The following is a 144,179-nucleotide window of genomic DNA, read 5'->3' as shown; positions in this document are numbered from 1 at the left end:
CGTAAAACAGGAGGGTTTATTGAGAGTTGAACACAGCACAGGAAACTCTCAGGGCCTCAGGCCTGGCCTCCCTCAGCTCAGCACATCCCAGTCTCCCTGCATCCAGGTGGGCTCTGCCTGCTCCCCCTCTCCAGCCCAGAGCCCCCCTGCTTCCCAGCTGGGCATCTGATACCCCCGGCCCCAAGCCCCGCCTCTGTCCATTGTCTTCTCTGCAGGTAAACAGGGTCGTAAACTGGGGCCTCCTCTCCTCGCTTCTGTCCTCTGGCTGGAACTGGCTGCTTTGGTCACCGGGTCCTCACTCTGCAGCCCATTGTCCGCCCACTGGCCAGAACCGGCTGCAACTCCTGAGCTGGGTCTCCGGGTCCGGGTCTCAGGTCACCGGTCGCTGGGTTGTCCATCCTCCAGGCCATTGGCTGGGGTCCCAAGTTCCCTCTCTGGTCCTCTGTAATAACAAACTCCCGCTCCCCTCACCTCGTTAAACCAGTAACACCCAGGGAAACTGAGTGCCACCCCCTCTGCATGCAAACCATTGAAACCCCACCAAAAACGAGAAAAAAACAAGAAAATCCCCCACTTCGTCACAGACCCATGACCCTGTTTACCTGGAAGAGCCGATCTGTGGTGAGCATCAGGTGAGACGCCTTCACTCTCCTCACAGTGCCTCACGTCTGCTTCGCAGTGCACGCTGGGAAGAGTATGGGGGTCACGACTGACCCCTCGCTTGGGGCCATACATTGGCGGCTGAACACTGGAGTCAAATTAACCAAATTAACACTGGAGTGTCCCCCAAGCCAGCGGCTGCACTCACCTTCCTGCACGGTGCGCAGCTGGGACTGGAACCAAGCTCCTCCTTGTCCAGGGGCAGCAGCTCTGCCTGACGAGCCCAGATGCAGCCTGACTGGCAGAGCTGGGCTGAATTTCACTCAGCCAGTGACGGTTCTTTACATCGCTCTAGGGACTCCGAAAACATCAGTTTCGTCAATGAAAAGTCATTTTCTGGGTCAAACGGCCGACAATTGCATTGCACGTCTGTGCTGTGGTCCCAGGGTGCTAGGCACTGTACAAATATATGACAAAGCACTACCCCTGCCCCGGGGGGGTTACAGTCTAAGCACAAGTTTATAGACATGAACAAGATGATACTCATTAGCAAGATCAGGCACAGCGCTCCAGCTGCCCGGCTATACGGGGGCCTGATCTGAAATCCAGTTCTCAGGAACACAGAGCCCAAACAAACATGCATTACACATCTGGGCCAGGATTTCTCCGCACAAGTTGCCCTCTGGGACTGGCATTAGCTGGAAAGTCAGCCATAGGGAAGGGGCGGCATTTGCCACTGCTGGGTGGAATTCACCCAAATCACCACACTGGGCAAAATGGAAGACTAGATCCAACGGGGCCCAAGTCGTCATGGGGCAGTGAACTCTCAGGGTGTCAGGTCACCGAACCACACGCAGCAGCGTCTGATTTTCTGAGGGGAGGAAGGATGGTCCTGGGGCTAAGCAGGGCCGGCTCCAGGCACCAGCCAACCAAGCACGTGCTTGGGGCGGCACCTGGTAAGGAGCAGCCAATCTTGGGGTAGCGGGGGGCAGCGTGGCGCAGCGCTCGGCCGGGGGGGTTCTGGCGGCGCGGCACTCGGTGGGGAGGGGTTCGACGGCGCTCGGCGGGGGGTGTTCGGCAGCAATCCGCGGCGGGGCGCTCCGCGGGGATGTTCGGCGGCGCGGCGCTCCGCGGGGGTTTCAGCAGCGCTCCACGGTGGGGGAGGTGTTCGGAGGCGGTTTTGGCGGCGTGGCGCTCCGCGGGGGTCAGAGGTTTCGGTGGCACAGCACTCCGCGGGGGGTGTTCGGTGGCACGGCGCTCCGCGGGGGTGTGTTTTGCGGCGCTCCGCGCAGGGGGGTTCAGCAGCACAGTGGGGGGCGGGGGCTGTTCGGCAGCGTGGCGGGGGCCGGGGGCTGTTTGGTGGCGCGGCGCTCCGTGGGGGGTGTTTTGCGGCGCTCTGCGCGGGGGGGGGGTGTTTCAGCAGTGCGGCGTTCGGTGGGGGCGGGGGGTGTTCGGCAGCACGGCGGGGGGGCTGTTCAGCGGCACGGCACTCGGCGGGGGGATTTCGGCAGCACGGCACTTGGTCGGGGGGGGTTTCGGCGGGGTGGGGCGGCGCTGGGGGTGTGGTTTACGGCGGGGCGGCGCTTTATTTTGCTGCTTGGGGCGGAAAAAAAGTTAGAGCCGGCCCTGGGCTAAGCCACTCACTGGGCCAAGGCCAGGGCCAGGGGACCCGTGTTCCGTTCCGGGCTCTGCGACAGACTTCCCTGCGTGACCCTGTACAGGTCACTTCGGCTCTGTGCATCTCCGCTCCCCACCTGTAAAACGGGTCAAATGACCCTTCCTGTTTCCGTCTTACCCGTAAGCTCTGTGTCTGTGCCGTGCCCAGCGCAATGGGGCCCTGATCTCAGGTGAGACCGCTAGGTGTCAGCTGCAAAGCAAACACCAAATAATGAAGCTAATCTCAGCCTAGAGCTGAAAGGCGTAACAGCCTGTGCTTATGTTCAGGGAATGTGTTTCACAGGAGACACCATGACTGGCAGGCCGCCGCCAGGGCTGGAGAAGTCTCCACATTACTAATACGCCTTAGGGCTTTTTGTCCATAGTGCTTCACGAAGGAAGGCAAGTATCATTACCCGCATCATATCGCTGGGGAAACTGAGGCACGGCAAGGTTAAGTGACGTGACCATCACCACCCAGCAAACCAGCGGCAGAACCAAGAATAACCCCCCGCCTCCTGATTCACAGCCCCGTGCCCTGCCCATTGTACAGTGCTGCCTTCCAAAGCATGGGCCTTAAAAGTATTTGTTCCCACTCTCTTGATGCCCCCTGCCTCCCTTAATCCGGTCTTCCTCCACTGGAGACTAATGATATTTGTTTCCCTGCAATTTCCTCGGGCTCCATCTCTTGCCATCCCCGCAGTGCTGCTCTGTTTCTCTTGCTCGGAGCTGGCTCCTGGCACTCTCTGGAGCTCGCTCCGGCCTCAGTGACTCACGCGGGAACCCACACAGTGCAGCCTTTCAGGCACCGTCAGCTCAGAACACTGCCCCAGTCTTCAGACTACAAGACCCTGGGGAGACACAAGCACGTAGTTCACACTAAGCCCTTTTTTCCTCCTTTCCCCAAGCTCAGCAATCCAGGGACTCTCTCCCTCCCTGGCCCTCGCTCGCTTGGAACAGGATCCCATCCAAGAGGGCACGCGCGCTTTCCCAAAGAGTGCCGCTCTTATACCAAAGAGTTCAAAGCCCTTCCTGGTGCATTCTGGGTTGGGGCAAGCATCAGCCAGCCAGCCAACCAGCTTGCAATCTCACAGATCAAGGTATTTGGAACAAAGACCAAAAGTCTGTAAAAATATCGATTTTATAAAACCACATGCTCCGAATGGGACAATTCTTGGCTCAGGTAGGTGAAACCTGCCAGGTTTCCTTTCCGTTCTTCTTCCTTCACCAAACTTTCTCTGGTCCATCCTCAACAACCGGGCTCTGTCCAATTTTTGGAATCTGGGAATTCAGAACAGACTCTTCTGTTCTCCCTCTCCCGGCTGGCAGATGGATGGATGCCTCTGGTACAAACTGCCCCTTCTCCTCAAGACAGAAAGTGATCCTAAACTCAATGGGCAGCTGCAAAATGAATTCATGGAATTAGTGATTCGGGGCCAGATCCGCAGCTGCTGTAATTGGGTGTCGATAAACCAACTTCAATGCAGCAGCATCCCTGGTACACCAGCTGAGGATCCAGCCCTGTGACTCCGAAGACCCGGGGTTGGCGTGATGCAGCCGAATCGGACAGGGAGCTGTGGTGTCTTGGCAACCCAAACTGTTCAGCTTGGCGCTATCAGTGCGTAGCATGAAACTGACCAGGGAGAAAAATAAGACAGTCATTAATGTGCAACATATAAGGAATCAGCATGGGGGGGTGAAAAGTCAAAATGGTTTTTTAAGTTCTTCCATTTTCAATAATCGCAGCAGCTGAAACTACTAGAGGGCAGGAAATGTGGCTGGTTTGAGGGCAGGGGGGTTATGATGTCTGTTTTAATCTGACAGGGATCTTCTAAACTCCTAAAAGGGTGAAACAAATTCACCTTATCTCATGGGACTTGATAGCTTTAGTTGGGCAATTTGGGGTTATACGAACTGCAGTTCAGACAGCTTTGCTAGGTTATGTGCTGCTTATTTATTATTTGTATTCCAGTAGCGCCTAGCAACCCTATCTGAAATCAGGGGCCCAATTGTGTGAGGTGCCATTCATATACGTGGTGAAAAACAGAACACAAAGCTGGGGAGAAAGCAAGGATGATTATCTCCAGGTTACAGGGGAACGGCGAGACACGGATCAAGTGACTTGCCCAGGGACACACAGGAAGACTGTGTCAGAGGTGGGATATGACCCCAGATCTCCTGAGTCCTGGAGCAGTGCCTGAATCACAAAACCATAGAGTAGAGCTGCAGTAGCTACAGCAGGATACGACGTTTCCCTTGGTTTGCAGGGGTTCACCCCTGAGATTCTGGTCTGAGCCCCTCTCTGAATAACAAAGCTGCCCCAGTGTGCTGTGCTGTGGCTTTGCCCACAAGGAATCACGCTGAGATCCCACAGTAATGGGCACAGCGTTCAAAGGAGAAGCCTGGCCGTCGTCAGTGGTCTCGAAAATCATCAGACAGAGCAGAACAGCAGGCTGGATCTTCCCAAGCTTTCTCATCTCCTAGAACTGGAAGGGACCTTGAAAGGTCACTGAGTCCAGCCCCCTGCCTTCACTAGCAGGACCAAGTACTGATTTTGCCCCAGATCCCTAAGTGGCCCCCTCCAGGATTGAACTCACAACCCTGGGTTTAGCAAGCCAATGCTCAAACCACTGAGCTATCAACACCCCTTTGTAATGGCCTAACGTACAGTGCTTGAAAATGGGCACAAGCTTGCAGAGCGGATGCTAAATATTCCTGGTAAACGAAGAGCCCAGTCAGTGCGCCGCTTGGCCCAGATGTGGAACCGCACTTGAAGTGTTCAGACCCCGACACTCCGCCCAGCCCATGTTTCTGTATTTGCTACTTGCTTTGCTGATTTTCCCGGCTGGCCTTCACCTGCATTGCTTCTCTGCTTCCACCGAGGTGTCTTCAGGCAGGAAAGGAGAAAAACCCCTCTTCTTTACTCACTTGAGAAAACCTTGAGGGGGGGGAGAACCCAGGGAATCTCTGGGTAGTGAGGTTTGACACAATGGAGCATGCAGGATTCACAGGGGACGAAGAACACAGGGCGGGGGGGAGGGAAGGGCTGGAGGAGCAGGATGGCTGCTGTGATGAAGAGCAGGCGAGTGGGAAGAACCCTGGGTGAGTGACAGATGGACAAGATTTTAAAAAAGAAAAAAAAAAGAAAGCACGCTACACGCCAGCCACAGAGCCCTCCCCCCCCCCCACGGGACGGGTCCCACGCCACATGCCAGCCACAGAGCCCCCCTCCCCCCCCATGTCCGGGGTCAGATCCCACGCACACGCCAGCCACAGAGACACCTCCCCCCGCCACCCCCGGTCCCACAACACATGGCAGCCACAGATCCTCCTCCACCCCTGGAGTCAGGTCCCACAACACATGCCAGCCACGGAGACATCCCCCCCCACCCCCAGGGACGGATCCCATGCTACAAGCCAGCCACAGAGCCCCACCCAGCCCCACCTCCACCCCTGGGGTCGGGTCCCATGCCACACGTCAGCCACAGAGCCCCCACCCCTGGGGTCGGGTCCCACGCCGCACGCCAGCCACAGAGCCCCCCACAGGGTCGGATCCTACGCCACACGCCAGCCACAGAGCCCCCCGGGGTTGGATCCCACACCACATGCCAGGCACAGAGCCCCCCGCAGGGTCGGATCCCACACCACACGCCAGCCACAGAGCCCCCTGAGGCAGGTTCCTCACCACACGCCAGTCACTGAGCCCCAGGTGGGTCCCTCATCACACAGTTCATGTATCCCACGAAAGCTTATGCTCAAATAAATGTTAGTCCCTAAAGTGCCGCAAGTACTCCTGTATTCCTGAGTGAAATTACCTTTAATTACATCCTGCTAACTACTTCCTTTGGGTAACAAACTTCTCTACAAGGGACCAGAGGAAAGCTTTTCTCTGTCCTTTCCTTTTCCTCTGAGACATGTTGTACCTAAGCGGCAGGAGGGGAGAAGTCCCCTGCCCCCAGTTTGGGGAGCTTGATTTTTAATTTATTTCCTGTTAACCCTGCCAGCCGGCACCTGCTGTAACCCACTCCCCTTCACTGAGCTGGGAATTACTCCCAGAGCGATTTCTCTGACTGAGAGACCAAGCAAAGGAAAAGCTCCCACGTGCCTTGTATCATTTCAACAATCCCCCAGCAACATGCCTCAGGATTTCTGCTGAATCCCGACAATTATCAGAGGTTCTGTCAACCGCCCAGGTGAGCAAAAATGAACTGTTTCCCCAGACACGCGTCCTCCTTGTGCAAGGGCGAGGAAAGCATCCTCTGCAGTTCTGTTGTATCTTTTCCTCTCCAGTTGGCTGTGGAAGGGGGAAAAGTCACCTCCTGGAGCTTAAGAAGTCCCAGCATTCTCTCTCTTTTTTTTTTTATATGGAGATATCCTATCTCCTAAAACCAGAAGGGACCCCAAAAGGTCACTGAGTCCAGCCCCCTGCCTTCACTAGCAGGACCAAGTACTGATTTTGTCCCAGATCCCTAAGTGGCCCCCTCAAGGATTGAACTCACAACCCTGCGTTTAGCAGGTCAATGCTCAAACCGCTGAGCTATCACCCCCAATGAATGGGTACAATGGAAGGGCCAGGTTCCCAGCTGCTGTAAACCAGCCTAGAGCAGGAGTTCTCAAACTGGGGGTCGGGACCCCTCAGGGGGTCACAAGCTTCTTACATGGGGGGGGGGTCCACGAGCTGCCAGCCTCCACCCCAAGCCCCGCTTTGCATCCAGCATTTTTAATTGTGTTAAAGATATAAATAAGTGTTTTTAATTTATAAGGGGGGGTCGCACTCCGAGGCTTGCTACGTGAAAGGAGTCACCAGTACAAACGTTCGAGAGCCACTAGCATAGAGCCATTGACTTCAGAGGAATGATGTTGATTTATGCCACGTGGGGGTCTGGCTTTAGGGCTAGTCTGTTTTCACCTGAGGATAGCAAACAGGAAGGGACAAGACAGCGGCTACGCTTACACAGAGGCAGCACCGCGAACTCTTGCGATTTGACCACCAGTCTCATGCTATTTGGGTTTTTTCTGAAAGCCCCAGCTCCCTGGAGTCAGGTGATTACAAGAGACTCGCAGCTTTCATTAAAAAAGAAAAGGAAGTTTCTAGCCCTGGTTGCTAGGAATAAAAGCTTGAAAATATGATCCTTAAACTCAAGAATCAGAAGGCAAATAGACAGGAGCCGTCCTTGGTGATTCTAGAAATTTAATAAGCAACAGAGGGTCCTGTGGCACCTTTGAGACTAACAGAAGTATTGGGAGCATAAGCTTTCGTGGGTAAGAACCTCACTTCTTCAGATGCAAGACGCACTTCTTGCATCTGAAGAAGTGAGGTTCTTACCCACGAAAGCTTATGCTCCCAATACTTCTGTTAGTCTTAAAGGTGCCATAGGACCCTCTGTTGCTTTTTACAGATTCAGACTAACCCGGCTACCCCTCTGATACTAGAAATTTAATAGGAGTACTTGTGGCACCTTAGAGACTAACAAATTCATTAGAGCATAAGCTTTCGTGGCCTGTAGTCCACGAAAGCTTATGCTCTAATAAATTTGTTAGTCTCTAAGGTGCCACAAGTACTCCTGTTCTTTTTGCGGATACAGACTAACACGGCTGTTACTCTGAAACCTAGAAATTTAATGATTTTTAAGCCAGTCTCCTGATTTGGCAAGGTCTGGCTTAGGAGTTTTGAACCTGTGGGGTTGGCCATACTGCAGTCGTAGCACCGAGGCTATGTTTCCACTACAGCTCACGTTGGCATAAATCACCCCCCTGAGCGATACAAGTTACACAAGCACCGGTCTGGACAGGACTCCAACGCTGGATCTCTGAAAGAGTCGCTTTCTTCGAACACAGAACAAGGATCTTTAGTAGAACACGGATTTATTAAAACAGGATTATCCCTTCCACTACGTCACTATCTGCCTTTGGGCAGGGCTTGTGTGCCTAGACTCTTTCCCATCCCCCTGGCTTCTTGCTACAGATTTACAAGGCATAGTTCACATAGCATCCCAATGTACAGAGAGGATCCCAGCGTCAGCACACGCAGCGACAGCCAGGTGCCAGGCTTTGCACAGGCTGCCTGGAGCTTAACGAAATGGGAGCCATTTTAACCTATTGCATTTGAAAGGAGCATTTGCATTTGAGACAATTGTCTCACCATGTAGTCTGTCCTCTACTTAAAAGCGACCAGCAAAAAGGGTGGGGGGGAGAGGGGGCGAAGTGTTTGCACTCTTCTGGGCTTTTTTATGATTTATAAAGGCGGCCTTGGAGGGGGTGTGGGGAGAGGGAGAAAGAGTCGGGCATGTAGGAGCATTGCCAGCAGATCGAGGGAAGTGATTCTTCTCCTCTATTCGGCACTGGTGGGGCCACACCTGGAGTATAGTGTCCAGTTTTGGGCCCCCCACTACAGAAGGGATGTGGATAAATTGGAGAGAGTCCAGCGGAGGGCAACGAAAATGCCTGAGGAGGTTGTGAAGGCTAGGACTATAACAGGGTTTAAAAGAGAACTAGATAGATTCATGGAGGTTAAGTCCATTAATGGCTATTAGCCAGGATGAGTAAGGAATGGTGTCCCTAGCCTCTGTTTGTCAGAGGGTGGAGATGGATGGCAGGAGAGAGATCACTTGATCATTACCTGTTAGGTTCACTCCCTCTGGGGCACCTGGCATTGGCCACTGTCGGTAGACAAGATACTGGGCTGGATGGACCATTGGTCTGACCTAGTATGGCCGTTCTTATGTTCTTATTAGGGGGCTGGGGCACATGACTTACAAGGAGAGGCTGAGGGAACTGGGGTTATTTAGTCTGCAGAAGAGAAGAGTGAGGAGGGATTTGAAGCAGCCTTCAACTACCTGAAGGGGGGTTCCAAAATGGATGGTGCTAGGCTGTTCTCAGTGGTGACAGATGACAGAACAAGGAGCAATGGTCTCAAGTTGCAGTGGGGGAGGTCTAGGTTGGATATTGGGAAACACTTTTTCACTAGGAGGGTGGTGAAGCACTGGAATGGGTTACCTAGGGAGGTGATGGAATCTCCATCCTTAAAGGTTTTTGGGGCTCGGCTTGACAAAGCCCTGGCTAGGATGATTTAGTTGGTGTTGGTCCTGCTTTGAGCAGGGGGTTGGACTAGATGACCTCCTGAGGTCTCTTCCAACCCTAATATTCTATGTGTTTCAAGATTTCTATTCTGCTTGCTTCTTAGGCCTGGTCTACACACAAAGTTGTACCATAAAACTAAAGGTGTGATTTTATACTGGTTAAATTAAACCAGTTTATTTTTGTGTGTAGACACTTACGTTGCTTGCAACCTGCCTTACAGCAGTCTTATGCATGTAAATTCACAGATGTGCAAGCTAAACCAATATAATCAATTTTAAACCAATATAAGAGAGTCCGCACACAAATTTGTATCTGTTTAACATACCATTTTAAGCTCAACTTCCATGCAGACAAGCCATTCCGATAGGAATTTGGTCTTTTCACTTCCTTTTTTTTTTTTTCTGGTTGAGAGCTGGAGGTCTCTGTGGAGGACTGGAGAACTAGTGAGACAGTGGCACAGCAAGAGACTGAAAACGGAGTGACTGTGAGTGAAGGAAGGTTTAGACAGACTTGTCCTTGTTGTAGCGCCATCTCCTGCCAAAGATTCAGGAGAAAAACCTCTCTTCAATACTCTGCCTCTGCAACTCAGGGCTGAAGAAGAACACATGTCAGCCCTCCAGCAAAACAGGGAAGACAAGGATAGATAGAAGACTGAACAGACAAGAGTTGATGGAATAGTGGAAATATTTTTCTGTTGAACTTTGCTGGAAAGTTTCTTTCCACTGATGGTTCTTTTTGACTTGGTTTTTTCTTGGTTTCTCCCCAACCATAGGACAAAATGAACAAGGAAATGAATCCTCCCAAGATGCCGAATGGCAGATTGAAACGCTGTGCCGGCTTTGCTCAGAGAATGGAAACACCAGAGGGCCCTGTTCAGAGGTGCTGGACCTGCTGTTTGAATTGCTCAGGGGGGCAGATATGCGTTTTGGAGGCCTCGCTAGAAATGGAGGGGCACCATCAGCTGTGCTGCCCATTGCAGTGCAGTAGGACTTGGGGACGTGATAACTCCTGGTGCTCAGAGTCGATGTAAAAGGAACAGAGTGAAGACATGTCCTCTCAGGGCCCTGCTGAAGGAGGCCCAATCAGTGTAACCTTTATTTCTTTTTCCATAACGCCAGGGCCCTGCACTGCTTGCACTCAGCGACCCAGAGAGCTATTGCGCCAGTTTGCATTTCAATAGACGCTGCTACCACCCCTCCATCTCCTTCAGTCATGCTGAAAACCATCTGTCCCCCACAGCGCAGGACTGACAAGCCCTCCACATTATTGACTGAGCACCCTCAGCATTCTCCCTGCGTTGTACAAATAGGGAATGGTATTTCCCCCTGCTCCTAGGACCTGATTTTCTAGCAAGGACACACAACGCATTCCAGGTACATAATACACCCTCTGAGCACAGGAAGGTCACTCTCAAGGCAGTGCCAGCGTTCTTTGCATTGGCAAATGACACTGGTAGCCATGCCAATTAGCTGTGCCAATTAGTGTCACAGCAAAGAAAAGGCAGTCGTTTGACTTTATGACTCACCTGACAAGGTAACAGGTGATTAGGGAGAAAGCAATAAGCAAGATTGTGCCAGAGACAGGAGAACCAGGGGAGCAAACACTGCAATGATACCACACGCATGGATATGTGCCACGGGTCCCAGGCTTAGCCAACATGACTTACAGTCAGAGACTCAAAGAGCTGAATCTGTTTAGCTTAACAAAGAGAAGGTTAAGGGGGGGACTTGATCCCAGGCTAAGTATCTACCTGGGGAACCAATAATAATGGGCTCTTTGATCTAGCAGAGAAAGGTCTAACACCATCCAATGGCTGGAAGTTGAAGCTAGACAAATTCGGATCAGAAATAAGGTGTACCTTTTTTAACGGGGAGCATCATTAACCACTGAAACAATTTACCAAGGGTCGTGGCGAATTCTCCATCATGGGCAGTTTTTAAATCACGATTGGATGTTTTTCTAAAAGCTCTGCTCCAGGAATTATTTGGGGGACGTTGTCTGGCCTGTATTCTACAGAGGTCAGACTAGATCAGGGGTTCTCAAACTGGGGGTCGGGACCCCTTAAGGCGACCAGACAGCAAGTGTTAAAGATCGGGATGGGGGAGGGGGGTAATAAATTATATTAATGGAGATATCCCATCTCCTAGAACTGGAAGGGACCTTGAAAGGTCATTGAGTCCAGCCCCCTGCCTTCACTAGCAGGACCAAGTACTGATTTTGCCCCAGCTCCCTAAGTGGCCCCCTCAAGGATTGAACTCTCAACACTGGGTTTAGCAGGCCAATGCTCAAACCACTGAGCTATCCCTCCCCCTTAGGAGCCTATATAAGAAAAAGCCCAAAAATCAGGACTGTCCCTATAAAATCGGGACATCTGGTCACCCTAGGACCCCTCAGGTGGTCGCAAGGTTATTACATGGGGGGTCGCAAGCTATCAGCCTCCACTTCAAACCATGCTTTGCCTCCAGCATTTATAATGGTGTTAAATATAAAAAAGTGTTTTTAATGTATAACGGGGGGGTCACACTCAGAGGTTTGCTATGTGAAGGGGGTCACCAGTACAAAAGTTTGAGAACCACTGGACTAGATGATCACCATGGTCCCTTCTGGCTTGGAATCTATGAATCTACATTGTCTATGGTCATTCTAAGGCTAATGTCTAACTGCTAAGGTCTCCCTCAGCCATTGTCACATGGATGTATCATTTTAAGATTAATGATTGAACTGCTAAGTTTTTCTCATGGCTTTAGAAACAATATTCAGTGACTCAAAACAGGTGCTGTAAATGTCTTTCAATCAAATGCTGGCGTCAGAGATTAACAAAGGCTAATGAGAGATTCCTATCTTTTCAGAATCAATAAAAGAATGAATAGGAGGAGTGTGTGAAGGAGAATCTTGCACAATTCTGTCTTGAAATAGAAAACCATTAGTTACGAATGATGACGCAGGGTTCAGATCTCAGCCCTGTTGTGAAATAAGTGTGAGCTGGAGTGCATGTTGGGTACTGGTGCATGCAAATGACACACTAAGCACCCCAGTCTGGGGCAGAAATCGTAGATCCAGGCAACTCTGTCATAGTGAACAACTTCTGAACTATCCTTAGCCCAGGTGCTGGGCACATCAACATGATGCAGCTCCCTGGAATGATCCCCACCATAAAGGTGAGAGGAGGGGGAGTGAAGTGGAGGCAGGAAATGAACAAGAAGGAGGCGCTCAGCAAAGACTCCACTACAGAACCAAGAGCCAGATTTTTACAAGAGCTCAGCACCCAGAAGCTCCCATTAAAAACCGTGAGCACTTGTGAAAGTCCAGCCTTACCTGCAGGATCTGACAGGGCGGAGAGCAAATTCTCTTCCGCCTGCACCTGACTGAACAGAAGCACATGCCCTGGCGTGAACTTGCTCCGATCAAAACAAAGACTGCAGAAGCAGGAGTGCCCGGAGGGAAGATGAAAGAGGAAAAGAGTCTTACATTCTGACAGACCGATCAGCCGAAGAGGCAGCGTGGTCCAATGGCTAAGGCACTGGTCTGACACTCAGGAGACCTGGGCTCTGTCACTGACCTGCTGGGTGCTCTTCGGCAGGTCAAGTCCCCCTTTCTGTGCCTCAGTTTCCCCTCCCACCCTTTGACTTGCCTATTTAGGTTGTGAGCTTTTTGGGGCCGGGACTGCCTTTCCCTAGGTGTTCACACAGCACTCAGAACAATGGTGCCCTGATCTCAGTCGGGGTCTCTAGTTGCTACTGGAATATTAATAACAGCAGCAACAGCAAATCATTAGCCAGGAATGTTAGGGGGCTTATTCCCTCTCGCTTCCCTGGTCCTTCTCGCATGAACAGAGAGCAACAATACCTGAAGTCCGAAGGCGCAAACAATTCGATGTTTATTGGGGTGAACTTCCAGCAAGCATGATTCCAGTTTCCTTCCTCAATGTCCCCCTTCCCAGCTCTGATACCACAGAGCCTTGCCTGTGTCCCTGTTCCCATCCCCCCTTAGCAAAACATGATTCCAATTTCCCCACCCCCAGTCCCTGTTCCCATTTCCCCCCCTTACTTCCTGATTGACTACAGACTATATAGTAAAACTTGAGTTCTGCTTAGCTATACCTTAACCAATCATTTTACTGAAATTGAACTAACCAATCCTAACATACTGTAACATGGTTATTTAACCAGTTATATTCCAACACCTTAATTGGTTTACACCCAACAAAATTAATTGTACAGCAGACAGAAACAATCACAGAACCAGACAGAGACCATGCAAATAAACATACAAAACAATACAGAAGTGAGGATTTCACAACTACATCTATACAGACATAAGAGTTTTCCAGCTGTGTCTATTGAGAAGTGAGTTCTTACCAGACAGAAAATTATCAACCTAAGTTTCCTTTTACATCTTCTAGGCTCTTCCCTTTCTCTGGAGGTGACAGGAATATCAGGACAGGATTGTGTTCCTAACAGCCCAATAGCACCTTATTTCCACGTGACTAGTTTGGAAGGTGAGGATGTGACCGTTCACTTCTCAGCCCATGGCTGCCTCCGCTGCTTAGCCAAAGGCCTTACTTAGCCTAAGAACAGGGCCTCGGACTGTCACAGTGAGAGACACAGATAGAATCAAAATCATTGTCTTTCTTTTATACCTCTATAACTAGCTAAGTGATAAGAATACACCTAAATTCTTAAAGTATAGGCCTTTACAGACAGGCCTGAATATCTATATCCTAACACTCCACCCTTTTCTTTTGGGATCCTTCTGTCCAGGTATCCCTGGAAAAGCATAGGACATATGGTGACACATTTTCTGATAGGGCCAGGCATCAAGGTGGAAGGTGTTGAGGCTTCATTTGTTTCACTGCCCCTTGTGTAGTACCGTGCCCGGCACCTTCTCTCCTACGGGCAGACCACACCTATTTTAATCAATGTTCCAGACTTCCCATTATAGTGGGCCCGAGAAGGTTGGGTCTGGGTTGTCTTGCACACTGCGGGATGAAGGGGGCTTACTACATTACTTATAGGTTATTTTTATATGCAACATAACACAAGTACAGTTAACAATACACAATTTACAGCAACACCGAGTCCTGACACTGCAGTATGGTCCGATATTCGAGCCACCACCAAAACACGGCCTCTCCTCCTTCGACAGAGTTAAGATTTTAATGTGTCCATTTGCTGGCAGTGGCAACAAGCGGTCCGTGCAGGTATTGCATGCTTTTGTTTACATGATAAGTCCATTGAACGTTCACAGAGAAATGGGTTATTGTTTAAACCAACTTAACCACTTGGTATGGAATCAGGCAGTATGCCCCGGTTTGATTATTTACAGCAATAAGATTTACAGATCCATTTGTTCTCCGAAGTCCAGACAGCAGTGTGTAGATGTGTGTAGTTTGGTTAGGGGCTGGTGTAATTGTGTCCCCCAGTAATATGTACATTTCTAGCAAAACACCTTATACACAGTACACCCAATTGTCCACCCCTTGCCATAGGCCAGGGGACGGCAACCTCTGGCACGTGGCTCGCCAGGGTAAGCACCCTGGCGGGCCGGGCCAGTTTATTTACCTGCTGACGTGGGAGGTTCAGCCGATCGCGGTCCCCACTGGCCGCGGTTCGCTGTCCCAGGCCAATGAGGGGGGGGGGGGCGGGAAGCAGCGCGGGTGAGGGATGTGCTGGCCGCGGTTTTCCCACCGCCCCATTGGCCCGGGACGGCGAATCACGGCCAGTGTGGGCCACGATCGGCCGAACCTCCCATGTCAGCAGGTAAATAAACCAGCCCGCCAGGGTAAGCACCCCGGCGAGCCGCGTGCCAGAGGTTGCCGACCCCTGCCATAGCCATTGATCCTGCTCCTCCGTAATCACAGGAGACGGGCACATCCAAACATCTTCTTTGGATTTACACCATTTTACACACCCCTCCATTGCTTCCCAGCGAGCTCCTCCCCTTCTCGTTATTCCCAGAGGGCTTGTGGGGCCCATCTTAGTTGCCGTTCTATTTCCAGGCACCATGGTAGCTATTACATAGGTGGCTGGCCTTCTAGTTGAGCATTTTGCGTTCCCGTACACATCTCCCCCCCAGGTCAGCCTTTTGAAGCCATCCCCCACCCACGTCATGCTAGCAACAAGACAAATACCACAGACAAACAACACAAAACATAGATTCATGGTATTCTGGGTTATTTTTTCGCTGGCGCCAGCATGCTTGTAGGGTGTCTGAAAAACAAAAGAAACAATTTCCACCCCCTCTGGTGGGGACAGATTATTGCTACATAATAATACCAATTCCTTTTACAAATTTCCTGCTAATTGCAGGAAAAACAGAAGAATTACCTCCAGGCTGTCCTTATTTTGTTCTATAGTCAGGCTAGTGAATTACCCCACTCACTGGTCATTTATGAAATTTATGAGGTGATGTGCCTCAGTTTCCCCTCTTGTACAATAGACCAGGTTTTTAATAGTTTCTTTGCTGTACCAAGCTTTAAGTTTATTCTCAGGTAACAGCTGAAAGACAGCTTCAGATTTCTGCTAGTTTCCTCCTTCATCAGCTAGGTAACTTGCATTCACACAGAGGCTTTCTTGGCTTGCTTTTGAATTCAAAGCTATTAGCAGCTCAGAGAGGGTCTTAAAAGGGACACATTCCACTTCCACCAGAGTTCTCATTACTTTTCACTTTCATCCCCTGCTCCAAAATACACACAGATCCGAAAAAGAAGACAATCTACTATGGCTCCGTTTGGAGCCCTAATAGGATTTTAATTAAGTACCATGTTTTGTTTGCATTTCTTTTACCCCTTTTCCAATATATACTGCACATGTCCTGGGAAATAGTTTAACCTCCATAACATTATATTAGCCATATTAATTTTACACAAGGTGTAACTGCCTTTTTGTGCCCACAGAGCTTTAATGCACCCCCACCAAAGCAACAGTTTGATTTCCCAGAGCCACCCCAAGGCTCAATGTTTTCAAGCCCCCTAACAAGGAACAAAGCGGGACACTGGTTCTTGAAAACCGCCCGGCAGACAGTCTGCAGGTGGAAGCCATGTCTAACTGGTGCAACCACCTTATCAAACGTTACAAGTGGTAAATAGTTGCGTAAGCCACTGATACATCCTTTAGATAAAGGTGTTATGTGCTGGCTTCCGCGTTAGATATCATAGATAGCGAGCCAGAGATTTTAGACACCAGCAACTCTTACTGATTTCAGTGGGAGCAGCGATTTGTTCAGCACCAGCCTCCGTCAATAGCTAGACTGCATGTAATGTGAGTACAGAGAGCGATTGCATCTTCGCAGACAGAAATGGTTCAGAATCACTGTGGTAATGACCCCCATCAGAGAGAGAGAGAGAGACGGATCCTTGTGCGGTTCCACCCTTCCCTTGTAAAGAATGGCCTTAAATTGTGATGTGTGTGATGGCTATTTAGCTACTAGGGGGTTTCGACCCTATGCGGAAAATTATTAAGAGCAAACATTATTGGGGTGTCGGAGACCCAGATCCAAATCTTGTAGTCTGATCTCTAGCGTATCGCAAAACCGACATGACTAAGGGACCACGTGGCCCTTCAGTTCAGATCCGCATTATTTACAATTATTTAAAATTCAATCAAATCACTTGAACTCATGAACTCACCCCACCAGACATCCTCGGGAGATATGACTGAGTTCCACGCAGTTTGCTGCATGTGGATTTTTCAGATAGTGCCCGCTCAACACTACTACAGATCCCAGGCCACTTAGAAAGAAAAAGTAGAGATTTGTCCTGGCTAAAATTTCCTCTCCCTTGACTATTACACAGGCTGTTGTCCGCTAGTTGTGTTTCTGGCTACTTCCCTCTTGCCCCAGAAGTGGCTGCATTTCACTGGTGTGTGAAATGATGCCTGTCTGTACAAAGGCCAACATTTTCAAATGAGGATGTGTAAAAATAGCCGCCTCCATCTATTTTGGTCCCTAAATAAGTGATCTGATGTTTAGAGGCGCTGAGCAGTCCGTTCCCATTTGACGTCTTTCATTTAGGCTACAGTCTAAAATGTGTTACAATTCTTCCTAATGAAAGAATATTCTTCCAGACATTCCCAAGTGAAGGATGATTGCCAGTAATAATCCTCATGGTTATTTATCTGCTAAGGCTTCATTCCCTTTATTCAGCAGGATTATAAATGAAATGATCGTAGGTATTGTCACTAAATAACAAACCAAATGAAACGTGTCTGTCCTTTTTAAGATGAAAAACTTCAAGACAATGTGCAAGTCATTTTTTTTAATTAAATACATCTTCATACAAGTCAGGCCTCACAGTGAATAAAATCATTTACATTCCCTAGAATTGTGTAGTGGACATTTATTGATAATCGTAACAGAGCAGCATTTCCACTCCATAAACACAAAGGAGGCATCTCATGGTATCAGGTGGATTTCCTCACGTTTACCTTTAGTGCCTTAGGATTTTCACGTTCACGGGTGTAAATCAATACTCTGGAATTGTGCAAACTTGGGTCACGTGCAAGAAGTGCTGGTGGAACGTGGAACATGGAGGAGGAAGTAACAAACTTTTCTGAAGCCCTAGAATGTGCCCATCCGACCAAAGTTTGGAAGGCATGAGACCCTTAAAGGAAAACAGTTTGAATCAGGATCCTACATTAGACATGATATAAATGTATAAGGAACACAAATCCTCATGCTTTGGGGCATAAAACAATCCTTAACTTCCTGGCATTAGGAAAAATCTTCATTTGGAGCATCAGGTACTGACCACTAACAGGACACTTCACTAGACGAGCCGTTGGTCTGATCAGGAAGGGCAATTCCTAGGCTTCTGATCAGGGTGAAAGTGAAAAGCTCTGATTGAGCTCCAATTCTGCTCTGGGTTGCAAGGATGGAGGTCTCACTCCCGCGGTTTAATGCTTATATTTAAAATGAATCTCTGCACAGAACATGTAGCCGTTTACAATTCATTCCCCCTGCCCTGCTCTCTTAACAAACCTCAGGAAGGCAATCAAGATACGATGGTGAGGGGCGCAATACAAGAGCCTAACTAGACAATAACTGTAACCCTGGACCACCTGACAACTTACCAGGCACATTTAATTAACACAGTGAAATAGATGGTGGCCACTCTTCTTTTTAATACAGCAGGTGGCCCACGGAGACTGGATGCCTCAACATACAACACTTCATCGGCCAGTCTCCGAGGGCTGCACGTCCGCAGCAAAGAGGAGCGTGGCAATGAACTGATTATCACCCATAGCCCAGCAAGGACAGGAAGCAAATCAGTTGCATGGGCAGACTTTAAAGTGATGTTCAAGGGAGCAAGTATCAGAGGGGTAGCCGCATTAGTCTGGCTCTGTAAAAAGCAACAGAGAGTCCTGTGGCACCTTTAAGACTAACAGATGTATTGGAGCATAAGCTTTCATGGGTGAATACCCACTTCGTCATCTATTAGTCTTAAAGGTGCCACAGGATTCTCCGTTGCTTTTCAAGGGAGCAGAGACACATCAAAGGCTTGTTGTTTCTTCTTTTTCAGCCTGCTGCCACATCTTAGCAGACTTGAAACAAGACACTTCGGCTAGAGTCATCAGATTGTATTTGTTTTTAGTTGACCAAAACACACAATGAGTTTCCCCCACCTCCACGCCACCAAAATCCCTTAAAGCCAAAGTCCCTTTGAAACATACATTTAGGCCTTGTCTACACTGGCACTTCACAGGGCCGCAACTTTCTCGCTCAGGGGTGTGAAAAAACACACCCCGAGCACTGCAAGTTTCAGTGCTGTAAAGTGGCAGTGTAGACAGCGCACCAGCGCTGGGAGCTATTCCCCTCATGGAGGTGGGTTTTTTATAGCGCTCTCTCCCAGCGCTCTGCCGTGACTACATGGACATGGACTACATGGATACATGGATAGCTTGAATGTTGCTAGTGAAGATGGGCCCTTATAAACAGAGAATGGGGATTGGGTGGGGGCAGAGTTAACTGAGTTTCTATTCAGTAAGTATCAGTATTGCTTGAGGAAGTCTGCATGTCTGTAAAGACAATGTGGCACTTCCTTCATCCACATACTGCACCCAATGCCATGATGTACAGTATAAAGCGTGGTGGAATGTTCCTTATGACGTTGCTTCAGAAAAAAAAAAAAAAGTCAGCGGGATGGGAGCTAAAGGCCCAAAATATAGGCAGCAAAGAACATTCCCTCATATTCTCACTATTCCTCTAATTTTTAAATCCACCATTCTGCTACCAAGAAAATAACCTCCCTGACGACAAACTCATGCCATAAACGGCTTGCCGTACAATGTCCCGGAACTGCCCCACTGATCTACCAAAACTAGTGTGCAAATTCCCCCTGCTGGTGCTTCACTTCACTGCTACAGCGACTAAGGGCATGTCTACACTACGGGCGCCACAGTGGCGCCCGTACAGCGGTAGTGTCATAGTGTAAATACTTCCTACAGTGATGGAAGGAGGGTTTCTGGCAATACATGTAAATCCACCTTCCCAAGTGGCAGCAACTAGGTCAATGGAAGAATTCTTCTGTCCACCTAGCTCTGGCTACATGGAGGACAAGGTTGGCTTAACTGTGGCGCTCTGGGTGCGAATTTTTCAAACCCGAGAGCACAATAGCTAGGCTGATCTAACTTTTAAGTGTAGACTTAGCTTAAGAGCTAAATAAAAGGGGGCCGTGTGTGTCACACAGGTGGTGCAAAACACAGCAGGGAAAGTGGTTCTCTCAACTGTGAAATGCAGGGAAATGTAAAAACAAACAACAGAAACTGACCAAGCAAACCTACAAAATGAATTAAGACTATCCATTCAGTGGTGAACAGCTGTTTTCAAAACACGCACAAATCCAGAAGCCCTCCATGCAGAATTTAAACATTACAGACACGCAGTTTTTATTGTATATCTACACACACACACACGCTCTAAAGATAAAATTAGTCCGAAGCTATAACTTAAAGTAGCCTCACAGCCTTTTGACCCCAGAAAGTTTTCCTCTTTTGATATATGGAACTCCTGTATTAGTTTCCTGTAAACAAGAATACAGCTGGTTTAAGTAAGCAATGAAGCATTCAAGCAGGGTATTCTCCACTGCTCTGATTATGGATTTATTGTGGGTATGTTTTACCAACCAGCAGCCTTTCGAGAGCATGTGAAAGTGACTAACTTCCTTTAGGCATGAGGTGCAGAATTTATTGCATGCATGTTATCCTGTTTCCTCTTTTATTGTCCGGCTACTTGTAACCCTTTATCAACAGCAATACTTACACTTATGAGACTGAAAAAGCTCTGCCTGCATTGACATTTCCCTTTTTCCATGTGGCTCAAAGGAGGGAAAACTCCATAGAGTCCTCACTTGTAAAGGCCCCTGTAAGAAAGAACGATTTCTCCCCTCCCCGGCTTGTTGATTTGGGCCCAATTCTGCAAGGTGCTCTGCACCTTCAATTTATCGTGACCCTCAGTTGGTGTAATTCAGCACAACTCCACTGACTGTCATAGATTCCAAGCTAGAAGGGACTGGAGTCTGATCTCCTGCGCAACACAAGCCTTCTGACTGAGAGTTACTTTTTGTTTGAACTACAGTAAATCTTTGAGAGACACAAGATGGGTGTGGTGATATCTTTTACTGGACTAACGTCTGCTGGTGAGAGACAAGCTTTTAAGCTTACACAGAACTAAGATCGAAGCTTGTCTCTTTCACCAATAGTAGTAGATCCAAATAAAAGATATTATTACCTCACCCACCCTGTCTCTCCACTATCCTGGGAGCAACACATCTACAACAACACTGCAAACAGCAAAAAGAAGAACAGGAGTACTTGTGGCACCTTAGAGACTAACAAATTTATTAGAGCATAAGCTTTCGTGGACTACAGCCCACTTCTTCGGATGCATCCGAAGAAGTGGGCTGTAGTCCACGAAAGCTTATGCTCTAATAAATTTGTTAGTCTCTAAGGTGCCACAAGTACTCTTGTTCTTCTTTTTGCGGATACAGACTAACACGGCTGTTACTCTGAAAACTGCAAACAGCATATCTTAGAAAGACATCCAATCTTGATTTAAAAGTCGCCAGTGACGGAGAATCTACCACAACCCGGGTAAGTTGTTCCGCTGTTAATTGCCTCATTGTAATTCAAAGGCGTTACACTAGATTTATGTACCAGCAAAGGATCGGGCCTGTTAAGTTTACTAAAATAGAGAGCTCTCAACCCTTCACAAAAGCTGCTCGCATCTCACAGAAGCAGGCCCATTCTTTCTAAGGTAAACCCCAGCACTGCTGTATAATAAAAAAAAAACTGAACTGAAAGGGAATTCTGGGTATCAGGAAATGCAAATGTGCATACCTAGCACCCCATTTGTAACAAGTAGTCTTGATATGGAAAAAGACAATGCGTAAGAGGAAAAAGCAAAGCTAACTAGACTGACACTTGTCTCCATCAAACCTCCACAGAGCCACCCTTGGGATGTTAATATTCTGTCTGTCGCGGCCTTCTTAGGAATCAGCAGGAATTTTCACCTAATGGCATTTGCCTCTCCCAAGTCAGGATGGGGAGATCTGTATAAGGAGTTGCATTCTCTTTCCCCCCCCCCCCCCCGAGTTTTTTCTCTGGCACTTTTTAAAGAAAGTTTTAAAATGATAGAAGACAGAAGTCAAAGAGGACCCACAACCACTTTTGGTCCTATGCAGATATGGAACTATGTAAGAACTGCTGATTTCCTGACTACTTTATCCTTCTTGTGGACAAATTAAAATTACCAAGTGATCTGGTCTTTGTAAATTGCAATATTTCAAACCCATCAGTATTTGCCCAATTCCAAAATGAAGTCTAATTTCCAAGGGTTTGGGTTTGTTACTCATGGGTCAGAGCCCCATTTGCAATAAATTGGTACAGTTTCACTGTGCTCAACGGACCTAATGACAATTTGCACCAATTGAGAACTGACCCTGTCTGTTTAATATCACCCTAGGCTGAAATTCGCCACCCAAGGTCTAAATCCAAGTGTAAAACTTTCCTTCTGTTCAACCATCAATGACAATGCAACCATTTCTTTCCTATGGGAAAGTGATGATATTTTGGCTTCAAAGGCAGTGGGGTCATTCAAACCACCAGGAGGTTCATTCTAATTTGCGAATGCTCTCAATTCAGTGTTGCTTTATCATGTCTAAGGTTTTCGACTTGCTTTCCTCACATGCAGCAATCCCAGCACAAAAGGCCTCAACTCCCCACCTGCCGCGATGTTTGGTTTTGAAAAGTGAACATGTAAAAAAGTGAAAAAGCACTGGCTGCCCCTCCCCCCCCATCAGCAGCCAGACGATTTGGGATTTAGAAGAGGGCTTCTTGTTTTTGTTTCCATCGGGGCTGACACGTGAGGGGATGTTACTGAAAAGCCAGTCCCGGTGGCTATTGCAGTGTTTCCTGATCCTTGCTACATTTAAAAGAATGAACAACAAAACAATTTCTGCATCATAAATCACTGCTAGGAGTAACTGCTCTAGTTCTTATTCAGTGATTGGCCCTCTCACCCTCCACTTTACATTTACTGAAGAACAGCTCAAGCCTACTTTGAGAAAACAGGTTCCTGCTAAGATTTCACAAGAAGATGTAACAGCTCATTGTTCAAAGTCAGAGGTAAGGAATGTCACAGAGGGTGACAAAGGGTCAAGGAAGGATAGCCAGGTGCACACTTTGGAAGGGTGTGTTTTGCTCGGGACTGACTCAGGGACTCACAAGGAGAAAACATTTCTTCATCCCAAGTGTGAAAGCGGATTATTCATTCAACGGACATGGACGAGTGCTCCACAAGGGGTTGCTGCCCTCAGGGAAGGATGCTGAATAGCTCCCTACTGGAAAGCACTGCCACTCCTTTGGGCAATGGTGCAATATTGTTTCAATTGCCACAGGTCGCTCCCTTGCCCATTTTATGTTTCTTCAGCAAAACGGAGCAGGTCCACACACCTTCCCAGTGAAGGAGCCTGAACACTGCCTGCTGAGTACGCACCGACTAATACCTGCAAAAGATTCCCCCAACACCACAGACACACACGTCTCAAATAAGGCGGATGAACAGGGATCCTAGAAATCCATTTGCTGCGGAAAAACGCACAATTGGCGTTTTTACAGAGACGCTTCAGTTTTTACATTTTGTGAAAAAAGAAAACCACACACTCACACCCGTTTATCAGAGCCTCCCTTATCCAGCTGTCCGTCGTAAACAAACTGGAGCAGTCAGCCCCGGGCGGCAGAGCTCGGGCTTCAGCGGATCTGCCACCGTTCCAATTAGATCGGATAAATGGGGTTCCACTGGACAGAATACAGACACAGAAGTATCTGGGATATGCAAAAAATACAAATTGCAATTCTATTAATTTTATTTTATTTTAAGGACTGATGGCACTGGTAGGCTTCGAACTCGCTTACAAATTGTAAATATAGCAATAAAATATCATGTTCAACTGATACCTGTAGATATTGTGACTTGGGAAACTAAATTCAGTGTTTCATTTTCATCACATAAAAAGGCGGATTTTTAATATTTTTTATAGGAGAATTTGGGGGTTTTTAATCACGGAAGACTAGGATCCCTGTCGACCAAGCACCCAGCACAAATCTCAGCGGGCCAAATTCAGAGCTCACTTACATGCATGTAAGCCCCGTGAAGTGAACAGGATTGCATGGGGCATTAGTCAGCACAGAACCAGACACATGGTCTTTCTTGGCTGCTGAAGTTTCCCTGTACATAGATGTTCCATCCCCTCAGCTCATAAACCAAGGGCTAGTTTTAAAAGCAGGTCCAGAATTTGGTCCAGTGAACAACATGTAAACAGTACACTTCAGCCAGCTCATTACATCAGCCCTGTGGACCTTCTCCCCAGAGCAGTCCCTCGGGGGGGTGTGTGGGGGGGGAGGAAGACACACACACACACACACTCTGTTTAATTCTATTCAGCAATGTCGCTTCAGAATAAACTATTAGGAATAATTGGATTGTGTACATCTATCCAACCAGTCCTCGTCTGCTGCTGGAGTGGCGCTGCTACCCAAATTGTGATTCCTGAGAAGGTCTCTTGTTTTAACCAATAGGGGACACATCCCATCAGATAATCCCTGAATCACAGTGCAAGGCATATGCAGTGGAGTGTTGATAACCTCACTCTCCTCTGGGGCTGCTGCCAGTGAAGCTAGGAGTCTTGTTACAGGATGCTACCTGTGTCCTTAAAGGATAAGCCAGGTGGTTGCTGAAGAAAGGAACTGCTCTCACTTCCTGGAGGACTGGCTGCCTGCAGAAGGGGAGTAAGAAAGGGACTGTCAGCTGAAAGTAGAACTGATTATCAGATGTCCTCTGCCTGTGGGGAACACCTGTTCAACCTGGACACCAGCACGAACAGCACAGCAAAAATGCACAAAGGAAACTTAAACCACAAATGTTACAATGTTGAAAATATGGGTTTAGTCATGACTGGCATTTACACTGTATCTGAGCTTCCACCTATTTGTCAAATATTACTGTCACCATTTCTGGACAATGGGATGCTGTGTTAAGGGCTGGTGTTTCCACAGATAAATTAACCCTTTCTTCTTCTTCTTCTTTTTGTATTCCAGTAGCATCCAGATGTCCCCGCCAAGATCAGGTCCAGCACATATACATAGTCAGAGAGCCCCTGTCCCAAGGAATCCACACTCAGAATAGCCAAGACAGACACAGTGGAAGAAAGGAAGGAAGGAAGGATTCTTCTCCTCGTTTTACAGAGTTGGAGCTGAGCACAGATTAGGTTAAATAATTTACCCAGAGCGTCTGTGGCAGAGTTGGGAACTGAGCACAGATCTCGAATCTCAGGTTGGTGCCTTAACTGCAAGCCCACGTGTCCTCCCTGTACAAGCTTGCGCAAGAGGGAAACTAGTAAAAGCCCCAAAGCTGTTGGCTTTACTCTGAGGGGGCCTAGTTTTGCTTTATGTTACATCTGTGCAGCGCAGCCCCCAATGACGTCACTACTGATGCAGGGCTCAAAATGAAGGTGGAATTTGGCCGTAGGTGTGTAGATACCCCCGTGCTACCTGTGCATACAGAAGCCATTAAGTCCACGTGCCCTCAGTCACCCCAAAAGGGAAACCCATCTAGTCAAACACGACTGTTTTTAGCAATGAGAGCTAGTGCATGAGGACGCACAAGCTGGGACTCCTATCCCTAGCTGGGCTCCTAGTGTAGACGTACCATTTGACTAGATGGGTTTTTTTTTTGGGGTGACTGAGGGCACATGGACTTAATGAGAGCTAGTGAGTGTCTACCCCCAGCTGGGAATCACACCCCTAGCTCCTGCTGTAGATGGAGCCTAAACTTGATTTCTTGAAATGTGTTGCTGTTTTCTATAAAATACAAGTTACACTGTTAATAACAAGCGAGAGACTCCAGTCTGTGGGACTACACTGGCTATAAGCTGTATCGGACAATCATCTTTCTCTCCTCATCATGACCAGTGCTTGGCTCTCATAAAATCTACGTCACCAGAAACTTGTGTCAGACAAACAAATCAGCCTGACCCAAGGGTGTGTGTGTGGGGGGGGGGGGGGGGAGGGGGTATAGTCCCTCTGAGCATGCAAAAATGAACAGGCCTAGAGGTCTGAGCACTCCCATGCCCTCATCACAGTTGCTAACTTCCACGTGGTCAATAAGCACCCGACTTTCACAATAAGCCGAAAATCAAGCTAATCCCATTTCAAAGCAAGGCCAAAACAAGCCAATCCCTAAGAACCCCAATGCTCTGTGTGACTAGATCTCCCCGGCGTGCAGTCTGGGACTGGGGTGGGCCCGCTGTGCACCCCTGACTCTCTCTCCCCCCTTGCTCCCTGCTTGCCCTACCGGGAGCTGGAAAAAAAAAAAGAAGCAACAAGTAACAAGTCAAACAAGCAACAAGCCAAAAACTAGCCAACAAGCAACTATAAGCCAATTAAGCCAAAAACAAGCCCAATTTGTGCATTTTTTTTCATGGGTTTGGCATGTCTGGCCCTCATCCTTGGGTTTGGTTGCTCATTTAAGACCAGATTTTTAAATATTTAGGTGCTTCATAAAATCCCAGTAGACATCTACCTGCATCTTCAGACACTTCAGAAAATCTGGCCCTTAACCTATGTATCTCAATTTTCCCCTCTGTAAAATGGGGACAAAGATGCACACCTGTATCACAACACCCATGTGAGGTGGGGGGGGTGTTCATTCATTAATATCTGCGAAGTGCTTTGTGAAGGCAAAAGGCTGTACAAACGATAAACATATTGAAAGTAATATTTATGAGAGATACCTGTCTACAGCCCCTAGACTACTTAGAAATCTCAGCCATTACTAACAAGATAATACAGTGACCAGCGAATTATTCCCTATTAATAGCCAAGTTAGTGCCAGGGAATCTGTGACTGATGCAATAAGCCTAACCTGGAGCCTCTTTCCAACACTCAGGAGAGGGAACTGCCTGTTTGTGTGATCAGATGTATCCACTGTGCACATAACTTTAAGATGCACACTCAGGGCAGAATTAATAGAGCTACGTCCAGGCGAAGTCTTGAAGTTCCAGTGGCCCGGGAGTCTGGGCTTGTGGAGGCACATACCGAGCCTTTAGAGAAACACAAGGGACTTAAATCACTGATCACATTTGGTTGAATGTGATTTTGATCAAAGCTGCACTGTAGGCTGGTTCCCTGGATACAGAACTCCCTTCAAAGCCCCCACTGAGCACTTAGCACAAGCCTGGATGTAGAGAGGACCGGTCAGGACAGATCTTTCATAAAACGCATGCACCCAGGAGCACGAATTCACGCTCAGCTCCACACTCCCTGGAGAAGCTGGACACGTGGACAGCATTTCCTTGTGTGCGCGCATGCTGCTCTTTCCCCTTTTTCAGCAGCGCTTCCCTTTAAACAGGGAGCGAAACAGGAACCGGGGAAGGATTCTTGGCTATTAACACCATTATCGATCCAGTCAGGACAGTGCTCGTATTACAGGAACCAGCAAGCACTGACATCAAAGCTAAAGGGAGGGTATGTGCAGCAGGAAGACAATGGGGTCAAGCTAACGGACCTGGCCAGCAGCATGCTCTGGGGGGGATGGACATGGGACTAACTCGGTTCTAATCCTGGTTCTGCCACTGACTCACTATGTAGAGTCCCAGCTCTGCCACCGATTTACTATGTAACCGCAGCCACGTCACTTCCCCTCTGGGTCTCAGTTTCCCCATCTGTAAAATGCGCTTAATAATACTTATGTACCTGATACCGGGTGAGGCTTAGGGGCATTGTGAAGCTAATTAATGCTTGTAAAGCACTCCAAGATCTTCAGATAGTAAGTGCTACAAAAATGCAAATTCCAATGATGATTATCGCCTGCTTGTAATAAGTACACAGCTAGCAGGTGCTTTCATATTTATTCATGCTGGCTCCAAAAAAATATGCCTGCATATAGCTGAGTTTTGGAACAAAGTGTCTAAAAATGTCAGGCCTTGTCATTGCAAAAGACAGATGTGTTCTTGAGTTGAAATCCTAACGAGGACAAAGCAGTTTGTAGTTTTCACACGAGTTAGCAGGTCGAGACACAGAGAAGGATCCCCCATCTTTAACTCAACCTGCAGACTCGTATGAAAATCAAGAAGTGCCTTGTCCTCACGAGGATGCTAACTCGAGTTAAGAACACACCTTTTCTCCCAGTGAAGACACAGCCCTTGGACTCCTTTACATCTGCTGAGCGGCACTGACTGCTGCGTGAGCATTTGGGAGTCAGCTGAGGCACTTACACATTGAGGCGTCAGAAGGGCTAAGAATATTACAATAGGCTGGAAGCGTCTTTCACTTCCACTTCCTTGGCCATCACACCCCTTTTCTAGCTCTCCTCCTCTCTTCCAGAGTCTGGGCAAGCAAGCGACACCACCTTAGACTTTGTTAGGCTCGCACTCAGCAGGTCAAATTCAACAGTGATTCACAGATTATAGATTATAAAGCCAGACGGGACCATTGTGATCATTTAATTGGCCAAGCAAGTTACACGTAAAGTGGGTGTGAGCCAAAGGAAGTCTAAAGGATTAGACCGGAAGTCTAATTTGGGGGCTGGAAGAAGGTTTAAGTGTCACTAACTTAGATTCACCTTTGAAATTGGGCCACCTTCTATAACAAAAGCAGAAAGGAGGCTATTAATGGCTATTAGCCAGGATGGGTAAGGAATGGTGTCCCTAGCCTCTGTTTGTCAGAGGATGGAGATGGATGGCAGGAGAGAGATCACTTGATCATTACCTGTTAGGTTCACCCCCTCTGGGGCACCTGGCATTGGCCACTGTCGGAAGACAGGATACTGGGCTAGATGGACCTTTGGTCAGACCCAATATGGCCGTTCTTATGTTCTTATGAGGTTGGATCTAAACGCTGACATGACAGTCTTGAACAGTGGGGGGTAACCTGCGGCCCGCACGTGGCCCATCAGGGTAATCTGCTGGCAGGCTGTGAGACAGCGTTTACATTGACCAGCCGCAGGCAGGGCCGCCCGCAGCTCCCAGTGGCCGCGGTTCGCCATTCCCGGCCAATGGGAGTTGTGGGAAGTGGCGGCCCGGGAATGGCGAACCACAGCCATTGGGAGCTGCGGGCAGCCGTGCCTGCAGACGGTCAATGTAAACACTGTCTCAGGGCCTGCCAGAGATTACCCTGACAGGCTGCGTGCGGCTCGCAGGCCGCCCACCACTGGTCTCGAATTATGAGCAGCGTGCTCAGCAGGATAGAATTCTATGATTGTATATCCAGCAGTGGATAACTACATAGTCATATACTGCTGGAACATTTACAGCACATAACACCATTCATGGAGACTGCTGTAAAGCTTCCTTCTTTCCTCCCTAAACACAGACAACTTGAAGAGTGAGAATTTTTCACTTACTCTGCCTGCTTCTTGTAGATGATCCCGAAGAGCTGGGCCGGCTTGTTTGCTGGGGTCCGGACTGTGAGAACTGTGGTGCAATGGTTGGGATCTTTCCCTTTCGAGGACTGGGACTCTGCACTTCGGGAGTGCGCGGGACCCTACGTTTACCGGTGAAGGCAGAGGAAAACTCGCTGCTGGAAGAGAGACGGAAAGATTTAGAGTGTTCATGCTCATGTTTTTATATCAAGGGACAGAACAGGGTGCAGAACATGGAGGAATCTAACTGCCATTTGGATACCTACAGTCAACCAAATCTCATTGCTAGGGTTACCATATCTCATAAATAAAAAAAGAGGACCCTCCACGGGCCCTGGCCCCGCCCATTTCCCCACCCCAGCCCCGCCCCAACTCCACCCCTTCCCCACCCTAACTCCGCCCCCTCCTCCCTTCCACTCCCAGCCAGGGGTAAAGGGCTGCCCCAGTGCTACCGGCTTCACGGTTTGCCAAGCAGCCCCCAGACCCTGCGCCCCCGGCCGGCGCTTCCCCAGCGCAGCTGGAGCCCGGGAGGGGAAGTGCCGGCCGGGGGCGCAGGGTCTGGAGGCTGCCCAGCAAACCGTGAAGCCGGTAGCACTCGGGCTTTGGGCAGCCCCTATGCCTCCGGACCCTGCGCCCCCAGCCGGGTACTTCCCCTCCCGGGCTCCGGCGGCGCAGGGTCTGGAGGCACGGGGCTGCCCGAAACCGGTAGCGCTTGGGCAGCTCGGCTCTTAAACAGAGCCGAAGAGTCGGGGAGGAGCAGAGCCGCCATTTTCCCGGACATGTTTGGCTTTTTGGCAATTCCCCCCGGACAGGGGTTTGACTGCCGAAAAGCCGGACATGTCCGGGAAAAAGAGGATGTATGGTAACCCTACTCATTGCACACCCTCGCCAACACAGCGCTAGACACACTGGCCAAAGTCTAGCGAGGTCACAGATGGACATGAACATGGTACCCCCTCAGCTGCACCTTAGAAAACACACGCCTCATTAAGGAGCCACATTCCCTTCCATGGCTCTTATGTTTTCCACTGAATACTACTTAGGTCACAAACACAGAATCAATGAACCTGAGGTGCTACAAAGCTATTGAAGAGCTGAATATATGGCTCTCACATCAGTTTAAGACTGCCCTATTATTTTTACCTGGGCGTCTCATCTAGGTGTCGATCCTGAGATTTCTCAACTCCCGTTCAGGTTAATGGGATTTGTAGGCACTGGCACCTCACAGGTCTCCCTCACACATGTGGATCATGGCAAGCTAAGTTCCCTTGGCTCTCCCTCAGTTGTATAATCCATGCACTTCTCGTTTGTAGTGTGAGCCTCTTTAACATCTGCCCTTACTTAATGCCCCACCCTGTGCCCTAAGTTCAGTTCTGTTCAGAGTTTAGTCAGAAGGACGCAAGGATAAAGTCTCCTCTCTTAGCCCTCTTTCCAGGATCAGTATTCTTGTGAGGGGAATGAGAGGTACTAACTAGTGTTGGTGGATTCTCTGGAGGCACCTGGCCAGTGCCCCAAGCGTTGATCCATGGAGTATTCTTGCTTTTGGGTCTATATTAATTTATGACTCTAGCCAGCCATACTTTTCCTAACCAGAAAAGACCAAACCGAAACAATTTCAGCATGAAAAGGACAATCACCTTTAGGAGGAAATAAAATTAGAGTCAAGAGAAGAGACCCAAAAAGTGCCAACCAGCAATAGGTAATTGAAGTGGTAGCTGGAGGGCCTCTTTTGCTTCATCAAAAGAAGCCATTGTGAGGGATAGGAAGAGTGATTAGGAGGATTTGAGGACAGCTAATCTTCCACTCTGGATGGAATGCTGCAGAGTTGGCTGCTGTTTCACCTTTTGCAGAGCTACGCTAGCAAACATTTCTTTTATTTTTTAAATAACATTATTTTTCCGGGAGTTTGCTTTTGCAAACACTAGCTGTAAGACTTGCTAATCAGTCAGTGACACAGACTTGCTAATCAGTCGGTTAAAAGTCTGCTCTGAACCATCTTTGTAGCAAGATCTCTCTCAGATAGTCGTTTATTACCCTTCCTAATCATTTCAAAAGATCATGCAGATGATATCCAGTGTAGGGAAAAGGCATTTACAAAAAGAGGAATCTGACTGGCCAAAACAAAATTCCAGGCCATGGTGCTATTACAAAAGATCACAGGGATTTAGAACCAACAAAAGTGATTTAAATGTTACTGTCCACAAAATAGTTTCACGGTCATCTCCGGTTTGCAGTTTTTGTCACTTGCTTTCAACTTATTTAGTTTTTGATATTCTAATGATGTACTTGTTACAGATGTACATCTACAGATGTAGATAATCATTAAAATGCTAATGACTACCAAAAACAATCCTTAAACACGCTTTGCAACATTTGGGCAGAAAGTAAGCTTCCCTATCCCTCAGTCCCACATACAGTCTAGATCTAAAATTCTGCATGTTAAAAAGCCCTTGCATGGCCATTAAGGATCTCCCTGGAGATTAGCTATAGGAACCTAAATAGCTATACTGTAAAAAGCATACTTAGAGACAAAGTAAAACAGAGCAATCAGAATCCATGTCTTTGCAAAGGCACAAGTGCAAGAGGACAGGGAATAAACTTAAGGTATAAAATCTCCCATGTTGAAGGCAAAATACATGGAGCATATGGCAAGTGTTGATAGTAGACCCCTAGGTGTCCACATGTCCACTGTACCTCAGCCACCTATCAAATATCAATATCCAAAACTCGATGAAAACAGAATTAGCCAAAAATAATTAGAGTTTAACTAGAGAGGTGCTGGACACAAATAGGTCATGGGAAAATATTTAGCAGTACCTCCTCTTTTGTCCTATAACTCCAGAGGTGTTAACTGGCCAGGGCCGGCTCCAGGCACCAGCTTGGCAAGCAGGTGCTTGGGGCGGCCACTCCGGAGAGGGGCAGCAGGTCCAGCTCTTCGGCAGCAATTCGGCAGACGGCCCCTCACTCCCGCTCGTAGCGAAGGACCTTCCACCGAACTGCCGCTGCAGATCGCGATCGCGGCTTTGGTTTTTTTTTGGCTGCTTGTGGCTGCCCAAACCCTGGAACCGGCCCTGTAACTGGCCACTTCACCTTGAATAGTCTCTTAGGATGTGTGTTAACTACTTATGCTCAACGATTTGTTCCACCTTTTATTTAGCTGTGACACCCTCCCTGAGTACCTTTTCCAGACCTGATGAAGAGCTCTGTGTAAGCTAGAAAGCTTGTCTCATTCACAAACAGAAGCTGGTCCAATAAAAGATATTACCTTGCCCACCTTGTCTCCCATAGGAGGAATTATTTATGACAACTTGCTGCCATGCACGGAGAGTTTTCATCCCCCTTAGCATTACAACAAAACTTAAATCTTTATTTAGAAGAAAAAAACCTATTTGCTTTCCCAGTAGCAGCCTGAAGCCAGAGAAATAACTGGAGAAGAAAGATCCATCATTGGATGTGATAGGGTTTGAATGTATGAAGATTAATGACGGCCTTGTTTTCTCCAGAGGAACCACAGTTGAATTTCTAGATAATTAAAAACGTGACATTAGGGAGGTATCCAAACTCTCTCTCTTCTGCAGGTGCCGAATGAAGGGCCTGAGATATTAAAATAATACTGCGCTTGCTCTTAACCAAATACAAATACAACTTCAGCTTGTCAAAAGCCAGCTTATTGACAAGTGTTCTGTAGACTATTAAATAAAGACAGACTTTATTATACATAAATTAGTTTTTGATTGGCTAAAACCACAACAGGTCTATACTCAGACAATGAGAATGCCGCAGATCAATAAAAGTACAATGGGCAATTGTCACTCCGTCATTCATTAGCTAAAATGATAATTTGTTGCAACAGAAATAAAGTCATTGCAATATGAACTGTCAGAGTCAGTGGGCTTCATTCATTTCTCAGTTTGGTTTAATACCAATGTAAATTCAGGGCCTGGCTACACTTGCAGATGTGGAGCGCTTTCAGTTAAACCAGCCTTCGGAGAGCGCAGGAGGGAAAGCGCTGCACTCTGTCCACACTGACAGCTGACAGCGCACTGGCGTGGCCACATTTGCAGCACTTGCAGCAGCACTGGGAGCAGTGCATTATGGGCAGCTATCCCAGCATGCAAGTGACTGCAATGTGCTTTTCAAATGGGGGGGGTGGAGTCTGAAGGGAGCGTGTTGTGTGTATGTGGGGGGAGAGAGAGAGAGTGGGTTTTTGCTGTCTTGTAAGTTCAGACAGCAGCAGATCCCCCCTTCCCCCCCCCTCTCACACACACACACACACACAGCATTCCACAGTAATGGTTGATTTGTCTCAGAGCAGATAAGCAGCCGGCTGTCAGAAATGGAGCCTTCAAAGGGCACTTCGGCATTCCTGCAGTGATTCAAAACAATGACAAGAGTGGCCACTTGACTTCAGGGGATTATGGGACGTTTCCGAAGGCTGATCAGAGCGCAGTAATGCAACACCTCATTCACACTGGTGCCGCAGCGCTCCAGTGGGGGCGCAGCAAATGTTATTCCTCTTGCCAAGATGGAGTACCAGCAGCGCTGTAGCCGCGGAGTCAGAGCGCTCTACGTGCCTTACAAGTGTGGACAGGGAGTGAGCTAGGGAGCCCAGGGCTGCTTTATTGAGCTGTAACTCGCAAGTGTAGCCAAGCCCTCAGTGACTTCAATGGAGTTATTCCAGATTTACATTGCTGTGAGTGAAAGAGGGATCAGGCCCAGGGTCCCTGGCATTGAAACAAAACTATTCTGCTCTGCCTCAGTGCATACTTTCCATATATGCCTCGGCTAGGGTTACCATTCGTCCGGATTCTTTGGGTTAAAAATAGCGTCCGGGGGGAATTTGTCAATGTCCGGACTTCCCCTCCTCCCCCCCCGCCATGCAGAGCGTGCGCCCGGCTTACAGAGCAGCCGGGGCTCCCACAGCCAGAGCCAGAGCCCTTCCTGCACTTCTCTCCTGAAACTTGACACCCCCTCCCTCCCTCCCTGCATTCACAGATCGCTCGTCTGGAGCTCCGACCCTGCTGCCCTCCCCCGCTGCCGAGCGCGCTGCTCTGCAGCACAGTAAGGGGGCCGGGGGCCAGAGAAGCGGCAGGGAGGTTCTGGGGGGGGTAGTCAAGAGACAGGGAGCAGGGGGGAGGGTTGGATGGGTCAGGGAGTTCGGGGGGGGCTGTCTGGGGGTTGGGGGTGTAAGGTTTTGGGCAGTCAGGGTACAGGTGGGGGGGTCTCAAGAGGGGGCAGTTAGGGGACAAGAAACAGGGAGGCTTAGGTAGGGGGTGGGGTTCTGGAGGGCAGTTAGGAGCAGGGGTCCCAGGAGGGGGCAGTCAGGGGACAAGGAGCGGGGGGGGGGTCGGGAGTTCGGGGCAGGCTTTCTGTGGGAGGGTGGATAAGGTTTTGGGCAGTCAGGGTACAGGTAGGAGGTAGGGTCCTGGGGGGCAGTTGGGGGGGGGGTCTTAGGAAGGGGCAGTTAGGGGATAAGGAACAGGGAGGCTTAGGTAGGGGGTGGGGTTCTGGAGGGCAGTTAGGAGCAGGGGTCCCAGGAGGGGGCAGTCAGGGGACAGGGAGCAGAGGGGTTTAGATGGGTCAGGAATTCTGGGGGGGGCTGTCAGGGGGTGGGGGTGTGGATAAGGGTTGGGGCAGTCAGGGGACAGGTAGGGGGTAGGGTCCTAGGGGGCCAGTTAGGATGTGGGGAAGGTCTCAGGAGGAGGCAGTCAGGGGACAAGAGGCAGGGAGGCTTAGGGAGGGGGTGGAGTCCTGGGGGGCAGTCAGGGGACAAGGAGTGGGGGGGAGGGTTGGGGGTTCTGAGGGGGCAGGAAGTGGGAGGGAGTGGAAGGGGCAGGGGCGGGGCTAGGACAGGACAGGGGCGGAGCTAGGACAGGGGCGGGGCTCCTCCCGTCCTCTTTTTTGATTGTTGAAATATGGTAACCCTAGCCTCGGCCAATGCGCAGCATGGAGAAGATTGCTTACAGTGGGCAAAACTAAGGTGGAAGCAATGGTCCACTCACTTTGTTGTTCATTGTCGGAACTAGTTCATTTAAGTATTTATCCAATGGAGGAAATGAGACATTGGAACAAAAGGCATGTTTGGCTACTGTAGAAGCACCATGTTGACTTAGCACCTCTAATGCAGAAAATCCAGCACACTGTTTGCTTTGCAAATGGCTACATTCCAATATCCATAACTTTAGGCGGCTTTTGTACGTACAAATCACTGCAAACATGGGGGAAAAAGAAAAATTGCCTCATGGGTGAGATTTCACTTTCGCATCTCCACATAGAGACTCCTCTAAAACAAGAGCTGTACGTCAGTGAAGAAAGGGATACCCCACTATTACAGGTCATAAGCCACTATACGGAGCCGGAGAGTTATTTCTGGTGACTCAGTAGACAAGGTGAGCCCTATTCGCTCAACCCAGGAGGATAAAAAGGGGTGAGGCATCCCATAGAGGCAAAGGAAGGAAGCTTAGGCAGAGGTTTGCTTTTTTTTTTTTTATCAGTAAATGCAAATCCCAAGAAAAGGTTACGTTTAAACATTAACACAGAGCGTGCGCACGCGTGTACGTGTACACATTGTGCTGGGAATGGGGTGGGGATGCTGCCAGTTCGCAGCTAGCTGCATCCAGAGTGTCTGAGAAACAGCCGGCTCTGTCTGACCCAGGGGAGGACACGTGGATCCTTTCACATACTTCTGTTCGTGTTTGTAATGTTTGCTCAGTTACCATGGAGATGGGCAATTCAGAAATATAAATGCTGCTGCAGGGCAACAGAATCGGACCATTACATGTCCCAGAAGTGCTAACTTGTTGGCAACAGATAATGTATCAGATCTCAGCATTGGAACAGAGCAACTGAGAAATTAAGGAAATAATGGGGAGATGTATGCAACAGAGAAACAGAAAGCTCTACCCACAGAGCCCAATTCCCAGAAGGGTGAGTACCCACAGCTTCAACTGAAGTCCACGGGACCTGAAGGTCGCCAGAACCTCTGAAAGTTGGTCCAGATACTGGCTTGGTATATCCTCTCCCCAACACATCCACACCCGGCCCCTTCAGCATCTATCCTCATCCACTCCAGGTTCTTTTGCTTCTGAGTCACTGCTTCAAATCTGCCCCAAGTCAGGCAGCAGCAAAAGTTGGTGCCACCCAATGGTTATTTGAGGGAATCTATGAAAAAAAGATAGTGGGTCTCGGGGTCCAGTTCCTAATAGACAAGGATCCCCAACCCAACAGCATCACAGTTGCAGTTCCATGACAAACCCTTGCGGAGAGGCCAAGCAGTAGTGATCTCTTTGGGTTAGGGATGGAGCACACTGATGGAAGAACTTGCCCTGCTGCTGTCTTTGGCTATCCCTCGATGCGAGGATGATGTCTGCCAAGGGGGTTCATTGGTGGGTTTTTAAGTGGCTGAGGAGCCCAATTTGTGCCCTGCAGATTTTTCCACAGAAGTACTCAATGGATAACTCAAGGACTCGATCTCTGTCATGCTCCCAATGGCTCTGACTCCTGATGGATATAATAAATGGTTTTTCTGCACAGTAAGTCATCTAAGGAAGCAATCAGGATTTATTTTTGCAGGTGACAGTGTTGAGGCTTATGGCTGATGTTCATTAATTAAATCAGTTTGCTTTAGATTTCTTCTGTTCTGGCCCAGATTTTTAAAAACTGAATAGCTGCCACTGGCAGAGGTAAGAGTATTTTGTTTGGCAAGTGTCATCACAGCTGTGTCACACCACACTACATCATACATCAATTGGCTTCACAATAGTATGAAATTAGCTGGTAACCACCTGGAGTACTTCCCCGTTTCCTGATATTCAGCACTTTAAATCATACCTGTATGATTGCCCATTAACTTTGTCCTGGACAAAATCAGTGGATCGGGCAGACAGGACTTCAGTAACTGCTGGGACGTGTTGATCCGCTGAGAATACCTTAGATGAGTCTGTTTCAATTGCTGTTTGAAAAGAGGTAATGTTTCAAGGCAGAGGTGTCACTTTACAAATTACAAATAAACATTGTTAGTCTGAGTTCCCCTCACACAAGGAGCAGCCACTCAAAGACCCCACTGTCAGTATCATGTTATGACATTTGCTCATGAAACCAGATTGCCCACCCCTGCCCAGCACTAGTGTAGAATGTATAAATCAGACTTGTGCATGAAAGGACAAGTCAGTTTTCTGAGAGGGGCACTGGGGACTAAGACATGCGAATCCAACTGGAGTGAGGAGGCACTGGTGGCTAAGTTCCCTCACTTAGAAAACATGCCCCCAAAGCATTTTCATTTGGTGCTCTCATAAAAGTGTACTGCTCTCATGTACTGAAATAAGGACATACACTGGGACACTTTCAGACAAGCACCAGACCAGCTGGAGAGAGTTTTCTATTATTGTCTCACGTTCTGTGAAAGAAGTGCAATGATCAGACCTGGGGAGATCACAGGGTCTTTGCTTGAAGGTTGCAAACAGGTGTCAGAGGGTCATGGCCACCCTGTCCTTACCATGTTGGTAAATGGAAGAGTGGTGGTCCGAACTAGATCCTAATGAGAAAGGAGAGGGATTCCCAGGTGGGTGAAGGTCCAGGTATGGATGAGCAGAAAGTGGGCAAAGGTTTGTTGGGGCAAGGGCAGGCACTTCCTTGTGACTCAGCCTGGATTACATCGATCCACCTGTGCATCTGAAGCTTTCGTCTCACCCAGGCCTTCACTCCTGGTCAATTTCTGATCATTTTATACCTCCACTGCATCAAACCCAATGACACCCTCAATCCTGGGCTGTTCAAAATGAAGTTGGAAAATGACCAACACGATCATGATCAGGTTTCCAGTACACCAAGGGCAAAACTTAACTAACTAAATGCCCTACTGCAGAACAATATTATTGGGCGACAACAGAGCTTCTAGAGGGAGCACAATTTTTATCAGACACGTATGGAAAAGCGTTACAGAGGAGGGGACAGAAGAGTTTTGCACACTAAGATTTGTAGGTTTGTAGTTTCATGTGATTATTCTACATATTGGTTTTGGCTCAACCTTTTCATGGTAATAATTTTCCATAGGATCACAGTGTTGCAACCAGATGGGAATGCACCAAGCACCCAATCCAACTTCCACTGAATTAAAGGAGTGTCTTGCCACTGACTTCAATAGCAGCTGGATCAAGCACCAAGTTCTCTCTTCTTGCTTCTCACCTCTTCCATCCCCTTTTCCTTTCTGAATCCCAAAGATCAGGGGAGAAATGGATGAGCAATCATTTATTTTGCAAGGTGACACCTGAGGCAAACCACTGGGAACCCTTACGACAACAATACTGGACTAGTTGCATGACTATTAAAAAGAACCTTGTCTCTGCTATTCGAAAAGGATATTTGCCTGCAAAAGTATATTATACTTAAAATATGTGCATAGATATATATGTAACACGTTCCCATTTAGTGACCTCCCCTCCTACAAAAAGAGATACTGCAACTCATGTAGTCCTCTTGATAAGCTATATATTAAATACATCCACATCTACACAATCTGGATAGAACCTACGAGTAGATTTTGGTTTAGATGAGACATAGTATCAAGGCTCTATTTATCTGTGATGATTAAAGAGTTAATAGCACTTTTTCCAAGGGTAGGGGCATTAATTCCATTGTCTGTGTCAAATTAAACAATAGCATTTACACTCTGCTCTTACCTAAATTTCCTGTTGTTTAACATGCCCCTATTAACAAACTGCTGTATAGCATCACTGGCAAGGAATGGCTGTTGCATTTCCACGCCAGAGATGGCTGTATTTCAGGGGTGAGATAATATCTAAACACACCATTTACAAGACACTTTGGGCTCCTTCGGACTGAACTGTCCCTTAGAAATAGAGGGATTATTTCTCAGAATCAGTATCCAATAGAGGGTTTCATCCTACCAGACATTTTTAATCAGCAAATAGTAGCACCTTTGATGTCTGATTTGCTTAATCCCCTTTACGAAGTTTGAATACTGGTTTTTCCTCAATATAGGAAAACTGCCAAGTCAGCGGGTTTCCTATTAGCTTATAACCTCTGATGTTCTGAGCCAATGTTTCTGGCCAGCTGATCTCTGCAGAATGTTTTTGTTCTGTTCCTATGCGCTACTGAGAAATCTGAGGCTTGAAGACCATGCCTCTCATTATGACAGAATATATGGAGTGCTCAAATGCATGCCTTGAGCTGGAACTTCATCTGCTCCTATTGTACCCCCTGTCTTGGGTTAGGCCTATTATATCAGCTCTGCACATTATGCAAGCAGATTCTTGTCTGTGAAACCTTGGTTACTCTTCTCAAAATCCCTTTCATTTCCTTTCGGAAATTTAAAAAAAATATGCCATTTCTTTACTGATTCAAAGCATATTTTTTTAGCGAAGCAAAGACATCTTAGTCGGGGACTTTTTAATAATTCTGCACTGCCAGCTGCAAGACACTGTAACTGAGATCCCAACACATTTTGCTGTTAGTGCCTAATTTACACAGTCGAACTGACCCCTGCAAATAGGCTGGGACCCCACTACCCCAATCAATAAGCTGCATGCCCTTCCCCTTCTCAAAAGCAGGCCCGGATGAGTTTGTGTTAGCTTCCATTCAAGTTGCAAGGAGAGAATCTCTAGCAGAGCCTTCCATGCTGTTGTTCTCTACAACAGGACCTTGAAGACTAAGCTTGATAAGTTTATGGAGGGGATGGTATGATGGGATAGCCTAATTTTGGTAATTAATTGATCTTTCATTATTAGCAGGTAAATACGCCCAATGGTCTGTGATGGGATGTTAGATGGGGTGGGATCTGAGTTACTACGAGAATTCTTTCCTGGGGGCTGGCTGGTGAGTCTTGCCCACATGCTCAGGGTTTAACTGATCGCCATATTTGGGGTTGGGAAGGAATTTTCCTCCAGGGCAGATTGGCAGAGGCCCTGGAGGTATTTCGCCTTCCTCTGCAGCGTGGGGCACAGGTCACTTGCTGGAGGATTCTCTGCACCTTGAGGTCTTTAAACCACAATATGAGGACTTCAATAACTCAGACATAGGTCAGGGGTTTGTTACAGGAGTGGATGGGTGGGATTCTGTGGCCTGCGTTGTGCAGGAGGTCAGACTAGATGATCATAATGGTCCCTTCTGACCTTAAAGTCTATGAGTCTATAAATGCTGCCCAGCTGAGGGCGGCTCTGGCAACGTGCTAGGGGCCTAAGGGCCACAGCTAATTTAAAATCCTACGGAACAGACGTACAGGTGTAACCACAAGGGAGGAGATGAGGGGGGATATGCTGCCCTCTCCCCCCCAAACTTTTTTACTATCCTGTTTATGGCCCTCCCACTCTGCAGCTGTAACTTAATGGGTTCCCATCCTCAACCACAGTTTATCATTTCAGCCTAGTTGTGAAAGTGACTGCAGCTGCCTTCAATGGTAATAGAGAGGAGACGACAGGTCCCAGCGACAATTCATTTAGGCCCAAGCAAAGGGCTTATTTGAGGACAGTAATATTGCCTGCTGGAAACTGTAGATTCTGTGGGCTGCAGTTCCATTTGATTCAAGATGGAACATGGCTTTCTTGGACCTGTAGTCTGTAGAGCGCAGTTTCATCTAGCTCAAGATGCAACACTGCATACTGCAGTTTCGGGCCCTTATGTCTTTGGGTTGCAGCTCTGCTTGGATCAAGATGGAGCACTGCATGCTGGGGGCTCAGGGCTTGTAAATGATGCCATCCCAAAAAGGAAGTCAGCGGCAGAGCATATTTTAGAACTCCACAGCCCAACCACGAGGCATCCCCGTCTCCAAATGTCCGACCCAGTTAAGGAACAATGAACAGCAGCATTCTCAGAATATCCTTACCTGCAGAGGAAATACAAAAGTCGGAAGTGCTGGACCTGCTGCCACTACGAGTGGGAGGACGACAGTTATGCATAGACTGGAATTTGCCGTCCCTGCCATGGGAAGAAATGGCATCACTTTCTGGCCTAGAGGAGAAATGAGAATGCAGGGTGATAAATATTTACAGCCTAAAAAAGCTGCATGAGAATTACCATATCATTTCCTGGAAAGGTACAGAAGAAACAGAAAAGTGTATTTTATGTTGCAAGCTAGTGCCAGGGGCACAACTTAATAGCATTTTGAATGTGCTACTCAAATCAGATGATGTTAGATATATTTGAAATTAACCTTTTTTCCTAGTGTAATAAATAGCTTGGGAAGGAACCCACAACTTGCGACAGTTTGGAGAGACAAAATACCAGTGGCCCCCTCACCAAAGACAGTGCCAATGGGTCTACCAGGTTTCCCACATCAAGATTTTTCAGGAGTGTAAAATGTGTTTCTGAATATTACGGGGGTTCCGCACGATGCAAGATCAAAACATAACGTAGTATTTTAACTTAACAGCTGTAGAACTTCTTGGATAGGGCTGGTTGTCAGGAGGGAAAAGTTGCTGAAAGAGAAGAGAGAGGATAAGATTGCTTGGCAATCAGATGGGGTGAGAGGAAGCACTGAGGGTGGGTTGGGTGGACAAAGTAGGGGGCTAGAAGCAGGGCCGGCTCCAGGGTTTTGGCCGCCCCAAGCAGCCAAAAAAAAGCCACGATCTGCAGCGGTAATTCGGCGGGAGGTCCTTCGCTCCGAGCGGGAGCGAGGGACTGTCAGCCGAATTGCCGCACGTGCCGCCCCTCTCCAGAGTGGCCACCCCAAGCACCTGCTTGCCAGGCTGGTGCCTGGAGCCGGCCCTGGCTAGAAGGGAAGTTACCCTGAGTTGAGAGTTTTGTTGAATACTCATGGCAAGATCAGGCTAAGAGACGTCTAGTTAGAAAAGGGCCTTTCCAAGGAGGTGGTTAATAATTGGCCCACTAAATCAGTTTCTAAGGGAACAGACAGAGGAATATTAAACAATTTGTCCCTCCTGAGTGATCTCATAAAGTAGGAGGTCTTTAAAAAGAGCTCTCCAGTATTTCCTGGCAAGAGCATCCCCTTACAGTGTAGACTGAGGGCTTGTCTACATGGGGACAATCAGGAAAATTAATCCAAATTAACCAAACACGTAAAATTAAAAACGATGGGTTAAATCGTATCAAGTCCCTATATGGACATTCTCTTTCAGAATTAAATGGTCTTAATTTGGTTTAGTTTAATTCACTTCCAAAGGCCACTTTAATTCTGAATGGGAGTGTCCATATAAGAGTTTAATGCAGTTTAACTAATCCACTTTTAATTCACTCCTTTAGTTAATTGGAAGTAATTTTCCTGAGTGCCCCCCGTAGTCAAGCTGTAAACTGAATGAACGCCACGCTAATTCTGAATAAGAGTGTCCACACTGGTTTAATGCCATTTAATCCACTTTAAATTTATACTTTTAGTTAATTTGGATTAATTTTTCCTGAGATTCCCCATGTGGAAAAGCATCAAGGGGTAAAACTTGTCATATTCCACAGCAGTTTGATACAATGCAGTCACTAGTTTACTTAAGTGATTTAAAATCAAATAAATATAGCTCAAACCTTTCTCTTCATGTCTGGACTGCTAGAATTTGATCAATTTTACTGCTTTTGCTCACAGAAGGGCATCCTATTAGTTCTTATCCTCTAGTAATCAATTTCATTTGCTAAAATACGTTTGCTGGGTATAAACTCCATTACATCTTGTCCTTTTCTTCTGTAAATCCACTTTTCTAGTTATTGCCTTTCTACTCTAGTAGTTTTCTTGCACACAGAAGTTAGCTATAGAGGGTTTCACTGTAAAATGCAAACCTCTCATGCATGCGATTAATGCCTGCTTTCCTATTTTAAACTTGGTTGGCGCTTAATAGTGTTCACACTGGTTTTACCATCTGACTAAAATAGTGAAATTTACATTTCCCCCAGTTTTTAAATCAGCAAAACCAAACAGAAATGATTTAAAGTTTTGCAACATGGGGCAAAGAAACAATCTGCAGAGGCTGCTTTGTATCCTCATTATTCCAGTGCAGGAATAGGTCCCTCAACTATTGTAGCTGGCTGTACCCAGAGGGTTTCTGAGCAATCAGTCATTTAGTTGCATTGTGAGACAGGAGCAGGCTGCAAGGCACAATTCAAATTGTGTCACAGTCAACCCGTGGCGTGGAATCAATATCAGGCAGAGAAGTCTGGGAAGCCTTGATGAAATCTTTAGAAAGGAATCAGTTCTGGGGTATTACTTGTGTGGAAGTGAGTAATGGACATGAGTTATTTAACCTCATCTAGGGAACAGCTGTGATCTAGAGATGAGTGCAGTGGAATGGAGTCAGGAGACTTCAGATCTATTCCCAGCTCTGCCACTGATTTGCTGCATGACCTTGGGGCAAGTCATTTCACTTTGACATGCTTCATCTTCCCTTTATCTATAAAATGGGATAGTGAGGCTAAACCACCTTTGTGGCATTTGAGAGCTACAACGATCGTAAACTCCACAGAATGAATCCAGCTTACTGTGGGTAGCAGAAATTACAGGGGAAGGGGAACCCTTGAACACATTTGATGGTGTTGACCAGTAGCAAAGTGGCTTTGGTTCCATGTTCAGCAGCATATTCGACAGATTACATCATTCGAGTCTGTAGCTCTTTTGGGGAAGCGCAATAAAACCAAGAATAAAAAGATCTGTGCGTTACTGAGAGCAGCCCACATTCTTACTGAATCACTCCTCTCCTGCCATATGTGGATGGTTTGCTAAGATTTGGAATTTTATGGATATGGAAAAACAGACCATTCTGAAGAAAGATTCTTTTACCATATACTTTAAAATCTGTACCCCGCTTATGCTGTGAAGAGGAACTAGATTCTATAATCACACCTCAGCCATTTTCTTCATAAATTTACCGAGAATAGTATATAGGCAAAAATAGGACCTTGCAGGCCAAATTCTTCCCTGGGCTACCCACATACATTTCCAATGTCAGAACTTGGGACTGCTTGTTTTATGTACCCTGCTCAATTTTTATATCCTGAAATGGGGAAAATGTTACTCACTCAACTAGAAACTGATTTTGTCAAGGTTCTGGTTAGCGTCTTTGTAGATATACAATACATGTAGAATAAATGTTGTCTTTACCATTTCCCCTACTTTCTGCTTTCATATTTTACCTTTGTAACTGTTTTAATCAAATAAAGCATTTTGTGACAGTTTGTATGAAAGAAACTATATAAAAGTCATATTATAGTCAAGTAGCACATGGATATTACAAAAATAATTTGTATTAAATGAGGCTTTAGCTCATATCAAAGTGATTTTGACCTTTGGGTTTGGTGCAGTATAGACATTGCAAATACTCTTGTTGCTTATTCAAAAGGTAATTTTCTCACTGGACACAATGCAGTAAACCATTCTCTGTGTACAGAAACTCAGTATAAACTTGTCAATCTACTGATATTACTCCCCAGACTTTGTGAGTGTAAGGGCGGCTTTAAAATAAATGATCACAACTTGTCTGAGAATGCTCCCTATTTTTCCAAGTAATACCGAAGATCACTGTAAATGAAATATTTTCTCTGTAATTTCTCTGTTTGTTTACTTTGTACATTCGGCAGCTCGTTGTGTTTAATCAGTTTCACCGTTTGCACATTCAGAGTCAGTTTCCCTATTTGTATGGGTGGGTCTTCCGCATGTAATGGGAAAGAAAAGCATTTTAAGAAATAGAAAGATATGAAAGTAAAAACAAAAAAACCTGACTGGAGAACTTAAAGGCAGATATAGAACCTGAAACTGAAGGTAACTCATTTTTAAAAAATGTGCAGATTTCAACTTGACATTTTTCTTTTTAATTTTTAAATAAAATAAGTAAAAAGCTATTTAACTATCTTGTTGATCTAGTGGTTTTTGAGGTACCATATTCCATCCTAATAGGAATGGTTGGTAGTCTTTCAGTTTGAAAAGTGCACACAGAAATGGATACGAGAAATCCTCAAGACAGACTACTCCTCAACCCTGTATCATGGCTACTTGGATTTGGTACAATCCAAGACTGCATGCACCTGAAAGAAGAAAAATTGGTTAAACTTGTTCCTTGTTGTGTGATAGGACAATGTCAAATCCTCTACCTCCCCCATAATGGAGATGAAGAGGAGAAATCCCATCTCAAGAATGAACTAGGTAAGACTTATTTTGTTTAACAACAGAAAGCTTGATAAATACCATGTCTTTAGGGTCCTGAGGTCTCTTATTTCCAATTGCAAAACAATATCCTACCACTGACTTCAGCTACACCTAGAGCTGCAACCAGAAGTCACAGATCACCCTTTCGCCAGATCCCTTTTACTTATTATTTTAAGTAACTAGAGCATTTATCACATTTGTAATCTTTGTCTATCTTAATTTCTGCTTTCACATGAGGGTAGCAATTGTCCCTAGAGGAGATTACATTTTCTGGTTTATGAAGTGGAAGAACCACTGGTATGTCAACTGCTGCATGGAACTCACTCACAGAAATACTATAACCAGCTGGAGAACATGGACACACAGGATTTACTGCAAGCTTAGGCCAAATGACTCTTTCATTCCATTATCCCAAGTACATGACTTTGGTCAATGGACCCGTCTTTGACTGCAGTTTTCCCTCCCTTTCTTTTTCAAACGTCCAGTATTTTAGATAAAAAACCTGTAAAGAATGACAATGGCAATGTACTTTCCAATATGTAGGCTTTATTTTTTTGTATATTCAAGTTACATTATTTTGGAGTAAAATTCAAAGTTAAGAAAAAAATAATCCAACTTTCTGCCTCATTTGCCCAGACTTACGTTGGGTATGCAGCTCTGTGATAGCCCGGGGTGACTGGTCTCTGGAGAGGCTCATCTATGCTTTGATGGACACCAGGAAACAGCTTCTTCTTCACTTTTGGTGTATGGGTCATTATCTAATACACAGAAGGAGAAAGAGGAGGAAAGAGAGGGGAAACTGAAGTCATTGGGACAGGGATATGAAGACTATCTGAGCATCAACCTAGATTTGTATCCTAATGTCACTGAACAGGATTTGCCATGGTTTACCGCATGTCTACATTATAGCTCTTTCTGTTCCAAGCCGGCTCAGTAAGGATGCAAGTTCACCTTTCCCAAGCCCATCTGATTTCTGCTGGATAGACGTTCCTCAACGTTCCCTAGTAAGGGGTTGGGGCTGAGTAGGCAATTAAAGACTTGAGTCTCAGCCAGCCTTATATGTAGAAGAAGGCGGCAGCTGTTATAATTAAACCTCTGGGTGTTACATGTCGATTGAAATGTTGAAATTAAATACCTACCCAAACAAATTCAGTCTTTTAGAATCCCAATGAGTGGTACTTACTCCCAAATACTCTGTTGTCAGCAGCTTCTCTCCTGATAGCTCTCCCAGCTGAGGTTGTAACACCTCATCTTTGTCCAGATCAGCCTCCATTGTATCATGGTCCTCCTGTTACAATAATATAGCTTGAATACTTGAACCCAGTCCCCCTTGGGCAGCTTTCAGTTCCAGTCTAAGCATTTAATTTTCATTCCGGCAGCCACTTGTGCAATACACATTTAAAACATAAATGACTCCTGCTACTAGGGCTGCACATGTGAACTAATGTGTGTCTGAATGTTTATATAGGTGTGTGTGTGGGCATGTGTGTACATACACACTTGTCCAAGCTTTGGATTCAATCAGAAATAAATACAAATAATTCCTCCCAGCAATAACCTTAGCAAGGCTGGAGGAAAAAAATTATAGCCCTGACGGGCTGCTCGCCTTGAAATCTCAAATCCCCAAGTATTCTATGTAGGCTCAATAATAAAGAACATGGTGTTAATATTCATTACTTTCTAACGAGAATAGTTCCCCCTCCATCCTCTGAAGAACATGACAGATCAGCACCACGACAGAACTAAGGGAAAGGTGGCGTTGATTTTTTAAAAAGTTGTAACAATAAATCATTGTACGGAAAAGTAAATTACCGTAATCATTCTAGGAGAGGTTACTTACTTTCTATAGTAACTGAAGTTCTTCAGGATGTGTCCCCCTATTGGTGCTTCACATCAGATGCGCATGTGCCCCACGTGTCTTTAATCAAAGATTTTTGGTAGCAGTGGCCTATTCAGCCACGCACACACACCAGACCTCCTTCTGTCCCATACTTGAGGATATATAGAGCTGTGTGGGCAAAACATCCTCAGTTCCTTCTCTATTGCAAAGACCCGTGAGACGAGACTCAGAAGCAGAAAGGAAGGAGGGCATGTAGCGGAGCACCCATAGGGGGACACATCTCAAAGAACTACAGTTACTGTACAAGGTAAGTAATCTCTCCTTCTTCTTTGAGTAGTCTCTCTATGGCTGCTCCACTTCAGATGACTCCGGAGCAATACTCTTGGAAGGAGAACAGAGCTTCAGAGTTGTATCTAAGACTGATGATAGGACTGCCATGCCAACAGCCGCATCTGACTGGAAGTGTGCATCAGTGTGCATCAGAGCACAGTGTTTGGAAAAAGTATGAACTGATGCCCAAGTTGAAAAGCTTTGCAAATTTCTGCAGCTGGTACATTTTTCTACAGTGCCATGGATGTACATTGGGATCTTGTAGAATGGGCTATTATTCTAGAAGGTGACTGATCATTAGCAGCCTCATAAGAAGAAAGAATACTTGTTTGCCTGTAGGCAGTACAGTAGCCGGAGTCTGCCAGATGGTCTTACAGGTTCAATTAGAGCCTCATTCACTGGCAAGGGCACTTGACCAGAAGTTGTCACGTGCAGAATGTCTAAAAGCTTATGCTGCAACTCTTGGACTGACTCCCTGGGGATCTGGAGAGAGTTAGCAATCTGTTTCATAAGTTCTTGAAACTGTTTAAAATCGTCAGCATGAGACGGTGGGGAAGGCCTTACAGCCTCATCTGGTGAAGATGAGGAGATACTGGTTTGTGGTGTCACTTCCTTCTCAGCTCTTGCCTCTTGCTCCTTGAAAGCAGGCTGAGGTCTCTGTATACCAAACCCCAAACCTTGTTTAATACTGTTTAATGTTGGGCAATGACAGTGTCATGTTAATACCTTTGAGGCTTTGGGTCTATATATTCCATCTAAATTAATACAACAGATATCCCTGTCCAGAAATCTGGGAATCTGAGGCGATGCCTTCAGCATAGTCCAAGGGAGGAGCAGACTGGAGGCAGAAACAATGTTTATCTGCCTCATCCCGAAGGTACCGGAGAACTAGGGGGTACGGAGGAAGGGGAAGGTCTCCGTGACCTAGAAGATCGCAGTACTGACAGTCCAATAACAAAGGAAACACTGGCTCATCTGAGACAGACAAGTCTCTAAATTCCTGCAGTACCAGGTGAATGTGTGCCGAAACTGAATGAGGTTCCGCAACAGTCAGCAGTGGTACCAAGGATGCTGTTTGCTTCAGTGGTGTTTGTCTAGCAGACAGAGATGGTATGGAGGATGTTGCTGGCTTTAGAGTTACCAATGTAGTAATCTGAGACACCTGCTTATGTACTGGCCATAGCATGGAGAGCTCTGTAGACAGTACCAGCTTCCTTGATGCAAAGTGTTTACTCTCTGTGGTGCAATCTACTTAGACTGTACTGGAGATGGCTTCGGTACCAAGGCATGCTTGATACTGTGATTCTTGAAAGAGCCTGAAGTCTTTGACTAAGAACTCCAGATACTGGAGAAGCCTGGAGCATCAGCGGTACCCTTTCTGGAACATGAAGTCTCTGAAACAGTTAATTTCTACAGTGACTGAGGTTGATGGGGTACCGTGATCACTCAGAGACTGATGTACAGGGCAGGCATCTGGGCCTGGATCCGAGCCTGGTCGAAGGGAGAGCTCCCTCATGAGGAGCCGAAGTTTAACCTCCCTATTTTTCCTAGATCTACTCCTGAAGGCTGAGCAGATGTTGCTCTTACACAGTATGTACGTGTCTGCAAGATATACTGGCAATGCCCGTTGCTGACTGGCATAGATTAATGGCAGGTGAGGCAGTGCTTGAATCCCAGGGATCCCAGAATCCCACACAGAGGACAACCCCTGAGGGAGAACCCCTCAGATAGGGTCGGGAAAGGAAGGGATGTCTAATGGAAACAAACTCTTAGTTAACTAGAAGAACTACAAAACTATAAACTGAAAGGAGCAAACTAAAGTAGATTGAGAACCCAAATAAGCTAAAAGCTAAAGGTTAAGCTTGAAGTGGGAACACTATAAACTCCATCTTAGGCCATAGGGCAATTGAGAAGGAACTGAGGGCAGTTCACCTGCACAGATCCATATATCCTCAGTACAGAGCACAAGAAGGTCTGGAGCACATGTATGGAACGAACAGACCCTGCTACCAAAAACCTTCAATCAGAGGCACATGCACATCTGAAGTGGAGTGCCCATAGGGACACTACTCGAAGAAGAACTAGCTATTGTTATGAAACATAAAAAGTCTGATCCAAAACCCATTAAAGTCAATGGTGACTATCTATTGACTACAGTGGGTTTTGGATCATTCCCAAAGAGCATAAAAGGAGAAAAAGGACAGGACAAGCATCTTTACACGAGCATGACATAAAGCGAGGGAGTAGGTTTCAGTCAAGCTGGGAAATAACTCTGTCATAGGATGGCCCCAACAAGAGCACCTTCTTGGGTAGGCCATGGCACAGCAGACATGCCTGCCTCAGTTTCCCCTTTCAAGGCCCCAGAAATCGTCCAAATGGTATTCCTGAGTATAAATATAACCCTTGGGGGATTTATTTTAGCAGGCCAATGCACATAAGCCATAACAAAGTAAGTCCCAATACCAAGTCCCGCAACCACAGTCCAGACAGTACATCAAGTAGAACCCCGGCATCCCTCATCACACCCCGGCTCTCCAGCCTTCTTCCTTCTCTGGCCCTCTGGCTTCAGTTCTCCAGCTCCAAGAACCAGGAGGCACCTCCCTCTGCTGCTGTCAGCCTTCAGCCCTCTTCAGCCTTCTGTGCCATGGTTCTCTGCCTCAGGAAGGACAGCTGGCTACCTCTCCCCTGGCTTCCTAGCTCTCAGCCTCCCAGCACCAGCTTTGACTCACTCTTGAAAGCCAGCAGGCTAGCCTCTCCACTGACTACCTGGTAATTCCTCCCTCTTTCCAGGGAAGGCCTGCAGACTTAACTCACCAGCTCGTTCTCTCACTGAGTCTCTCTCCTCTCAGATTCTCCCTGATCCTTTATAGCCTCCAACAGATACGACCATCCCCCCCTTAAAAGGCCAAATGAGAACAACTGTTCTGGCACAGGGGAACTGGACCTACTTCATTTAATGGGTCAGCCACCTTATGACACTTTGCTACAAAAATCATCCAAATGTCGGATGCTTATGCAATCTCAAAACAGTTTATAAGTGTGCGTATGGGAGAGATTTCATGTGGTAGAAATGGGCACATGTTGGCTACAGATACTGCCGCCACCCTCAGTAGGCCTTGACTCAATGGAGCTATGCAGACTCACAACAGCTAAGGATCGGACCCTATATTTTTCTGCTTGCACCTTTATCTATTTAGCACCTATTGAATATTTTAAACAAAACCATAATCTTTGTTCTGATATGGCTAGTTTGTTTCTTACTAGCCCTGCTGCCATGGGCACCAGGAGCATGTGAACATGCCTATGTTACATACGTTAGGTTATAGACATATTGCTTATACACCTCAAAAAATATTCTATGGTTTAAAGGAAAAGCCTTGGAATGAATTATTGTTTCATGCCGGGAATTAAGAAAGCACCAGTTAAGTTAATCATCTGGGATGAATTCCACTTTAAACCCACTTTCTATTTAGTGAGTGCAGTCTTTACTCGTTTTCCTTTCTTAATTATACTTCCCCAAAATAATTCCAAAAACGACCAACAGAGTCATTTTTCTCAACAAATTGGAGACGTTATTCTTCATACCCCTTTCTAAAAACGGTTGCATAGCACTGCTAGTATAGAATGACTGCTGTATTATAAGAAATACATTTCAGTGGTGGGCGTGAAAAGTTCAAAAAGCTTGCCTCTCTCACCCATACAAATTGGTCCAATAAAAGACAGTACCTCACCCACCCTGTCTCTCTAATACCCTGGGACCAACAAGGCTACAACACCACTGCATACATTAATTTTAATGGAAGATACAGTACATGTCTAAAAGTTGAAAATATCAACCATAGTCTATGAAGTAATTTTGCAATTATTCTGGATGAAAGCAACAAGACAAATGTACCATCAGTGGCTTTCCTGTTATTTATCCTCTTTAGAATGCTTACAATGTAACAGCTAGACACATGCCAGGAGTTAAACTGGATGATCATAACATCCTTTTTTGCTTTTTCCATTGGCCTGGCAACAGTTTTACTTCTAAAAAGCTTTAAAGCTCTTTACAGATTGGCTCTATTCATCGTGTTATCTATCTTAACTAGATAGCTAAGGTCCTTCAGTTTAGGCTTCTATTTCATTCTGCACACAAAGTTCTAGGCTCTATTGGCAAGTGGGCATAAGAATGGCCATACTGGGTCAGACCAAAGGTCCATCTAGGCCAGTATCCTGTTTTCCGACAGTGGGCAATGCCAGGTGCCCCAGAGGGAATGAACAGAACAGGTCATCATCAAGTGATCCGTCCCCTGTTGCCCATTCCCAGCTTTTGGCAAACAGAGTCTTGGGACACCATCCCTGTCCACCCTGGCTAATAGCCATTGATGGACCTATCCTCCATGAATTTATCTAGATCTTTTTTGAACCCTGTTGTAGTCTTGACCTTCACAACATCCTCTGGCAAGCAGTTCCACAGGTTGACTGTATGTTGTGTGAAAAAATACTTCCTTTTAATCTCCATTCTAATCTTCAGAATCTCGTAACTGCCTGAATATTGCTTAATGTACTAGGTATGTGGATCCAAACATCCACATTCTAGTCCCTTGTATGGAGTACATCCCAAATAGAAGTATCATCATTCCACTACAACCACAACACAATGATGCCCTACCACACAACAGCTGCAGCAGACCACAGCAGTGAAGGTGTTAATGGCTTGAAGTCTGAGGCTTGGTCTACACTGGAAAATTGGGTTGGTTTAACTATGTGAGTCAGGGATGTGAAAAATCCACACCCTTGAGCAGCATTGTTAAACTGACCTAAGTCCCCGTGCTAGGTGCCTCTTGGGGAGGTGGATTACCTACACCGACAGGAGAAAATCTCCCATCTACAGTGGTAGCATCTACAGTGAAGTGTATCAACTGTGCCACTGTAGCACAAGCCCTAACATTAAGCTCTTTTCTTTTGATGTTGCTTCTAGCGGAGCTGTATTTTCACACTGAAGTTAACTGATTTTATTGCCAGGTGCCGAGTGATAGGTGGATCAGAAGGTATCCTATCCATGTCTGTTCTCCAGTTATCTAATAAATCTCAAATTTACAAATTAACTTAGAATTAGAGCTAGTAATAAATCCTGCAGTCTTTACTTCTGTGGGGAGTCCTATTGACTTTAATGGGGGGGGGGGGGTGCACTGCAAGAGCAGGTACTGAAGATATATTAAATGATTTGTGCCTGAATAAGGTAGGAAGTAACATGACATGGCATGAGGTTAAACTGGGTAAATTCACAGTTTGGGTGTGTTGTGAGCCCACCTATTAGATTATCTGGTAAATCTGTGCTAAGAGTGGTGTCCCCCCCCCCCCCCCCGAAAATGTTCTTTCAAAACATGTACATAAAATGAACCACATAATTGTATTGCAAGAAAGGTTGTGTGTAAAGATACTTTAAAGAGGTGTAGACTTAATATTTTTTTCTTGGAGAATTACAGAGTTTTGGATTCCTAAAGTGTACACGTGCTTTATGGAAGCCAATATTCTTTGCTCTCAGCTGGTAGCCTGCTTTTGAGTCCGGCAAATCATAGTTCTAACTCCCAGATGGTGACTGACTTTCAGCTCCTGTTTCCATGGGAAATGGCTGATGGAATTGTTGAAAACGAGGTATAAACGTTTTGAGATCAGCCAGCATGTACCTTTTTTCACCCTTGCTTTGTGTCTGGTGAGCCACTGTCTATTTCCACAGTGAGAAGTAGAAAGTAGGGCAGCACACATGAGTAAGATTCCCACTTGTTAATGTAGGGTGCTGGATGGCAGCCAAAGACACCTGTTCTGTTCTCCCAACAGTGAACACACAATTCAGAAGCCCAGAAGACTTTAAGGGCTTGTCTACACTGGCACTTTACAGCACTGCAACTTTCCCGCTCCGGGGTGTGAAAACACACACACACCTCCGGGTGCAGCAAGTTTCAGCACGTAAAGTGCCAGTGTAGACAGTGCACCAGCGCTGGAAGCTGCACTCCCAGCGCTGGGAGCTACGCCCCTCATGGAGGTGGGTGTTTTAGAACGCTGGGAGAGCTCTCTCCCAGCGCTGTGCTGTGACCACACAACGTTGCCAGTGTAGACTAGCCCTAACATCTGTTGTACTTACAGTTTGATGGGAAATGCAAATTAGACTCTTTTGCCTACTATTTTTATTTATTTATAATTTTTTTAAAGTTTCCTTTTCTCAATAGGCAGATGATTTTAGCGAGGATGTACTGGCAAATGAATAACCCACTTTGCTACATTGGAGGCCTGCACAACTGGAAGCTTCCCCAACCACTGAAACGTCCACAGTTCAGTGTCTATATCATTTTATGAAGTGTAACACTGTGATGGAATCCACACCTATGAACACAAACAACGATACAATTTACTGTAATTATAACTGGTTTTGAAAAAAAAAAATTTCAACCCATCTCTTTTTTATAAGAAATGTAATTCCTAAGAGCTGGACAAAACTCAGCAGTTTGGTTAAAAGGTTTGAGTTCTGTTTGTTTATTTATTTTAAATAAACATGAGCACATGACAGGGCTTAAGATGTTACAAGAGGTTAAAGCCTATTGTTATTATAGCTTCGCAGACATGGGCTGTTAAAAAAGGCCTTTCAGAAAAGCTGCAATACCTAGACAGATACTTAAAAAAAAATGATCAGAGACAAGGCTTTGAAACAGACACACAGCTCCAGCTTTTCTGAAAAGCCCAGATATTCCCCCATAGTGCAGTAGCATCTACCAACTCTTCGCAGAGTAGTTTAGTCGTAAGAGGTCACTACCGTGAGAGCTGCTAAAAGCCAACAGAAAATCAGAGTAACTTAAAATTAAATACAGAAATAGCAAAATATAGAAAGCTAATGGTAATTGGGGGAAATCTTTGCATAGACATATTGCTATAATGGAAGGCGAGAGGGATGTGGTGAGGAAAATGGGTGGTGATCCAAAAATCCCACCTCCCTACAATGCTTTTTTTGGTGTTTGTTGTTTTAAAATAGCCACTAAGCTATACACATTTGCAGCAAGATAGTCACTAACGTATTATAAAACAGGCAGTCTGTGTTAACAAACAGCCAACATGTATATACCCTGAAATGCATCGATTTTGTGACAGTTTGTAAAGTTACTTCAACTGGCACTGTTGATTTGAGTGTGTACTTATAGACTTTCTGTGTATAAAACTTTCCCAAACTCTCCCTTAAGTTGGTTTGCCAGACAGCTCTGTAAAATCAGATATAATCATGGGACTCCATCTCACCATGGAGAACAATTGCATTCTGCATTCCACAAATACAAAGGTCTAACTAAATCTGTGAGGCGGTGAGTGAACATTGGTTATTTTGTAAATAACATTGCTTATTTACAAAAACAATAACCTGCATGAAGTTAGTATATCATTTTGTTGCCATTTATTTTGGCATGTATCTTCTATACCAATTTTGTAATCAAGGGACTGGAATAGGCCTCCATTTAATAACAGAATAAAATTACAGTTATTCAGTGGCAATGATCTAGCTAAGGGCCTGGCAGTATGTCCATAAGCCCCTGGAAATAAAGAATTATCACTTACCCTTAACAATTATCACCTGAAAGTTAGCTTGCCTGGAAGCAAGTTTTAAAAAAGTGGTCTTGGGAGTTTTCTCTTTTATATAAAGGAAGAGCTTATGTAACACAAAAATATAGCCATTTATTTGTTTCAACCTTCCAGCTCTACAAACAGGACATGGAGAATTAACTCCCCTTTCACTCCTGAGAGCGGCCCCTGAAGAACAGAGTGCTCAACACTTATGAAGTTCAGGCCACACCTTTCTTGAAGTGGTCTCTGATCACTATACATCACAACAGATCAAAGCCATGTCCAAGTATTCCTCAGAAACAAAAATGCCAGAGACCAAAGGAAGATTTCACCATCTTGTGCTATCACAGTGGACATAAGGCAATTACTGTCACAGAACCTCACCTCTAGCAATAGCTGCTCCCAGGGCTGGTGCAAGGAAGTTTCACGCCCTAGGCGAAACTTCCACCTTGTGCCCCTCCCCCCCCCCCCCCCCGTTGCAGCTAACCTCGCCCACCGCCCCCCCCCCCCCCCCGTGGCAGCTAACCACACCCACCCACCCCAGGAGCCCCCCCCAATGGCAGCTAACCCCACCTGCCGCGGCAGCTAACCCCCCCCGGGGAGCCCCCCCTCGCAGCAGCTACCCCCCCTTGCAAGTCCCCCCTCCACAGCAGCTAACCCGGCCCAGGGAGCCCCCCTCCCTCCCCCCCCCGTGGAAGCTAACACCACCCCCCTCCGCGGCAGCTAACACCACCCAGGGAACCCCCCCTCTCCCGTGGAAGCTAACCCCCTCCCCCTCCACAGCAGCTAACCCCGCCTGGGGAGCCCCCCCACGGAAGCTAACCCCACCTGGGAAGCCCGCCCCAGCTCTCCTCCGCTGAGCACGCCGGCGCTGCTCTAATTCTCCTCCCCTCCCAGGCTTGTGGCGCTGATTGGAGGAGACTTAGAGCGGGGGCTGTGTGCTCAGCAGAGGAGGAAAAGTGGAGGTGATCTGGAGCGGGGAGCGGTTCCCCTGCGTGTCCCCCCTGTTACTGCGGGACGCGCCCCCCCCCCCGCCCCAGCTCACCTCCACTCTACCTCCTCACCTGAGCGGGCTTTTAGGCACCCTCAACCACTAGGCGCCCTAGGCGACCGCCTAGTTTGCCTAAGTGGTTGCACCGGCCCTGGCTGCTCCCCTAATAAGGGGTTTTATAAACAAGTGATGTAGGTAGCAATGAGAGGTCATAAAGATAAGCTCCTGAAATACCCTGGATGCGCCACATCCATTGCTTTGAGGGCAGATTACTGGGCATTCATGTACTTAAAGATAACTGGAAATGAAGTAGTTATAATAATTTAATCCTATAATGAATCAGTTCTTTGCGCTATCTAGGAGCTAGACAGCTGTGAGTGTTAATTAACATTCTTACAAATGTAGATTCAAATATGGGGAAGGTTAAAAGTGGAATCAGTTTGCTGGGTTCAATCTAGTTCCCAGTGGACATATGCTCATCACCATCTCATTAATCCATGGTATGGACATTGGCTACCAGAAACCCAATCGCTTCAGAACTACCCAACCACAGAAAACAATGCGACGCAAAGGCCAGATGTTGTGAGATGCTGAAGTCAATGGGCACTGAGGGGGCCTAGTAACTCACAAGATTGGGACCTTTACAATGTTTTTCTAACTTCACAATGAATTAAATGTGGGGCAGGGATCATTTTTTTGTTCTGTTTCTATACAGTGCCAAGCACAGTGAGGTCCTGGCCAATGACTAGGTTTCATGGCAATATGATAATACAAATAAATACCGTATTTTCCGGCGTATAAGACGACTGGGCGTATAAGACGACCCCCAACTTTTCCAGTTAAAATATAGAGTTTGGGATATACTCGCCGTATAAGACTACCCCTCTTCCAACGCACACCAAAAAAAAATTAAAAAAACATCAGATTTGATTTCAATATGGTAATTTTAATTCAAATGCTTATGACATGCAGGTACTTAGCAGGAAAACTGTCACTTATAAACATAAGGCTGTTTGTCATCAAACATGTAAACATAAAACAGTGCAAGTGGATTAAACTTTTCCTAATTCACTCTAAAGCTGAAAGGAAGAATAAGACAATAAACCCATGGGAGCTGCCATGCTGTTTGTTTTCTAAGCTGTCAACCAAACTGGAACTGATGATGATAGGAGGAAGATAACAAACAAGAGAGAGAGAGCAAGTGCCGGGCAAGTCCCTGGCGAGTTAGCAACGCCCATCATAACTGCAAGCTACGGTATTTTTACAGGGTTTGCTGGCGTGACAGTTTCCCTTTAAAAGCCTTCAAAATCTTCCTGTTCGTCATCTGATATCATAAGTACATCAATGACATCTTGTGATACATTTGTAAGGCAGTCATCGTATGGATCAAATTCCGTATCAGATGGTGTGGTCTCAGCTTCGGCTTCCTCTTCATCTTGCCACAAGTAGTCGTCCTCCATACCATCTAATGAATTTGATATGCCACACTTCTTGAAAGACTTGATTACTGTTTCTGCATCAATATCATTCCAGGCTTTTATGACAAACTTGCACAAAACATCCAACTGTGGAGCACGCATGTTTCCTCCTTTTGTGAATGACTTTTCGCCGCTAACCATCCATTCATTCCACTGTTCTTGAATGTGATCTTTAAATGGCTTGTTTAGGCACACATCCAGTGGCTGTACCAACGATGTCAATCCTGCAGGAATAACTGCCGCATCTGTGTTTAGTCTTGCAAGCATTTGCTTGGTGCTGGGAGTTAAATGAGCCCTGAACATATCCCACACCAGTAGACTACATTTTTGAATAAGTCCACCTGGTCGCCTGCTCCATACATTATCAAGCCATAGCTTTAACCCTTCTTCATCCATCCAGCCTTTTTAATTCACATGTACAAAACAATCAACAGGGAACTTGAATTTCGGCATTGTTTTTCTTTTAAAAATAATCATTGGTCTCAGTTTGGCGCCATCAGCTGTGCATCCTAGTACCACTGTAAAACTGGACTTCTCATGTCCTGTTGTTTTAATTAAAATTGTTTTTTCACCTTTTTGATGGACAGTTTTATTTCCAACCATATCAAAATTCATTGGAGTTTCATCCATATTTCCAATACTACTTAACGCATAGCCATGTTTAGTGCGCTATTGTATTACGTATCGATGGAAACTATTTACTTTGCTATCAAGATCTGCAGGTAATTTTGGGGCAATTTTCATCTTTTGCCTCAGTACCATATTATGCCTTCCCATGAATCTAGTACACCAGGATACAGTGGCCTTAAATCTGTTGCTGTGATCTGGGTTAGATTTGGCCCACTGAAGTGCAAACAAATGTATTTTATTTCGTGTCACTACATAACCGTTTTGGCGATGCTCATTCACCATGTCTGCTACATGTTTTTCGAGTTCTGGCCAATGTGGAGTGCCTCTTCTTAATGCACACTTACCCCTTGGCATACTCTTTAATGCTTTTTCATTTGCTTTCCAGTCCCGAACCATCTTTTCTGTTACTCCATATTGTCTTGCAGCAGCGCAGTTATTATGTTCCATGGCAAAGTTTACAACTTTAAGTTTGAAACTGGCTTCATATTTCCTTCTTCTTGCTGGTGGAGCCATGATGGGGTTTTGACTGTTGGACATTTGTATACTGTACTGTATGTACTGGTGCTATACTGTATGAACAGGTACAGATACTGGTGCTGTACTGTATGTGGTACCCAGTATACAACAACCAGCCAATCACGGCAAGCGATGTACCTTACTGGCGATTGGCTGGTTGTTGTATACAAAGCCTGCTTGGATTGGTCAGCTCTCCCTGCCTGCCCAGCCCTCCCTATCTCCAAGACTATCAGAGCGGTAGCGCAAACACGCCTCTTTCACCCGTCTGGCCCGCCCTTGTATCCTATTACCTCCTTCTCTGCCTCTCAGATCTCGCACATGCGCGCCTGCGCCGCTTCACTGCAGTCCTCAGGAGCGAGATCTGAGAGGCAGAGAAGGAGGTACGGTAATAGGATACAAGGGCGGGCCAGACGGGTGAAAGAGGCGTGTTTTTCTGGGCACAGCGCCGCTCTCTCTCTTTTTTCCATACCCTGGGCGTCCCGGACGCCTGCAGCTTGCTCCGCCCTTCACTTACACCTTCCCGGTGAGGCGCCCCCTCACCTCGTCATCGGGCGGGGATGCGGCCGCGGCCGTTTTTGAGCTCCCCCCACCATATGCGGCGACCGCAGATTCTCCAGTCCGGCTCGGAAGTTTCAGCACCCGCCCTATAAGACGACACCCGGCGTATAAGACGACCCCCGACTTTTGAGAAGATTTTCCTGGGTTAAAAAGTAGTCTTATACGCCAGAAAATACAGTAATAATATTATTATTAATAATAATACATTATTTTGAAATGTACATTCAGCTGTTGTTACCCTGTAGTAAAAAGATTGTAAAGGGGAGTTTGCTTTGTATCAAATAAGTTCTCTGCACTTGTTCATTGGCGTCTGTTTTCTCCTTTAAATTCCATATGTTTTAATTTCTCTATGTTGCACTCTACTTCTTAACACAGAAAATTTGCAAAAAAGTTGGTAATTTTTTCTCATTTAAAAATAAAAAAACAGCTCCGCTAAAGTGCGATAGCTATACAATTAAGCACAACTACTGTAGTAGAGAAGAAAAGGAGTGCCTTGAAGTCAGCCCAGTGTCTGCATGACTTGAGTGATAACAAAACATCTGTGCCTGGAGCTGGTGAATACAGGACAAAGTATCAGGGGGTAGCCGCGTTAGTCTGTATCTACAAAAACAACAAGGAGTCTGGTGGCACCTTAAAGACTAACAGATTTATTTGGGCATAAGCTTTCGAGTCTCTATGCATCTGAAGAAGTGAGGATTTTACCCACGAAAGCTTATGCCCAAATAAATCTGTTAGTCTTTAAGGTGCCACCAGACTCCTTGTTGTTTTTACAGGACAAAGTGGCATGCTGAACTTTGAATTTCCTACTTTTTGCTGGTTTGGGTCATATACTTAGGTGTCGTCCATAGCTATTCTCCAGGAATTTTCACAGTAGAAAGTGATTTTGTAAAGAAAAACTAACCATGATTGCTAGCTATCAATGCCAAGGGCCATATATATATATATATATATATATATATATACACACACACACACACACACACACACATATATATGCATACAAACATATATTTGTCTATTGTACTATATAGTATAATCCTATAAAATCATAACTTCTAGCTGTCCCTTTACATTGATCATGCATGCAGCACTTTTTATGTAATGAGGCTGCTCTGTAGAGGAACTCCCCTCTGGCTGTCTACAGTATTTTTCCAGAAAATCTCCCTCTGTTGCACTTGCACTGATGTTGCAATGGCAGAAGTGCTAAGAGCAAAGGCATTTTTACCACCACACCATTCTATTCTGCTGGTTTGTTTAGGTAATAAAATGGTTAAAAGGCCTACGTGCTGTCTACATTAGGGCTCCCCCTGTTGCTGTGTAAGAGGTTTCCCGAAAAACACTAGCACAGAAAAAGCTTAAATTAGCAGAGATTGAAATGCACAGCTGACTAGTTCTTATCTACCCAAATTGCAGGCTGCCTGCACATTCTGTCCACTATTCTGATTCAACTTTTTAAGGGAACTGATTTTCCAAATCAAGAACCACATCTGTACTTACTGGTTTACTAATTTTACATTAACAGAGTTAATTAAAAAGATTTCAAAATTTCAGAGTAAGCAAAGAAGTTACACCTTAAACAGCTGATGATACCTCAAAGAATAAACTGGTAATCATTCAGTTTACACACATTTCTGCTGGTGTTTTTGGTCATTTGCCTCCCTTGTTTCTAATTACTAAGGACATCTGCATGAAAAGAGGATCTCTGCTGGTATAACAGCTCCCCTTCTCATTCCTTACTTTAAATTGTAATCCTTTGTTAGGTCATCATAGTTTATTGTGATGATTATGATGCCATAAGAAAAGGATTAGGACTTCAAATGAGGAATAAGCAGCAGGAGCAGAGGTCCTCTTTTTATGCAAATATCCTTGGTAATGAAATTTAAAACACACCCCACAGAAGAAGAGACATACAAAATCCACCACAATCAGCACAACTGTTCCTGAATAGAATGTTAATCAGTTTCCCAGGAGATGTCAGCAGGCCTTTACACTTACTTCATCATCTTCATCCTCCTCTTCATCATCAGACTCCACACTATCATCCGATGGCTCTTCTAGAAAGAAACAAAAGACAAAATAGCAGTGTAAGTGACCAAAAGTGAATTAGTCTGTGTCCATCCCATCAGAAACTCTAGCTATTACCCTCCGTCCTGAAAAATTTAGCTTGCCAATATTTATTATGCTAGTTCTTTGTACAGCAGCTCTTGAACTTTGTGCTAGTATTTTGAGAACAGCAACATTTTTAGAATCACCAAAAATCCTCTCTTGGATTCCCTGAAGAAGGCAGAAGCAGAAATAGTCAGGAATAGCTACTTATTCATGATTGGACCCAGCTAGATAAATCCTCATATTTACAGTATGATAAGGGGATAGCAGGCACACAAAGCAGTAAACAAATAATTGTTGAAGGATATAATTTAAAGATGCCCCCAATAGTAAATAAAAAAATAATGTCATTATTGGAGAGGCATATTTCACTAGAGCAAACACACCCCACTTCGGCTTTGCTTCCTCTCTCTCTCCACCCCCCCACCCCAGCCCTGACCAGGGTGGTGGGACTCGGGCTTTGCCCCCTCCACCCAGGGTGGCAGGGCTCAGGCAGGCTCAAACTTCGGTCCCCCCTCCTGGGGTCATGTAGTAATTTTCATTGTCAGGGGTCGTGGTGCAATGAAGTTGGAGAACCCCTGCCTTAGTCAAACTCTAACTGCACACGATTCTATTTGTTCTTTTCCATACTGTGGCCATGTCTACGCTAGAGAGCTTACGGCAGCACCACTGTACCCATGCAGCTGCACTGCTGTGAGATCACCCGAGTAGCCTCTCTATGTCGACAGGAGAGAGCTCTCCCGTGGACATAATTAAACCACCCCCAATGAAGAGCGCTGTCCACACTGGCGTTCTGTCGGTGTAACTTATGTCACTCAGGGGGTGTTTTTTCACACCCCTGAGCAACATAAGTGATACCAAGAAAAGTGCGAGTGTAGCCATGGCCTAAGACAGGAAGATTCATCGCCACCTCTACTCCTTTCCAAAGTACAAGAAGACAACCGAACTAGAATTATTTTTAGTTAGCAGGAGGATGCCTCCTGAATTCACCCTTGTTTGCTATCTTTATTTCGTCTCTCTCCAACCATTTCCCTCCAGCCACAAAGGCCAGAACATAAATGGTCAATTCCTCTTCAGGTTTGGATTGGGGTAAGGAGAGGTCACAGACACCAAGAGCTTCCTGTCCTTGCCCATCTATGACGCAAGAGAAGAGCACGACTGAACCCTGTGCCACTGTACTGTGCTATCAGCTTATTCAAGCATTGTACTTTGTTTCCAGGAGGACAATGCCCCAGCATAACCATCCAATATCATGCTGCACGTGGTCAGAAAGCTTTGGAATTCAGGCCCAAATGTTTCTTTTCGAAACACAAAAGAAATTTTAAAAACACATTTGACACGGAAATCCTCACGTTCCCTATTTGAGTTCTCCCAGTCCATCACCCCGTTGTCATTCTTTGTAAGATCCCAGGGCCATATAAAAACATGAGCTTTTTTTATGGCCTTTGTGAAAGATTTACAGCCCGGATAATAGCTGCATCTGTTCCCCTGACCTGAATTGAGTTGCTTGATAATGAATTCAATTTGCCGGATCATCTCGGCGTTTCCTTCCTTGATGAAGCACCGCAGAATTTCTTCCATTCCCTGGATACATTGGAAAACATAAATTTGTTAGTCTCTAAAGTGCCACAAGTACTCCTTGTTCTTATTGCTAGGTGGGTATTTCATGCCACTAGCCCAGCACAGGTCATTTTACTGACTAAAATCATTGTTTTGTTGGGAAAAGAAAATGCATAGTGAAACTGCTGTGTACAATTTAAATATTCCACTCTGTCCATCATCTGCCCAGGGATTAAGGTAATTTGCTACCACACTTGAATACTGAAGCCTCCAGCACAGGCAATATTCACAGATTTCCACTGGAGCTACTCCTCTGCTTTCTAAACTCAATCATACCCGTTCATTCAAAACATATCTCTGGAAGGAAAAAGTATGGAAAGAATTGTGCAGGCTTCAGAGGAAAGTGGGAGGTGAGGTGGGGCTGATTTTCATCCTCTCCTTAAACCCACCTCATCCCTTTTTGCAACTGTGGGCTCTGTTTTGTGTCTGTAATTTTTTAATGTCATTTAATGTCCAGCTCCGTAGGTTAGGTAGCGGCTTACGGATTGGGCAGGGCAAGGCACAATTGTGCCTGCAAATTATGAATGCAAAGAGAGAGAAGGCCCTAAATCAGTAATTAGGAATGGAAGTGGCTCAGCTCCCTCCTACCAGCTTTCTTTGCCATCAGAGACCCTACTCCTTGCTTCTCTCCTCCATTATTGCACTCAGAGACCCCAAATGCCCTCCTTGGCTTCACCTAAACTAGGACAAAAAGGTGTGTTGTTAGAAAGTGTTAGCTAATACTTTCTAACTAAGGCCAGGTCTACACTACATTCCTATATCGGTATAACTATGGCCTTGGCTACACTTGCGAGTTACAGCGCAATAAAGCTGCCCAGAGCGCTGTACCTCACTCCCCGTCCACACTGGCAAGGCACGTACAGCGCTGTATCTACCTGGCTACTGCAGCGTAGGCCTTGGCTACACTCGCGGATTCACAGCGCTGCCGCGGCAAGTACTCCACCTCTCCGAGGGGAATAGCTTGCAGCACTGCGAGCGAGCGTGCAGCGCTGATTACACTGGCGCTTTACAGCGCTGCACTCGCTGCACTCAGGGGGGGTGTTTTTTCACACTCCTGAGCGCAGCAAGTGCAGCGCTGTGAATTGCCAGTGTAGCCAAGAGCTATAGTGGCTACAACTCCCGGGTGTCAGTGAACGAGGAGTGCCTTGCTGCACTGTGATAATCCCCTTACCCCCTTATCAAGTGGCCACTCTTCTCATTGTTGTGATCCGCTCCAGGAATGAGGAAGTGCCATTTCAAAGCTCCGTACCAGAGAGAAAATGCAAACATTTTGCTGTTTGCTTTGAGTGAGTGAATGAGAAGCAGGGGGGGCAGGGGGGTCGGAACTTGCAAGGCAGGGTACTGACACACTCTCAGCACCCCAAACACCACTCTCTCCCCCACCCACACATACTCCCTGTCACACTCCACCCCACCCCTTTTGAAAAGCACGTTGCAGCCACATGAATGCTGGGATAGCTGCCCATAATGCACCGCTCCCAATGCCACTGCAAACGCTGCAAATGTGGCCACGCCAGTGCGCTGGCAGCTGTCAGTGTGGACAGACTGCAGCGCTTTCCCTACTCAGCTGTACGAAGGCGGGTTTAACTCACAGCGCTGTACAGCTGCAAGTGTAGCCATGCCGTCAGTCACCCAGGGATGTAAAAAATCCACACCCGAGTGATGCAGTTACACCAGCCTAACCCTGTGGATACAGCACAACAGGAGAGCTTCTCTAGCCAACAGAGCTACCATGCAGATGGGAGAAGCGCTCCCGTCAGGGTAGTGGTGTCTTCACTAAAGCGCTAGAAGAGATGCAGCTGCACCATTACAACTGCACCGCTGTAGCACTGTACATGAAGAGAAAACCTAACATTTGAAAAGTCTGCCTTCAACACAAGCTAAACCTGTCAAGTTAAAGCCTTGAGGCAGCCTATGGGTTAACACGATCAGCTTAGCATGTGTTAAAATCTACACCACCTTGTCTATGTTTGCTTTTTCAAACATGTGAGTTGGATCGTGTTAGCTAACATGTTCGAAAATAGCACCTTTAAATCCTAATTTAGACAAAACCCTTGAAATCCAAGCCCTGTCCCTTCCCCCTTAGGTGGATACCACAATGGGTAGAAGACTAGCAACCTGCTAACCCCACCGGATATGTGAATACATGGGAGACACCCACACACATAAATTGTGTGTATTAAGGGGGAGATTTTCAAAGGTGTCCAACTCCTATTGACTCTGAAAAATCAACCCCAAGTTGTCCTTTAAAATAGATCGCCAGCACAGGCTATTCCTTAGGAATCTTCCAGATGCAGGGAAGAGGCCTCTCATCCTAATTATTACAAGTATTATTTAATGAGGTATCACCTTCCCCAGCTAACGCTGGAAGAGCCGATAATGAACAGCTATTTTCAATCCAAACATTTAAACACGAAAAAGCCGAAAACGGAGTCTTCAGAGATGCCTTTTGAATAGACATCGTAAGATAAGAATGACAGGAAAGGAGACATGCTGCTGAGGTTTACGTTTAAATTGATTTCACATAATAAAACGGACAATGTGAGCAAGTGCCAATTAGACTAGATACAAGCCTCTCCCTGCTGGCTTGCCATGGTGCATTGTTATCTCCTCCAAAAGATAGTGCCAACTCTGCAGGAGACCATTCATCACCTCAATTCCTTCATCATCACCAGCTACAGGGATGGCAAATTCCCTCTTTCAGAACATCCAGCAGTTCCATTTTGACTACAATTTCTCACAGACCACTTTGTAATGGATGGAGCGGCTCAGCCTGGACCACACAGCTTTGAAGTAGTCAATAGGAAACAGTGATCCAAACTCAGCCTGGGTGTAAGTGGATGCAACTCCACTGACTGCAGTCACGTCAGACCGGCTTGCATCAAGGTGGAATTGGCCCAATATCTCCCCAAAATAAAATGACACAGCCCAGAGAATAATGGAATATTTAACATTACCTACAGTTACTTTAATGAAATTACATATGGGGAGGGGAGGCGTTGCAGAAGTAAGATGAGAACTCCAAATAAGCATTTACAGCATGGTTTGAAGTGTGGGTGTCAGAAAAATGAGTATGTAGATATGTTACTTCCTTACTCAATCAGTTTCTTCTGATTTCTTTTCTCTGTATAATCCGATGTTCCTTACCATTGCTCTGGCTTCTTCTCGTACGGAAGGGATAGCAAGAATGCTGTACAGCGCTCCATTCACATATGGCTGTATCTGAGAAGGAAGAAAAGGTGCCAATGGTCAGTCCATTTTTAATTATTCCAACTCTTGAATTCTACCCGCCAGGCGAAGCGTAGGTCAAAAGGAGCCATTCACTGAGCCATATGCATGGAATCTGATGCCTGCAGCCCACTCACACAAAAGTCTCCCTGCTTTGGATAATGCCACTTGGTGATCAGTGAACTTTTGGGAAGGTGATCAGAAGGCCAGCTGGTAATCAGGAGCTTTGTGTGGGGGCCAAGTTTAGCTACATGTGGATTCCACGGATTTCTGCACTCTCTGCACCTCTTGAAGAATATAAGCAATGTGGCTCATGTAGATTTAGACCAAGAATGCAACAAATATGTGAAGGTCCTAAACACCGTTCTTGGCAAGACTTGTTGGGTTTGTTTACTGTCATGGCGGTATTAGATAGCTTTAAGGAAAAGTAAGCTAAGCTAACGTCATATCTCAAACTTCTTGAGACAAGAGGTGACCCAGAAGATCCCAGAGGTCTCTTCTTCAGACCCTATCACTTGATTTTGTTAGAAGAATTTTTGTAGGTAGGTCCAGATAGTGCAAGTATATGCAGCGAACTACCTACTGTGAACCAAAGTTGCCTCTCATGATGAAGAGGGTTGGGTCCCACTGTTCTACGCATCTACTTTAAAAACCCATGAGGAATCTCTTTTGCACAGGACAGATTGTCAATAATTATAACATAGTATATCTAGATCTAGACTACTAGTTTGAGTTCTATAAACTTCAGAAAACACTACCATCATTTAAGGGCCTCATCCTACTGCCATTGACTTCAATGGCAAAACGTCTATTGACTTAAATGGTGCAGGACTGGGCCATAAGTGGACATCACCATGCACTGTACAAACCACCTTCAAATTCACATTGGTCACAAAAACAAGGCTAACAATACAATCCAACCAAAGCCTCCCAAGATGAATCTTAATTAAAATAAAGTAGTACAGAGAGGTGCTGAGCCACATCACACCGTGAATTTTTATAAAACATGGAAGAAACACACAAGTTGCTCAGGGAAATTGTCTCTACTTTCAGTTTCAATAAGGTAAAAAAATAAAGAGATGTTTAAATGCAGAATGGGATATAAAACTGTCGGCCTGGCCACTGGTGTTCATCAAAGGTTCCAAGCCATTTTCCATGAGAGTCAGGGACTGAGCCCTGATGTCCTGGCCCAAATTCCCACTCTGATAAATGACATTCTGCCTCCCCACACTTCCTTTACAATTCACACTGAAGGCAAATGCTGTATCCACTTTCGCCTGCCCTGAACTGCTGTTTTGTCTTGCTGTGTGCAGTTAACCAGAGATCTCAGTCCATCCCAGAGGTGGATGAAGTAATGATGTATAACAAGGGGCGGTGTATAACGGGACCCTTTGAGATGAAAGGTACTAGATAAAAGTAAGCTGTTATTATTAGCATTCTGCCCCAGGGTTGCATGATGTGGCAAGCCATCACATAAGTGTTTCTGGGAAAAGAAAAGGAACTGAGCTCATTAAGCGTAAAAAGGCAGCCCACATGAAGCAGCAGATGGAGAGATATTTGGAGTTGAATGCTCAGGGCCATCCAGCTATTTTTATAGTATTCTTTAAAAAAAAAAGAAAGAAAGAAATATTGGTGGAGGTGACTTGTTTGCACCTGATGCTTTGCATATGGTCTGCATCGCAAATAGTTTTATATCTCCTGATGTCGTAAGGCTTGGAAAGATTTGGTTTTAGATTACTTTAAAATAATCCCAGGAACCTACAGTCTGAAATGTGATAACCACACCGCTACCAAACATTCATTTTCAAATTACTAATCATATGGTTGAAGAGAGACAACAAAATCTCTAGGGAAAAAAACCCACAGCGTTCACTGAGCCCAGATGAGTTTACAGGACTGTGAACTTTACTGAAATTCCATGTGATTTACTGCCAGGGTACAATAGCAAAGGACCAAGCAAAACACAACTTTTTTTTTTTTTTAATCATCAGCTTTACCCTTCCCTTGCCCAAACAGGGGAATATTTGTTGTACAAGTACCTCATGGTTCTCATGGCCAAGGAGATCAGAGAGAACTTTGAGCACGTGGTTCGCAACTTTCGCACACATTTTCTTCCCTGCAGAGGCATAATTTTTTTTTTTTGAATACAGAAAAGGAAATTAAAGGAAACAAACTCTTCTTTCTTTCCTAAAAATTAATACAATGCAATATGCAATGGACTAAATTCTGTTCTCAGAATAACGCTACTGAAGTCAATGGAGTTACTCTGGTTTTAGACAGGTACGTGTTCCAAAATATTTACTTTCAAAGTCTGAGACATTGATCCCACAACAGTTTAACAAAGATGTCACTTTGATGATGCCAATTGAGGGCTATTGTTTACTTGTCTAGATTTAACTCCACCCCCTTTTTTTATTATTAAAATCTTTTAAGATCGTAAACTCCTTGGGTCACAAACTGTATCATTATACTATCGTGGGGATCTCTGTGTCATAAGAGGACTGTTGAGCGCTATGGGTCCAATCCTGCAAGGTGAGGATTGGGCCGTATTGCATTATTGAATAGTTCAATTCTAACTGGCTTTTATAAACAGGCATATTGTTTGCTTCAGCCAGTCAGAAATCAGGTAACTCATACTAGCCCTGTAGCAGGCAGACTGTTTTTGCTTGAAACACTCCACCCTATTAGGTGATGAACATGCTGGGAAGGGGTAAATGAGTTTTGCTGACTCAGTGAGGTGGGTGGCTCCTTACATCACCCGTATATAAAGGAAAGTGGGAGTGGCTCTCTACAGAGAGGACCTAGGTGTAGATAGAGCAGTTCTGAGGGGAAAAACCCTAGGTACAGACAAGCCAGGGGAGGACTGAGCTGAACATTAATTTAATTTCTTTGGTAACAAGCCAAACTCCAGTGAGAAGGTGAGTTTTGACTCCTCACAAGGCATGGATTTTGTTTCAAAGCAGGTTGGAAAAGATACCTGATCAAAAGCACCATTTATGGAGCTCAGATTCTACAGTGGTGGGGGCCATCTAACACAGATAAATCTTGATAAAAACAGACAAAGCAAAATCACTCGAAAGACCTCAATAATTTCAGTATGGAAGGTTCAAGGTCAGGGTTTTTCCCACCCATTTCCCAGCAGAAAATCACATCTGTAACTGTAAATGACCTGAACTCCTGAGACAAAGATTCATGAGCAAGGCGACAGAATATTCCAGCGTGTAATCTGACAGGCAATCCGTATCCTTTAGCACATCAACCAGCCAGAAAATGAGCCCGTCATTGATCATAGCCGTCTGCAAGGCACGTCTAGGATATAAAACAAATACATTTTATACTGGATATATTTATTTCAAATAAGAGTGCAGTAAAACACTACTTCTCCTACATCCTACATGTTGGCCCTCCAACAAGAGTGTAAATTACACTTTTTGGCACAGGCAAACTAGAGCATTAATAAAACCCGAAGAAGTGAAGAGAGACACCTGTAGGGTGCGAAGACTTATGTAGGCTATGGCTACACTAGAGAGCTTGCACCGCTGTAAGCTTTCTAGTGTAGTTGCTGTAAGCCGACGGGAGAGAGCTCTCCCGTTGACTTAATCACGCCACCCCAACATGCAGCAGTAGCTATGTCTGTGGGAGGAGATGCAAGGAAAGCTGATTCCCACCCCCAATATTATCATTCCTTAATCTTATTTGCTCTTTTCCCTGGAAAGATTCTTGGTTCCTTTAACTCTCTTCTCACACAGAGTTACCCCCTATACAATACCACACTGAATTTGTGAAGGTTCTGTTAACTACAAGGCTGTCTGTTCCCTGGCAAGGCAAGACATTCACCAGAAATTCAAACCAGGATGCAGAACTCTGCAGAAGTCTGCAGAAGAGAAGAATGGGGGGGGGGGGGTTTGATAGCTGCTTTCAACTACCTGAAAGGGGGTTCCAAAGAGGATGGAGCTCGGCTGTTCTCAGTGGTAGCAGATGACAGAACAACAAGTAACAGTCTCAAGTTGCAGTGTGGGAGGTTTAGGTTGGATATTAGGAAAAACTTTTTCACTAGGAGGGTGGTGAAGCACTGGAATGGGTTACCTAGAGAGGTAGTGGAATCTCCTTCCTTAGAGGTTTTTAAGGCCCGGCTTGACAAAGCCCTGGCTGGGATGATTTAGTTGGGGATTGGTCCTGCTTTGAGCAGCGGGTTGGACTAGATGACCTCCTGAGATCCCTTCCAACCCTCATATACTATGATTGTATGATTCTATGAACTCCTTTTACCTGGTGTCTGAGCCTGGATTACTACAAGATGCTGTTTCACTGGTGGAAACTTAGTGCTGAAGAGCTCATTACCTCCATTTTATCTAATGTCCATGGCACTTTAAGCCTAATTCACAGGTCGACCAAAAATAATCTTCAATGAACAAAAAATATGTATTCCTATTATTATTAAAAGGCCAGGCAATTAATCCAGATAGCCCCCCCAAGAGAAGCTTGCTGCACTCATGGATTGCCAAGTGGGTTTGTGGCATGGACTGGAGCAGTACCTGGGGAACATTTGATACAAAGAAAAATGTCTTCATATGGGGTATCTGTAGCAGTCCACAAGATTAAATACTAGTGTGAAAAATATATCATTTTAAATTCTCTGCAGCCTATTGCATCATAACATGCTTAATGCCAAAAGAATACTTCATAAATTCCCCTGTATTCTTCATAACTGCATTTACAGAAAGCTCTTTTTCTCTAAGAATGGCATCTGATTTTTTTTTTCTGGCTGGGATTCCAAGCAGCATGGTACAGGAAACAATTTGCCCGATACCATAAAATCTCGAATGAAAGAAAATGTTTTTAGTCTCATCTTCCCCATCTCAGGGGTCCAGTGTAGGATCTCTCCCTTATGGTATATTCAAATGTTTTCTCCAGTCAAGTTTTAAACGAGACAAATGTAACCAACAAAAACAAACCCACAATCTTCAAAGGCAAACTTTTAATCCTGATTTAAAAGAGAGGCTGAACATCTCTTGTAATTATGCAAGACTGATTCCTTGCTGCTCTTCTGAGGGACTTAGATGGAGTGTGACTGACTCAGGAGGGTGTGACATCATCTACCTTCCTCCAGTCCCATGAGAAATTCACTGCAGGAGACACTGGTAGCACATTTTCTAAGCTAGAGGTGCTTTCACAAAAGCCAAAGGAGAGACAGTGTCTGAATGGATGGCTCCAGACTCAAAGGTCGAGGATGAAAACTAGCTAATTCTATGCAGAGAGGGCAAACCCTGATCCCACCCTTTGCCGATAACTGAATGAGAACTCAGTTTTTCTTGCCCCTGTATAGATTTTTGGGACTTTCAGGATAAGGGAGCTGTCCTGATATAGTTTCAATGAGGTTGTGCAATTAAAAATACATATTAAAATGCACAGACATTAATGTGCATAAATTCACTTGAGTCTGACAATTGCTAAGAAATCAGACCAATTCTGCCAGCAGAGCTGGGGCCTCCTCAAGTTATCAATGGCACTTCTTTCATCAGCCACAGTGGGTTCTGATGACTGTTGTACAAAAATCAAGTGCTCTTCTTTCCTCCCTGAACAGAGCCTGCCTAGTCTGCATTTCCCTTCCTGCTGTCACCACTGCCTGCTGAGCTGTCATCACCTGAGGCTGAATTTCTGCAAAGCCCCCAGAACGTTCTCCCGTGTAAGGGAATCCTTGTCTTCAGCTTTCAGCCTTTCCTCCAGCACTCGCAGTAACTTTGGGTTCTGGGAAAGGTAGAGCCGACCTGGTGCAAACAGTGATGAAAGAATAGACAGTGAGATACCAGCCCATGAAAGAGAGCCTCCCTCCCCTTTTGCAAAGAAAGATGGCTTGAGCCAACTTTCTCTCTCTAACAAGGCCGTAGAAACCCTCAGTAGAAACCCACAATCTGCACAAAACACATCACTTTTAAGATGGCTTCCACCCATTTGGGGCAACTGTACCAGTTGACCAAGCTAGTACTTTGGCCGTACTAGCCAGACCTCGCTACCTCTCATTCAACCATGTACTTTTTACCATATTGCTCAGGGTGATCTGACGTGTAAGTTTTGGATTTCCAAAGGGGCCTAAGAAAGTTAAGTGTCCAGCTCCTATTGACTTTTAATGGCGGTTGGGTACCTAGCTCTAATAGGCCCCTTTGGAAATCCCAGTCTGAGAGACCAAGGTTTGGAGCACAGCTCCATCATAGTTTAGTATGCAACTAATCGAGCAGCAGTGATGCACAGAGGTTCGTCAAGGTAGAGAAGGGGAGGGTACAGTACCAGATACAAAAATCTGCTGTATCAGTACTAGCACACAACCCAGTGGCTGGGACTCTCTGCAGTAGTCTTTGATCACGGCAGTTTTTTTGGGTAGCTGTTTTAAATGTGCATTTTCAGAACATTAATGATGCAAGATGGGAACAGTTACAGGTTTGGTTCTACAAGATGCACAACTACTGTGGTTGAAGAGCACACTTCACTGCCCCATGAAGGGACTGAAGACATAACAATGATAATGTACAGTGTGGAAATTAGAAAACCTACGGTTAACAGCCTACAGAGACCATGGGAGGCATGGCGCATAGGCTGGGAAAGGCAGTGCCTTCCCAAACAGCCCAGCGTGGCCCCACCCACACTCCTCCCCGAGCCCCCTCCAGCTCCTGCTTGCCCTGCCCCCTTGGCCCCAGCCCAGGCAGTGCTTGGGGGAGGGGGGGACTGAAGGCACTGGGGCTGCCCACCTGCCTGGCGCTTGGGGGCTGGGGGGGGGCGCTGCTCACGTGCCATTGGCCCACCTGCCCAGCACTCAGGGGCCGGGAGGATAGGGCAGGCTGCACATCGCTGTCCCACCCGGCGCTTGGCGGCCGGGGGAAGGGGGGTGTTCCGATGGGGGAAGGGAGACGGGTCTTTGGGCGGGGGGTGGGGCGGGGCTGGCCACAGGCTAGCCTCCCCCAGCTGCCGGTTCACCGGCTGCCCATGACAAAGACCACACACTATAAAAGCTGAAATAAACTGTGGCAACTGTAGCGACACTGACAATTCTCAACCTTGGACAAATATAACAAAGGACAATGAACGCCCAGAAGAAGGATGTATTTAAATTTCCACACAAAAAGACAATAAAGTCCTTATAATGCGCCAAGGTACATGAAGAGTCCAGCCCTTTGCAGTGCATCTCTTACCTTCTGCCAGCGAAGCAAAAGCATTGATAAGCCTCGCCACGTACTGTCGGACCACCTCACTCTTGGAATGTAGCAATTTTAGCACATTTCGCTGCAAGAGAAAGCAAACATTTATCAAAATAAATGAAGCTAGAAAATTCTAGCACAGGCTTATGAAATGTTTAAAGGCATTATAAATGACGCAAAGCAAATATCAGAACTGTACAAACAAAAGCATATTAACAAGTTGCCAACTTGACTTTAATCTTCCAGTTGTATGGGTGAAAAAGGTGTGGTAACAAAAGAGAACAAGCTTTGATGTGCAGGGTAAAGTCATAATGAAGCAGCACCCTAGAAAAGGAAATTAAGTTAACTCAACTCAAATTAATAAAGTTAGCTTCTTTGAATAAAACAAATATTTTGTAGGGGTTTTGTTCATTTCTGACTAAGCAATAATATTACTTGGAATAGGGACATTTGCTGTTTGACAGCTATTAGCATGTTTAGGTGCAAGGGAACCATTAACAAAAAGTCTGAACCAGGGCCGCCCAGATGATTCAGGGGGCCTGGGGTCTTCGGCGGCGGGGGCCGGCGGATCCCGGGGTGGAAGGACCCCCTGCCATGGGTCTTCGGGGCACTTCGGCAGTGGGTCCCGGAGCAGAAGGACCCCCCGCCGCCGCCGAAGACCCGGAGCGGAAGAAGCTCCAGGGACCCGGGCCCCGCAAGAGTTTTCCGGGGCCCCCGGAGCAAATGAAGGACCCCGCTCCAGGGACCCCGAAAAACTCTCATGGGGGCCCCTGCGGGGCCCGGGGCAAATTGCCCCACTTGCCCCCCCTCCCCTGGTGGCCCTGGTCTGAACATATTCCCCTGAACTAGGGAAATACGGTCTAGATAACATTATAATAAAGTAGGTGCACAATTGGATGAAAAAAAGTCCTCATTGAGTAGTTATCAATGGTTTGCTATTGAACTGGGAGGACATATCAAGTGTGGTCCCATACAGGTCTGTCCTGGATCTAGTACTATCCAATATTTTCCTTAGTGACTTGGATGATGGACTAGAGAGTGTACTCATGAAATTTGCAGATGATAAGCTCAGAGGGCTTGCAAGCACTTGGCAGGACATGATCAGAATTCACAATGATCTTGATAAACTGGAGAATTGGTTTGAAATCAGTAAGATGAAATTCAATAAAGACAAGTGCAAAGTAAGAGGTTTAGAAACATGGCCTATGAGGAAAGGTTGAAAGAACTGGGCATGTTTAGTCTAGAGACGAGAAGACTGAGAGGGGACGCGATAAGTCTTTACATATGTAAAAAGTATAAAGAAGACAGTGATCAATTATTCTCCATTTCCACCAAGGGTAGGATAAGAAGTAATCTGCTTAGTTTGCAGCAAGGGAGATTTAGGTTAGATATTAGAAAAATCTTTCTAATTATAAGGATAGGTAAGCACAGGAACGGATTACCCAGGAAGGTGATGGAATCCTCCTCCTTGGATGTTTTAAAGAATATTTGACAAACACCAGTCAGGGATGGTCCAGGTATACTTACCATGTCTCAGCATGGGGCTGGGGAAGACATGGACTAGATCAGTGGTTCTCAACCTTTCCAGACTACTGTACGCCTTTCAGGAGTCTGATTTGTTTTGCGTACCCCAAGTTTCACCTCTCTTAAAAACTACTTGCTTACAAAATCAGACATAAAAATACAAAAGTGCTATTACTGAAAAATTGCTGACTTTCTCATTTTACCATATAATTATAAAATAAATCAAAAGGTACATAAATATTGTAGTTCCATTTCAGCCTATAATATATAGAGCAGTATAAAACAAGTCACCGTCTATGAAATTTTAGTTTGTACTGACTTCACCAGTGCTTTTTATGCAGCCTGTTGTAAAACTAGGCAAATATCTAGATGAGCTGATGTACCCCCTGGAAGACCTCAGCATACCCCCCGGAGTATGCGTACCCCTGGTTGAGAACCACTGGATTAGATGACCTCTTGATGTCCCTTCCAACACTACATTTCTATGATTTCTAGGGTACCTGTAGAGGCAACAAATGCATCCTGATGAGGACAATGGGCTTACATCTTGAAAATTAGACCCATGGCATCAAAGAGATAAAGAATGAAACTGCTACTCTGGATAAAATTAATCATCATCAATAAATATAAAAGTCGTGACTTTGTTAATGACCCCAGCTGGATTATCAATCACTGAGGACCCCTTCCAATCAATATGCAGGCTAGAGCATTCTGCGAAAGAAAAGTTATAAGTGCTGAATTTACTGAATTTTAAAATGTGATTGCAGGTGCTGCATAAAAGGATATATTGTATGTACATCGTAAGAACTAAATCCTAGTTTAATTCTTATTCTGGGTCACAAGAGAAATGAATTTAGTGTATCCTCTTACAATCCATAATTTACTCAAAAAAGATTTATCGAGTGAGTCATTCTCCTGTGACAAGTCACACAAGTGAGAGCCAACCGCTTGTGTTAGGATCTGATCCTGTTCCTACTGAAGTAAGTCAATGGTATAATTGCCATCGATTTCAACGGCCGCAGGGGCAAGCCCTCAATGCATTAATGAACTTCCATGTCTCCACAAGTACTACACACTCGCATGCAGTATAAACCTAAATTAAGAATTCTAGTAACACAACACAGCACAACACTAACCACAGAGACACACACCTAGTATTTCAGCAAACTGATCCCACAGAATCACTTATAGAAACTGTTTCAGGGCCTGGTCTATGAGGTGCTTAGCATCTCCTGTGAGTACCGTGTGCATCCCACTGACCTCGATGGGAGTCGAGGGTACTCAAGGCCTAGCAGGACTGGGCCCTCCTACTGCATAAATGATAAATGTCATATTTTGGCTTATGGACTACCGTTAAGAGGTCATCCCACAACATAGCAATTAAGATGAAAAAGGTCAGCTCCCAAAAACAGACAGACCAACCCTTCCCCTGACAGAGAGTCTGTGTTAGTGGTCAATGTATTCTGAAATGTGTGTCTCAACCCAACAGATCATGTACAAATCTGTTTAATTATTTGTATGTTGTAATAGACAGAGTTTACTGATCAGCACATTATAAAAATCAATAATATCACATACAAACCAGAGTAAGATCTACTCTTGCTGACCTGGCTACTGTTGTGGATATCCAGTAGGTCATTGCTGATATAACCCTGCAGGACGGTGTCTCTCTGCTCACCGGGATGAGACGTCGTCAAGCGCTATAAAAAATGGGGGAGGGGGTGTGGCAAATTAATCATTCACATAAATTAATGCTAATGTGAGAGAGTGTCTGGGAGAATAATTCTCTACAAATAAATCCTCCTCTCACATAGAGGATGAATTCAACTTTGAGGTCTGACAGCAAGTGAAATGAATTTAGTGCTCTCAGCTCAGTGGCCAGCCACAAAACTCATTCAGAATCTGTCAGCATCTGCACAGGACTGACCTGGTAAGATAGACAGGGAAGAGACCCACAACAGGGCTCAAGTCATTAGCAAGATAGGGTGTGAAAGTTTACACTGCATCTACCTGGTTTATAGGATCATCTTTCTTGCCTGTCATTTTGCCCATGTCAGCCTTCCTTTTGAATCCCTCCATTAGCTTTCTCTCTTCCGTGGCATGAAGTTAAAAGATTCTTGTTGCCACCTTCAAAGTTTTGCTAGAATATGCTTACAGTTTTCCCCCAAAACGGAAGATTCGAGATATAGGCAGTTTCTCTCCAATTATTGCCCTATCGAGAGAGAGTTTTTCTTGAACAAAGACACACAATCATTTCTTTGGCTTGGTCTACACTACAGAGTTAGGTCAACGTAAGGCAGCTTACATCCACCTAATTATGTCAGTGTGTACACTACAATGCTGCTTCTGCCCAAGTAAGTAGCCCACTACACTGACATAACTCCACCGCCACGAGAGCCATAGTGTTTATGTCCAAGTAGCTAGGGCAACACAGCGTCTGGTTAGACACTACATTACTTACATCGCCTGTTGGCTGTCAGCCCCAAGTGGAGCCCTCCCCAGCCCCCTGCTGGCACTGACAGCCTGAGCTGGGTGCAAGCTCACAGCTAGGACCCGCTGCCACAGCACTGATAGCTCAGGCTTTCAGCACCAGGGCGGGGAGAGGGGGCCAGCTGTGAACCCCAGGGCTGTCCGGGGCCAGCTATTAGTGTCCCACTTCAACCAATGGAAGTGCTCCTGGTGAGGACACATACCACCAAAAGAAGGAGCAAGTGTGGACGTGAACCACCGCTGTAATTATGGTGGTGGCTGTACATCAACTTAATGTAAGTCAACTTAATTTTGTAGTGTAGACATGCCCAATGAAACAAAAGGACCCCTTACCCGCCCTCAGGCATCATTGCAATGAAGGTTCCGAAATCTTCCAGTTGGCCTTCGCCACTCAGAAAGGCCACAGATGGAATTCACAAGACACCTCCTGCACTTTCCTCAGCAACTCCAGAGCCTCAGCAAGTGTCATTGACTGAAACGCAAGCAGAGAAGCCTCTGCATTCTCTCTCTGCCCCCCGCATACCCTATTCTGGAGGAAGACAGCTCTCTCCAGATGTGAGCCGTCTTGTCTGAAAATTAGATTTTAGCTCCAGCTCTTCAGAAAAGGCTTAGGCCAGTAGCACGAGATCCTTCTTCACTTGTAGTGAGACCATCTCACTTACCCAGCGCAGAGCCTGCAGTAAGAAAGCTTTAAGACGATCACTCCCGCTGATCAGATCTTTCTTCAGCTTCTCATAATCCAAAGAAGGTAACAATGGCACTTCCTGCGTTTTCCTACATGGCAGATAGGAAACCAGACATTGATTAAAACCACGTCGAACTCCTTCACTGAAGTGAGGTAAGTGAAGAGAGCAAATCTGGTTTCAAAAAAGCAACTTGCATGTGTCCTTCCTTTTAAAAGGAAAATAAATCCCACAATTTTTTGACTTCTTTCCTTATCTCGATTACTAACATCAGTTTAGAATACTAGAACTCAAAGGATTTTTAATACTGGGTTTTTCACCATTTCTAGTTTGTTTACTAGGTACATTTTGCTCAGGCTGGACAGAGAAAATCAACTGGCAAATGTAATATGCATTGCCAGTGAAGGTTGCATTCTGTTCTCATACACAAGCACAATACTGCTTCTTAGCACAACACTGCAAGGGAATGGTGACTTTTTAAAAAGCTGCTTTCATTAAACTGTTTTTGTTCTGAGTACTGAAATATACATTTTCTGCTAAAACCGCTCCTACTCATAGTAAGTTCCCCAGGGCCATTATCCCTTTAAGACAAAATCATTCAATCACAGAAAAACTTGCCATACAATTATTATTCCTTCAGGGACAAAGCTACTAAATCCACTGCAAATTTGGTTCTAGGAACACACAACTAAGCTTACTCGGGGCTTCCTTTCCTCCTGGACTTGTGGGAACCTAACTACAACAGGACTGTACTGTCTATAACAACTAAGGAAAATACAGCCACTGAATCCCAGCTAGTAAAATATTGTGCTGCAAGCTATATTAACTAGGGTTACCATATTTTAGTCCTGGAAAAAGAGGACACTCCAAGGGGCCCTGGCCCTGCCCCAACTCCGCCCCTTCCCCGAAGTCCCTGCCCTGCCCCACCCCAACTCCACCCCCTCCCCTGAATGCTCCGCCCCCTGCTCCTCCCCCTCCCCTGCTTCCTGCGAATCAAATGTTTGCAGGAAGCCTGAAACAGGCAGGAAGCAGGTAAGCTGGAGTGGCGGGGGGGGGGGGGGGGGGAGGGGAGGCGCGGCCCATTCCGCCCCCCCCCCGGCTGAGTGGCTCCCTCCGGTAGCTGGCCAAGAGGCTCTGGCCCCAGCAGCTCCGGACTGTTCCTCACTGCTTCAGCTGCAGCTCCTGAAGCCCTGGATCGCAGGCTCTCCTCCCATATGCTTTCTATAGTGCAAGCTTTGCCTGCAGAGAAGCTGACTATGGGGGTTGCGGCGGGGAGCTATGGCTGCTGGAGGGGGAAGCTGGGGAAGGGGTGGCACGGCCTCAACCCCCGGGGCTGCCTGCCCCGCAGAGGAGGCAGAGGGGCGCAAGCTGCAGCAGGACCCCAAACCCCCGGGGGAGGGGATCTGGGGCCAGCCCGGGGAGGCAGGAGCAGCCCTGGGGGTGCTGGGTGCGTGCAGTGCAGAGCCCTGGGAAAGCCCCAGCCCCGCGGCGGGCAGTGCTGCAGAGGAGCCCGCGCCCCATGGCGGGCGTGGGGAGCCCCAGGCAGGGGGAGCCGGGCCACCCGCACCCACCTCTCACGGCCGCTCCATGCTGCTCCCGGTACCGCTTTCCGCCAGCGCGGCTGCCCTGTCAGCTGCTTTTGGGTCTTTAAATAGCTGTCCGGGGGGAAATCCCGGACATTTTTAGCTTTTTACTAATTCCCCCCAGACGGCTATTTAAAGACCTAAAAGCCGGACATGTCCGGGGAAAGCCGGACATGTCCGGGGAAAGCCGGACATGTCCGGGGAAAGCCGGACATGTCCGGGGAAAGCCGGACATATGGTAATGCTAATATTAACAGGTTTCAGAGTAGCAGCCGTGTTAGTCTGTATCCGCAAAAAGAAGAACAGGAGTACTTGTGGCACCTTAGAGACTAATAAATTTATTAGAGCATAAGCTTTCGTGGACTACAGCCCACTTCTTCGGATGCATCCGAAGAAGTGGGCTGTAGTCCACGAAAGCTTATGCTCTAATAAATTTGTTAGTCTCTAAGGTGCCACAAGTACTCCTGTTCTTCTTTTTGCTAATATTAACAGGGCTAAAAATAGTTTGCTGAGATTGGAATGTTAATGATCCCTTTAGATCAAGAGTTTACAAAAGGCGTGTGGGCCACGTTGCATTCACATACAACAGTTGTTGGTAACCATACACAGAGAGGCAAGTGATTCTCATTAGTAACCAGCTGGGTACTGGCTGTCTCCTCCCACATACTCTCTTTACAAGATAACCAAGCAAAGCTCAGCAAGAAACACTTACACAGGGGCTAAAGATGCTCTTAACATTGTTGATGCCTGGAGAAAAGGAAAAGGAAACACAATAGGTTAATCCAAATTTTACACAGGCAGTGCTTATTAATTGGATTCACAGTGTTCTCTCTCATCGGGGCTGGGAGGTTTGGAGCCTACCACTACTACCACCATGGTGTACTTAAACATAACAAAAGCTGGAGGGAAGTGACTGCTTTTACTTCAATGGGAGTTCGATCAGATGCTAGTTCCCAAGCAAAAAGGCCTTTGATTATGCTCAGGATTGACACTTCTCCTTGCCAACAGACTCCAAAAATCACCTGATGAAGATCCAAGCCTTTCAAAAAGAAAGCAAAAAGTGATAACAGCGAGCAGGAAAAACAGGTTTACAGCCAGTGAGCTATCGTAAACAGTGAGGACTGGTATTTCATAAGAATCAGCTGGGGTCAGAGAGATGAAGGGCCACTTGGAAGGTCTTCATTGACTCTAATACTTTAAAAATACCCTTTACGGTTGAAGGGCCTTTTTTCTATATATAATTTCCAATTCACATACAAAATAACAAACAGGAATTGTATCTAGGGAACTCTGTCCTATGCTTGGTGTTGTACAAAACAGAGGAAGGCATAGTCCCTGCTTCAAGCAATGTACACAAACAGGATTGTCAGCAGAGCACCCCACAGCAGCAATGCTTGTTTCTGGTCCTGCCTCAACTTAATTCATTTTAAATCTCGTTGTCTCCCTCCTTAGCAGCCCTTTTTCAGGAATCAGAGATGAGCACCCATCAGAAGACTGACTGGTTAATGTCAGCATTGTATGTATAATATTTATCTATTTTAATAAATGGTCTTTGCTAAAGATGACTGTGGGTGGGCCTGGGAAGAAACAGTTCTGGCATAAGAGGGTTCCTTGGTATGTATTCCACTGATGTCACCTGTGTGCAATATTCACAGACTATTCAGTGTCTTCCTTTTGTGACAATTACTCCAGCTCACTTTCTAAAAATCTCTCATTACCACTTATGCTTTTAAAATTGGTCTTCTTTTATAACCAAGCTCTTTCAAGAGAGACCATATAATCAATGTCTATTGTCCGATTTAAAACTGGGAAGTTTAGAAGATGAAAGGCAGGAATCACCGCAGAGAATACTGAATGACTCCATCTCACGTACCACTGAACACTTAGGTTTCACAATGGTCAGAGGTATCCCTTACAAATACACCTCTACCCCGATATAATGCGACCCGATATAACACGAATTTGGATATAACGTAGTAAAGCAGTGCTCTGGGGGGGCGGGGCTGCACACTCCGGCAGATCAAAGCAAGTTCTATATAACACGGTTTCACCTATAACGCGGTTAGATTTTTTGGCTCCCGAGGACAGCGTTATATTGAGGTAGAGGTGTACAAGGAACATTTCTCTCACAAATGGAATGAACTTACAGTTGCACTGACAGTCATTTTATGTTATGTTTACATCAATGACTACTGTACATAAGAGCCAATTAATGGTTCTTAGGCCTTAAAATTAACCTGTCTTGACAGCAGCGCTCCCATGTTGCAGGAATTACTTTTCACAGTGGAAAAGTCTTTCAGATGTGTCATATTATATATAAACATTCAATTTACCTTTCAGTTATTTTTTTTTTCATTTTCCTTGATGCTTTTGTAAATATTAAAGGTAAGTTTTGTTTAAACAAAGCTTTCCCCTGACCCAAAACCATTGTCTCCTACCTGAGCTGGCAATGAAATCACAAATCATTTCTAGCACCTTAGGGCTTGTCTACACTTAAAATGCTGCAGCTGCATTGCTGTAGTACTTCAGTGAAGACGCTACCTACGCTGATGGTAGGAATTCTCCTGTCGGGTACATAATCCACTTCCCCAAGAGGCAGTAGAGAATTCTCCCGTCAACCTAGCGCTGTCTACCCCGGGCATTATGTCGGTCTGGATTTTGCACACCCCAAGCGACATAGTTATACCGACCTAATTTCCTTGTGTAGACCAGGCCTTAGTCAGCTCTGTGACAATAAATTAGCACAACAGTGACTGCACTGCATGTTCAAGCAAAAGGAAAAGTAACATGGGTAAGCTGGAAGGGGGAGGAGGATGGACAAATGACACCGATGGCAAAGGAAATGCCTCAGAAATGCCTCAGATCACTAGCAGGGTATGTGATAGTCTGTACTCTTATGTTCATCCTCTTTACAAGACTAGGATACATTTTATACAAAGTATGCCTTGTGAGGTATTATTTGAAAACTCACAATCTGCTGAACATTATTGTCTTGCTAAAATGTATACAGTCTATTAAGGGCCAAATTCTGCCATCCTTAACCACACGACTATTACCTTACTCCTGGAGTAGTCCCTTGAAATCAATGGAATTACTCATGGAAGAAGCTATTGTTCAGCGTAAGCAGCATCTGCTCTTTAGCGACAGGAGTTGGTTTACAATACTAGTTAATGTACCGGGGCTCATTATTTTTCCTGTACCTGCTCTCAGGGTCAAGTGTGATGGGCTCATTTTATTCATGCAAAATTAAATGCCTACTTCTACATAATTGCTCTGGGGTTAATACTGTATATTCACTTTTACCACATTCGTGGTGATTTTTTGCTTTTGAATCTGGCTGCACATAGTTTAGAAGCATCAATGGCAAATAATGGAATCATTCAAGATGCCATGAAGAATTTAATCTTGTCACAGATGGTGGAGTCCTTGTGCCCAGATTACTTCGACAAAAGCCAATTTGCAACATTTCAGTGTTGCCTAGTGAAAAGAGCACTAGGGACTCAGGAGACCTGGGTGCTAATCCTGGCTCTGCCACTGGCTTGCTGGGTGATCTTGGGCAAGTCACTTCACCTCTCTGTGCCTCTGCTTCCCCATCTGTAAAATGGAGATAATGATACTGGACTTTCTTTGTAAATTGCTTTGAGATCTACTGATGAAAAGTGCTAGGTAAGGGATGGATACTGCAATAAAATTAAATGAATGCTCCTGGCTGTTAAATAATTCACAAGCAGGAAACAGACCGTGTTTGACTCGGCCAGAGAACAACACTGCTACAGAAATTAGGTTAACATGAGTTAAAATAAATAAAAATTATAATTCTTTAACAAATGTGTTTTTATTTTTGGAACTTGTTTGGTCCTATATTTTTAAATAATTTTATGAGAACAAGAATAGCAGTAAAACATTGCTAGTAAGTTATTTGATTTCTACAGAAAGCCATTTGAAAGCTAGCCAGTGCTGTTACTAGAACACTCATGGTTTATAGGGCTATACATTCCGTTTCCATGATGCTTTCAGTTGGCCTTGGACAAGCATCTGAGTCACACCGTATGCCTGTCCATACTGTATGCTGAGGGATAGCTGTACACCGCTTTGTTCTCAGGCCACAGCTGATTAGGTCTGAACAGGGCCGGCTCTGATTTTAGATTCTAAAGGATTGGCAACAGCGTGATTTTTGGGTAAGAGCTGATTTGTATATTGACCTGGGTCTGGGGCTTGGTCCTTTGGGATCAGGAGAACCTTTTTCTTTTACTGGGGTATTGGTTTTCATAACCATTTGTCCCCATAACGAGTGGCACTGGTGGTAATACTGGGAAACTGGAGTGTCTAAGGAGATTGCTTGTGAGATTTGCGGTTAGCCAGTGGGGTGAGACCGAAGTCCTCCTGGTTTGGTTTGCCTTAGAGGTGGAAAAAAACCCAGCCTTGGGCTGTAACTGCCCTGTTTGAGCAATTTGTCTTGAGTTGGCACTCCCAGTTGGGTTCTGCCAGAACTGCATTGTCACAGGGAGGGCGGCGAGCCCGGCCGGGGCCCCGCTCTCCCCGACCGGCTGGAGCACCGGGGGAGGGCGGCGAGCCCGCCGCGGCTCCACTCTCCCCGGCGGCCAGAGCGCCGGGGGGAGGGCAGAGAGCCCGTCCTGGACTCTGCTCTCCCCGGCGGCCAGAGACACACACCGTTTTGGTTTTTTTTAAAGTTGTGGCCATCTCTATGAATAAAGACAGACTTTACTGAGAACTCTACAGCCTTCTGTAGAAGGGCCTTATAACCAAAAAAAGAACTGCAGAGCAATCAATCCTTTTAGTTATAATATTCCAATTTTAACTCCTGTTTTATTACTCAGTACGCCATAAAAATGCTGTTCCCTTAGCTACAAGCTACTTTGTCCCACAGTAAGCTGGGAGTGGAACACACACCCCTTACAAAATTCCTATAAATAAGCCTGCCAAATCAAATATACTGCAAGCCCCACTCCACTCACAACATCCTGCATATTTCACAAAGTTTTTGTTTGTTTGTTTGCTTACTTTGATTCATTCTGTTTGGTATTGATCTGAGAGGTTCCAGTCTCAGGATATTAAATACCTTTACGTAAACTATAAAAACTGGTTTTAGCTCTCTCCCTTTGACATCGAAACATCAAATGGTCCTGAGCTCATCTGGGTCTATCTAATTCAGGCATTCCCGTACTCATGATTAAGTTATGTACTTTGAATACACTCTGGACAGTGGCACAATCCCATTTCCTCCACTGTCACACCTGGATATAGTAGCCCTGAGAGCAGCACATCGGGGAGAGAGCAGCAACATTAGGCACACTGGTTGACGGACACAATTAAGCTGTTTTTTAGTAAGGTGGCATTTTCAGGAGAAATGTCACAGAACAAGGGCTCAAGGACTCAAAGATAATGAGGCAGGGTAGCAATTCCTGTAGGTAAGTCTGACCACTGAGATCTCTCTCACACCAACCCATCTCTATCCATAATAAACCTCTTATGGTTCATGAACAGCGTATTCTACATACAATAGCACAGCACAACATCCACTACCACCAGGGGCAAAAAAGAAGAGATCTGAAAGAAACTGATCCCATTACAAATTTAGTAACAAATAAAATACTCACTGTAATCACGGTTTCCACAAAGCACTTTAAATATGGACTTTCACACGGGGAAAGCATTTAACGTTCAATGCTCCTTTCCTAATAGGTATAAAGTGACATGAGAATTTACCTGGAAAAGGTAACTGGATCTACTTACAGTATGTATGGATCCCAGTGTGGACTGCTTTGCATAATGCACTCAATGGGACTACAAGGGGTACTGGAACCAATTTGGCACTAAGATTTTTGATCCCTCACAGTCTATTGAATCCTAATTTTTTTTTAAATAAATGGAGATATCCTATCTCCTAGAACTGGAAGGGACCTTGCAAGGTCATTGAGTCCAGCCCCCTGCCTTCACTAGCAGGACCAAGTACTGTTTTTGCTCCAGATCCCTAAGTGGCCCCCCCAAATATTGAACTCACAACCCTGGGTTTAGTAGGCCAATGCTCAAACCACTGAGCTATCCCTCCCCCCTCTTTCTTGATTCTTATACTGAAGTCATAATACTGAACTATTAACATCATAGTTATTTCTATGGCAACGGTGCAAACTCTGATGTCATAAGCATAGGGATTTTGAATGTATCATGGGTCTAGCAGAAACGGGATTCTGGAGGAGAACTGGACTTATTTAAAAACAGATAGAAATAATTGTAGGAGAAACAGCAAAAACATCAGGCCAAGTATTCTATAAATATGCTGCCCTTCCATTCAAGGATCTCAGAGTATCTTGTAATAAAGCAAGCCTCATAAAATCCCAGTGATGCTGGTAAGTAAATCCCCACTTCGCAGCTAGGGACACTGAGATGCAGAGAGGTGAAAACAAAGACCCCCTAATTCACAGTCCCTATAACTTAAATTCTAGACCACTGGTTTTCAACCTTTTTTCATTTGCGAACCCCTACAAAATTTCAAATGGAGATACAGTCTCCTTTGGAAATCTTGGACACAGTCTGCGGGACTTCTAGGATTCGCAGACCATAGGTTGAAAACCACTGTTTTAGACCATGCTTCCCCTCAGGTTTTCGAGTTTACCCAGTGCAATGTTGCTCTTTAGCTACAATTAGCTAACAATAAAAGGACTCGCCAGGCCATTTTAACAGCCATCTACTCACCCTGACACCATGCACCTGATCTTTCTTTGCATGGGACAGGCACGGATATTTTTTAACCTTTTGAATAACAGTATTTTGCAGGCTGCCAGTTGAATGATTAAGAGGAACATACGGTATATAAATGTATCTGTGACATTGTAAGGGTTCATTCTGTACAAAATCCCACACAAAATATGCCTTGCGGCCAGCCAATTTTTCAAACCTACACAGTGAATGCAGAGACGAGGCATCTTTAAATGAGGAAATAAAAAACCAATAGCCCAAGCACAGCTCAGTCTGGCAGGGTCATGGGCCTATGACTAATGTAGCTGTGTTAGGTCTTGCCAAAGCCGACCCAGTTGCCATATTAATTTAAGTAATTCTGTCATAATGCAAAGTAGCTACAGATGGCAACCCTTCATTACAGAAAGAAGCGAAGCATGAATGTGACCAGGGTTGAATAGAAAAAAAAGTTCAAAGGGAAATCAATGTTTATAAAAGAAAATGTGAGAGCCAAAAACCAAAGATGAGTTAGCAAATACTGTAGCTCTGCATCCATCCAACTGGCTCGTCTACATTATTTTATGTGGTACAACATACAGCTGAAAGCCAGATTCTGATCTCAGTTACTAGGGTGAAAAGCCAGTGTAAAACTTGCAGGTTCTCTGAATTTGCAGAGGTGTAACTGAGGTCAGAATTAAAAATGTAGGTGCCTGGTGAAGATGTAAATTACAAGATCGAAGTTCAGGCTCAGTACAGCTTACTAGCACCCTGAAATATAAACAATATACCTACACTTTGGATGCTGAACTTGTTCATTATTCATAATATGCTGGTGCCAACTAAAAAATCAGATGCAACCTATAATGGGCCAGATTCTGAACCTGTGTAAATCACATAGCTCCACTGAAGTAACTGCAACTAGGCCAATTTATATGATCTGAAGATCTGGCCCATGGTCAGTTCCTATAATACTACAGGTATTTTGTCTTATGCAAATTTCTCTTTTCTCATACAAAATAGATCCTCTAAAATAAATCACTTATAAATGAATCAAAGGACAGTGCAAGATTATCATGGTGCGTTAGTGTGATCCCACTAAAAGGCTGCCTCAGGTACCAGCATATTAGAATGTATACAACATATGAGTAAAGAATTGAAATATTGCGTGGGAAAAAAGAACCACCCCTATGAGCTTAACAAATGCCATCTAGCTGGAGGCCAATGATGCTTTGTGGATAGCTTTGAAAATAAGTGGATTCTTTTTTAATTTGCATCTTTCTATCTATCTTATACTAAGAACAACAGCATAAAAAGCAATACGTGTTTCTCCAAGCGTCCTTTCACTCCTGCTAATTCCTCACCTGAAATCAATCCTTCTTCTTAAAACCTCACAACTGGCTGCTGCAGAAGTGAGCGGAATGTCAAACACCAAGTGAAGATCATGATAAACGATGACTCAAAGGATCAACAGAAATGGGTTGCTTAATGGAGATGATCTTTTAGTACAGGTGGGCCTGGCTTGTACTCAGTGGGTGAAGATCAATGGAGGTACACTAAGGTTACATTTGGCCCCATGCATTCAGGGATACTTTGGGGCAGTTTCCTAAAACAAGAGGTTATCCACTAAGGGTGAGCTCTACAGGTTTCACTGTATTTTCAGAGAAGGAATAAGTAAAAGCAGCAAATGGAGGAGAAAAAAAATCATGTTTTATGCAAACATCCTTACTAAAGACAGGAGTAGTGCAGGGGGAAAATACACACACACACACGATTTTCTAAACAGAACATTGCTTGACATTTTTAAAGGAGGTGTCAGTAGTTCTTTATGGTTTGATTTCGTACTAGATTGTTTAGCAGACTAATATCCTTTCTCTGCAAAGAATGCACTGTCTATGGGCAACATCAGATGCTTATGATGCACTTGTAATGTTGTCAGAATACAAATGTCCATCTGGGGTGCAGAAGGCACAATCAGCACTCCCTGAACTATTTTGTTTTCGGTTTTTTAAATGAAAATGCTGTGGTATTTGATCATGTTTAGAGTACCCGGTCTCAATTTGTGATAAAAAAATAATACAAGTAGCTCTTCTGGGGAAAAGAATGTGAATCTCTGCCATGTTATCTTAAGCAGTTTAACGACTTACTTAACAGGGTGTTGCAGGGGTTAGCTAGTGTTTGCACTGAACTTTGAAGATGCAATGTGCTATTCAAGTGCTAAGTATTAAGGCTCACAGATCAAACAAACATCTCCTACACTTTATAAAGAAGCTTCGTTCGGGTAAAAGCTGTATTAATGCAGCAGCTCTTGAGTTGAGGTGCTTTGTGTTAAATGCATTACACAGAATGAGTTCCATTGGAATTTATATCTTGTTCTCCATGCAAGGGTTCCCCAAACCCTTATATAGGTTTAAAAAAATAACTAGTGTCTATAACAGTCAGTGACTCGGTATGAATGAAAATAGGGCAAGTGAAATTATCATACACGGAGCAAGAAGAGAAATACAGAATGTGACAGGGTGCAGCAGGCAATGTGAAAGATATAAAGATATAGAAACTTACATATCCGTCATCACAAGGGCTGAGAGAGTAATATCCCTTTATGGACAAACAGGCACACATTAAAATGAAGAAGATTAAAAAAATAAGTTAACAGAAACAACTCACAGAGAAAACAGTTAAAAAACCCAAAACCAAATCAAATTAGCTGAAGAGTAACAGACTGCTGAGTTTGAAGAGCGTAGGGCAAACTCCTCCTCCTCCTGCAATAAAGCTATTAGTACCTCTGGCTGTGGGACTGAGAACAGGGTAGGCCTCTAGTTGCCATTTGCATTGTTAGGCCTGCTACAGACACACCTGGTCTACACACACTTTTTGCACCGGTATAATTATTTTGGTTCTGGATATGATTTTTTTAACCAATATATTTTTATACCAGTACAACCCCTAATGTGGATGCAGTCATACTGGTGTAAAGGTGCCTTCTACCAATACTTCTTCCTGTACAGGAATAGCTATACAGGTATTAAACACCTTCATACTGGTATAATGCCTTCATACTAGGGGGATTGTACTGCTGTAGCTATATCAGAATGGTTAGAGCAACAGATACCAGTAAGTATTCTCACACTTCTTATCAAACTGTCTGTACTGGGCTATCTTGATTATCACTTCAAAAGTTTTTTTTCTCTTACTTAATTGGCCTCTCAGAGTTGGTAAGACAACTCCCACCTGTTTATGCTCTCTGTATGTGTGTATATATATCTCCTCAATATATGTTCCATTCTATATGCATCTGAAGAAGTGGGCTGTAGTCCACGAAAGCTTATGCTCTAATAAATCTGTTAGTCTCTAAGGTGCCACAAGTACTCCTGTTCTTTTTGCAGATACCAGTGAGCGCAATCTTGACTGGATGACACCAACTACTGAGAATGTAATTGTCAATGCTTTCACTTGCACTGCTTGGGACTTCTCACAAGGGCAGCGTGACAACTGTGAGAAATAATAGGGGGGGTGGGAGGGACGGATTAGTCTATACGCAATTTCCTACCGAAGGCAGCTTCAGAGTTGAACTGAGGTGAGTTCCCAGAGGTCAAAGTCAGGGCGTAGCTACACACAAACTGGAATCAAACTATCTAAGGGTATGTCTACACTTGCAGAGTTTTTGCACTGTAAATTTCACAGGTGATAGGGAACCAGTGAAAGAAAAGCGCTGGTTTGTGTATTCACTTATTTCCTCAGGCGTCAGAGAGTGTTTACACTAGCAGCACTTCCATCCCTGATGACAGCAGCGCTGTAGGGCAGCTATTCCACAGTGCAGCTCTCTCGATAGGTCTTGTGGGAAGAGGGGGGTGAGCGGAAGGCATTCTGGGTCCCTGCTCAGTGCTCCGCGATGCCCTGCTTCATGTCTCAGGAGCCCCATTATTTCCTTGTTTCTTTCGTGGCATTTTTTTTAACCCCCCCTGTTGTCTGGCTGCTTTCCCCGCCACATCTACAAACAAAGGGAAAGGGAGTTTCAAACTTCCCTGGGCTTACAGGGGGAGGAGCGAACGTCTGTTTGCCTGGCGTGACAGCAGCGGAGATGCTGGCCAGAGTGGTCACTTTTGGAACTGTGGGTTATCCTCCGGAGGCCAAAAGGTGTTTACACAGGTAGAACGTGTCTTCACTTTCACAACTGCACAAAAAGAACAGCGGAAAGAACTGTATGTCTCTCGTGAAGGTGGTTTCTTTTTGTGGTGAAACTTCTGAGTTTCACCGCAAAAAGTCATTAACAAGTGTAGACATTCCCACGGTTTTAGCTCAAAAAAACGGACATTTTGCGCTTTAAATAGCAAGTGTAGACATGGCCTAAATCAGTTGTAATTCCCACCTTCAGGGCATGTCTACACTTACCAGTAGATTGGCACTGCTGCAATCGATGCAGCGAGTGTCGATTTAGCAGGTCTGGTGAAGACACGCTAAATCGATGAGAGAACACTCTCCCATCGATTTGTGTACTCCACCTCCCTGAGAAGCGTAAGGGAAGTCGACGGGAGATGCTCTCCCATTGACACAGCACAGTGTAGCCACCACGATAAGTGGATCCAACTACGTCGACTTCAGTTACCTTATTCATGTAACTGAAATTGCGTACGTTAGATCGATTTACCGCGGTAGTGTAGACCAGCCCCAAGTTATTTCAGTACAAATCTGCTTGTGCTCATTTCAAATTAAGAGTGTCCTTTTTCGATTTAACTTAAGTTGTTTTTAAATCTAAATAGGACATTCTGAATCCAAAATAAGAGTGTTCACACACAGACTGGCGCCAATATAACTTATGATACAAAATGCACCCACTTGGTTTATTTTGGTTTTAGTTTGTGTGTAGAGAAGCCCTCAGTATTTAGTTACTCCTGCCTTAGGGTGACCAGATGTCCCGATTTTATAGGGACAGTCTGGATATTCAGGACTTTGTCTTATATAGGTGCCTATTACCCCTCAGCCCCATTTTTCACGCTTGCTACCTGGTCACCCTAACCTGCCTGTGCAGACAAATAAGTACATAGGAAAATGCTACAATCTGCAAGTCCCTCATTTAAGTAGCATCCATACTGTACGGTTCCTTCAATTTAAGTAAGGATACAGGAATTTTGCTACTCTCCATCATGACTGGGATTTGGGAAATAGCATTTGTTGTGTTTGCCTGTGAAACCAATACCTAGACCATTTGAGGGAGGAGAGAGGGGAATAAGATATAGGAGTCCAAGTTTCCCCTTCCCTCCAGAATTAAGACATTTTATTCAAACATGAAACATCTCCCCTACCCTCAGCGCAGAGGGTAGTTACACATGAAATGCACACCATACTCTGCATCAGTCGGAAAGCATAACCTGTCTTTGTCTAGAATATAGAGCAGTTTTGTTTCTGCATTATCCAAGATCACATATGAGCATTTTTTTCTACACAGGAGTGGGGAAGACAGGAAAGGGTCTATTTTGTTCTGGGACGAGTCTACTTAAGGCTATTAGCTGACATAATAGGTGTTTTTGTTTTTAAAAAGACAGAAGTACACCCACAGAAAATTTAATGAGTACATTCTGGAAAGCTAAAAACAAGAATTCTACTATTGTGCCGCCTGGCTTTGCTCCGGTAACCTGCTATAGAGAGCATTTTACAAACAAAAAAAAGAACACTTGCTACAAAGTAGCTACTATTTAACGGCACATTTACATTGGCAAGGAAGGTGTGCTTATTAAGGAAAGGAAGCAGCGGAAGACCACAAGAAAAGGGAACATACTATGCTAGGTTACACTGTAAAGAAAACAAACAAAACCCAAAATCCCAGAGGCTTAAGACAATAAATGACTTGTATGCAGGTATTAAATAAATAGGCACCTTAAGCAAAAGCTGACGTCTGACAAGAATGTCAACATAAAAAAAAATAAGGGTTTTTCCTCACAGACCCTTATGAGCTATGCCAAAAGAAATCTACCATTTGCCAAACGGACAAGTACAACATAAGTAGAATTATGGTTTAGTCCCCAAAAGGTAAACAGAACGCGAGGGAACAGCAAATAGCCAATGGCAGAGAAAGAATGTAATATGCTTTTTAAATTAAAGGTGAAGGACTTTACAATTTAATATAGGTTCAAGATGTGCTGTCAACTATTTGGATTCTTAGTCATAATGCAATCCCATTAAAAGAGCAATGACTGAGACGCACCCAGGACTCTAAATACAACAGGCTCCATCAAGGAAGTTATTTCTCTTCACCTTCATACTTAGAAGTTTCACTGACTTTGAGTGTTTTCGATTTCATTGTTAATATTTTGTATTTTAGGTGCCTCATCGGCTTCTATGGTTTGTGTTTCAGCATTAACATATTTTAAAATATGACCTAAAAAAAAAAAGTAACAATAAGGGCTAAATGCTCCAAACTGCCATGATAAAGTCCCTCTCTAGAATAAGATAAAAGGTGGTTTTAAAACAAAATTTCAGTTTTGTCTAGACAAGGCTAAAAGGGATATTGTAAGTAGGCATTAGCTACCACGTGCTAACGGAGTGGGAGGTGATAGACATAGCTGTGTAGCTCGGATTGAGCTAGCACGTTACAAACAGCAGGCATGGATGGTGGTACAGGCTAGTCAGCCGAGTACTTACTGTATCTAGAATCTCGGACAAGGTTGTACTCAGGGCAGCTAGTCTGTACTGCCATGTCATAGCTACAGTGCTACTTTTAGTGCATCAACTTCACCAAAACTGGCACACATGCATCTATCTAAAATGGAAATTACACCTCCAGCTACAGTGTAGAAATATCTTAAGGTCTTTTGAAAGTTGAGGCTTCTCCTTCAGCCTCGTCGTCACATGGAAAAAAATTGGATTAAAAAAATTTTTTTTTTACAATGTATTCATTAGCATGTGGCAAATAACGTGATTAAATCCTCAAGGCAAGGTGATTACAATTCTAATTCAGGGTAGCTGGTCAATATAAATCCTAGGCTCCTCCTAGTTTTTGTTGCCTGAATTTCCTTGATTTTTAAGGGGTTTTTTATTTTCAAATAACTGGAAGAATATTTTTCATCAGACTAACCTAGGATCAAAACAGAAGAGAACCAGTGGTCTAAAATACAGACAAGTGGGCTAAAATGTAGAGGCCAATCCTGCAGAGACTTAAGTGTGAGAATAATTTACTCGTGCATAATCTTATTTGAGATACTCATGCTTGAATCTTTGGAAGATTGGGTCCTTAATGTGCAAACTAAAATACAGTCTGCATTTATCATTAAACATTTTAGTTAGAGACCTTGGTTTTCTTCTGCCAAATAACTGTTGAGGGGCCTATGGTCTGAAAAGCTTTTAAAACAAATGTATTTAAACTTGTAAAATTATTCCTTCAACTGAGAACATTTTTTAAAGTGTTCATGAGGCTGACATCTTGAACGTCAACTTTCAATCCAAACCATTACATCTGAATTATGAAGCACTAACAATAGGTATTTATTATGCAAAGGCTATCAATCTTACAGACAGGAAGCATACCCCATACTACAATGTAGAAAGTAGTACCGGGGCAACCAGTTTTACTCAACTGAAGACCATGAGCTTGATCCTGCAAGATGCTAAGCACACTGACTCCAACCCAGCAAAACACTTCAGCATATACCTAATTTTAAGCATGCCAATAGTCCTAATGAAGTTAAAGGGACTACTCATGTGCTAAATTTAAGCATGTGCTTAGGAGCTGTGCTGGACTAGGTCAGAGTGTTCAGTACTTTGAAGGATCAAGCCCCACACTGCCAATTAGCCAGAAGCCTGTTAGCCACACCTAGCTTGCATTAAACAGATATGACTTCAAAGATGGAGACTAGGGGTACATCTACATTGCAATAAAAAAGCAAATCTCAACATTGATTCTCAGAGCCTGGGTCAATTCACCTGGGCTCACGAGCTCAGGCTAAAAACTGCAGGGTAGACGTTCAGGCATGGGCTGGAGCCCAGGCTCTGAGACCCACGCCCTTGCAAAGTTTCAGACCCAGGCTCCATCCCAAGCCCAAATGTCTACACCGCAAGTTTTAGCCCGAAAGCCCAAGTAAGCTGAACTGAGCCAACTGTGGCTGTGCTTAGGATCTTTATTGCAGTGTAGATATACCCTAGAGATCCTAGTCCATTATTCGCTGAGTACTTTAGTATCGACGAAAGACAGTTGTTACCTAGAGAACACATAATGCCCCAGTTTGATCCACGCTCTATATTAAAAAGATGAGAGCCTTATTATGGAACTCTCTGGGCAGCATTTGGCAGACAGGCCACAGCACAACCAGCCCTGGGGCGGGACTTTTTTTTTTAAAGTCGAATACATTCATTTTTAAACTTACCCACCAGCTTACTGAACTTCAGAAAGTTAGGAATTTGATCATCTCTTTAAATGCTTCAAATCCATTATTGTTTTTTTCAGAACTGCCAGCGCTGCGGCTCTGACTTCCCATTCTCAGATCCAGACCCCTTTGTCCACGGCATTGCCCTGGCCTAAGTCTTATGCTTGTGGAGACATCCAGGCCTGAATCCTGGAAGTCAGTCCAGTGGGAACATCTAGCTTTTAGGTTTCCCCTTCTGCTTTGGACTCCTTTCAGCGATGGAAGGATAGACTTCTAACCACACTATGATACGTTCAGATGTGTGTTCTTGTGCGATAACAGTACACCCAACAAGCTGATGCACTCTGCCTTTGATTACAATTATATGACCGCCCAGAGACCTCAGAATTTTGTATTCCACCACAACACTTTCCCAACCCATAAAATGACTCATTTAAAAATATCATGTTGCCTCTATCTAAATCCATGGTATACCCAAATTTTGAATACTGTCTGCAGATGTGGTCGCCCCATCTCAAAAAAGATATATTGGAATTGGAAAAGGTTCAGAAAAGGGCAACAAAAATGATTAGGGGTACGGAACGGCTTCCATATGAGGAGAGATTAATAAGACTGGGACTTTTCAGCTTGGAAGCGATGGCTAAGGGGAGATATGATTGAGGCCTATAAAATCATGACTGGTGTAGAGAAAGTAGATAAGGAAGTGTTGTTTACTACTTCTCATAACACAAGAACTAGGGGTCACCAAATGAAATTAATAGGGAGCAGGTTTAAAAGAAATAAAAGGAAGTATTTCTTCACATAACACCCAATCAACCCGTGGAACTCCTTGCCACAGGATGTTGTGAAGGCTAAGACCATAAGAGGGTTCAAAAAAAGAACTAGATAAATTCATGGAGGATAGGTCCATCCATGGCTATTAGCCAGGATGGGCAAGGATGGTGTCCCTAGCCTCTGTTTGCCAGAAGCTGGGAATGAGCGACAGGGGATGGATCACATGACAATGACCTGTTCTGTTCATTCCCTCTGGGGCACCTGGCACTGGCCACTGCTGGAAGACGGGACACTGGGCTAGATGGACCTTTGGTCTGACCCAGTAGGGCCATTCTGATGTTCTTATGTCCAAACGGAGAGCAGGGAACAAAACAGAACAAACAAAGGATATCCTTTTTTAAGAATGTACTCCAAGGTATACAGCCTTATTTCTTTTGTACAACAGAGAACTGTCGTCTACAGCAGTGCTTCTCAAAGTGGTAGTCCATCGGCTGCCAGTCCGCGGCGAGTTTCCTCATAAAAGCGTCAAATAGGATAATAATATGGCACCGGTCCCTGGCACAATGGGGGAAAAAATTGCTGGTCCCCCACATCAGATAGCTTGAGAAGCACTGGTCTACAGCATTAGAACTCAGTCCTGCTCTTTGACACTTGAGTTCATTCATGTATGCTGTGTGGAGTAACTTATTTGACAAAAAACACAGGGCACTGCAGTGTATTTGAGGGCAGGACTGAGCCCTTTGTTACAAAGGAGAAGTCAGAGAGAGCTTTAGAAGTGGGGGAGACAGTTACTGATGGCTTGTCTACATTTTGAGTTAGTGCATCCCAGTGGGGATGGAAATTCTAGTCTGCATCAGTGTGTCGCGCATTAACTGGTGCATGTGGACCTTGCTGGTGCGAACTATCAGTTCCCTAGTGCCCGTGAACATAGTACCCAGGACTACATTAACACCCACTAGCATGCCACACCACCAGCAGGTTCCACACGGGCGCGGCAGTGCATGGCACACTGATGTGGACTACAACTGACACCCCAGAGATGTGCACTAACACACCATGTAGAAAAGCCCCTAGAGTAGCTGGAGAGGCCATATTTTGGTCTCTTTGACTGGCTTAAAGTAAACAGTGAAGTGACCTTCCAACACATACCCAGCACAGATGTTACAGGCTCAGATTCTGGGGGCTGATTCTGACCTGTGTCACTTGGGACACAGTGCCTCTAGCTTTATTCCAAAGCTGATGTGAAAAGCTGAAACTACTTAAGGACAGACAAAACATCTAGTTACATAATAACCAGTTATTTGGAAATTTTAAAGGAAAGAGCGATAGGCTACCTCAGCAGCCTTGTGAATAATCTGCACTGCCATGCTGGAGATCTGGATTTGATTTCTAGTCCTAGTCTCTTCTGCTTTCTGGGTCAGCAAAGATTGGGAGTGCTGCAGTATATCATAGAGAGGGACAAGGAAGAAGTCCCTGATTTTGTGAAATGCCAAGTTATTTCAGCTTTCTCTAAGGAAGTGGGCTGGGCTGGGCAGGTTTTCATTTTTTGACATTACTCTTCTTGTTTGAGTTTCTAACTACATTGTTCACACACCTAGAGTGGTTCTGGGAGGCACACTGTATAAATTGGAAACAAACAAAAACTCTATCATTCAGAAGGATGAAAGGACTGAGTCAGAGGAGCTGCTTACAATGTGGTTAAGATCTGCAGGGCAGATTGTAGTTAACCCTGTCCCCAAACCTTGACTAACATCTCGGTTGGCAACATGATTAGATCCCACCCGCACTACACATTTTAATCCTCTTATAATCAGGCCAAGAGACAACTGTGTTGTAACTGGCTCTCTTATACCTGTACGGTAACCTCCCAAGTGTCCATATTGCCCTCAAGCATCATGATGTCAGAAACAGGGTCTAAATCATCAGAGAAAGGAACCATTTGCCTTTCAGGTTGGGTCTATGCTAGTCTTGTATGGCAAGTTACCCACTGTTGCACTGCTGTTCGTGGATCTGTGCCAATAGTTGTAACAGGGGAGTACAAATGTAGATAAGACCCCTGCATTGTATCACTGTCATCTAACCCAGCTCAGAGTAAGTCTACAATGACAAGATAGTAAATATTTGCCTGTTCACATTAGCACTCCCCACTGTTGCTACCACTAAATGAGCTGCACCAGTGAAACTATAATAGTGGAAGATTTTTTTGAAAGAGGCTAGCGGAGGCACAAAGTTTTATATTGCAAGTCAGAGAAAGCAATCCTGACCACTATGGTACACTGAAGCAAAGAAGATCTAATTGAGCATGGTGATCTGTGAGGTGTACTCCATTCTCCCAAACAAAAACAGAAAAAAGGGTATGGAACATGTAAACAATCCTACAACCAACTAATCTATATATTGTCATAATAAGGATCAGCTGGAATGGCAAATGAAACAGATCAGCAAGAATTCCTGCTTCTTTTTGTTGTTCCTTTTACATATTACAAACTATCACTATACAGTGAGGAAGACTTGGTGCGGTCATGGCGAAAAAAATTGGGGAAGTTATCATGTGTATGTACAGCAAAATAGACATTTACCAATAAACATCTAATCTTTCCAAGCCTAAATATACAGCTTAATGAGTATTGCATTTTAAGATGGCTACAGAGATAAGAGCAAATATTAGTATCGACTGTACTTACAGTTCCAGGTCTTGTGAAGTCAATACTATGTGCTATACTTTGTCTCATCTGATTGCTAAACAAACGAACACAGACACTTTGAAGATATTCTGGTGTGATCTAAAATAAAGAAACAAACCAAGCACATGGAATTACGTAACATTTCCATTTGACTTCAGCCAGGTACTTGTACAGGAAGTCAATGTTTCCCAGGTGGTGTGTTCCAACCCATCAGTGGGTCACAGGAAAGTTCTAGATGGGTCTTGGGCCCAGTGTGGAGGTGAGACCCTGCAGGCGGAGGAGAGGGTGGGAAGGGGGAGCAAGCCCGCCCCGTAATCACCCTGCAGCAGTGGCTTTTCTCCCACGGGGCTGGGCCCGGTTCTGGGTTTTGTGACCTGGCACATGGAGTCGCAGCTCACTCAGGTTTGTCCCAGCCGCCCTCCTGCCCCCTGTCATGAATGGGGATGGACAGGACAAACCTGAGTGGTGCTGCGACCCTTTAAATTAATTAATTAATTAATTAATGGAGATATCCCATCTCCTAGAACTGGAAGGGACCTTGCAAGGTCATTGAGTCCAGCCCCCTGCCTTCACTAGCAGGACCAAGTACTGATTTTGCCCCAGATCCCCAAGTGGCCCCCTCAAGGATTGAACTCACAACCCTGGGTTTAGCAGGCCAATGCTCAAACCACTAAGCTATCCCTCCCCCACCAGGCTGCAGCACAACTCACTCAAATTGGGACTCGCTGCCCCTCCATGATGGCAAACCTGAATGGCACTGTGAGTCTGTGCACCAGGTCACAATGCCTGGAGCGGGGAGCTGTCTCTGCAAGGTGAGCACAGGGTGGGTTTGCTCTCCACCACCCTCCCCTGGGGCTTCCCCTCTGCACACACTAGGCTGGGATTAGGGCTGCAGTATCAAGGTGGCTGGTGCCTCCTTGGTGGGGCACCACGGAACAGGAGGCAGCAAAGGATGCCGGCCTATGAATTTGGGGCCTCCTGACTAATTTGGATCCTGGAGGGGTGGGGGTCACAACAACAACAACAACAACAAAGACAAAATGGAGTTGGTGGGTCACCTTAGTAAAATGTTTTTGGGAATCACTGCAGTAAGTAGTTTTACAAGGAGGTGACAAAAATGAAAATTCATCACACTAAAGTCTATGTACAAGTTTTCTTTCGTTAAAAGGGAAGTTAAACCAAGAATAAATACTAAATGGCAATACTGCTGAGAATTATGAGGCAACACCTCACCATAACCTCGCCTAAACAAATGGCAGAGCTCAAAGCATACACACACAGCTATCCAGGAGAGAGAGTAAGTGCATGTCACAGACGTATACATTTTGTGCCTCATTTCATACAATTCTAATGTTGTTTACAGTGGGCTTTAGGGTTTTGGGAAAATAAAAATCACAGCAGCCCCACCTCCCAGGGAAATCGCCATATGCTTTCTGGATATCGGGGGATTTGAGGGTTGGGATGTTCACACTTCATTCCCCCTTGCTGAGTAAAGGGGCTCCTGGACAGGGATCTAACTGCCTCCAAGCAGCTGAAAGCTCTTCAGTAGCTGAGAAGCCTGCTCTTTCCTCTCCAGGGGACCCCAATTCGTGATATCTCTTGGACCCCCGAACAACAGCAGTCAGGTTCCTGAGGCCCTCAAAGTGCAAAACAACATTATTCTAAATAAAAAGAACAGGAGTACTTGTGGCACCTTAGAGACTAACAAATTTATTTGAACATAAGCTTTCGTGGCTATGCTCAAATAAATGTGTTAGTCTCTAAGGTGCCACAAGTACTCCTGTTCTTTTTGCGGATACAGACTAACACGGCTGCTACTCTGAAACCTGTCATTATTTTAAATAGTCCAGTTTGGGGCCACAACGGGTTTTTTTTTACAAATTGATGGGCAGGGACACACCAATACTTTCAATCAGAACTAATATACTCCCAACATGATTCTATTCAATGTTCAAAACCGCCTTGAAGTCAGAGCCAGGGTAGACACATTGATCCACAACTCAAGAGCGCCACCAGTTGGACACATCTGGGAAGGATCAGATGATGCACTGTTTTCCTTTGCACTGGAAGCTAAAGTCAAAGTAACAGCTCCTTAGCCTGGTGCTCTTGACACAGCTCCACGTAAGAACACAGGGAATATCGCTTAGGACAGCACCACACCAAGATATGGAATGGGAGCAGCGAATGACTGGACATTTATTCCCAACTATTTTCAAAGCTAGTGTTAGCAGGCACCTTTCCCATCCTATTCTAAAGTGAAGTCCACACACTGTGGCAGATTATAAATTCCTTGCATGGTGCCACTTTAACACTGTTTCATTAGCAGAAAGCAACCCTAAATTCAGAGTCACCAGCAGCGCTGGATTAACTCTCCCGTGGGCCCGGGGCTATTAGATTTTGTGGGCCCCCTGTATACAAGTCTTTTTCCTAATTTAAAACAAAATGATCACAATTATGACATTGAAGCTATTAATGCTATACTAAACTTGCCTTTTAATTAACAGAAAGCCGTTCTGTGGTTACATTTCAGTCTTAAAACATGTAGAATATAGTTAAGTTAATTCAAAACAGCCTACTTCTTACCTTAGAACAGCTGTTATATTAGTTTCTTTCTGGGGGGGAGTTTGGGTGCAGGAGGGGGCTCCAGGCTGGGGCAGAGTATTGGGGTGCAGGAGAGGGTTAGGGGTGCGGGCTCTGGGAGGGAGTTGGGTGAAGGAGGGGATTCTGACCTGGGGCAGGGAGTTGGGGTGCAGGACGGGGTGTGAGGTGCAGGCTCCGGCCGGGAGGCGCTTATGACAGGTGGCTCCCGGCTGGCGGCGCAATAGGGCTCAGGCAGGCTGCCTGCCTGCCAGCCATAGCCCCATGCCGCTCCTGGAAGCTGCCAGCTGCTGGCACATCTCTGCACGCCCCTGGGGGAAGGAGGATAGCATGTCTGCGTGCGCTGCTCGTGCCCACAAGCATGGTCCTCGCAGCTCCCATTGACCAGTTCCTGGCCAATAGAAGCTGCAGGGACAGTGCTGGGGGTAGAGGCAGCACGCAGAGCCACCTCCACCCCTCAGGGCCACAGAGACATGCCAGCTGCCAGCCGCTTCTGGGAGCAACAGGGGGCCATGGCATGCAGGCAGCCTGGCTGAGCCATGCTGTGCCGCTGGACTTTTAGCAGCCCGGAGATCGCGATCGACTGGCAGAGGCTCCAGGATCGACCAGTTGATCGTGATTGACGGTTTTGTAACCATTGAATTGTATATAATTATGGATTTATTTTTGCGGGGTCCCCCTTAGCCTGATACCCTGGGCTGCAGCCCCTAAAACCCCTGCATTAATCTAGCCCTGGTCACCAGCCACAAGACGTTCACCCTAGTGTAGGGAGATCCTTCAGTGGCACAGAGCCAGTGTAGCGACTCCAACCTCCACTTTCCGTTGCCTTAACAGCCCCTGGAAGCTACTGGTAGCCAGCATAATTACAAAAAGCCTTCAGGCTGTTCCAAGTTACACTGGAAGATTAGACCAGCAGAGTCAGGCCTTGTCTATACTACAAACTATTAAGTCTGGTTGCTGTATGTCAACCTCAGTAATTACTACAGTGGTTTATGTCCACATTATGGCCCCTCTGTCGGTAGTGTGCATCCTCACCAGGAGCACTTCTACCAACTTAACTGCGTAGGGTATTGTGGGGCTCTGACAGCCATGAGCCCCGTGTGGGTCTGACAGCCAACAAGCGATGTAAGTAACACAGTGTCTAAACAGACACTGCCTCACCCTAACTACATCGACCTAAGTCCTACATCTCTCACAGAGGTGGCGTTATTAGGTCAGTGTAGGGGGCGACTTACATCGGCGGGAGCAACATTGTAGCGAAGACGCTTACAGAGTTAGGCGGAGGTAAGCTGCCTTACCTCGACCTAACTCTGTAGTGTAGATCAGGCCTCTGCCCCAGCTCAGGGACAGCGAAGGATGTTCAAGGACATCTCTGCAATGCCTCCACCCAAAGTTGGGCTGTGCATTCCTGAGTCACAGGTAGGGATCTGAGCCTTTTTGCACACAGACAACTCCCCTTCTTCAAGGGAATTTCTCTTTACTAACTAAGTTAATGTAACACAAAGTTCAGCTTGGGGGATGGAGGGCAAACATGGCTTTCAGTCACCCTTGCACTACCCAGATCCTGGGTTAGCTGCGAGACTGGTATAAATGAGAGAAGCCCAATGGGTGTGTCTAATTTAAAGCAGCCTCCCAAGGGCTGTCATGTGCTGTGCCATAGTCCATAATCTCCAGACCACTGTGCGCTATGGAGATTCCCCTTTCCTACACCTATGCCAGAGCCCATGAGGGGAGCAGCGTAGAAACAATTATGCTTGCCCTATACTGTTCCCAAGCTGGGGTAATTCTATTCCAGCCCTTTGTGGCACCTTTACCCTACCAGAGCAGCATGCAGGGACCAAGGGAGAATCTCTCCCCAAGATTTCCGTTTGTCTATTAAATGCATGCTGTACTGACAGACAGGGCCGGCCCTACCCATACGCAAAGTAATTTCCTGGTGCCCTACGCAGCTGCGTGCTGCTCCAGCCATTGGCGTAGCCAGGTGGAAGGAACAGGGGGAGCAATAAAAGAAAAAAAGCACCACCTGCTGCGGCGCTTTTACTCACCCGGTGGCGCTCCAGATCTTCGGCGGCATTTCGGCAGCAGGCCCTTCACTCGCTCCGGGTGTCTTCGGCGGCACTGAAGATCCCGCCGCCGAAATGCCGCCGAAGACCCGGAGCGAGTGAAGGTCCCGCCGCCGAAGTACCGCCGAAGACCCAGAGAGCCGCCGGGTGAGTAAAATGAAAGCGCCACAGCGGGTGGCGGCTTTTTTTTTTTTAATCACTCCTCCGGGTGAGTACAAAGGCGCCACGAAATTGACAAGGCGCCACTTGTGCTCAGTGGGGGAGCGGCCGCTGCCCCGCTCCCCCCCAGCTACGCTACTGGCTCCAGCCCCTGCTCCGCCTCTTCCCCATGGGCCCCACCCCTGCTCTGCCCCAGTCCCACTCCCACTCCACCCCTTCCTCAAAGCCCCTGCCCCTTCTCTGCCCCCTCCCTGCTCCACCCCCACTCCCCTGAGGACTGCAGCAGGGGTCGGGCCTCCACTCACCGGTAGTAAGTAGAGCGACCCGGCCCCAGCCTGCTCTGCTCCGCCAGGGGAGCAGAGCGGAGCAGGCTGGAGCCAGGTCACTCCACTTCCCGCCGCCCCATGAGTGCAGGGTTGGGCCTGGCTGCCCTGCATTCACCGGGCGGCAGGAAGTGGAGTGACCCGGCCCCAGCCCGCTCCACTCCATCTGGGCTCCACACCGCACCCCCACAGGGGGGGCTGCGGAGGGGACCAAAATGCCTCGGGACAGCCCTGCTTACAGAAACACTGAGCTACCGTAAAGCTTAACTTGCGCTTCAGGCGGATTCTACTTCCATTTCCTAAAGCAGAAGCATGTACACACTGGGGCTCATCTTACCATCTTGCCATTGACCGTGGCCTCGAGGGAATCCACCAGCTCAGCAGTGACCCCGATGAGATTGTGATAGTCCACCTGGATTTTATTAAAGCGTTTCAGGTAGGTCATGCTCCTGCGCTCGGCCTCCACGAGCTGCTGATGAAGCTGCTGCAACATTTCTATGAAGAGGTTAAAAAAGAAAAAAGAAAAAAAAACGTATTCTTGTGATTAAAAAAAGGCAGAAACACAGTTTTATTGCTTTGCAGGACAACAACTTTGCCTGCTGCCATAGAATTATTTTAGTCCCAAGATCATAGGCGCTGACTTCCTCTCTACCCAGGGAGTGCTCGACCCCGCCTCCGCCCCTAGCTCTGCCCCCACCCCACCCCGCCCCGCCCCCAGACCCCACCCTGCTTCTTCCTGCCCCCGTTCCACCTCTTTCTGCCCCTCCCCCGAGCGCGTCTCGTCCCCGCTCCTCTCCCTCCCGCCCAGCCCCTCCTGCACATGGGGGAACAGCTGATCGCAGTGGGTGGCGCAGGGAGGGAGGGCAAGGAGTTGATCAGCAGGGCCGTCGGTGATCGAGCGGCGCTGGGGGGGAGCGGAGGGAGGAAGCTTGGCTGCCAGTGGGTGCTAAGCACTGGCTTATTTTTTTCGGTGGGTGCTCCAGCCGTTTCCCCCCCTATCCACAAGGCTTGTTACCCTGTCAAAGAAAGCTATAAGGTTGATTTGACATGATTTGTTCTTGACAAATCCATGCTGACTGTTACTTATTATCTTCTAGATGTTTACAAATTGATTGTTTAATTATTTGCTCCATTATCTTTCTGGGTACAGAAGTTAAGCTGACTCGTCTATAATTCCCCAGGTTGTCCTTATTTTCCTTTTTATAGTTGGGCACTATATTTGCCCTTTGCCAGTCACCTGGAATCTCTGTTTGTATTGTTATGTCTGTTTGGATTGTTTTGTAATTTGCATCTGCGTGCTGAGCTCTCCAACCCCATGGCACAGTGAAGGGATTTCCAGCTGGCTTCAACTACCATGGTCCCGTTGCAACCAGCCAGCATCTGGTCCATGCAGCCAGGGTTCAAGAATTCAGAGCAGAGGCAGACTCAAAATACAGTTCAATCGCAACGGATGTGACCCGTTGTTACCTCAAGCCTAGACTACAATGTGTAATTCAAGTTACTTGAAACTACAAGAGGTAAAACATCTTCTAACGGAAGGGTTATTTTGAAGTTGGAGCTGTCACTTCAAACACAAACCAGCAAGAGGTGAAGGAGGACCCTTAATCGCTCACTCATGGAGAGTCATGGTGCTTTGGCAGTAACATGAATTAGACTAAGCATTTCCTGTAGTAAAATTTGCGATGACTGTTTTTGTAAATGCAGCTGTGCAATGCTTTTATTCTGTGCTAAATCACTGTCCATTTTAGACTTAAAGAAAAAATTAATTGTACGGACTATAATTTTAAAAGCCCTCTCAAGATATCTAGCCATCCTTCTACATTACAACATTCATGGGATTTTACAAATTCCCCGCATCTTCTGCCTTAGAAACCCCTGGGAGGGCAATTTCACCATGTACGTCGGCAGATAATTCGTCTGTCTACCAGACTTGGCAGTTAGCAGAATTTGCAATTACAGTAGAACCTCAGAGTCATGAACACCTCAGGATGGAGGCTGTTCATAACTCTGAAATGTTTGCAAGTCTGAACAAAATATTATGGTTGTTCTTTCAAAAGTTTACAACTAAACATTGACTTAGACAAGTTTCATAGCGGTATTATGCAGAAGAAAAATGCTGCTTTTAAACATCATTAAAATGAAACAAGCACAGAAAGAGTTTCCTTACGTTGTCAAAACTTTTTTTAAACTTTCCCTTTCTTTTTTTAAGTAGTTTACATTTAACACAGCACTGTACTGTATTTGCTTTTTTTTTTTTTTTGGGGGGGGGGGGGGAGCGTCCTCTGCTGATGCTTGATTGCATATTTCCGGTTCCAAAGGAGCTGGGTGGTTGACCAGTGAGTTTGTAACTCTGGTGTTCCTAACTCTGAGGTTCTACTGTATATTGTACCCATGCTGACAACTGAAAATAATTCCACTTTTTCTTTTATTTACACTCCTTCTACTACAAAAGGGATAATAAGGCACATTAATGGGTTACATTTCTGTTACATTTTGTTCTTTCACATCCAATTGCTTTTGGGCTAAACGGAACACCAATACAAACTGAACAACAATGTTATTTTAAGTTTTAGTTTTCAAGCCTAATCCCTAGATCCCTGCTCTCAAGGACTAACAGCAATCTGTATCACATTATTGACTACCAATAATAGCATAAACATACAAACAGAAGATGGGAATTTGAAATTGCATGGCATAGTGGACAGGGCCACGAACCAACGAAAGCTGTAAAGCAGTGGTGGGCAACCTGCAGCTCGTCAGGGTAATCCGCTGGCAGGCCGCGTTGACCGTCCGCAGGCACGGCCGCCCGCAGTTCGCCGTTCCCGGCCAATGGGAGCTGCGGGAAATGGCAGACAGCACGTCCCTGTGGCCTGCGCCGCTTCCCGCAGCTCCCATTCGCCGGGAACAGCGAGCTGCGGCCAATGGGAGCTGCGGGCAGCCATGCCTGTGGACGGTCAATGTAAACACTGTCTCGCGGCCCGTCAGAGGATTACCCTGATGGGCCGCAGGTTGCCCACCACTGCTATAAAGGGAAGCAGAGGAACTCTGCAATTATTGCTGATGTTTTTATTTGCTAGAACATTATGTTTTAAAGTAGCTAGACACTCAGCCATCTTTGCTCCTATGGTATGAAGATGGCATCTTCCTTATCTGTAAAACAAGACTGAATACTTACTGTGGAACTAGCTGGTGAAAAATTCCCAGGGATCTACTTTACTACAGCACATTAAACTTCTTTTATCAGACATCAAAGTTTTATGGAGTGGCAGCAATGCATTCAATCCCCCCCACTATGAAACAATGCAGCTTTAAATGAATGCATGAGAAAAAGCACAAACAAGTGCTTAAGATACAAGACCAGGAGTCAGAAGAACTAGGTCCTATTCCCTGCTTGATAAGAGACTTGTTCTGTGATCTTGAGTAAATAACTTTGCCTCAGTTTCCCACTCTGTAAAATGGGGATAATACCACCCTCCCTCACAGGGGTGTTGTGAAAGTCAATTGTTGTTTCTAAAGTGCTTTGAGATCCTCATTCGGAGGGTGGTACATGCCTACACTGCATATCCCAAGCACAAATTCTTTTTCAGAACACTACACAGTTACTGTGACACCTGATCTAAGTATCTTCCAAGCCATCCTTTGTAGTCCCAGACCAGTTAAATTTTGAGGCGTTATGGGCCAATTGTGAACAAGTAACTATACAAACAGTTTTTTTTTCTCTCCTGCTAATAAAAGCTTACCTTAATTGATCACTCTCCTTATAGTGTGTATAGGAACACCCATTGTTCCATGTTCTCTGTGTGTGTATATAGATATATATCTTCCTACTGTATTTTCTACTACATGCATCCGATGAAGTGGGCTGTAGCCCACGAAAGCTTATGCTCAAATAAATTTGTCTGTCTCTAAGGTGCCACAAGTACTCCTATTCTTTTTGCAGATACAGACTAACACGGCTGCTACTCTGAAACCTATCAGATCACTGTATAGTAAATTATTTTCTGACTAAACTGTTTCACCAAACAACATAAACTACATTAAACTGTCCAGAAGGACAATAGTTAAACTGAACTGCTCCATAAAACCTTCATTATCAATGAAAAAACATACAAGTCACTATGTAGTAGCATAAATTCAAATCTAAAAATTGCTTAAGACCTATCACGTCTCATACTATGTTTCTGAAACATGCTGCTTTTGCCCAATCTTTTCTGGTAAAAAAGCATCTTAAGCCGTCAAATTTCCACCAACTTGTGATGTAATCTTTTTTTAAAAGTCATTCAAAAATTTTGGCTATACACAGATAACGATGAAAATGAAGGGGAGCATACACAGAAGCTGCGTTCTCTTACTTCTAAGCTGTGTTTTCTGTAGTTTGTGAATAAAAGGACAATTATAGCATACTCACAGTTCTCTTTGCCCTCCCCGCAAAGAACTGCCTCTTTCTGAGAATCACTTATAATGAATACTGCAGATGCAGAATGCTGCAATTCGTGACTGCATCTTTGTATCCAACTGCAAGTCAAGCCATTTTGGGGATTTTTTTCTAGAGTAGATAGCCAGAATCTCAGTGGGAACCAATAACAGCTGACCTTCGGGCAAATCATAGATCAAATACATATCTGGCAAAATAAAGCATCATAGAATCATAGAACTGGAAGGGACCTCAAGAGGTCATCTAGTCCAGTCCCCTGCACTTGTGGCAGGACTAATTATCTAGAACATTCTTGACAGGTGTTTGTCTAACCTGTTCTTAAAAATCTCCAATGATGGAGATTCCACAACCTCCCTAGGCAATTTATTCCAGTGCTTAACCACTCTGACAGTTAGGAAGTTTTCCCTAATGTCCAACCTAAACCTCCCTTGCTGCAATTTAAGCCCATTGCTTCTTGTCCTATCCTCAGAGGTTAAGAAAAACAATTTTTCTTCCTCCTCCTTGTAACAACCTTTCACATACTTGAAAATTGTTATCATGTCCCCTCTCAGTCCTCTCTTTTCCAGACTAAACAAACCCATTTTTTTTCAATCTTCCCTCATAGGTCATGTTTTCTAGATCTTTAATCATTTTTGTCACTCTTCTCTCGACTCTCTCCAATTTGTCAACATACTTCCTAAAATGTGGTGCCCAGAACTGGACAAAATACTCCAGTTGAGACCTAATCAGAGTGGAGTCGAGCAGAATAATTACTTCTCGTGTCTTGCTTACAACACTCCTGCTAATACATCCCAGAATGATGTTCGCTTTTTTTTTTTTTTTTTTTTGCAATGGCGTTACACTGATGACTCATATTTAACTTGTGGTCCACTATGACCCCCAGATCCCTTTCCACAGTACTCCTTCCTAGGCATTATTTCCCATTTTGTATGTGTGCAAGTGATTGTTCCTTCCTAAGAGGAGTACTTTGCATTTGTCCTTATTGAATTTCATCCTATTTACTTGAGACCATTTCTCCAGTTTGTCCAGATCATTTTGAATTTAATCCTATCCTCCAAGGCACTTGCAGCCCCTCCAAGCTTGGCATCATCCACAAAGTGTACTCTGTATGCCATTATCTAAATCATTGATGAAGATACTGACCCAGAACTGATTCCTACGGGACCCAGGGCCGGCTCCAGGCACCAGCTTCTCAAGCAGGTGCTTGGGGCGGCCGCTCCGGAGAGGGGCGGCACATCCAGGTATTCGGTGGCAATTCGGCGGACGGTCCCTCACTCCGCCTGGGAGTGAAGGACCTCCCGCCGAATTGCCGCTGCAGATCGCGATCGCGGCTTTTTTTTTGTTTTTGTTTTTTTTGTTTTGGCTGCTTGGGGCGGCCAAAACCCTGGAGCCAGCCCTGGCGGGACCACACTCATTATGCCCTTCCAGCATGACTGTGAACCACTGATGATTACTCTCTGGGAATGGTTTTCCAACTAGTTTTGCACCCACCTTATGGTCGCTCCATCTAGGTTGCATTTCCCTAGTTTATTTATGAGAGGTCATGCGGGACACTATCAAAAGCTTTACTAAACTCAAGATATACCATGCCAACCACTTCCCCTCATCCGCAAGGCTTGTTACCCTGTCAAAGAAAGCTATAAGGTTGCTTTGACACGATTTGTTTTTGACAAATCCATGCTGACTGTTATTTATCACCTTATTATCTTCTAGATGTTTGCAAATTGATTAATTATTTGCTCCATTATCTTTCCAGGTACAGAAATTAAGCTGACTGGTCTGTAATTCCCTGGGTTGTCCTTATTTCCCTTTTTATAGATGGACACTATATTTGCCCTTTTCCAGTCTTCCGGAATCTCTCCTGTCTTCCATGACTTCTCAAAGATAATCGCTAATGGCTCAGATATCTCCTCAGTCAGTTCCTTGAGTATTCTAGGATGATTTCATCAGGCCCTGGTGACTTGAAGACATCTAATTTGTCCAAGTAATTTTAACTTGTTCTTTCCCTATTTTAGCCTCTTCTGATCCTACCTCATTTTCACTGGCATTCACTACCTTAGATGTCCAATCACCACCAACCTTCTGGGTGAATACCAAAACAAAGAAGTAATTAAGTACTTCTGCCATTTCCACATTTTCTGTTATTCTTTTTCCCCCTCATTGAGTAATGAGCCTACCCTGTCCTTGGTCTTTCTCGTGCTTCTAATGTATCTGTAGAATATTTTCTTGTTACACTTTATGTCTCTAGATAGTTTGATCTCGTTTTATGCCTTGGCCTTTCTAATTTTGTCCCTACATACTTGTGTTATTTGTTTATATTCATCCTTTGTAATTTGACCTAGTTTCCACTTTTTGTAGGACTCTTTTTTGATTTTTAGATCATTGAAGATCTCCTGGTTAAGCCAGGGTGGTCTCTTGCCATACTTCTTATCTTTCCTACGCAGTGGGATAGTTTGCTCTTGTGCCCTTAATAATGTCTCTTTGAAAAACTGCCAACTGTCTTCTATTGTTTTTCCCCTTAGACTTGCTTCCCATGGGATCCTACCTATCAACTGCCTGAGTTGCTGAAGTCTGTCTTCTTGAAATCCATTGTCTTTATTTTGCTGTTCTCCCTCCTACCATTCCTTAGAATCATGAACTCTATCATTTCATGATCACTTTCACCCAAGCTGCCTTCCACTTTCAAATTCTTAACAAGTTCCTCCCTATTTGTCAAAATCAAATCTAGAACAGCCTCTCCCCTGGTAGCTGTCTCCACCTTCTGAAATAAAAAATTGTCTCCAATACATTCCAAGAACTTATTGGATAATCCATGCCCTGCTGTGTTATTTTCCCAACAGATGTCTGGGTAGTTGAAAAACTTCGAAATGGACAAAATTACAGCTCCTGACAACACGGTAAGCAAACTTACAGAGGGAATCTAATTACACAATTGCCTAAACTATAAAATATTCATAGAATCACAAAAATGTAGGGCTGGAAGGGCCATCGAGAAGCCATCAAGTCCAGCCCCCATGTGTTGAGGTAGGACCAAAAAAACCTAGACCATCCCTGACAGGTGTGTTTGTCCACCCTGTTCTTAACCTCCTACGATGGAGATTCCTATTTAAGACCATTTCCATTGGATGTATCCAACGAGGGATGTTCACACAGAGGAAACTTTGCAACATATTAGTCATGAAACATATATCCACTCATTGTTCATTTGCTTTTCGGAAGTTTGATGGGGAACATTTTCAGTGATGAGAATAACTCTTGCAACTATGGTTGGCAGGAAGAACTACACACCCAAAGGCCGGTACATCCCACGGAATGTATTTGAGCATCTCAGCATTTAAAAATTCTTTCCACACATGCAGACCACATGATGCTACAGAAATTTTATTTTATACACTTTGCACTGTACGGCCTTGTACTATCAATAGATCTCCTTCTTTTTTTAGCAATTAACCATTGTCAGCTGCTGAAAGGTTTACTAGCTTTCAAATCTTGGTAGCCTTCCAAGTTCCATTGCTTTTGTTTTTCATCTTTCAACTAAATCTCCATTTCAGAAGGCCCCACGTAGTCTTCACACCACAGAATAAAAAACAATACATCACAAGAAAAATCTATGCTATGAGGTTATAAAAATGGATTCATGGGTGTGAACTTTGCCACAGTTTTTGTCATCAGGAAATACAAACGAAAGCTGCTGGTCAACCTCCAAAGATTCCATTTCCTCCATTTTCCTTTAAGCACCCAGGATACAAGCAAAGCCTGGGGGCCATAGATGCTGACTTTTAGTTTTCCCGGGGAGTGCCCCTTCCCCCAAGGCCCCACCCTTGCTCTGACTCTTCTTGCCCCTACTCTGCTCCCCTCCCCAAGGCCCCGCCCTTGCTCCGCCTCTTTCTGTTCCCACTCTCCCCTCTCCCCGAGGCCCCCGTCCATTCACTGCTCTCCACCCTCCCTGAGCCGCCAATCGGCTCTTTGGAGGCATCACTGAACAGCTGTTTGGCGGCACCCCCAATTAACTGATCAGTGGTGCCGCCGAACAGCTGTGTCTGGCGGGTGCAGAGCACCCACTATTTTTTTTCCATGGGTGCTCCAGCCCTGGAGCTTGTAATTACATCTTGTAATTCTTCAGATCTACCTAATCAAACAAAAAACCTACAGGGGAAGTTGTAAGGTAAGCACGCCACCCAGACAGCTTTTCAAATCATACAGGTAAAAAAAAGTCTTGTGGCAAACAGGTGAGGAGCCAGAGCATCTGGCAGGTTAATCAGGAAAAGTAAACACTCTAAATTCTCCAGTACATCCTCCAGAGCATTTTCACCTTCTCGCCTAACCTCCAAGTGCTTCAGCATGTCAGAGACTAATGACTGGCCACCATTTACAAAAGGCTGTGTTCAAAACTCTTTGCCACGCTACATTTCATTCAGGTGTTCCTTATTAATTTTGTTTGCATTTCTGCTTCATTGATAAAGCAAACATTCACTCATGTCTCCAACAGTGAGCCTGTACTGTGGATCTCACGAGGAGTCTTATGCAGGAGATCTTGGAAGCACATCACAAAGCTCACACCTCAGACCCAATTCCCTTCAGATGAGGCAAGCCCCAACCAATCTTTTTTAAAGTCTAAAATGACCTAAATTCTAACAAATAAAACAGAGCTACATATTAAGGCCTCAGAGTGGTAGCCGTGTTAGTCTGGATCAGCAAAAAGAACAGGAGTACTTGTGGCACCTTAGAGACTAACAAATTTATTTGAGTATAAGCTTTCGTGGGCTAAAACCCACTTCATTGGATGCATGGGTTTTAGCCCACGAAAGCTTATGCTCAAATAAATTTGTTAGTCTCTAAGGTGCCACAAGTACTCATCCTCCTTTTTTCTTTATATTAAGGCCTGAAACTGACATCAGAGCTACACAGGCAGACCCATAGCCGAAGTCAGGAGAAAAAAATTAGTATTTCAGAAAGGAGTAATTACTCTCAATACTCTCACTTTTGGAAAAGTACAAGCTAGAACGATGCCTCTATTACTTAATAAAATGAAATGCAACACAGAACACAAAATAATGAAGCAAATGACTGAAACGTACAACACTAGAAGAGAAATCTCATTTGTTTTAATAAACCAAATTAGCAGAGTACAAAAAATAAATCCTCAGAGTAAAATAAACCAACATAATGTAAGAGAACATAGGGAAAATGTTCAGAAGCAACTAAGTGATTTAGAAGCCTAAGTTCCATTTTCTGAAGTGACCTAAGCACTCACATACCTAAGTCCCACTGACATTCAGGGAAACAGGCTCCACTCCCTTAGAGCATGTCTACATTGCACCTGGGAGTGAGCCTCCCAACCCACGTCCACAGACTTGTGCTAGCAGAGCTTACACTAATGTGCAATAAATAGTTGTGTAGCGGCTGCTTTTGTGACACACTGTCTCTCAAAACAGCACCCCAAACCCCCATATTCACCGCTATTATATGATGTTTTGTACAAAGTATGCCTTGTGAGGTATCATTTGGAAAGTTATAATCTGTTGAGCATCATTGTTCTGTCAAAATGTATGTATCATTAGGAGATTTTGCTACGTGTTTCAGTAACAAACATGTTGAGAGTCTTGGAAACACCCACAGACTAGCTCTTCAGTAGCGCTCTAGGAGTGACCAACACGCAGCCACGTGTAAGAGTACCATCACCAGCCATTCACCAGCAGGGAGTTGTAAACAAGAGATTTACAATTCACACACAAGACAGTTGCTTGAGCATGTACACCATAGGCCTGTCTAACCCCCGGGATACAGCAAGGATCTTTCCAGCACCTGGAGGAGAGTATACGTAAGGGACAATGACACCACCATATCACCTCTTCTCCCCCTCATACACTGGATGCAACAAGATCTTTTGGAAGACAAACATTTGAAGTGGGGGCAGTGGTTCTAGACTGCGGTAAGTTTTTGCATAAGAGAAACCATCTACTTCAAATTTGACTTAGTTTGATAAAGTTTAGGAATTAGACTGAGATTTGAACTTTTATTTAGGGCTGTCAAGTGATTAAAAAAATTAATCGCAATTAATCACACTGTTAAACAATAATAGAATACCATTTATTTAAATATTTTGCGATGTTTTCTACATTTTCAAATATATTGATTTCAAATTACAACACAGTGCTCACTTTATATTTATTTTGTATTACAAACATTTGCACTGTGAAAAAGAAACTTCAAATCACTGCATTGAAGTACTGTAGTGCAATCTCTTTATTATGAAAGTTGAATGTACAAACGGAGAATTATGTAAAAAAAGAATAACTGCGCTTAACAATAAAACAATGTAAAACTTTAGAGCCTACAAGTCCACTCAGTCCTACTTCTTGTTCAGCCACTCAGACAAACAAGCATTCAGTGTTGGGGGAGGATGGGGAGGGGGAAAGTAAGCGATGACTTGTGCAGGAGCAGGGCCTGGGAAGACAGGACGTGACAATGCGGAGGAGCGAGCAATAACTTGTGCAGGAGGAGGGTGAGGAAAGTGTCTTGCTGCTGCTTCTGGAAGGGTGGTTTCTGGTACTGGCTTCACCTCTTTTTACTGAGCTAGGTGGGCACCCTTCTGCTGAGTGAGCCCTTGTTTGCAAGGGAGGGCGGATTTTTACCTCAAGGACTCATCATACTGCAGGGGAGGAGAAGCTGGTGCTAGGAAGCTGAGCTCGCCAGGCCCATGTTCTCTATGGGGTACCCCCAGAGCGAGCAGCTGGCTAAGGGCAATGGGGCATGATGCAGGGGGGCTGGTCCGGGGAGTGAGGGACTGGCTGGGAACAATAGGACCTGGGCTGGCTAGGGTGATGATATGTCCCATTTTGGCCAGGACAGTCCCCTTTTCTAACTCCGTCCCAGTTGTCCCTACCTCTTTGCCAAATCTGGGCATTTGTCCGGGCTGCAAGGCAGAGCAGAGCAGAGCAGAGCGAGGCGGCTGCCTGGGGATCAGCTGAAGCCAGCACTGCCCACCAGTAGGAAAGTGGAGAAATTCGCTGCTGATGGGCAGTGCTGGCTTCAGAGCTGACCCCTAGGCAGCGCATCAGGATCAGCCTTAGCCGGGGGGGGGGGAGGGGGGCGGGAAACAGCCTTAGCTGGGGGAGGCACCAGCTCGGAGGGGGGGATATCAGCCTCAGCTTGGGGAGACGTGGAGCTCGGGGGGGGGGGGGGGGAAGAAGAGAGATATCAGCCTCACCTGCAGGAGGCGTGCAGATCAGTGGAGGATATTAGCCCCGGGAGGGGGTGTGTGTGTGTGTGTGTGTGTGTGTGTGTGTGTGTGTGTGTGTGTGTGTGTGTGTGTGTGTGTGTGTGTGTGTGTGTGTGTGTGTGTGTGTGTGTGTGTGTGTGTGTGTGTGTGTGTGTGTGTGTGTGTGTGTGTGTGTGTGTGTGTGCGCGCGTCCTGTTTTTACTTTATAAACGCCGGGATGAAAACCAGGTTACTTTCCCTAGACTCTTTTCTTCCCGCCCTCTGGTGGCAGCTTGCGTTACTGTGTCTGAGCAGACAGGTTCTCCAGAGCAGCTCATGCTCCCCTCCCGCCCAGAGGGTCTGCAATTAACGTGCGTTAAAAAAATTAACGCCTTAATTGTGCTGTGCGTTAATCGCACACGTTAATGGCAGTTAATTAACAGCCCTACTTTTATTTTATTTTTTTAATCAATTCTGAATTTCTATGCCTATACCACTTCTAAAACTTCTAAATCTCTTAAAACCTATCTTTCGATAGTTAATCAACTTATTTCCGTGTTTTACCTAAGCCAGTGTGTTTGTGGTTGAAGTTTGGGGAGTCTACTCAGGTTATAAAAGCTGGTGCATATTTGTACCCTTTGATGGCATGAGAAACTAATGAGCTTACTCTGACCACGGGGGTCTTGAGCAGTGTTAAACGCACACTTCTGAGGTGCAAGGCTGGGACTAGGGCTATAAGAGTGTTGCCCTATATGTAATTCGAGAGTGGCTGGGCATAGCACTCTGGTATCTGTCCAGGGATGACTTGTGCGCTAGAGACTGGGGTGAGTGAGCAGAGCAAAGCAGGGCATAGGGCACACCAGACTGGAAAGTTAAGGGGGCACAACCATCCAACAGTTCAGATTGTACCCCGGGCATGTCATAGCTTTGACGCTGTAATCTGGGCTGGAACTCAGACTCTTAAGCCCACCTCCTCTTTAAGAGGCGCTTGAGAGCCCAAACTCCAGCCTGAGCCACAATGTCTACACAGTTATCTGTAAAAACAACGAGGCATCCTTGTAGCACCTTAGAGACTAACAAATTTATTTGGGCATAAGCTTTCGTGGGCTAGAACCTGTGCACACTAGCGCAAACCGAGTCTGTTAACCCGCTCCCGGATGCAAGGTAGCCATACACTCGGGTGCTTTTGAATATTTATAAACAAAATATGACAAGAAAATTACTTCAAAATGAAAAATTTTTTATCAGGGTTAAACCAATTAGTTCAATATTAGGAATCTAAAGGAAAAAACCTGAATGGAAATTGAAGGCCGTAAAACGTATTGTTTCTCTGCAAACCCCTGCAACTTCCAGAATAATGGACTACGATTTGAGAGCAGAGGATCTGTGTCTATGCAGCTATCAACACATACTGGAGAGGAATTCTAGGAAAGTTGTATCTAATCAGGATAGCAACATTTGCTTAAATATGCACCTTTTACCATATCCTCCATATGTTCTGTTTTTAAGTAAAAACGTTACTAAAACCAAGCTGGAAATGCAAACTCTGCCATTAGGCCCTCTGGCAGACTGCCTAGGGAAAGTCCCACTGACTTCAATGCAGTCTCTCCTATAACAAGTTGTAGGTTTGGGGGCCTTAATTTTAAGGCACTTTTTGCCCAATTTCATTAGCATTCCTCTCACCCTAGGCCTATCCTCCTCTCACAGTTACAGCTGCTGGTAGTATAAAACTTCCCCAGCAAATCTGATCATTTACCTTTGCTGCACTGTCCATTCTCCTTCTGTTGGAAGAGAGAGAGCGCAGTTCAGGAAAACATATCTCCATTTAAGGGGTATTTAGGATAGGGACATAGACCAATGGACTGAATCAGTATGGCAAAACCTATCAAGTCTAGTGTCCATACTGCTTCTGGCATCACTGCCTAATGCTTCAGGGGAAAAAGAAAAAACCCACAAAGCACCTAGCCTGATGTGTAATGTTGCACAGAAACATGTGAGAGCCTCTTTTCTTATTCCTGCAGACTTCATTTTATGCTCTGAAGCATGAGCTTTGATAACCCTAATCTTAGCGTGCCGACACCAGGAAAAGGCTTGAAACTGCTGTTATGAAACAAAAACTGTATCAAATATTAATTGATGATATAAGTTGTGCAACTGGTTTATAGAAAGGAATGTTTCCTACCAAAGAAACTCATCGGACTCAGTCATAAGTCAGCCTATACACCCATGCAGAGGAAGAAGGAAGCAGAAGATGCCCACTTACTCCTCTGTGTGGGCTTGCCACATGAAGAGTCATAACGTGGGAAGGAGAGCAGCCACCACTGATCACAGCTTCCCATCCAGCCAAGCAGGCAGAGAGTGAAGGGGCATCACCAGAACAAAAGGTTCATTAGCTCCATCCCCTTGCTACAAGGACCAGTGGAGCCACTTTGGTGTGTTGAGGGAAAGGAAGCTGTATTATGGTGCAACTCATATCCGCTGAAACTAGGACTTGTAGAGTCATAATTTGGTCCCTGTTTTGCTCCTGGGGCTACGCAACAGAAGGCTGCGAGGTACCAGTCTAGCCCTGAGTGAGCTGTGCTGAGCAAAACTAGGGCCAGTAGTCTGGTCATACCCGTTACTATGCAGATTAGGCCTCCCACTGCGGCTCAAGTGACACTGTTAGAGAAAAGATGATGATTTTTTAAATAAAATAAAGCATGCAGCATAATTTGTTTAGTAAAATAATTATCTCTGGGACTCCTGAAAGCTCTGAAAAAATTCCACTCAAGTGGGCTTCTGAGAAAGAGTGAGGATTTACTGACTGCCCGGAGAGGGGTCATGTTGGGATTGTGCCTCAGACATGATATACTAGCCACATTATATGAAATAATGATGATCTGTTAAACAAGCAAGTCAGTAGGTACCAAATATTTAGACTGCTGTCCTAACATTGGTATAACTTTTTTTAAAACAATTTTTCTGAATGTGGTATGTCAACATTTCCTAGGGTAAGTAATACAACTTAGTAACATTACGGTGATTACACCGCAAACAAGCGGCATGCTGCTTCAATAAAATTACTATAAAAAGGTGCAGTCTAATCTAATGATCTTTAAAACGTTTTTCAAAAGGATACGTATAAAGTGAGAAGCCTTGGGGCAGGACTGGCTTTGAGAGTCAGAGACAGGAACTTTTCCAGCCTTGTCTTTAACTCCGGCATCCAAGAATCCTTGAAAAGAAAAAAGAAAAAATTACAGCGGGAGGTATAGCAACTTCCAGCAGCAAGCAACACAGCCAGCACTGCAGTGAAAAGTTGTGCCTCTAACATTATGAAAGCCAGCCTGCTTGATGAATGGCTCATACACATGCAAGAAAATGACAAGTCAACTCAACAATAACCCTGAACATAAGAACGGCCATACTGGGTCAGACCAAAGGTCCATCTAGCCCAGTATCCTGTCCTCTGACAGTGGCCAATGGCAGGTGCCCCAAAGGGAATGAACAGACAGGTTATCATCAAGTGATCCATCCCCTGTCACCCATTCCAAGCTTCTGGCAAACAGAGGCTAAGGACACCATCCCTGCCCATCCTGGCTAATAGCCATTGATGGACCTACCTTCCACGAATCTATCGAGCTCTCTTTTGAACCCCGTTATAGTATTGGCCTTCATAACACCCTCTGGCAAGGAGTTCCAGAGGCTGACAGTGCGTTGCATGAAAAAAATACTTTCTTGTGTTTGTTTTAAACCTGCTACCTGTTAATTTCATTTGGTGGCCCCTTGTTCTTGTATTATGAGAAGGAGTAAATAACACTTCCTTATTTACTTTCTCTATACCACTCATGATTTTATAGACCTCTATCATATCCCCCATTAGTCGCCTCCTCTCCAAGCTGAAAAGTCCCAGTCTTATTAACCTCTCCTTATACGGAAGCCGTTCTATATCCCTAATCATTTTTGTTGCCCTTTTCTGAATCTTTTCCAATTCCAATATATCTTTTTTGAGATGGGGCGACCACATCTGCACGCAGTATTCAAGGTGTGGGCGTATCATAGATTTACATAGAGGTAATATGATATTTTCTGTCTTATTATCTATCCCTTTCTTGATGATTCTCAACATTCTGTTCACTTTTTTGACTGCCGCTGCACATTGAGTGGATGATTTTAGAGAACTATCCACAATGACTCCAAGATCTCTTTCTTGAGTGATAACAGCTAATTTAGACCCCATCATGTGCATTACTTTGCATTTATCAACCTGGAATTTCATCGGCCATTTTGTTGCCCAGTCACCCAGTTTTGTGAGATCCTTTTGTAGCTCTTCGCAGTCTGCCTAGGGCTTAACTATCTTGAGTAGTTCTGTATCATCTGCAAATTTTGCCACCTCACTGTTTACCCCTTTTTCCAGATCGTTTATGAATATGTTAGATAGGTCTAGGCCCAGTACAGATCCCTGGGAGACACCACTATTTACCTCTCTCCATTCTGAAAACTGACCATTTATTCCTACCCTTTGTTTCCTATCTTTTAATCAGTTACCAATCCATGAGAGAACCTTCCCTCTTATCCCATGACTGCTTATTTTGCTTACGAGCCTTTGGGGAGGGACCTTGTCAAAGGCTTTCTGAAAATCTAAGTACACTATATCCACTGGATCCCCCTTGTCCACATGCTTGTTGACCCTCTCCAAGAATTCTAGTAGATTGGTGAGATATGATTTCCCTTTACAAAAAACATGTTGACTATTTCTCAACAAATTATGTTAATCTATGTGTCTGACAATTTTGTTCTTTACGAAAGTTTTAACCAATTTGCCCGGTACTGAAGTGAGGCTTACTGGCCTGTAGTTGCCAGGGTCACTTCTGGGGCCCTTTTTAAAAATTGGCATCACATGAGCTATCCTCCAGTCATTTGATACAGAAGCTGATTTAAATGATAGGTTACAGACTACAGTTAATAGTCCTGCAATTTCACATTTGAGTTCCTTCAGAACTCTTGGGTGAATACCATCAGGTCTTGGAGACCTATTACTATTTAGCTTATCAATTTGTTCCAAAACCTCCTCTAATGACACCTCAATTTGGGACATTTCATTTATAATATTTTATTATTTATTATTTTATTATTTAGTCATATATAATATTTTATTTCAATTTTAAAATAGTTACCCCAAAATAGGCATACTGACTGTGCATGGAACCCAAGGCATTAAGTTGCACAAATGCAAACAAATCAGACAAAAAAATTAAAGGCGAATAAGAAAAGTTAATTTATTTGTAATGGAACATAATAATGAACCATTTCTAATTCTTCAGCTTTAATGAACAAAGCTATAGAAATCATTGTATTCATTTTTTATAGTTGACTGAATCTGGAATTTAAGTTTATGATTTGTCATTAGACTATCAAGGGTCATGGCCTTACATCAGTGAATCAGAATACAACATTTCTATAAGAGGCTTGGATTCCAAGAACTTGTATGAAAACTGGACTAATCCATGAACCATCTGCTGTCTGGAATGCAGTTTTCTTTCTAACTATCTGACAGATAAATCTTCCCGTAAGCACCAGAAAAAAACAGTGAATCGGAAAAAAAGACAGCCTTTGTCTCTTAAAAATTCCATACCAACTACCCATTTCCTCAGTCATCACCCTCCATCCAATCTGGTTTCTGCTTGCTGAAAAGGTACCTAACAGGTGAACAGTTGATATTTTTCAACAAGCAACAACAATTTCCTGAGATTTGCTGTTCTGTGTGTTCAGAGCTGCTTTTACCTCTCAAGTTTCCCTGTGTTTCACCAGGTTGGAAAGGATACAGGATTCACATTTGCCAGGTTTGCGAGTCTGAACTCAAGACAATGATGCACCACTGAATACTATACAGTATTGCCAGGTATACTGTATGTGCTTACATCCCTTTCTGCCTATCAGATTTTCAATATATCTCACACCAGAGGCAACATGCAGGGGTGCATGCTGGGTCACATACCCCCCTCAGGTTGCTGTGAACACCAAGCTGCCCTTGCAGGGCTCAGAGTAAACTGACCCGTGGCCCCACAAGGAGTCCATGGCCAGGCGCTGTGTGAAATGCCATGGAGGCCCGACGCACCCCCCTTCAGCTCCTGGCTCTTCACCACAGCTCAGCAGGTCTCTCCGAAGCTTGCTCTGCTCAGCTTGCTGAGGGGAGGAGGGCTCTGTCCTTCTCACACTACCCCCCAGTAGTTTCCAGCTTGCTCGGCTCCTCTCTCCGACAGCCAGGCCCAGGTGGGAAGCGGAGGGAACGGGACAGAGCCATTTCTGCCAGGTGAGGGTGGCCGCTCCAGGTCACTGCTTCTGTGTAGCATGCGAGAGCCCGGCTGGGGAGGCAGTGGCAGGGGTCCGCACGGCAAGTAACCCTAGCGGGGCGCGGAGAAAATGGCAGCCCCGGACCAAGCACGGGAGGGAACTGGAGAGTGGTCGCTGGGGAAAGCACCAGGAGCAGGTTCTCTGTGCTCAGCCAGAGTAGGGGCATTGCTCACGCTCCTCTCCCTATTGAGGTGTCTGTGAGGATGTGGAAGCTCCAGGGAAAAACGTTGTTGCTGTGAGTTCCCCGCCCAGGGCCCGGGCTGGCCAAGCAGCACGTGCTCCCCACTCCTGCGGTCCCAGCCCCCAAAAGCCAGCGTAATTGGCTGCCCTGGCCCAGAGAAGTGAGGCTGGAAGGTTCCTGCACCCAGAGGCAACGCACTTGGTGTTCACATTCCCCCCCCCCAACCTTTAAATTGTGCCCCCCAGCTCTTAACACTTACATGTCGCCTTCTGCCAGCACTTTAGACAATACATTTAGTCCTTTTCCAGAACAATAGGGTTCTGTTTTAAAAATATCTGGTCTCTATCATTAACAAGACTGCTTAGTAGGTTAGTGACTCTTTCTTCTTCTTGTTTGTTTTAACTTTGGAATTGAGCAACTGACTTGTTTTCAAGGAAGCATGTGAATTGTATGATTCCACAGAAGCTGTGAGTGCCTCAGGATTAGTATTTTGGACAGTGAGATCCTGGAGATAAATGAAATGTTTCTCGTAGAATAGCATGTAAAAAGGCTGCTGAACAGAATTCAGAAAGTAATCGGATCCCACCTTTGAAACCAACCAGCCCTTGGCCTTTTCTCATTATTTGCAGCAAGTCCCAAAGGAAGCGGCAGAATGTTCCTTTTTTAGTTTCAATTTGACTTACCGGCAGATAGCGAGTTGCCAAATGCATGCAGTCTGCCCAAGGGTCAAGCCAGCACCACTAGCGTCATCTAGACATCCTTTCCTAACCATCAATCTGGGCAGGTACCTGGAAGTGGGTTTACATATAGGCCGTTTCCCTCGCCCCCCTCACTATTAAGTCAATGGGGTAATTGCCGTAAAAGCTCCAAACTAAAAAAGACACAGAAAGATTGAATCTACCTACGACGTTTAACCCTAATGCCTCTCTTATTCTCTTCCCACCTTACCTCTGCAGTGACAGAAGATGTAAATTCTGAAACAGCCATACAAGGGCAAAGGCCAAACGTGTCTAGCTGACAAAGCACTCTCAGGAACAACATGGGTATGACAACGTTGTTAAACATAGCTATAGATTCTCAATATTTTTTTGGAAAGGAAGTTCTATGTAATGCTGCTACAGAAGTCATAGGAAATGTTGGCTGGACATGTTGGGGGACAGTTGCATTCTCATCATCTACTGGAGGGAAGACTACTTATGAAATAGAGTTTTCCCTCTTCTCCCCATTAACTAAGGAGGCTTGGGTTCGTTTCTCAACATGTATTTCAAACAGGTTCTTTACACATAAGTGGTAGTGTAGACATGGCCTATGTCGCTCAGGGGTCTGAAAAATACACACCCCTAGGCGACGTAAGTTTCGCCAGCCTAAGTGGTAGTGTGCACAGCGCTATGTTGGCGGGAGAGCTTCTCCCGCCAACATAGCTACCACTGCTCATTGAGGTGGTTTTATGATGTCGACAGGAGTGTTCTCTCCCATCAGCATAGAGCGGCTACACAAGCGATCTTACAGCGGCACAGCTGTGTCGGTATAGGTGTGCCACTGTGAGCTCGCTAGTGTAGACATAGCCTTAGTTATCAGGCTTTTCACTGAGCTTTGGGACCCAGCAACAGTGGGTTTTGTTGGGCAGCAACCCAAAAGTAGTATGAAACATCGATCAGTGTTGCCACATTGTTCCCCACAGGTATCTGCATTTCAGAGGCAAGTGGGACAGTGATCCTATTTATCAACACACCATCTGCAAAACATTTTGGGATCGTTTAGTTCACAAGCCTATGTAAGTGACTGTAAAACGTTACTATGTTACTAACAGCGCTTATACTGCATCTCACCACAAATATCCTTTTTATGATTTACAATTTCTGCAGAAGGAAAAAATAAAAAGCATTATCAGACTAAACTGTACTCAGCATCCATCAACCCTGTTAGAAAAATCATTAACAACAAAAAATCTGTGCAAAACAAATATTTACCTGAAAAAGTTCTTTAAAGGATGGGTGGACCATGGGGTTGGGAACAAAAGGCAAAGCATAGAAGGGGAGGAATTCTGTGGTCTGGCTCAGTGCAGCCCCTTTAGTCTCCAAGTATGTTTTAAAGTGAGAAATCCTTTCATCAAAGTCAGCTTTGTCCTAGGAAACAAAGAAACAGGCATCATTATTTAGAAGACAACTTCTGTGAGTGTTTAATGGGACTGGCAGCTGCAAGTGGAGACTAAACATTCAACATCAAGAACTAATTCTCCATCCCACAGTAACTGCTGACCAAGTACTGCTAATTGCTTCTCAGTGGCCAGCCCAGGGAACAGCCCTCATTCTAGCTAGTCAGAGAGCATTTCACCTGGTAACTTATCCAAAAGGAAAACGCAGAAGGGTTCTTCCATGTTAGGACCACGGAGCCAAGAGAAATAAGGGAGGGCCACTTGCTTTATGAGCAAAACAGTCTTGAGGACTTGGAGCAGATTTCTGCAGGTCAAGTGCCATATCCTCATTCAGCAAGTGGAGAGGAAGTCACTACTTGATTTTAAACATGTTAAATAAGCCATCTCTCGTATTGCTGGCAAGCATCTTCATTAATGATCTGGAGGATGGCGTGGATGCACCCTCAGCAAGTTTGCAGATGGCACTAAACTGGGAGGAGTGGTAAATACCCTGGAGGGTAGGGATAGGATACAGAGGGACTTAGACAAATTAGAGGATTGGTCCAAAAGAAATCTTATGAGGTTCAACAAGGACAAGTGCAGAGTCCTGCACTTAGGAAGGAAGAATCTCACGCACTGCTACAGACTAGGGACTGAGTGGCTAGGCAGCAGTTTTGCAGAAGAGGACCTGGGGTTACAGTGGAGAAGCTGGATATGAATCAGCAGTGTGCCCTTGTTGCCAAGAAGGCTAACGGCATTTTGGGCTGTATAAGTAAGAGCACCGCCAGCAGATCGAGGGATGTGATCATTCCCCTCTATTTGGCATTGGTGAGGCCTCATCTGGAGTACTGTGTCCAGTTTTGGGCCCCACACTACAAGAAGGATGTGGAAAAATTGGAAAGAGTCCAGCGGAGGGCAACAAAAATGATTAGGGGGCTGGAGCACATGACTTATGAGGAGAGGCTGAGGGAACTGGGATTATTTAGTCTGCAGAAGAGAAGAATGAGGGGGATTTAATAGCTGCTTTCAACTACCTGAAAGGGGGTTCCAAAGAGGATGGATCTAGGCTGTTCTCAGTGGTACCAGATGACAGAACAAGGAGTAATGGGTCTCAAGCTGCAGTGGAGGGAGGTTTAGGTTGGATATTAGGAAAAACTTTTCCACTAGGAGGGTGAAGCACTGGAATGGGTTACCTAGGGAGGTGGTGGAATCTCCTTACTTAGAGGTTTTTAACGTCAGGCTTGACAAAGCCCTGGCTGGGATGATTTAGTTGGGGTTGGTCCTGCTTTGAGCAGGGGGTTGGACTAGATGACCTCCTGAGGTCCCTTCCAACCCTGATATTCTATTATTCTATGATTCATGGTATAGTAAAAGCTATACAGGAACAAAATCAATGGGTCAAAAAATCATCCTCAATATCACACGGAATATATTTTGCTGGTAGATATTTATTTCATAAACTGCTTTAAAAAGAAGCATTGTGCTAAACCTAGAAGAGACAAGTGTAGATAAAAAAAACAAAAAACACCACCACCACATTTTTACTAACAATCATTCTCACTTAAGCCACTAAATTACACATTAGTTAATGACATCATTTTTAAAATATAATTTACTTTTCATGGACTTCTGTCAGATTGGACAATTAAATAAAAAAAGACTAGTCAGTTTCATGTACTGGCTGCTTGCACCATTGCAGTAGTGCGTTGTTTAGAATAGATCATACACACGGCCTGAGACTATTTGTGTATGTCTACACTACAATTAAACACCCATGGCGGACCCATGTCAGCCGACTTGGGCACGTGGGGCTTGAACTACAGGGCTGTTTTACTGTGGTCCCAGAGTCTGGGCTCCGGCCAAAGCCCAAGTCAGCTGACACAGGCTGGTCTGGGTGTTCAATTGCAGTGTAAACATACTGTTTGCCTTTTTTACATTGTTTAAGTGTTTTTTAAAACAGATTTCGGATCAAATTCTACCTGACAGTGTCCCTTTTTGTTGGCAGTCATAATAAAGCAGAAAGGAAACAAGAGAGAACGCAAAGGCTCACACAGTGGGACATTTAATCTAGCAGATACCAATTCTCACCTGTTAAATGCTGTGGACAGCTTTGTTAACACTAGGTGGCCCATTTAAACTGACTTTTCACAACTTGATGTGCTACTTTTCTATTGTGTAGTTACTATACATTCCCCTGAAGCTATTCCCGTTATAAAGTATCATTACTAGGGTTCAGAATAAATTAGTTAAGGTTACAATCATGCTTACAATACAAATCTAGATTTCGGACCACACTCTAAAACCTGCAGAAAAGGTTATCTGAGCCCAAAATAACAGAAATGGTAGATAGAGGCTAAAAAAAGACCTTTTTCACCAAAAAAATTGAGGTGTCAATCAATCTTGAAATATGGAAGTTTGAAATAATGAGATGTTTTTCCTGTTTGGTAGATTCTGCTCATTAATTTGATATTAATTAATAAGATTTTAATTAATATCTTATTTGCCTTGTAGGTTATTGAATGTTCACTGGAATAAAATAACCTCCCATGAATTCAAGGGCAAGATTTTAAAGGTAGACCTCCCTTGGAATTCTTTGGAACTTGACAGCACTCAACACCTTATAGGATCAGGTTCAGGTGAATAATTTCACCTCCAAACTTCACTAGCTCAAGCACCTGCTTTCAAGACAAACTCAAATATAGGCTGCTGTTGAAGGAATGGATTTGCCTGGGGATACCTACAGACCAATCCATCCTAATCCATTTTGTTTTGGCAAACACCAAGATTGGAGAAGATACACACAAAAATTAAAATAAGTCCAAACTGAAAAGCAAACCTACAGGCTTGCCCACAGAGTGCTTCAAGAGGTAGATGGCGAAGTGGATGTGAAGATAAAACTCCAGCTTCTGGGCAAGAGGTTCATTGTCTCGGAGAGTAGAGGAAATATGCTCCTCCCAAAGTTCAAAGAAAACTTTCTGATCTCCATCTTCAAATGCTGTAAGCAGATCCTTCTGCAAAAGAGAAGAGAGTTCATTCAACCCCACATATAGATGGGCAACATATTCAAAAGTACCTGACTTAAGAGCTTAAGTTCCATTTTCCAAAGTACTGAAATCTCTTAGCTGTTTTCGAAAATTTTACCCAAAGCCTCTCCCAATTCACCAGTTACAGACTAATTACATTAATCGTATTTCAACCTGGACCAGCATTTGGATATTTTAGCTCCACATGCAGTTTCTTATCCTAACTCTCTGTGCCACCCAGCAGTAACTATTGCTCTTCCCTGCCCACCAGCCAGCATGAATTAGAACCAATTAGAGTGCTGCTGAGACAGCACTGAGAGATCACGAAGGAATCGATGCCTGCATGGCGGACACAAAACCCACTTCAATGGGCCTCTAATCTGGTGACTTCAGCCAATGCAAGTGTGTTTGCATCATATTAAACTTGCCCCTTCCTCAGATATGGCTCTTTTCATTCATTTTCTTTTTTGGTAGCCTCTCCTTCAGGGGGTTGTTTTTCTTATCATCAGCCTCTCTCATCATGTCTATAGAAGTGAGCCACAAATGTACATGTCCCTGGACTCTCTCTTTGACTCTCCTTTTCCCCCTGCTATCTTCATGTCTCCACTATCAGCTCCTGGCTGTTTGGTAATCACCCACAACGAAATATTTCTAAATACTAGAGTCCTCTGTTTTTCATGTATACTCACCTTACCTTAGACCCCCTACCTACTACAGTTAGAAACCTTGGGAGTCATCCTAGATTCCAAAGTTACCCGTATCTCTCTGCTCTCCCTGATGAATGAATTTGTCTATCCCCACCTCTAGGGGACAGCTAGAATTCACCCTTACCATCTCCCAGCCTCTGAAAAATAATCCACATTCATGGTTAGATTACTCCTCATCACAATTAATTCAATTTATGGTCTACTTAAATCCCTATTTATCACACTTCAGAGAGTTCAGAACACTGCAAGCCTCTCTCTTGATCTAGAAAACTCAGTTATAACAACCTCTTTCCTCCATCACCTTCACTGGCTTCCTGGCCATCTCCAGATCCAATTAAAAAATGCCCTCCTGGTTTTCAAAATTATTCGTTAACTTGCTTCATTCAACCTCTTGGCCTTCACCTTATCCTACACCCCCAATCACTCACTCTGCTTTTTCTTCATCTCCTTTCCTCAACCCTCCACAGTTGGGAGACATTGACATTATTTCTGTTGCCCTACCTCGCTCAAAAAAAAATAAAAATCACACCTTAAAATCTCTCTGTAAGATGGAGATGAAACTCTGCCCAACTTTCGCTCATTCCTCTTCATTTAGCCTTCCCCTTTCCTCCTCTTTTATTAGTGTGCAAGAAAATAATACAGGGGATACAGGAAGAAACATTCAATCCAGACATATCAGTTTATCCATGTCTTCATAATAATGAGGTAGAGTCCCAGGAGCAGAGGGGGTACGTAATCCCTGGGTATATTTGAATAAGTTAACATGACGTATGTATTTATTTTGTTTTGTAAAGTGTGCCTATCCCACATTCTAGAGCACATTTACATATAGTTTTATACAGAAACATTCAGAACATTTCAAAACGTTCATGCTAACATCCTCCTAACCAATCAGAAATTACAACTTTGCGACAACGCACTCCTACCCTCCTCAACAACTTGGGATATAACATGACCATCAAGGCCTAAAGCCAGACCATAGTGTCTAGTGATTTTGGGTGCCTCATCTTTGGGCGTCCTATTTGACTTGTCTTAAAGAAGCCTGGTTTTATGAAGGTGGGAGTTTAGAAGTGGAACAGGGCAAAAAGCAGATGTTTTGATTCGCTGGCAATTCTGAAAACACAGAAAAGACGTTCAGTTTTGGTCAAACCAAAAGTAAACATTTTCTAAATATCGAAACAAATTGTTTCGAGTCACACAAAACATTTACACAAAACTGAAATGTTTTAATTTCGGCCATTTAAAAAATTTAAAGAGAATTTTAAAACAAAAAGTCATTTTGAACTGAAAAACATCGAAACGTTTTGATTTTTTCAGAATTTTTTTTTTTTTAAAACACCAAAATAATTTTATGAAATTGACTGGAATTCATGAAACGTTTAGGTGTTGCTGACTTGTCATTATTTGCCAAACAAAAGTTTTGTATGAAAAGTTTCGTCCAGCTCTACTCAGCACCTTCTGAAAATCAGACCCTTCCAATGAGCATCAATCTGGAAACCTAAAAACTGAGCCACCCAAATTCATGAGTTGCATTTGAAAATTTAGAACTTGGGTTCTGTAGGAATGTGGTTACTGAGGGGATGAATTTGAGTTGAGGTCCTTTCACTGAAAATACCCTATCAGCCTACTCCTGTTTAAACCAAAAGTTAGCGTAAGCATTTCAGATTATTTCAACTGATGTAATAGTACAGTGCCTCTACCTGTTCTGATCATTAGCTAGTCAAACCAAATATAAAAGATTTGTTACCTGGATAATCAAAGCTTTTGAATCTCTCAAGGAACCACCTGCTGTTTTAGGTAATGGCTTCCCTTTTATTTTACATTCCTTTGTAAACATTTTCACTGTGTCTTCAAACTCTGCAAAGTCTAAATACTAAAGACACAAGAACACACATAGATAAACTCTAAGCTTTTTAATGTTTAAAACAGTGACCAATGAATAGGCAAACTTATTTAAAGGTTTGCTATAAAGCTTTACTATAGTCAGTTGATTTTTTTAAATCAAGAAAAGCAACTAATATCCAGTAATGCAACGTTTTTTTTAAGCTTGGTTAAACAGATAGTCACATAACTTTCTTGTAATTAACACTTTCTGAAGGTAACATCATCTACAGGTAATGGGACTTCTAGCATCAGGAGAGTCAGGCAAATGCTGTGGCAGAATTTTAAAAGATCTGATAATTTTACCATCACTTAACTTAATATATCTTAACTTAAGCAAACCACATTCTTCAGGGCAAGCTGCAAAGGTCCAGAAAGATTTCTCCCTCCTCCATCCAAAATGTACAAAACTAGCCACATTACAGGGTTTGGGGGAGGTTTGCCTGCCTCTGAAGTATTAGCCAGTGCTAGAGGCAGGACACAAACTTGGGTGGACCAACAATCTGGTCTGTCCACCTATGGCAAATCCTGTGTTTGGCTTTACCATTTCATGAGAAATTCATAAAGTACAAATACAGACTAAAAACTGTTGGTATGAAAGTGCAAAAAGAGAGAAACCAAATCACAAGAGCAGAGCCTCTGTCACCAGGGCCAGCTCCAGGCACCAGCCTGGCAAGCAGGTGCTTGGGGCGCTGCTCCGGAGAGGGGCGGCAGGTCCAGCTATTCGGCAGCAATTCGGCGGACGGTCCCTCACTCCCTCTTGGAGCAAAGGGCCTCCCGCCGAATTGCCGCCGCAGATCGCGATTGCGGCTTTTCTTTTTTTTTTTGGCTGCTTGGGGCAGCCAAAACCCTGGAGCTGCCCCTGTCTGTCACCAGAGTAAGGAGAAAAGATATGTCAGTTACATGATGAAGCAAGTTGTATGTACTGTTTGTGGCACAGAGCTAAACAGGTGACTGTATCACAGCAAAGCCTTAACTTAAAACTAATTTAAAGAAGAAAATTAGTATGTGTGTTACTGATGCCGAGATGATTAAAATTGAAATAATGTATGTTGATGTTTCACCATTCATGCTGTTTTCTTGTTTGTTACATTTTGGATATACCCCAATCCTGTAAAGAGTTACACAAGTTATTCAATTTCATACACTGCGAATAGTCCTACTGAACGCAATGGCACTAATCACAGTGCATAATGTTAAGTATATATTTTAACTCTTTGTAGGATCAGAGCCTTAGGTTAGACAATAACAGGGGACTGGTACATTTCACTTTCTACTTCTCAGGTACTAGTATATTTGGTCTGGGAGTCTAACATCACAGCGAAAGATTAAACAAATGCTTTTCACTGTTTATTTTAAAAATTTCATTAACACAATTCTATTTATATTATGTTTTGCAAAGCCTTTTTAAAATAAAACCTTTTGGGTCCAAAGTTAGTTGATAGTGTTCCTTTAACTAAGGCCCTGATTTTGCAATGAGCTCCATGCAGGCAGTGCCCCATCACTAGGACTCCATGCAGCTGCAAGCATCTGCCCACATAAAGTAATGGCAAGATCAATGCCTAACAGTTACAAATTTGCCCCTTCCCCCATTCATATGTGCAGGCACCAGATGATTTCCTCTTTTCTATTCCATAATAACATCTACCTCTTTCACCAGTCCAAATAACTCGGCTTCATAAGCGAGGACGTCTCCCATCATTAAAGGTTACTGCTGAGTCTCACTGAAGACCTAAAAGTCATCAAAACACATAAAATTATTAGCACCACTGGTTATCTATCATTCACACATTATCTATCAGAGTGTTTCCCAAACAGTGGGTCGCCATAAGGTTCTAGATGGGTTGGCAGGCCCAATGCAGAGGGGAGGCCCCAGGGAAGGGGGTTTGGGGAGAGAGCATCCACACCCCCCAATCATCAGGAAGCAGAGGCTCCTGTCTCCTGGGGCTTGGCCTGGCTCCCCACTCCAGGCTTTGAGACCTGGTACACAGGGTTGCAGCGCCACTGATTTGGCTCAGCCAAACCTGAATGTCACTGAGACCCTGGGTGCCAGGTCCCAAAGCCAGGAGCAAAGAGCTGAGCCCAGCCTCATGGGACAGGAATTGCCACCATGGGCTGAGTGCAGGGTAGGCTTGCTCTCCGACCAACCAATCCACCAACCACCACCCCGCAGCCTCCCTTCTGGACCAGGCCATGATTAGGATTGTGGTAATGGGACGGAAGATGATGCTGTGGCAGGGTGCTGGAACAATTTTTATAGTGGGGGTGCTGAGAGCCATTGAACCAAACTATAAACACTGTACATAATGGAAACCACTTCAAGCCAGGGGGTGTTGCAGCACCCCCCACACCCCTAATTGCTGCATCTATGTGCTTTGGGTGGCCTGTCAGTGCCCCATTGGCAAGGCGAGGAGGAGGCAGCAGAGGGGAAGAAAAAGGATGCTGGCCTATGATTTTTGCTCCCAGCCGCCCACCCCTGCCATGAATTTGGACACTAGGTGGGTCACATAAAAAGACAAAGTACAGTTGGTGGGTCACCTTAGTAAAAAGTTTGGGAACACTGGTCCATCAGATCTCCAGTAATGCTCCAAAAAGGAATTTTGTAAATATATCTTCTCGGTGCTCCATATTTCAGCCCCAATCCTGCAAAGAACCAGCTAGCCAGTCTCCTTGGAGTTCCATTGACTCAAATGGAGAGTCTCACAAGTGCAGGGATATACTTGGCTAGTCTCTTGCAGATGGGGGGGCCTAAATCATCATCAAGGACCTTCATATCAAATTAGATCCGTTTACATCAGCACAGCAAGTTCAATTGCATAACTGGAAACTGGCAGGGGCTAATCAACCAACATCGCCATCAGTACACGAGGGCATAAGAACCTCGGTGGCCGTTTTGTCAACGGCACGATAGTGAGACTCTTTATTGGTTCCTGTTGTACAAGATGTAAATGTGGGAAAGCACACATGCAGTAGCTGGCTGGGAATGGAAGAGTAAAGCCAGATTTAATAGTCTAGGCTGGCTTGGCCTGCGGCCAGCTACATTGCGATGCCAGCCTTGCCTGCTGGGGCTGATGCCCTACAAAACTGAACATGAGCTAGTGGCTCTCCAACTTTTTTACTGGGGACATAGCAAGCCCCTTATAAACACTTTTTTTATTGATTTAACCCCATTATAAATGCTGGAGGCAAAGCGGGGTTTGGGGGGGGGGCTGACCGCTCGCGACCCCCTCGTGTAATACCCTTGAGGGGTCCCGCCCCCCAGTCTGGGAACCCCTGGGCTAGACTCACCTACCCCTCACCCTGGCCAAGCCCTGGCGCCTGGGAAGAGACTGGCAGGAGGAGCGGGTGCAGCTTAGACCCTGCAGCTCCGGCCCTGCCACTGAAGAGGCTCTGTGCCCGGGGGGAGCCTCGTTTCTGCTGCACCCCCAGCTTGGGCCTGAGCCCCCATCACAGCCACCCGCCCCAGGGCAGGGAGACCCTCATCCCCAGGGCGGGGGGGGAGCCCCCTCCCCATCCCCCCACCAAGGGCGGGGGGGGAGCCCGCACACGAGCCCCGCCCGGGGCGTCCCCCCATCCCTGTGGGGGGGGGAGGTCTCGCTACCCGGGGGCCGGAGCCTCCTACCTGCTCCGCTTCGGGTCCGACCAGGCCGCTCCCCCGCCCGCTGCGGCGTTGCCTGGCAACGGCAGCTTTCCCCGCCCGCGCTGAGGCCGGGGTCACGTGCTACGGCTCGGCCAATCCGGAAGTACGGGGCGTGGGCCGGGACCATGGGACAGAGGGGGGCGAGGACGGGAGGGGGCTGAGGGACGCGGGCTGGGTGCCCCCCCCCCACGAGACCCCGCGGCAGCGACGGGCGGGGGGAGCGCTGGGCTGGGCGCCGCCTGTCGCAGCGGGTGTACAGCGCCTAGCACGGCCGAGCCGGGGGTTCAGTGGCACCCAGTGCTGCCCCGGCCTCAGCGCTCACTGACTGGACAGCGGAGGCGAGGGAAAGAGACTTGCCCAAGGCTACTCAGCGGGCCGGCTGGGAAGAGACTCTGGGTCTCTCCCCCCCCCCCCCCCCCAGTTCAGTGCCCCCTCGGTGCTGAGGGCCCGGCCCTTTGAAAATCGAGCCATTGGGAAATAGTCCCTTCCTCCTCCCCCGCATGGTAAGCAAGAGTCCCCATTGTACAGATGGGGAAACTGAGGCCGAGAGGGAGCAAAGTGCGTGGTGCAGGGTCACGGCTGAGAATGGACCCTGGAGTGCCCCTGACTCAGGCACATTCTCACCCCAGCAAGAACAGCGACATGTTTAGCTATTTTATTAGTCTCTAACTTTGAACGTGGCAGCCTCACTAAGGGCTAGTCCACACCGGCAGCGCTTTAACGTGGCGGGTGTGGTCGCGGCTCTCCCAGCGCTCTAAACAAACCATCTCCACGAGGGGCGTAGCTCCCAGCGCTGGTGCACTGTCTACACTGGCGCTTTACAGCGCTGAAACGTGCTGCGCTCAGGGGGGTGTTTTTTCACACGCCCGAGCGAGAAAGTTGCAGTGCTGTAAATTGCCAGTGTAGACAAGCCCTTTTAAGTATACACAGTCTAAAAAGGCGGGCCCTCTTGTGACTGCAGACTGCCTTCACATTTGCTGCTCTCTAACAGCTGAAGTCAGGAGAGCTGCAGGCCTGAATGACATCTTTGTGTTTGCTCCAGAGCTTTCTAATATTCTATACAGCATTGCTCCATGTGGAATTAATGCTTTGCATTAAGTAGGAAGGGGCTGTGGTTTCAGTCAGAGAGGCTCTGTCACATACATACACCTCTACCCCCATATAACACTGTCCTCGGGAGCCAAAAAATCTTACCGCGTTATAGGTGAAACTGCATTATATCAAACTTGCTTTGATCCGCCGGAGTGCACAGACCCGCCCCCCTGGAGCCAGGGCCCGCTCCAGGCACCACCAAGCAAGCTGGTGCTTAGGGCGGCAGATTGTTCGAGGCGGCATTCTGCCCAATCCTTGGGCGGCACGGCCGCCTTTTGTTTGTTTGTTTGTTGTGCCGCTCTGGCCACCCTGTAGGGGGTGGCGGCGCGGAGGACGGGAGTGCCCTGCAGCAAGCCCGGCAGGGCAGTCCGCATCCTTCCCTCCCAGACGACTGGAGCGGCGCGGAGCCTCCCAGCAGGCGGTGCACCAGTCAGGGCCGCGTGGTAGCGCCCTGCTGAAGGCCTGACCACCCCCCTTCTCTCTCCCCCCCCCCGCTATCCAGGGCACGTCTGCAGCGCAGGGAGGGCCCTTGCACCCTGGCTCCGGCCACGCCGCTTTTTTTTTTCTTTTTGCTTTGCCGTTCTGGGCGCCCCGGTTGTTGTTTTTTTTTGCTTGGGGCGGCCAAAAATCCAGAGCCTGCCCTGCCCGGAGCACTGCTTTACCGCGTTATATCCAAATTTGTGTTATATCGGGTCACTTTATATCGGGGTAGAGGTGTAGTCCTTCTTTTAATAAAAGTTATTTTTCCATGTTAACATGGTCTGCTACCATAAAAATTAATGTTGGTGGGTTTTTTTGCCGACCCTCACTGATGAGACTGTTCCTTTAACTCTATCTCTAACATTACTTGAAATTTAATTTTGGGTTGGAATTAGTTTTAAAAAAAAATCTATAATATCCCACGTCTGTAACCCCTTGCTTTTGGACCTTTCCAGTTGAAATCTGCAAACTGCACACACAGCTTTCTCTGTTTTCTAGTGCATAGGCCTTGCGAATACAGCTTTTAATTACACAGACAGTTTATCAAATATAATATAAAACTTCATAACATATACATGTGTAACATCTACCACTGAGTAATAGGCCATTGGTGCCAAACAGCTGGAAACCATAAAAGTCATTTATATAGTATAAACAGGGCAAGGACTCCCTGCCTTGTTCACTGTATGCCTTACAAGTTGCATTTTAGAAAGCTATAGAAAATAAATGGTATATTTTATTATTTGAGAAATAGTATGTAAGTATGCAGTTAGAATCTCAGAGCGTACACACAACATGCAGAATGAAGGGTTGTGCATGTAACCTTAACATTGCACATTCATAAAAAAAATCAGAAAAAGCCACTGTTAATGTTCTGTTAACATAGCACACCGTGGATTGTTTGGAAAAAGACATTACACAATCTCAACTAATGGGCCAGATACCACCGGTGTGCTCTGTCCTGTTCAGAGAGGCCTGTCTCACTGAGTACACACTTGCTTTCTGCACAGCCTGGTTCATTGAGAGTGCTTGAGACACGCACGTTCACTGACTCCTAGCCTAGCACTGATTCCCTGGCCTTTCTTCCTTTAAAATGCTAGTAAAAATGGCTGCAAAACTGAACCCAAAGTTTTACGCATGCCCAAAATGCAAGTTTCAAATACTAACAACTATGCAAAATCCAAACCCCATTTTCATGGGAAATCTCAAGGGTACTTTTCCTCAATAAGGGCTATTTCCCGTCCAGCCTTAAGCTTTCTAGTCCCAGCAATTTTGGTACTAAAGCTATTCAAAACAGCAAAACTTCTTTTAATGAATGATCTACGTGTATTCTTTTCTTCTCACTTTTGATCAGGCGTTCCACAAAAAGGAGGGGGGAAAAATCACACTTGAGCAGACACCAGATGTAAAAATATCAGCCTGATAGGTGAAATGTTTGGAAAGTTAGGAACAACCAGAGACTGGGTTATAATAGAAACACACAACATTCAGGATAGCTATTGCTAACATTCCAGCAACAGCACACTGGGATCGCTAGACCACCATTAAAAAGCAGCCATCTCTGCAATGGAAAGAAACTGGGGCAAATTCCCTCTCTTAGGGAAAAGACCACAGGATGTTTAACAACCACACAGAGTAGTCAAGACCTTGTCAAATAAATCCAGAATGAATCAGTGCAAGGAAGGGATCACTTAACTCCATTACTCTTGACCTTAGTTGAATTGGAACCTAGTTCTCAGGTATAAAGCTACTGTGAGTAGAGTTTGTGCCACCAAACTCCTTTAGGTAAGATCCAGGTCCCACAAAGAATTTCCAGGTATTTATAGAGATGTCATTTCAAGACACATCAAACTTACCATTTATATGTTCCATTCTATATGCATCCGAAGAAGTGGGCTGTAGTCCACGAAAGCTTATGCTCTAATAAATTTGTTAGTCTCTAAGGTGCCACAAGTCCTCCTGTTCTTCTTTTTGCGGATACAGACTAACACGGCTGCTACTCTGAAACCTATCAAACTTACCAGTATCTCAAGTGATGGATCAAGCTAATGGGAACACTCCAGTGATATGGACAACTAGGACAGTTGTGCGCAAGAGCTGGTGCCGAAGGTGGTGTGATCAATTAAGAATTAATACAGGTGACAGGTTTTTGTAGTACACTTTGTCTTTTCAAAACAGCTGCCCCTTCACTGGGGTTTTAAATAGACAGTGGTGATAGGTGGCAATATAAAACTCTGTGGTAGATTGTCAGTGGGAAACGGCACCAGCCAGCACTGCAATAATGCAAACTACTGTATATATCCTGTGTATCAGCTGCTGGAGAAAATGGCCCGTTTGCTAGGTAAACTCGTCATCACTTCGCTGTTTACATCTCACTTTAAACGTATAAATACATATTGGGAACTTTCCTGCTGTTAGTACATGTGGGATTAATGGATATCAATTCCATTATGGCAGATGGGCACATTAGAAAATCCCAAACACGTGGGTGGAATAACCATATCAAAAATGACTGCACAATAATCACGTTTGACAAGCATTTTCAGTCAAGGGGACTGAGCAATGGAATGAACTTCCAGGGGAAATTAGGTAAATCCGGAGTCTGACCTCTTTAGGAAATGCTGCTAAATCTTCCTCTTTAAAAAAAAAAAAAAAAAAACCAACCTCTCCACTGTAGAAAGAATGAGACTCTCAACATGGACACCCCATCTACCCAAAATCCTCCCCCCATAACAAAACAAATCACCTAAAACAAAACAACCAACCCAAAAATACACCTCCAGCACAAATTTTATACCAGAGAGAGATGAGCCAGAGATTCCATGAAGTCCTCCTAGAGATTTCACTATTGCTATTGATTTTACATGGAAGGCCCTCAGATACCGGAGTGATGGACAGCAGAATAAAACCCTAGGGTAGAATCTAGGAGATACCCAAGGCTGGAACAGCAAGGGTTGCTATGGGTCAGGAGTGAGGTGCATTTGCAGAGTTCAGTGAACGGACCTGGAACAAATTAGCTGGGGATGTTGTGAGGAGGCAGCGCAGTTGGGGAAAGAGGGAGGACTGGAATAGCACGATATTCTGCAAGTCAATATTAAAATACAGTTACAAAGATGTGGAGACAACTTGTACAATGTCAGCCTTCACCATTCCTTCATCAAGCCAGTGCTAGTGCCTCACCTTTACGAGCAACAACCTCACTCACTGTGGCACTCAGCCACCTTTTTATGGCTGTTTTAACAGCTATCTCTTGTGTAAATACTGTGTGCTTTTTAATATCGCTGGATGTATTCAGAGTTCAGAAATTCCAGAAACTAGAAACATCTGCCTCTCCTGGCAAATCCGCAAAAGGCTGAAAGGATTGTTGATACTTGTGGGTTATGCTGCTGTGTTGCTGTTCAAAGCTAAAATTACTGTAGGTCCCCGTCTGTTTATTCTAAAAGCAGATGCTTCCTGCTGTAAACAGAGAAATCTCTGTAACCCTGTGGCTTTTTGGAGCATGTTGAAACCATGGAGTTTCTTTTACATTGGTAATATTTGCACAGCCTTTAAAGAAAAGGAGTGCACTTTTTGGTGCATTGAGGAAACTGTCTACCTGATGTGCTAAATACAGCGACTCGGGGAAACTAAATTTGTATCAGAGAGAAAAGACAGAAGGCAGATAATGTGTTGAGATGGTGTTGGCTCTGATGCTGTTGTCTTTTTGAACCTACTAAATGCGTGTTTTAAGGAAACTAAAAATGTAACGAAGTCAACCATCTATAGGACTCAGAGGAAAAAGATGCGTTGTCAGCTACAGAAGGGGAGTGTTCTTTGCAAAGTAACCTCATATTTTCCAGAATCTACCGTATAATCTCCTCTACTCTGGAATGTTGCAGGTGTTGAAGCTGCATTAGTTTGTGGTATGCTACACAGCATATAAAAGGAATAAAGGTTTGCTTTGATAGTGTATCGTGTGATTTCTTCAGCCCCCTCCATGCCCGAACAATCTCCATGCTCAGTCTGTTTACTGAAGTATACACAAGTCATACACAAATCTATAGTTCAAAGCCAGAGACCATGAAATCACTTGGTTAGACAAAGGCAGAATTCTCCTAAGAATAAGATTGAGCTAGAGCTAGAAACATCATGACACACGCACACACACAAACACACAGTATTTTGTTACCCATAGACTGTACTAATCCCACATAATTGAAAACAGTATGGCTAAAACTATCAGACATTACCCCAAAATCTTTTTAATGTTTAATGTTTATCTATGGCTCACCTATTCCATGTTTGTGGGAATGCCCCATTGTATATAATTTCTGGGTCTGGTTTGAAATCTATAATATAAGATAGAAATGAGAGGTACTTCAATAATTATCACTCTAGCTCTGTCATTCTTGGGTAGCTGCAAAGATGACAACTTCAGTGGATGCAAAATTAATGGTATCCACACTATTCTCACTGGTAGCAAAAAACGGTTATCCCAAATTTGTGGCTATTAATTATTTTAAGCTTGTTAAACTCACTTCCTGTTTCAGGAGGATGGATGGTTTTAAGGTGAGAGCAGTATGGAACTCAGGAGACCACTTAAGTTCAATTCCTGGCTTTCCACAGACCCACTGTGACCGTGGACTGTCACTAACGCTCTGTGGCTCAGTTCCCCATCTTTAAAATGGACATAATTCTTTCTCTCAGGTTGTCTATTTAGATTGTAAACTCTTTGGGGGCAGGGACTGTATCTTCCTCTGTGTCTGTACAGTACCAAGCACCATGGGGACTGGAGCCTCTGTGTGCTACAGTAATACAAATTATAACAATAATAGGAGGACAATGATACATTTTATGCAACATGGTTCATTTATTCAAACCATCTCAAGCTTGAGGGCTAGACTGGCTCATTTTCACAGACCCAACTCCATCCAGCTTCGAACGCTGACACCCATTTCCTCCCACCTATCCCAAAGTGACACCCCACCTGCTGAACATGATTTCAGTAGTAATATTGTTAAACAGTTCTGATCCTATAAAGACTTTTAGTCTGTGGGGGAAACGACAGTTCTGAGCCAGGAACAGATGCATTGGATTAATCATGACCCTGGCTTCCCTATAACAGTTGTCTCCATTAAGTTACAAGGAGAGTTGGGAGTTTCTCTGTGAGCATGGCCCCTTTCTTCAATTCAAAAGGTCTAGAGCATTCACTCCCTAAGGAGAGCCTGTTATCAGATCTGATGCACATGAGTTTTGGGGATGGGCAAACCCAGCATCCATAAGTAACACTTTCTGCCATCTCCAGTTGGCTAGGAGACTCAGTTTCTCTCGTGGTTTTGGTTGTACACATGTTCATCACGTCCTCTCCGGACTTACAGCAATGCTAAGCCGTACACCTGGACCTTAGGAAATTCCAACTCGTCCTGAACACTGGTGCTCATCTTTGCAACACGGACCAACTTTGTTCCTCTGGCCAATAGAATTCTCCTCCATCAAGGTGAAGCTCGTCTGAGCAGGGGACCGAGCTTTCTTAGGAGCCAGTCCTGGTGGAAAAAACCTCCCCAAGCACTAAGGACCGCCACAAACTTCCCCATCTTCCACTCCCAGTGCCAGGCATGCTGCTTCAACCAGCCTTCTCTGAGGTAAACACAAAGCAGCACATAGATGTTAAAAGGAACCCTACCAAAACTCTTCACAACACACCCAATTCTCTCCCTGGGGAGAGGATGAACGAGAGAATGAACCATGTGACAGATGTTCGTCCCACACTTCAGACCCCGCTGGAAGGTGCTCGGAGACCACAGTCATGAAGCAGTATAAGAACTTGAATAGAATAGAAATGCAACATAAAAACTGGCCCCTTCTTTCCTTTCTCGCTCCCTGCGTTGATTCAAATATAGGTTGGATGTGCCAAACCGGGGAGAGTCTGCAGAAACACTGGGAACTGCAGTTCGTCCAGAGGGAGCGGGAATCCGTGAGTAATGGATGCTGCGTCTCTTAGATAAACCGTAGGAGGGTTTCGTACCATGGCCTACAGCACTGCTGCCCCTCCTCGCAGCCAGCGCAGGGCTGCCAGGCAAGTCACAGGCTGCTATAAAGTAAATTGCCAGACTGGGAGACTGAAGGTTAGTGGGAGGCAGGGGGATGGCCAGGGTTAGCTGTCAGGACAGAGAAGAGGAGGAAAAGATGTTCACGTCGCTGGCAGACACAGGGGCCTTGCAGAGGAAGGCGATGTACTTGCTTTAGCCTTCATTGAATTCCCCTGTGCTTTTTCACTCCCTGCTAGTACACAGTGTTTATGACGAAAATACCCAAGGCTAACATGTACCTATAAAAGTTAATTCAGGCCTCCCAGGGAGGACCCCGGCTTGCATTTTAGCCATAACAAATGGGCTTCATACTGGGCAGTGTGGATAAAACACTGGACGGGGTCTCAGGAGACCTGGGTTCTCTTCCTAGCTCTGCTGCTGGGTGACTCTGGCCTTCCCCGTGCCTCAGTTTCCCCACCTCTAAAATGCGGGGAAACAATACCAACTTCCTTTGTAAAGTACTTTGAGATCTTCTGATGACAAGAGCTAGGAATTATTATTGTAACATACAAATGACAAACCAAAACCGGCTGTTGTGTTTTTAAAGGGACATTATCCTCCTGGTTTAGACTCAACATTTAGTATTTATGTTTGCAAGGAGCCAGGGGTGGGGAAAGGGGTATAACATGGGGGAAGTTACAAAACCTAAAGTGAATAAAAGTGTTTGTATGGATTTGTTTTTCTTTCTTTCTGTCAGTGAAAATAATTTGGGATTTAAGCATTCTCCTGCACTCCGCACAGTCCTGCCAACCCTAAGCATTCAAAAAATAATGAAAATTATTAAATTATTATTAATAGAATTATAAATTACTAATTAAAATAATACATTTAGTGGGGTTATTAGGTCTGAGCCTTTAGGGGATTCCATATTCAGGTTTTTCTGCCCAGCTTTGAGGACAAAAACATTTTCTTAAAAAATATGGAAAGCTGAGATTTTCGCATAATCTCTTGACTTCCAGGAGCCGGGGCTCTAAAAAAAGCCAGCAAATATCATAAGACTCACAAGACAATCGTGAGAGTTGGCAACGCCATGTAAAAAACCCAGACTCCTCATCAACATTCTGCACCAGCACCAGAAAGTGAAACGGACGTGAAAGGGGGCGGGTTTCACTGTCCTAGTGAAAGGCAAAGAGGAAACACACCACATGCATGGTGAACATTTCTTTCCAATGGAATTATTGGCAGTGTTGAGGGATTGCAGTGAGAAGAGGGAAGGGGCATGGTGAGCAGAATCCAGGCAGAGGCCGAAGGAGGTAATGAGGCCAGGAATGGGAGAAGGAAACAAAAGGATGTCAAAGTTGGTTTTGTTAGTAGAACAGAGGGGATAGGGGAACAAGAGACAAGGTTAGAGATACAGCTAGGACTGGGTGATGTAGGGCCTTGCTTGAATGCAAGGACAAGGAGCTTGGACCTGATACTTCCTATTACAAGTAGAGGTGTTTAAAGAGGGAGGTGATGGGGTCATGCGGATTGGTGAAAAGGATTGATTTAGCCAGCAGGATTTTGGATGGACTGAGGGAGTATCCGGATGAGGTGTAACCTGGGTGTAAAACAGGTGTAGATGATAAAACAGCCTGCAGTGATCCAGGATGCAGAGGGTGAGCAAAATGGATGAATCTCACATGCAGAGGGAATGTAGCAGGGCAAGCAAATATCAGGAGATTAGCAACCATCACGTCAGATCATCAGAAGGGGTGTACGGTAAAGCACTGCTGTTGTCCATACTACCTCCCTTAGCATGTGAGTGCTTCAAGGGACAGGAAAAAAAAAACAGAATTCATGAATATCCGTCAAGAGAAGGAAATTCCACTTCCCAGCACTGACTCTCCCCATGGCACCAGGGAGACTTGCATTAGCCTGGCAGGGATGCCATCCTGTGCCCTGCTCTGTAGCTAAGAGCACCAACTCAGACCATTAGTCCCTGGACGCCTCATGGCCTGTGACTGAAGAAGTGTTACCCTAGCAATCCCTACGGTGTAGAAGCCCAGCTCGGCAGCCCGCAGTGGAAGGTTGCTGCCGCCCTCCCAGCAAGAAGGAAAACACTGCACAGGGCCCTGGCCATTTATAAATATCTCACCACCACTGTATTTATAGTCCTACAAGCTCGTCTGCCTCCAGCCAAAGGACGGCAACTGCACACCAAGTGCTACAAACGGGCTTTGATCGCCCAAGCAGATTTTCAGTAATACACAACATACAGGCGCCTCCTATTTGTGATCTTCCCCCCTCTAATTTACTGCAGCCTTTTTTTAAAGTCGAAGACATAAACGGCCCTTTTAGTGGGTGACTCAAAGTCGTTGGACAGGACAAGCTGCAGCTGCCCTCATTATTATAATATTCCGGGTGTTCCTTTTCTCGGGTTTGTTTAGCTTTCATGGTGATCTGAAAGTGCCGATAGAATTGAGGGACGGGTTTTAACTGCTGGGTTTCTCCTCCCTCTGTCTCCAGTTTGACCTGATTTCTGTCTGGCCTTGTCCCAGACGTGCACTGGAGCAGCTAAACCCGAGTGAAATCCAGTTCTGGAACCAACTGAAGCTCAAGGAGGGATGTTATTGGAGAGATGAGCTGGAATTTCTCTTCCCTGTCGGGATGCAAATCTCTCTCATCCTGCCAAGGCTTCCTGTTGTAGCCACAGTCACATAGTCATTTCAGGAGAAAGGAAGGATCCTTCTCTCTCTCTCTAACCAGTGGTTCACTCCTATCTAGGATATGATTGAATCCTTGTCTATGTTTCCCTGAGCATTTCCTATTATCTTTGCTGTCTTTAGAGCAACACTAGCATTGGGGGACATCTTAGGGCATGTCTTCACTGCAGAGTTAGCTTGGGCTTTAACAGAGGGGCTGCCCCGAAAACCCTTCCCCCCCCAATCTTCTGACCCAGGTGTAATGGTGCTTTAAATCCAGGCTAGCTGAACCTGGGTTCTGCTTTAATCCAGGTTGGAAACCCACCTGCTTTGCAGTGAGGATAGTCCTCCAATACAATACCTTCCCACAATCCCCCTTGGACTGTATTTTTCCCCCTCTATCTACTCCCTCCTTCTGCACCAGAAGCCATCTTCCAGCTTCTCTACACAGGGTCAGCATTTGAACCCCACATGTCATGCCCCCTGCTCCATTTCCATGGCACTTGACCAGAGAAGTCACCCTCCCAGTATGCTGTCAGCTGGCCAGATGCTCCCATCAAGCTTCCAGCGAAGCTCTGGTGCGAAACCAGTTAGATGCAAACCCCGGGGAGACTTAGCCCAAGTCTGCAGTTCTACTTGGACATCTCCAAGAAGCTGGCGGGAAATGGGGGTTGTCTGGATGGCATCTCAGTTCAGGGAGAAAATCAAAGCCCCTACAGATTGTGTACAGGAAAACCAAGGATCACAATGGCCAGTCTGGCAAGTCACCGATAACAGACCCATTCTGTGACAAGTTTGACCCGGTGCTCAACAATGCCTGAGCATGGAGCCTCCTTTCTTGCTGGATGGACTTTTGGGACCGGAAGGGGCAGATGGCAGATGCTAGAGGTGCCCGAGCAGATGCTGACTGCTTTGGGTCACAGCAGGATGACCTCAGACTGGAGTCCCAGAGGGAGATGGCAAAGCACAGTCAGGAGAGGTGAATCCATTAGGTCAAAGTCCTGAAAGGGTCAAATATCCCCAGACCCAGTGGGCCTG

The 144,179-nt window shown here is 45.3% G+C and overlaps 1 protein-coding gene across 9 annotated transcripts; it reads right to left on the bottom strand.

Moving 5' to 3' along the window:
• Positions 1-23,653: 23,653 nt before the first annotated feature.
• On the bottom strand, positions 23,654-132,981 carry ARMC9 (armadillo repeat containing 9). Of its 9 annotated transcripts, XM_065557587.1 has the most exons (27): positions 132,860-132,878; positions 131,776-131,880; positions 130,886-130,969; positions 129,104-129,229; positions 126,467-126,637; positions 123,463-123,618; positions 118,100-118,192; positions 116,738-116,762; positions 103,683-103,840; positions 98,203-98,301; positions 88,950-88,985; positions 80,407-80,441; positions 78,091-78,202; positions 76,546-76,638; positions 73,409-73,499; positions 71,869-71,992; positions 69,394-69,533; positions 68,264-68,340; positions 66,144-66,218; positions 62,870-62,960; positions 61,266-61,324; positions 46,524-46,628; positions 45,983-46,098; positions 41,087-41,211; positions 37,078-37,198; positions 29,230-29,405; positions 23,654-24,604 (listed from the first exon to the last, which is right to left on the bottom strand). In XM_065557587.1, exons 3-27 carry the CDS (start codon positions 130,937-130,939, stop codon positions 24,582-24,584), a joined length of 2,481 nt encoding a protein of 826 aa, XP_065413659.1. In that variant the 5' UTR covers positions 130,940-130,969; positions 131,776-131,880; positions 132,860-132,878; the 3' UTR covers positions 23,654-24,581. The 9 variants fall into 9 exon arrangements, with proteins under 9 accessions (XP_065413659.1, XP_008171938.2, XP_065413662.1 ...); XM_008173716.4 differs by lacking the exon at positions 131,776-131,880 and having other exon boundaries at positions 132,860-132,981; XM_065557590.1 differs by lacking the exon at positions 131,776-131,880 and having other exon boundaries at positions 103,758-103,840; positions 132,860-132,981.
• Positions 132,982-144,179: the final 11,198 nt, after the last annotated feature.

This window comes from Chrysemys picta, chromosome 9 (assembly GCF_011386835.1).
Source record: "Chrysemys picta bellii isolate R12L10 chromosome 9, ASM1138683v2, whole genome shotgun sequence".
In the NCBI taxonomy this organism is placed as follows: domain Eukaryota; kingdom Metazoa; phylum Chordata; order Testudines; family Emydidae; genus Chrysemys; species Chrysemys picta.
The sequence above is the reverse complement of the archived record's forward strand: the minus strand, read 5'-3'. Positions and strand labels throughout refer to the sequence as shown.

Bases quoted from the DNA above. Each gene is read 5' to 3' on its own strand.
- ARMC9 (XM_008173716.4), bottom strand. From the start codon at position 130,939: ATGATGGGAGACGTCCTCGCTTATGAAGCCGAGTTATTTGGACTGGTG. The intron at 78,203-80,406 runs GTAAGTGTTTCT...TCTGCCATGTAG, and splicing joins AGAGCATCTTTAGCCCCTGT to GAAAACGCAGGAAGTGCCAT. The intron at 46,099-46,523 runs GTAAGTACCACT...TCTGTGTATTAG, and splicing joins TGACAACAGAGTATTTGGGA to ATAATGACCCATACACCAAA.